Consider the following 112,812-nt stretch of genomic DNA (forward strand, 5'->3'; position numbering starts at 1 on the left):
TATTATCCTGATAAGGTGCTCTGTGTGTAGTGAACTCTTACTTGTTTGTGTGGAAAGGATCAAGTGCTCAGGAAGGGCACATTAACAAATCAGTTAAATCCTCGTCATTGGTTGTACCTGCCACTGATTACATTCCTGATGTGTTTTCCACAGTTGAATCAAGCACTCGTACCCTTACCCCAGGGTGGGCAGCAATGTTACCCTCAGCTGTACCATCTCCAAACTCTTGGATACAGTCTGTCTCCAATGGAAACGGAGAGATTTGTCTCAGTAGAGAGACGGGAAAACCGGTCAGATACGAGTCAATAACATAGTCTATCTGATGGTCAAACACCTTACTGTGGAGGATAAGAAGCTGTATGTGTGTGAAGTACAGGAAAATGGTTGCATGGTTCTCAAAGTGAATCAAGACGTTTATGTTTCCGAAGGTAGGTGCTGTTTCCCCATTATGAATATTAAAGGATTACTGTTATAAAACCGTTACATGTAATGTGAACACATGAAGCTGTACCTTCAACTGAGAACTCCAAGAACCCAAACTTGCAGCAAACACCTAACTACATGTCTCACTGATTCATCATATTGTATTTCTGTCTTTCTTCAAAACACAATTGCTGTTTATAATTTAAATTATAGACTAAATTGGTGAAAATCAGATGTTTTGGTTTCTGATCTATCTCACTATTTTTCACAATTTCAGTGTGTATAAGGTAATAGGGAATAGGAAACATAAACATGTCCCTTGCTCCCGTCACTATCTGCGTAAAGCTGGTCAAATGCTGGCATATTCAGTCATCTCTATTTATTCTACATTTCACAAAAATTTAGATCAAGGTGAAGTTGCCATAATCCTACTCACTCATGAGAAAGAGATGGCTGGCAACTGTTTAACCTGAGGGTCACTATACTTTAAATATAGGGTTGAGTTGAGAAGATGGAGACTTTGTGGTAACTTCAGCCAATGCAGGAACTGTACCTGTTCTGTTTGCATCCTTGTGCAAGGTATATCAACTGGTCAGCCAGTGAGCCCCACACCAGGTCCTAGCTCCCAGCCCTGCCGTGTTTTCACCATCCCTCCAGACCTACCCCTCTCTGAGGATGAAAGATCAGTCCTCAGCAGAGGCCTCACCTTCATTCCCCTACGTTCCCGGATTAATGAGTTCAACACACGGCGTGACATCGAACAATTCTTCCGCCGCCTTCGCCTCCGCGCCTACTTCTTCAACCAAGACTCTTGCCCACCCTCTGACGACCCCTTCTCATGCCTCCAACACACCCCATCTACCTGGACACCCCATGCTGGCCTCCTACCTGCCCTCGACCTCTTCATAGCCAACCGCCGCCGTGATATTAACCGCCACCTGAACTCCCCCACCCCTCTCACCCACTCCAACCTCTCACCCTCGGAACGCGCAGCCCTCCACTCCCTCTGTTGCAACCCCAACCTCACTATCAAACCAGCAGACAAAGGAGGCGCGGTAGTAGTTTGGCGCACCGACCTTTACACCGCTGAGGCCAAACGCCAGCTCGCAGATACCTCCTCCTACTGCCCCCTTGACCATGACCCCACCCCCCACCACCAAACCATCATCTCCCAGACCATCCATAACCTCATCACCTCGGGGGATCTCCCATTCACCGCCTCCAACCTCATAGTCCCACAACCCCGCACCGCCCACTTCTACCTCCTGCCCAAAATCCATAAACCTGACTGCCCCGGCCGACCCATTGTCTCCGCCTGCTCCTGCCCCACCAAACTCATCTCCGCATATCTTGACACGGTCCTGTCCCCCTTAGTCCAAGAACTCCCCACCGACGTTCGGGATACCACCCATGCCCTCCACCTCCTCCATGATTTTCGCTTCCCCGGCCCCCAACGCCTTATCTTCACCATGGACATCCAGTCCCTGCACACCTCCATCCCCCATCACGAAGGACTCAAAGCCCTCCGCTTCTTCCTTTCCCGCCGTACCGACCAGTACCCTTCCACTGACACCCTCCTTCAACTGACTGAACTGGTCCTCACCCTGAACAACTTCTCTTTCCAATCCTCCCATTTCCTCCAAATGAAAGGAGTAGCCATGGGCACCCGCATGGGCCCCAGCTATGCCTGACTCTTCGTAGGATATGTGGAACAGTCCATCTTCCGCAACTACACTGGCCCCACCCCCCACCTTTTCTCCGCTACATCGATGACTGTATCGGCGCTGCCTCATGCTCCCATGAGGAGGTTGAACAGTTCATCCACTTCACCAACACCTTCCACCCCGACCTCAAATTCACCTGGACAGTCTCAGATTCGTCCCTCCCCTTCCTCGACCTTTCTCTTTCTATCTCAGGCGAACGAATCAACACGGACATCTACCGACCGACTCCCACAGCTACCTGGACTACACCTCCTCCCATCCTGCCCCCTGTAAAAACGCCATCCCATTCTCCCAATTCCTTCGTCTCCGCCGCATCTGCTCCCAGGAGGACCAGTTCCAAAAACGTACAACCCAGATGGCCTCTTTCTTCAAGGACAGCAATTCCCCCCCCCGACGTGGTCGACGATACCCTCCACCGCATCTCTTCCACTTCCCGCTCCTCCGCCCTTGAGCCCCGCCCCTCCAACCGCCACCAGGACAGAACCCCACTGGTCCTCACCTACCACCCCACCAATCTCCATGTACAGCGCATCATCCGCCGTCATTTCCGCCACCTCCAAACAGACCCCACCACCAAGGATATATTTCCCTCCCCTCCCCTCCCCTATCAGCATTCCATAAAGACCACTCCCTCTGTGACTCCCTCGTCAGATCCACACCCCCCACCAACCCAACCTCCACTCTCGGCACCTTCCCCTGCAACCGCAGGAGGTGCAAGACTTGCGCCCACACCTCCCCCCTCACCTCCCTCCAAGGCCCCAAAGGAAACTTCCATATCCGCCACAGATTCACCTGCACCTCCACACACATCATCTATTGCATCTTCTGTTCCCAATGTGGCCTCCTCTATATTGGGGAGACAGACCGCCTACTTGCGGAGCGTTTCAGAGAACACCTCTGGGACACCCGGACCAAACAACCCAACCACCCTGTGGCTCAACACTTTAACTCCCCCTCCCACTCCACCAAGGATATGCAGGTCTTTGGACTCCTCCATCGCCAGACCACAACAACACGACGGTTGGAGGAAGAGCGCCTCATCTTCCGCCTAGGAACCCTCCAACCACAAGGGATGAACTCGGATTTCACCAGTTTCCTCATTTCCCCTCCCCCCACCTTGTCTCAGTCAAATCCATCGAATTCAGCACCGCCTTCCTAACCTGCAATCTTCTTCCTGACCTCTCCGCCCCCACCCCAGTCTGACCTATCACCCTCACCTTGACCTCTTTCCACCTATCACATTTCCGACGCCCCTCCCCCAAGTCCCTCCTCCCTACCTTTTATCTTAGCCTGCTGGACAAACTTTCCTCATTCCTGAAGAAGGGCTTATGCCTGAAACATCGATTCTCCTGTTCCCTGGATGCTGCCTGACCTGCTGTGCTTTTCCAGCAACACATTTTCAGCTGAGCTAACCAGCCTCCATTATAAATGTTTACTGTCTACTCCAAATTACTACATTGAGCATTTATCCTCTTCTTCACCCAAACCCCACCCTCAGCTTCTGCCACATCCCTCTGTCCACCTTCCCTACTCTATATACACATCATTGGTCTCACGGTCATTATTGCACTTGTAATTCCTGATTTTATTTGAATTCAAATTTCACCATTTGCCATGGTGGGAATTGAATCCGGTTCATTATTTAAGTGTCAGGACTGATAGTCTAGTGATATTACCACTCAGTCATCATCTGCCCACATTTACCCTCTTAACCCTCGTCTCTTGTCACTCCTTCTCCTTCAGTTATCCAGCCAGAATGCCAAAACGTGCACTCGTTGTGATAATTGTCTTACAAGAATGGAGTAATTAATTGATATATTTGCCTCCATTACTGCATTGAGTCCTCTTTATCTGTGACAGCATGAGCTTGCAATCAGGACACGCTGTGAAGGCATGAGTCCATACGATCTTGTTGGAATATGATGGATTGAATCCTGTTGTTGAGCTGGCAATGTAACAACTGAGGATAGATTAACATGGTTGTACATGCACTGGGCTCCTGACTGATCGCGTCCCATTCCATGGCAGAAAAATGCGCACTGTAATTCTGTCCCTCCAAAACAAAATGTCCTCCTATTTTGGATGTAGCTCTTTTGAACTTGATAGAGAATTGAGAAGTTCATTTGAAGAACACATGGGGAGACTGAGATAGTTCTTTAGGTTAATTGAGTACCTCTTGTTTCCACCCACCCGATTTCCTCAATTCGCTTCCCTCCTCACTAGGTGTCCCTGTAATCCTTCATTCCTCTCCCGTTTATTGTGGAACCCATCATTGTCACAGCTGATAGCCACAAACTGGCTAGTACCCATCTCTGTCAATGTGTTACAATCCCCCTGCTGAGACTTAACCTTCCCCTGATCAAGGCAAACTGCTCCCTGATCTCAAAAGCCCACATGGTTTCAAATTACAACTTGCAAATCCCAGCCTATAGCACTCTCCCAGTGACCATTTCCTCCATGTCATCCTACACCCCCAGACATGAGCTGGTTTCAGTCTAGACAACGCTCTGGACATAACCTTCCCAAACCTAGACTGACTGCAAACCATGAAACTATGGACGGGCTGGTTGACAGCCCCTTGTCAAAGTCAAAATACACAGGGGCCTCAAATTGTCCAAGAGGGAATACCTTAAGGGATTTTTCACCAATCGGAGGAATGGAGGGAAATGGTAAAGTGCTGTTTCTCCAATCACACATGCGTTTTCTCCCTTCTTTAGTGAGGAAGATGCCAACGGAGCCTTTTCTGCTGGGCCAAGAGCTGACAGCTGAGAACCTGGGGTTGCAGGTTGAGGGGGTGAGAGATGGAATGTGTGGACAGTGGGGGTTTCCGTGATATGACTTGAGGCAGAATAGGGGTTGAGCCTTTCACTGAGGCTGGAAGGGGCTTTTTCCAGATCCTGGAATTCTATCTGCTCGATCTAGGATGAGGGAAACTGTCAGAGGATGACAAAAGTCGAGCAAATCAATCAGATGACAGGATTGGTTGTGTAGGCTGAGGAGAGCAGGTTTGTGGTAATAGGCAGAGGTGAGTAGGGTTGTGAGAGTCCGGCAGTGAGAGGGCATGGTTAGGAGCATCAAGCAGTTGAGGGGAGGAGTGGAGTGTAGCCAAAGGAGGGTAAGTGTGTAGGAGGGGCTTGGGGCTGCAACGTGCGGTTGTGCTTTGGACGAAATGCCAGTAAACACCTTGATATCCGCAGGTGAGATGGTCAACCATCACCCGTGGAGCGAGAACTTCATCACTGAAGTTTAACTCAATGGCGAGAATATGGTCATTTTACCTGCTGCTCAATTAATTCCACCCTGTCTGATATTCCTCTCACCATTTCTGAGACTAGAATATCCCATTGCAATCTCAACCTGCAGTTAAATTGCAGCGATCACTCGCAGCAGGATTACATGTTGTTGCTCAGTGTCAGGATATTGGGAATTAGATGTCTCAGAACAAAGAACAAAGAACTATACAGCACAGGGACAGGCCCTTTAATGTACCAAGGCTGCACTTAAAACTGTCTTTTTAAGTTAAAAGCCTTTTGTCTCCACTGACTCCAAATAATTCTGTTCTTTTCCTGTTAATTTATCCATCAGGATGCCTTTATGTCATCAAAAAGAATCATATTAAAATGAATAAAAGAGTTCATAATTTTCAACAAGTCTATCTTTTCTACATATTGATCTCAACTAAATGTTTAAATAGTTCATTGTTTTGAAAAACAGTGATGACACAATGTTTTGATGATCAACATGCAAATAATTTAATGCAACAATAATCTATTGCTATTTTGCCTTTTCCCTTTCCTTGTTCAAGCATAAAGTTCTAGCATGTGATTCTCTGTCTCTCTGATAGATTTATTACAACAGAGATACACTCTTTATCGCTCAGGCACAGATCATGGTGAACTCAACCTGATTTGTTATTCTGATTATTATTATTATGATACTGCTGTTTGGAGCTGGAGGTCAGATGCTCAACATGAGGAGAAAATCATAACATTTGCTTCAAGATCTCAATCCCTCAATATAAACAGAATTCACTTTGGGAATCGACTAGTCCCCACAACAGCAAGGATTGATGGCATGAATTTCAATGTGAGGATTGTCCCTGTCCTATTTGAAGATGCAGGAGTTTACACATGTTCAATGCAATCAAATACAATAGCAACCATTACATTAATCACAGTTAAAGGTAGGGAACAGAATGTCGATATTTTCAATGATCAAGTAATTGTTTAAACGCTAAACTATTTTCTTGTTTACCCAGTCACAGTGGAACTTTCTGATGTAGAGACTGTGGGAAGACTCCGTTACCCTGATCTGCTCTGTCTCTGATGTCACTGAATCAATGAGACTTGTTTGGGTCAATAGCAATGGTAAAATTGCTGAAGAAAAGACGTTTACTGAGAGGAATAAAGAAGATAAATCATTGAGACTGATTGTTTGGAAAGGTGACAGAGGCAGAGGAAGTGGACATGTGTTTTGTTTCATCAAAACATGCCTCAGGTTTCAGTCCCGTACTATATGGAACTCCGTGGTAAGTGATTCAGGGCTTGTTCTTAATAATTAGAATCCAAAGGAAATATTGTTTCCATTTATTGCTCTTAACGGCAATAGTAACCCATCCTTTATATCTTGTGTATGAGCCTCTACAATGGTGCAGTTTGTCAGAAACATTTCCTGCGATAACACCTCACTGTCTGAAAGACAAATTGTTTAATTAGTCATTTATTACATCAATGTGCATTTGGAAAGTGAATGAATATTTGTTGGAGAGTGTTAAATGTTTGCACCTTATGTTCCATCAAGTTTGGAGTGAAAGCTGATAATCTATATGAGATGGTAAATTTGTTAATGAAGATAACATTGAGCCAACTTACCTTTGTAAACCTTGAGAGCTTAACCTTCTCTTCAATTCACCGTGTCACAAAACCATGTGTAACAAAGCAGAGAAGATGTTGTAAAATAGACAGCGATGGCTCTGATTTTGGACAAAATTATCCAGGAATATTTTTAGTAGTTATTAAGCATCATAACAAAGTCTGTAGAAAGGATATGTGAAGACTAAGCCAATGTTTGAGCAGGAGAAGTTGCTGTGACTCAGCCTGACCTTAGAGTGGTCAGGATTGTTTGTTCTTTGGCAATGTGATGACATTTTCTTAAATATTTCCCTAACCATATGGAGTGCGAGAAAGACCAATTTGACCTTTTCTCTATCATAGAACATAGAACATAGAACAATACAGCACAGAACAGGCCCTTCGGCCCACGATGTTGTGCCGAACTTCTAACCTAGATTAAGTACCCATCCATGTACCTATCCAAATGCCGCTTAAAGGTCGCCAATGATTCCGATTCCACCACTCCCACGGGCAGCGCATTCCATGCCCCCACCACTCTCTGGGTAAAGAACCCACCCCTGACATCTCCCCTATACCTTCCACCCTTCACCTTAAATTTATGTCCCCTTGTAACACTCTGTTGTACCTGGGGAAAAAGTTTCTGACTGTCTACTCTATCTATTCCTCTGATCATCTTATAAACCTCTATCAAGTCACCCCTCATCCTTCGCCGTTCCAACGAGAAAAGGCCGAGAACTCTCAACCTATCCTCGTACGACTTCCTCTCCATTCCAGGCAACATCCTGGTAAATCTTCTCTGCACCCTCTCCAAAGCTTCCACATCTTTCCTATAGTGAGGCGACCAGAACTGCACACAGTACTCCAACTGTGGCCTAACCAAAGTCCTGTACAGCTGCAACATCACTTCACGACTCTTGAATTCAATCCCTCTGCTAATGAACGATAATACTCCATAGGCCTTCTTACAAACTCTATCCACCTGAGTGGCAACCTTCAAAGATCTATGTACATAGACCCCAAGATCCCTCTGTTCCTCCACCTGACTAAGAACCCTACCATTAACCCTGTATTCCGCATTCTTATTTGTTCTTCCAAAATGGACAACCTCACACTTGGCAGGGTTGAACTCCATCTGCCACTCCTCAGCCCAGCTCTGCATCATATCTAAGTCCCTCTGCAGCCGACAACAGCCCTCCTCACTGTCCACAACTCCACCTATCTTCGTATCATCTGCAAATTTACTGACCCACCCATCGACTCCCTCATCTAAGTCATTAATAAAAATTACAAAAATTACAAAATTACAAAAATTATCCTGCTCACACAAACAGAATGAGACCTCTCAGAATAGATACCAACTTTTCAGTAGAAACCTGTTTAACAGAAGAAGATTAAAAAAAAGCATTGCTTTCAAACATCATGTTTTCTCCTTTTTCCAAAACATTTCAAAATCTTTACCTCTTTTAGATAACTCTCCTATTGCCTTGCCTTATTTCATTTCTCAAATTTTACGTGCTGTATTTTCCCAAATTGCCATCCCAACCCTTCACTACCCTTTGACCCTTCTGCTTTCTACCATTACCCTGACTTTATCATCTGGTAGGGTTAGGGTTAGCGTTCCTTCTGTGTGTCCCTTGGCATTATCTGGCGGTTTCATTGATACATTCACATGACCTCATTATGAAGAAAAACACAAAATGTGCCATTCTGCTCTCCCTTTGAACATCCTGCCTAATACATCACGTGCTCTATATCTCACTAATCTACTTCCTGTTCCGCTCACTGGTTCACTGTTGATCATATATAATCTCCAAGTGTCTCAGCTCCCACCACCATGAAACAGATCTCCCTTAACAGTGTCCATGCACTTGTGGAAATAAGCCTTGTCACCATTGTGGTTATTGCAGATAATTGGATCAACAACATGGCTAAGAGTAGACAATATATTTTATTTCCATTTGGCTACACGGTCCTTTCCAAAACCTTTCTGATTTTTATGTTATGAAGACATTTCAAAAATGTCACAACATTCAAGGCTATGGACCAAGTGTGGACAGTGAAACTAGTGTAGTTTTAGAGTTAGTTTCTGTTGGTGCAGACCCAATGGACCAAAAGTCCTCTTCTGCAGTGTATGATTCCCTGATTCTGAATCCTTTATGGTCCCAAATAAGGCCATTTAGTCCATTGAGTTGCAGATTCTATCACCATATCGTGGCTTGATCTGTCTCCTTTCTCCTCTGGTTGCATATCCCACTTTGTTCCATCCCCTCCCCTCTCCCCGGTCATCCTCATTCTTTGCTGCACACCAATCAAATTGTTCTCACTGCAATGTATTTACTGCTTTCCTCCCTCAACTTTGCAACAAATGATTTCTTATCCTTGGGGGATTTCAACTTCTGTCAGAACTCAGCATGTTCTGGGATCACTTCACCCATTTTTCACATTATCTGCACCCCCCACCCCCCCCCCCCCCCCATTTAAATTCTCCAGTTCATACTTCCCAATTGTCCCTTGATGTCATTTCATAAGACATCACTATTCCCATGAAATCAATCAGGAAAGGCCATCTCTGATCACCTGCCTCTATCAATCTCTAACGACATCACTTTTGTTTTCGATATTAAAAATATATTTGTCTGAGTGCTGCTTGAGTAGGAAAACTATGAGCTGGAAGTTTGATGAGTGCAGCAGTTATGGGAAGGGAGGAACTACAATTTAGTTAAGAAAGATATATTAACTGAGAAAAAAAATACTTCAGGACATGTGTCACAGCTGCAGCATGTGGTAGCTTCAGGATCCCATTCAATTCATTTGAAACCAGAACTATACGGTTTGTAGCTTGTGGAGTGTGGCCTGGTGTCAATGAGCTGGAATGTGCCAGCATTTAATGCCAATCTCTCATTGCCCTTGTCGTGAAATTGGGTGGAGTATTTGTGGATTTGGAGGTAAGAAGTTACAATTTCGTGTTTGTAAAGTACTAGGGGTGAAAGCTTTGCATGCTCCTTTGAAAAGATCATGTGCTTTATCTGTGCTTAGAGACTTAAAATGAACACCTGTGAGCAGCAACTTGAAAGTTTGCAAATCCATAAAGAGCACCTGAATTGAAACATTTGTATCAAAAGGCCATACAGTTAGCAGGCCAAGCAGTAGTTTTTACCAAGCAACAGGCTTTTGAATTTGTCAGTCAGTTTGAACCAGATACTTAGATACCAAAAGCCTGTTAAATTTAAGTCTGATGGTTTTGAGAACATACTGCTTAATTTAAAACAGCAACACGGGAAATATTTATTCCATACAGCGATCTGTGAAAACTCGAGAGTCCACGAACCATTTAAAGTACAAATAAAGAACAACTGTATTTATAGCAGAAAATAATTAACTAACAGGTATTTACAACTCCTTCCTCTATATTTTACCTTCCCCTCCTATAATACTAGTCTGATAAAACTGCCCAATTAAGATTTACCAAACATTCAAGTTTTTAAAAACAGTCAGATATTGAATCTTCTCTTCCTTGGTCTTCTTTTGCTCTTCTTCGGGATTTCTGTTTCACAGGTCACTGATTGATAAAGGTACATTTAAGAGAGCTATTCTCCAGTCAGTCTGCAGATGTTGTTGGCTTGGCAGTTCTCCTCTGAACTATTTAATTTTCCCCGGTCTTATACCCCCTAATCATTGTATTGTGTCATTGTCATTTACGATAGTTAATATACATAATGCAAACTTAATTGGAGTTTGATATTTTTGGGGGTATAATTTAAACTGATTTGAATCTGTTTTGTCATTTCCAGGCAACCAGCTACCCTAGCTTTCAACCAAGTGTTACATTTTTACCTTATTCAGAACACTTGGTGCTGTTAGCTTTTAACTCTCTTAAAGGTACAGTACACCCACACTTTCACAACAATATTAGCAATCCTATTGCAAGGAATACTGATATGTCATCAAGGAATAAAAAGCAGAGGGCAGGGGCAAAGACTCCCACTCCCCCCCCCCCCCACCCGCCCCAAACTCCCAGAGCTAGCTGCCATTCACCAAAGCTAATGGCCCTCAGCTCTCTCTCTCTCGAGAGAGAGAGAGAGAGAGAACCGTCGGCTCTCAAAAGTTCCTCTGTGACTTAGCCAAATAACAACGGTATCAAGCACACAACTGGTTAATATTCCTGACAGAAGAATCAACAGAGAAGGCACTGAACATCTTGGAAGATTTATAACCTGGCTGTAATTTTGAGAGACTACATTTCGTTTTTTTCTATATATAGGTGGGAGTTTTATTTATTGGAACAGCATACCATTAGAATCTTGCTTTGTTCAGGAATAGTTGTTCGTTAGAAGGGATTTATTTGATTTGTTCATAGTTTAGTTAATCTGTTCACTGTTGGAGTTGGATAAATAAAGTGTTACTTGTTTATTTTAAAGTGAGTGTCAGCACTTTATTTTATTTAATCACTAGAAGTTACTGTAGAGCAAGTTACATAATTTTTCACACACCTTTTACAGATTATAGAGCAAAGGTGCTCCTCTTTGGGTGTTTCAGTCTCAGTTCTACCTCTGCTTTATAACACCCTTGAGAAGGTGGTGGGGAACTGCCTCATGACCCTCTGTGTTCATTTGGTGTAGGAAATCCAAGTAATTACCTGCTCGTAGTTGCTCCTAGTAAATGTCACCAAATACTGTCTAATGATGTTGAAATTGGCCTTCCCCCAATTTAGATGCTTAACTTCTGCATGATCCTTCTCCTTTTCCCTCATAAAATAACTGCACAGAGGCTGGTATCCTGTCATCAAGTCACCCTTTAGTTAGTACAGCATAGTACGTTGGCCGTGGGCAGCCAGCTCGGAGTCAGTCCTCAACTGAAGAGATTCTAATCTCCTGGTTATATTGGTCAGCCAAGGCTTTCCTGATTAGGGTTGGGCCAGTCAAGAACCTTATAGTGAATGAGGTTCCGATTCTCCCCCCACCCCAAGTCCAGGGATGTCGGCCTGGTCTTTGACTTGTAGCTTGTCTTGCAATGCTTTCACCCCAGGTCCCTCTGCCTCAAACCCAGACACAGGTAGCGTGTATCAGACCATAGCCCATCTTTTGCATCCAGAACTTCTTGGGAGTGTCTCTTCCTCTAGTTCCAACTGAAATGGTATTGAGGCTGCATCCATTTCAGACTCTGAAGTTTCCTCAGTACTAGACAGAGGGGGATAACCTGCTGATTCTCACAGGCCTTCGGGCTGGTCTGAGGGGCCAGGTATGTTTTGCTCCTGCTCTGTTTGTGAGGTAACAGCTTTGAGGTGATCCACGTTTTTGTTGAGGTCTGTATCAACTTACCCAAACTTTGTAAGGCATGGGAACTGAGCTTGTGTTAACCTCATCTCATGCCCATACAGGGCCATTTCCATCATTCCAGCACCGGAATTAAATTGTCTCTCTTGGGTGGAGAAGGCATTTGGCTGGAATTGGCATTCCTATTGCTGTTTCATCCTCCTGTTGCCACCCAGGTCTGGAAATATCACACTTAACCTGTTGCATAATCTCCTCCCCATCAGCAACTCTGCTGGAGCCCTCCTTGTTGTTGCATGAGGGTAGTCCTATAATTGAACAGAAACCGGGACGGTTTGGTACCAATTGATGCTGTAGGCTGCTTCTTTAATACTGCCTTCAATATTTGAACTGCTGTTTCTGCTTGACCATTGAACGATGGATAGTGTGGAGCTCTCCTTAGACTATAGGAAATATTGGAACTACCCGTTGCTGAATGATGTCTCCTTGTTCTTGAAGTCCGCGTATCATGAAAAATGCCAAAGCTCCTCAGTCATCCCTGAGTTTGTTGAACAAACATTCTGCACATCCAACTGCTTTGAAGGATATCCACAATGACAAGGAACATTGAGCCCATGAAAGGACCATCTTCATCAACATGAAACTGAGTCCAGGGTTTAGCTGGCCATTCTCACGATTGTGAAGGTGCTGCTACTTGCAATTTTTGATCTTGTTTGCATTTTGGCACTGCCCCACCACAGCAGCTAAGTCAGCATCCAAACCTGGCCACCAAACATAGTTTCTTGCTAGCAACGTCATCTTGGAAATCCGTGGATCACCCTAGTGGAGTTTGGACAGTATGTGGCAGCGAACTTTATTTAGGACAATCACTCTTGCTCCCCACAGCAACATGCCATCCTCTACCGGGTCCAGAAACATTTCAAACCTGGTTACGATGGTATTTCTCTTCCCCCATACCACCAGCTGTTTCAGTTTTGCTAAGACAGGGTCTTTTTATGTCCTCAGTCAGATAGTGTCCGCAGTGACTGGAAGGATGTCCAGAAAGTTTAAAACCAAAATGGACTCTTTCAGAGGAGGCACAACAGATGGAGTATCTGTCAGTGTGAGGCAGCCTGAAGCCATCCGCAGTAGCTAATTGGCTTCCTGGACAATGTTCTAACGTGAATTTATACATGCTGAGAATAAAGGCCCAATGCTGAACTCTACCGGAAGCTATTGGCAGCACCTCCTTCAGTAGCTCTAGCACAAGTTTGTGATCTCTTACTATGACAATTTCCTGTCCATACAGGTACTAGTGAACCTTCCTCACAGCAAAGGCATTAGCAAAAGCATCCTCCTCTCTCTGGGCATACTTGCATTCAGCATGAGCCAAACTCCAGGAAGCACATGCTATTGGGCATTCCTCTCTGTTTGGCCACTGGTGAGCCAACGCTATCCTGATATCCCTCAGGAAGGCATCGCATGTCAGCACCACCAGTCGCTTCAGTTCATGGTTTGCCAACACCTGAGGTGATGATAGCTGCTTTTTCACTTCCCTAAAGGCTGCTTCTTGGCCTCATGACCATTTCCAAGGCTGACCCTTTTTCAATAGTAGGCTTAAAGGTGCCAAGATGGAGGCCAGGTTTTGTATGAATTTTCCATAATAATTCACTAACCCAAGGAAAGATCTAAGCTCCAGTACAGACAAGGGAGCCAGGCCTCCTTTGATCATCCTCACTTTCTCTTCCAATGGGTATAACTGGCTTTTATCGACTCTGTATATCAGGTAGGATATTTGGGGTGCCTGGAACATACACTTTTTCCCATCCAAGGTATACGCCACCTGGGAGAAATGTTTAACGAATTTGTCCAAGTTCTCCAAGTGCTCTTTGTTGGTTCTTCCCTCTTATTAATACATCATTCAGATAAATAGCAACCTGGGGCAACCCTTGCAAAATGTTCTCCATGGTGCATTGGAAAAGGGCATAGGCTGATGACACCTCAAATGGCAGGTTTGCATATTGATATAAACCCTTGTGGGTATTAATTTTAGTATACCTCTCTCCTGGGACTTCTCATCCAGTGGCAATTTCAATTGGTGTGGCTCAAGTCTAGCTTCATAAACAATAGACCCCATCCCCACCAAATTTGCATGCAAATCCTCTATGTGAGGGACCACGTATTTACCTAGCTGCAAAAAAGTTGTTTACTATTTGCATAAAATCCCCCACAACAGAAAACCGAGTGATTAGGCTTCACAATCAGTGTGACTGGCACTGCCTATTCTGCAAACTGCACTGGTTTGGTGATTCTTTCACTCTCCAACTTTCTGATTTCTACCTCTACTTTTGCCCGCAAGGCACAAGGCACTGGACAGGCCTTGCATAATCTTGGAATTGCATCCTGGTCAACAGGTAAAGTAGCTTGGCCTCTGATAATTCTAATCACTTCTTGAAAAATTCCTGGGCATTTTACTAGGACTTCGCTTGAGGTCGCCATTTTCCGATTGAAAAGTATTGAGCCAATCAAAGTGAATCTTTCTTAACCAATTCCACCCCAATAAGCTCAGCCCCAACCCTTTTACTACCATCAGGGGTAACTGCACCACTTGCTTCTCACAGGAGACTGGAACTGACATCATACCCTGAATATGCAACAGTTTGCCAGTGTATGTTCGCAGTCTGGGTGAGGTCTCCCGCAAGCTTAAAAGTTGGAGTCCCGAACGAATATTATTAAATACAGATTCTGCAACCACAGATACAGCTGCACCAGAATCAACCTCTATGTGATATGGGTGACCATTTAACAAAACATTAATTTTAATTGCAAAATTAAAAAAAGTGCAGATGCACTGAAGAGATTCTAATCTCCATTTTTTTCTTTTTTCTTAATACACAGACATTTCTGCCATACAGCGGTAGTGCTTATTTCCCCAGCATCCATCTTTGTGTGTAGTTGCAAGACACAGTGAAAATCTCCTGGTTATTTTTTCCCCCTGAACTGAGGAGATTCTAATCTCCTGGCTTTTTTTTGTACATTGACTATGGCCAACCACCTCCTCATTACATATATTTTTAAAACCCCTGCACAACTCTTGGGAAATAGGGCAGGACAGATGACAGAGGTGACAGTGGGAAGTGCACTTTGAGACCAGTGCCCATAGTTTGCACCTTTCGGCCACCTCCAGGACAGCCGGCCCCGGTACCTGCCTGGGTTTCCCCTGTTTCTATTTTAAAAAAATATTTTATTAAATAGTTGCAAAACAGTTTAGAAAAAAAACTGTTTACATTTACAGCTGTATACAACAGCAATTTTACAAGGGAGAGGAGCAGCAAAGCCAGGTCCCAAACCCGACCGTTCAACCAGTTTACAGGGAAATGAGGACAAGCCCCATATCCCAGTTTCAAACATGACAAGACAGCAACAACGACATTTGTATGTAAAAAGACAATCGAATTGCATAAAAAAAAACAGTGCATACAAAACAGACCCAGCTAGCTCCCGCCCCTCCCTCCTTCCGGCCACTTGAAGGCAGCCTGCCCCTACGCACCTTCCGGCTCTCGGTCCACATAATGCCCCTTCCAGTTCTCGGTCCGCCCTGACACAGCTTTCAACCACCTCCAGGACAGCCAGCCTAGAGGTACCTGCCCAGGGTTACAGCGGTCAGGACGGCCTACCCACCTTCCGGCTTCACTAACCGCCCTCAGCACCTTTCGGCCACCTCTAGGACAGCCCGCCCCGGTACCTTCCTGGGGTTCCCCTGCTTCTTTTTAAAAAAATTTTATTAAACAATTATAAAAGTGTTTACAGAAAAACAGTTAACATTTACAGCTGTATACAACAGCAATTTTACAAGGGAGAGGAACAGCAAAGCTAGGCCTCAAACCATACCGTTCAACCAGTTTACAGGGAGATGATGACAAACATCAAATCCCAGTTTCAAATATGAAAAGACAGCAACAATGACATTTATACATAAGACAATCCTGTTACATAAAAAAGTGCAGACAATACAGACCCAGCTAGCCCCTTCACCTCCCACCTTCCGACCATTCTAAGGCAGCCCGCCCCTACGCACCGTCCGGCTCTCGGTCCATCCCATGCCCTTCCAGTTCTCAGTCCACCCTGACACACCTTTCGACCACCTCTCGGACAGCCAGTCCCAGTACCTGCCGGGGTGACAGCGGTCAGGGCGGCCTACCCACCTTCCGGCTTCACTAACCGCACACAGCACCCTTCGGCCACCTCGAGGACAGCCTGCCCTGGTACCTGCCTGGGGTTCCCCTGGTTCTATTTTTTTTTCTTTTTTTTTATATAGAGTTAATCTCCTGTTTATTTTTTTTTTCAAACCTATTTATTTATTTATTTATTTATTTATTTTTAATTTAACCCCCACACTACCACCTAAGTGCGGTATCCCCTGGTTCTATTTTTTCTTTTTTTTCTCTTTTTTTGTGCAGGTGTGAGACACAGTGAGAGAATCTCCTGTTTATTTTTTTTTTAACTCCTGTTTCTTATTATTATTTTTTTTTCTTTTAACACCCACACTACCACCTAAGTGCGGTATCCCCTGGTTCTATTGGTCAGCCAAACCTTTCCTGATTGGCCCAGTTTAACAACCCCAATCAAGCACCTCGTAGTCAAAGAAGTCCACTTGGTTCCAATTGCTACACAACATGACCTTAAAACTTACAGAGTTACCGTCACCATCCACAAAACGCTTGCTCACTGATGCTTCAATCACTTGACCGTCTTTATTCTCCAAGATTAGATCTCCAACCATTCCATCTCTCATGGGATATCTATGAGATGACAAAAAACCCTGATTGGCTCAAGGGCAATTCGAGATAAACAACAAGTGCTGTCCTTTCCAGTGACATCCCTATCACACAAAACAAAATTAAATACAGCTTGAACACAAAGACCTTTGCTCTGTGAGCTACAAAGTCTCTTACTCTGGTGTGTTAGTGCTGTGTCATATCTGAATCATAGATAAGAACTTACTGAAAAGACATTTTCTGCAGGCTTCATAATTACGCAAGTAGACATTGAAATGTATTAGCTCATTTTATCAATTTTAATCTTTCCTTACAGGAAACCTCAATGAAGCGTTTTTTCTCCAATCAGGAAGGGTAATTTTTATTGAAAGGACCAGACAATCCTGGAAATAGCTCCATTATCTGGGAATGATGGGCACATTCAGGACATAAACTATAAAACAATTGGGAACTTTTCACAGAGAAGGTCAACACTGGGCTGTAAAATGGAGTGATGATTACAATGATACAGCAGACATTTCTCGAAGAATGTATGAGCACTACGGTACCCTCAATCTGTTAATCAGAAATCCTAGCTTTGAACTTGGTGGATTGTTTACCTGGACTCAAACAGAGCCCATTAAGAAGATCCTGAAACAGATTGAGCTATTTGTGATCAAAGGTAAGTAAGAAGGAGTGGAAAGGGTGGAATAAAATGATTTTCTGTCTATCCATGGAAATTCATAGATTGTTGGAATCCATTCCTATTGAGTCATAGTACAAATAGGAATTGGAAACTCAATCTCCTTATTGTAGTGGTGGGAATCTTAGATGAGACTGGGTCAATTATCTTATTAAAGTGAGGCTGCTGGAGTTTAAGATCTTTGAATGGGAAGAATGTATTCATGTGCCATATAGGAGATAGACTTAGACTTAGCACTCTTGCATCTCTTTTTGTGATCTTTACTCCACAGTCTTAAATGATCTCTTAAACTAATATTGCTCAACTGTATAGACTTTACATCCACTGTTATAAAAGAAGAGTTTTTTGGGATCCAAACCCATTTAAGATAACAGGTTATTTACATTCTCTCAGCTGCATAGAGTTGGGGTAAGATCTAAATTGTTGCATCTCTCTCCAGAGTCTGCTCATCAACATGTGATTTTTTAAATCACTCATGATGTAGTTTATTGTTCCCATATTCAATCTTAGCCTTTTCCTCTATAATCACAGGACAAATACACTCTAATTTGCAAACTGTCCAAATTAATCTCAAAGATTCCAAGGAGAGCGAGATGGTGTCAGCAGTTAGGGAATGGAGTTTGGTACAGCGATCAAAAATGAAACGGTTTCATAGCGGGTGGCACAGTGGCTCTGTGTTTAGCACTGCTGCCTCACAGTGCCATGGACCTGAGTTTGATTCCCGCCTCAGATAACTGTCTATATGGAGTTTGTACATTTTTCCCAGGTCTGCCTGGGTTTCCTTCCACAATGCAAAGATGTGGTGGTCAAGAGAATTGGCCGTGCTAAATTGCCCATAATGTTAGGTGCCTTAGTCAGGGGGCAATATAGGGTAGGGGAATGGGTCTGGGTGGGTTACTGTTCAGAGGGTTGGTGTGGATCTGTTGGGAGAAATGGCTTATTTCCATACATTAGGGAATCTAATCTATACTTCTCAATATTTAACCACCTAAACTAGAATAACTAACTCAATTTAAAAAAAAAGATAGTAAACACGGTCTGGTCATTAAATTAAGTGGATGGATTGAGGATAATTAATTCTGATTCTTATCATTAGCTTTTGTTCTCAATCTTTTCTCCGTTTTCATATAATTGATGAGAAAGTTGCCACGGAGAGAGATAGAGCTGCAGGTATCAGTACGGTGTTCAATGTGAACGCCGATGATGATGATGACTTTGGCCTTTTGATTATGTAACTGAAACAAATTGCATCTTATCGAAGAGTAGAGGTAATGTCAACATTGTGACAACACAGAAGCAAATGTGAGTGAAGGTGGACATACTGATCAGAGTGTCATGAATAGACATATGGAAGCTGACCCAATGGATAGAATCTTCCACACTTGGAGGGACTGAGCGTTGGGACAGAAAGGCACTGAATGGGGTGCAATGTGACTCACTCAAACATTGCTGCATTCACACATTCACCATAATCACATTCTGGCCAGGTAGACCCATGGTTGGTCTTTTTGTCAAGCTGCCTCAAAATACTCCCCAGGGGCTGGTATCCTATCAGCATGTCACCTTTTATTTCCATGTGAAGAGTCCTTGACACTGATCCATCTCCCCTAGAGCCAGGTGTCAAAGGTGAAGAAATTGCCCGTCGTGTTCAGGGATGTATAGGTTAGGTGCATTAGTAAGGGGAAATGTAGTGTAACAGGTTAGGGGAAGGGGTCTGGGTGAGTTACTCTTCGGAGGGTCAGTGTGGACTTGTTGGGCCAAATGGCCTATTTCCACACTGTAGGGATTCTATGATTCAATGATGTCTGACACTCCTGTTGTCATCTATTAGTGAGGGCTCCCTGATTGGATCAGATTAATGGTGACAATTAGCAATCTCATATTCTTGACATACACCAAGCTGACCTCATTACAACCGACACAGCCTTTAAGTGAATACTTCAAGATAATTCAAAAGTCTCATTCCACACTGCTGGGTTTAACTCAGAAGCAGAAGGGCCTGTTACGAAGCAGTGTTCATGAAGGTTGTCAATCATTGGGCATGAAGTCACTTTGGGGCTGGGTTTCACTCCATTGATCAATGGCAGCCAGTACCAATGACAAGGGAATGGATATCAGACAAGAGGGTTCTTGCTGGAAGAAATCCCTTACACCCTTGCCTCTGACCACTCTGAACCATTAGCACTGCTACCCCAATCCGAGAAAAGCACACACTCTTGCTGGGCAGGACTTCCATCTCCAATGTCTTGATTTCAGGTGAAGACAGGACAATGGCCTCACTAATGCTTGGTTGGCAAGTGGTTCAATAACCTTCCCCAGAAAAGCCATCTTGAGTTTCCAACAAACACCATAGAGAACATGCAAAACTTTCAGAATCTCCACTAATTTCAAGCCATGTCTTTGGGTAATATTGCCAAGAAACTGCAGGTAGAAAAGGAATAGGGGGATGCCAAGGGAAATCATCTGTGAACAACAACTGGGAAATGTGAATGATCAGCATGAAACATGACTAGTCAGCATCTGACTCTATGTGGAGACAAATACAAATTTGAATAGAGCTTTCTGAGATGATAAAGCTTCATGTCTCTGTTTTACAGTTGAGATTGATTCACAGTGGCCTGTAATGGGCAGTGACATCACCCTCAGCTGCACCATCTCCAGACTCTCAGACACCATCAACCTTCAGTGGAAACAGAGAAACTCTTCTCAGGAAAACAGGAGGATCAACACTGACGATATCCAACTAAATAACACAGTCTATCTCATCATTAGACATGCTGGAGCCAAAAATCAGAATTTATATGCATGGGAAGTACAGGAAAATAACTCCATTATTCTCACTGGAAAAACAAACATTGATGTGAATCAGAGTAAGTCCAGAACTACCATAAGTAGATGGTCAACAGTCACTGATATAAAACCATTCCCCACAAAATAGAGTGAGCACTTTAACACTGTCAGATACTCATGCAGAATATGATCTTTGTCTCTGTTCTGATTATTGATATCATAAAATGGTGAATTTATGAACTCATGCCACCTATCAGGAGAATTTGCTAGAATCATTTCAATTTATATCGGTTCATAAAACAAAAATAAAAACCATCAATCAAATAAAATTCAGGCCAATGCAATTGAAAGTACAAGCTGATTGAAGGCGCTGACACTGAACAAGATTTGGGTCTTTTCTGGGATATTCTTTCAATGGAACCAGTGACTTTGAAAAGTTCTCAATGTGTCTTACACTCAGAGACATTCATTTACTGTAGCTGAGTGAAGGAAGGCATAGCCAAGGGATGTGAGGAGAAGACCCCTTGTGATTTAAATTGATTATTTGTGACCCTTGTCTCTTATTCCCCTGTCACCTTGCTGCTAATGCTGATCATTAATGGTAAAAGTGAGGGAGTGTATTTCTGGCAGTCACTGAGCATCCTGCTGCACTTGACTCTCCTGAAGATCCAATGATGCCCCATCAGAAGACCTGACCAACAGTTGGCCCACACTCCCAACTCAATCCGACAGGCATCTCCCAGATCCACATGAACACCTCTCTGATTTATCCTGCTTCTCCATAGCACCCACAACTGTCCATGGAGACAGCCAGACACATGTATTTTGGAGCCAGTGTAGTACTGGTTAAAGTGAAGGATTCCATCTGCTCTGATAGGCCCCTCCAGATTTAACCAAGCATTCAAAACTGAGAAGACCAATTGTCTGCGGTGCAATGACTCTGGTGGAAGGGTGTGTTACCTTGTATGTGCACTTGGCCTCAGGAATATGTCATCATTATCTCCGAGCAGCCATCCTTGAAAAGCATTTATCCCTGACAGTGAGGCAGGAATGTGAGAGTTATAAAGACTGTAGACATAATGGATATAGGTTTTCAGGACGCCTCTGCAGGTTTGTTAGTAGTTGTAACAATGATCCCAGATGAATTGGACCCTGACCAAGTGTAAAGCTTTCCTGAGAATGAATTCAGCTGCATTATGAAATGGTGCTCTTAGTGTGGCATGTGGCATAATATATACTACTGCTACGGAGTGTTGGCAGTTGAATGAATGAATAGATAGTCCATGTGGTGCTAATCAGCGGGCTACTTTGACCTGGGTGGTGTCAAGATTCTTGAGTGCTGATGGAGCCCTACCCATCCACACAAGTGAGGAGTGTTCCATCATACTCTTAACTTGTGCCTGATAGATGGTGGACAGGCTTTGGGGAATCAGATGTTGATTAAGCCGCTGCAGCATTCCTCACCAGACAGTCAGTATGTCAGTATACCTTCAAGAAACACAAAATGTCACCATAATTTTCAGGGATATGTCTTCATGACATACTTCTAACCTTCCTTATCCCTTCATGATATCATCACAGTAGTACAGCATGTAATCTGATCAAGGGCTAGTAGGATGTGGATAAGGATGTAGCCAGGTTAGGTTAAGGAAGTAGTTTAGTGTTCGTGGTTTGGGTACTGTGGTGTTGGTGGTTGCAGGGAGTGATTTGAGTTTCCCAGCCTCAAACCAAATGTTAAACTGTCTAATATTTCCTGCATCAGTATCAATGCCTATCATTTGGTATCTATGTGTGATTAGGACCAGCTGATCAACTACTTGTCTTAAACAAATTAACTCCTCTTTGCTCTTCTACTGGCCAAAGGTCTGAGGCTAATCCAAGCTTGACCTCACTCTTTGGTGTAGCAAACTTTGATGGACCTATCTATGTTTCTATTTCCATTGGACCATGAAATAACATCCCATTGAGATAATAAGCATCCAAGAGAATGATTATGAGACATTTCTTGACGTTTCATTGCTGAAGCAGTTCAACTAATTCAGATCCAAAGAAAAGACACATTGGACTTGGGTTTGTTCATGCCATTTTTCTCTTCAAAGATGTTGCCAGAGTTACTCCAGCACTTTCTATTTTTATTTCAAATCTCCAGCATCTGCAACATTTTGCTTTTATTTAACCAATTAAATATTGCCTCCAGGCCTTGTGGAAATGATATCACTTGGGCAGGGAGATTATGTTGAGGGAAGATAGACCTTGTACCACAACCCATTACTTAATTCAAAAATAGCCTAGGTGAATAGCCAGTGTACTCAGATCCTAATCAATCTCACTAGCCCAGTAATGTTCTCCCAGATGACACAAGGAAACAGTATGGTAATCGACCTCATTGAATTTCCGCCCCGTGTTTCTCAGTGACTGTAACAGTCGAACACGTTGTTTTCTGTTTCTCTCTGTTGCAGATTTACATGATAAAAAATACACACTTTATCGGTCAGTCACAGATCAAAGTGAACTCGAGCTGATTTGTGAAGTCGATTCTACGATAATAAAAACTAAATGGACCTGGTCTTCACATTTAAAGAATGAAGATCAAGAAATAGCTTCCACTTACAAATCAAAGCCTGTCAACATAAACAGGGCCTACATTGGGAGTCGATTGGTCCCTCCAGTGAGCAGTTTCACTGACAGGTTTTTCAGTGTGCGGATTGTGCCTGTCCTGTTTGAAGATGCAGGAGATTACAGATGTTTTCAGGGATCAAATAATCATTTGACCATTAACTTGATCACAGTTAAAGGTAGGGGATAAAATGTTGATGATGTTTTCATTGATCAAGTCATTGTTTAAAATCTAAGCGATTTTCTTGCTTACACAGTCACAGCGGAACTCTCTGATGCAGAGACTGAGGGAGGCTCTGTTACCCTGACCTGCTCTGTCTCTGATGTCACTAAATCCATGAGACTTGCTTGGGTTGATCGCGGTGGTAAAATTATTGCAGCAAAAACATTCAAGGAACAGAAGCAGGAAGAGGATAATTTACAGCTGATTACTCAGGAATTTGATAGAGACAGCAGCTACTGGGCATGTATTTTGTTTCATGAAAACATACCCAAGGTTTTAATTCCTTATGATCTGAAGCTTTACAGTAAGTGTCTCAGATTTTATTTGAAATACATTTTTAGTTACTTCTTTTAAAATGAAATGACTTGCTTTTCATCCTCTTTTACGTTTCACATTACTGAGGGTACACAATTTAGCTCTGCAAGCAGAAGTAATAGAGTGAAACTGAAAATGTGTATTTGTGCCCATTACATTTATATAAGGTAACTGCTAAATGTTGAATCCCCACTATCAACTTTAATGCACCTTGCTTGTAGTGGACTGGAACTCTGCAGACTTCATTGCATTCCATTAGGTTCTATGTATAATGATTGAAAAATATGACATTATTCTGTCTCTACCCTCAATCATATCAATTCCATAACTCTCCAACACTTCTGACATTGTTTACCTGCAGCAGAGTGATATGCAGCAGTGTTCTCAAACTGTGAGATTGACAGCACATAATTCCACACGAGCACACCAGCCCACTAATACACACAGACCAGGGGTTGCACTTGGTTTCTCGATGTGGCTTTCTGTACATTCCTGGAAGGGTGAAGCATAGACCTGTCTACAGTGTGGTATGCCATCCACAAGGGATAACATTCTTCTGTGAGTGGTAATCAGCCACTTCTTATCTCTGGAGCAGAACGGGTCACAGAGCAGTTTTTGAACAGCTTCTCATCTTTGGAAGGGAAAAAAAATTCACGCTAACTTTTGAATTGATCAGTGATGTAAATTTGACATTACCAGACTGATGATGTTGGGGACGGTTCAGAGTCAACCACTCACTTTCCGAACAGCAGGATTACAGATTATTATAAACAATGACCAAAAAGAAATTGTAAACTCGGTATCAGAGAAGAAATCTACTTTGACATGGACAGTAATATGATGGTGATTGATCTCCAGATTTCATGACAAATCATATTGAACGTTTTATTTCAGCGATTAAAATCTTGACCATGTCCAGGTGATGGGACCTGACTCAATTGAGCAGAAGTGTATCAGGACTCTGTCTGTCTGAGTAAATTGTGCAATTACTTTATTTATTACCTGATCGCGTGTTACAATAGTGGATTGAGATATTACACTGCAATTTTAAATGTAACATGCCTGAGAAAAATGTTATTCTTGTCATGAAACATTCTGAACCATCCATTGTTGCAAGGCTGGATATGAATAATATCAACAACATTGCATTTCTCAGAATACTTCTGGTTTGAAAATAGTTTCCAATTTCAGAGCTGTGGTTGTTTCACGCCTTGATGGCACAGTACAGCGGAGATTGAGAGCTCACCACCTGGGAAATCTCAGGGGTGAGTTTGGTTTCATCCACTGTAGCAAACATAACACTTTTACATCGAATCAGTATAAGGAAACAAGTGATTCAATTACTTTCCACATTCCTTTTTCCATTCACACAAAGCTGATTAATCTAATTGAATTAATTTAATTTAATTTTCAACTTTGAATTAGATGGAGACTTTAACTGTTATCAACCTCTTTCTTGTTCACAGCGAGCATGAGGCCAGTTCCAGTCTTTTGGATCATCGCAGTTTCTGTTTACTTGGTTACTAAACTGGTCTTTGTTGTTGGCCTTATCTTCCACATGAAGAAGATAAACAGAGTAAGAATTTTTTTATAAAATCCTGATTTAACTGTCAACTGTCCCTGAGGAAACTGGTGCCTTTGGACAGATATTAGTGATCCAAACTGATTAATAAATTGTTCATTAAACCCATTTAAAAGAATCATAATGAGTAGAGTGCAATAGAGTAATTTATCAAAATTGGATGAAATTGTAAACCTTGATTTTTTTTCCTGACTTTCTTGTCAGAAACCCTCTTTATTCCCATTATCCCCAAGGAAGAAATCAGGAAAAGCAAATAGCTCCTTCCTTGTTAATCAATGAGTGGACATGCTCAAACAAGGATGCTGTTCTTTGAACAGTTTTCATTGATTCTCACAAATACTCCTCTTGGAAATTATGATGTTGAAAAATGTCAAAAAACAATATTTGAATAATTAAACCAAGAGCTGTAAAATTATAATGAACTGAAGATACCTTCTGAATATTTACTGTTTGCTCTGATTCTTGTTGCTGTAATTCTTGATGTTAGCGATCTGATGTCTCGAGAAGGCTTCAGTAGAGTTGGGATTCGGAAATCCACTTGTCGCGAAGTAAACCACAACCTCTGTGGCAGGTTTGGTTTTGCTGCTTCACTGATGTTCAAATCTCAGTCAGCTCCAAGAAAAAGACTGTTTGAGAGAAACCTATTTGATTTGTGTTTGAGGAAGGGGTTTTTCAAGGCCGTGAACACTTGGGTGAAATTAAAATTGTGCAAGTATCTTCCAATAATGCCAAGAACTGCAGTTTATAATTTCTCCCAGGTTAGTTTCTTCTATTTGCTGAAGCCTGTCAGCTGGGTTTCACTGCTACCTGGCCGATCCTGTTCTGACAAGACCCAACCAAGGTTCACCAAGTTAGTACATTGCGAGATGGGATAGCCCAAATTGATAAGCTCCTGAGTGAACAGGAAGAACTGGCTCCACTTCGTTATTCACCCACTTCCTCAATTAATCACCACAAGCTAATCTTACAAAGAATTCCTTCCCACGTGGAAACTTCGCTCCTTGATTGGATGAATTTATATTTTGACAATGAACAGTTGATTTTGAGATTCTTGGCTTTGAAGGTTGATTGAAAGTCCTTTGTCCTGGTTCTTTTTGGCAGTGGCTACCTGTCAGAACTCAGAATGAGAGAGATCCTTTTCACTGTCTTTCTCCTGTAGAGTGTAGGGGCTCGGGCTTAATAGCCTGTCTCAGAATTGTGAGGAGAAAGTGAGGTCTGCAGATGCTGGAGATCAGAGCTGAAAATGCCTTGCTGGAAAAGCGCAGCAGGTCAGGCAGCATCCAGGGAACAGGAGAATCGACATTCCCGAAACGTCGATTCTCCTGTTCCCTGGATGCTGCCTGACCTGCTGCGCTTTTCCAGCAACACACTGTCTCAGAATTGTCACCTTCAAAGCACATTGGTGCACACATGAGGATGTCAGGTCACTAACACAAACAGAGTCGAGTTGAATCTCACTTCTAAACCCGGTTCCTGTGTATTAGTGAAATGGGGAAAATATGTTTCTCCTAGACTGCTGTCATTTTGTTTTACCATCTCGCTTTCAGACTGAGATACTCTCAGGGAATTATGGTTTGGTTTGTAAATCTTTTCTCGGAAACCAAAGTTGCTGGGGTTTTGGAGAATTAGTCTCTTTCGGTTAGAACTAGGAGCTGGGGTTTCTCTCTGCTGTGAGACAAATCAAATTTTCTGAATTAGATGTTTTGCCAAGGGGTGGGTTTGTTGGATATTACTATATTGGAAGCATTAATTACTAACGTTTACAGTATCTATTATTCTGTTAAGTTTTCCAGTATAGTTAAGTTATTCCAAGTTCTTCTTTCATCTGTGTATTTTAATAATAGTGTTTCGATAAATTCTGTTTTGCGTAACATCGAGTAGTTTGGCCAATCAAATTGCATCTGGAACACAGCAAGTTACATTGGTTGTTAAAATTAGACAAAGTCAGGGTCCAGGTTACCTTCCAAATATTTTGAGGGGGTGGGGTCTGATTTGATCCGTAACAACAGTCACGGAGTTTACATTTACAGTCATTTTGTTGGCTCTATATCCTTGCTTTTGATTTTAGAAAAGGCACGTCTTGTAACTTAAAATTTTTATTTGTGAGTCAACCCAATGAGAAGTTTCAAAGTTTTCTCTCTACTCCTTACAAAGTTAACTCCCCAGAAATAGGAAAAAAAGTCAGTTTCAACTGTTGAAATGATCTTATTCAACATGAGCCAAACTCTGTTTCCTTGTACATTCGTAAAATTTCCTTTGTCCATCACTTCCTTATTAATGTTTACCCTTGAAGGACTAAATTTGAAGTAATTCTTTGCCTCTTGTTAGAAATCAAGCAGCAGGATTCTGGAGCAGCCAACAAGAAATAAAGAAGCTGTTGGATTACAGATCCTGAACTCTAGCCCTGATTTGTGACCTCAGAATGAATGATGCGGCACAGACATGCCTGTGCTCAATGAGATCTTCACTCCTATAAAACAAAATTAATCGAACCTTGAAATCTTTCATGTTAGTTTTATTCGGATTATATCTTTGATGCTATTCTCATGTCGCTGGATTTATTTATGTTGTGACTTGTGCACATCTATTGTTCCAATCTCCGTATAATTTTACTTTCCAAGTGCTAACTTTCAAGGTGGCTGTGTCATATTGCATTGAATGGCAATTGTTGTGGATGTTGACCTGACTTCCTGATCTCTGCTCTTGACTAGTTGAGTCACATCCTGCAGTGACCATTTTATACCTCGAGGAATGGATGGGTGTGATGTAGGATTTGTGATTTATATCTGTTTCAATATCATTGATTGCTGTGTGTCGATTGGTTCATTCTGTTCCATCTTCATTTCTTTTGTTCATTAACTTGTTTCCTGGTTAACCAGAAATCTGCCTGATTCTGTACTTATGTTTCAACCTTGTTAAAACAAATAAGATTCCAGGCAGGGAACTGACTTCTCCAGTAATAACATCAGGTGGGATCATAACACGGTGATCTAGCACTACTGCCATGTGTAAAGTTAAAAAGCTCGCAGTATGGATTTGTAACTGAGAGGGATGTCAGCCGGATTCTCTCCGCAGCTGAGTTGAATAGAGTTGATCTGTTTTAACATCCACTTTGAGAATTTACAACAGAATTTTAATGCCCAATGATCAACTCAAATGAAGACACCATGTCTCCTGTGCATCTCCTGGAAACAATGGTATAAAGCAACGGTGGAATCACAAGGGAACATTGTCTCCATGCTCCTCTGGGAGGAACTGTTTGGGATATGACCAATTGTGACTAAAAAAACAATAAAATAATCATTTAAAAATCACCATGATGAAAAGATGGAAAATAATTTTGCAAATTAAAGTTATAATGACAACAGTTTTGGGGCTGATTTACTGAGATATCCTTCACAATCATTGACACTCTCAGAATGGATTGTTTGCTGATTTTACTGCGTGATGGTGATGAGAAGGTGAGGACAATCCCGTTCGGGGAATACCAGATCAGTGCTGGACCCTCGGAAGCACCAAGGATGGGACAGAACTTCGGTGTGCCTGTAAAACAGATCCTTAAGTTATGAGGACAGATAGATAAACTTATGAGGAAGTCTCATGGCATTTTTTGTTTTATTTGCTGAGTTTAAGGGCGGGGAACTCTGTTAGAAGTGTATAAATGATTGGTTATGCTGCAGCTAGAGTATTGTGTATGGTTCTGGAAACCACATTGTCAAAGGTATGTGAGGGCACAAAGAAAATTTCCCAGGATGCTACCTAGGCTGGAAAGAGAGATTAGACAGAATTGGAACGAAAAGAGCTGCAGATGCTGTAAATCTGAAAGAAAAACAGAGATTGCTGGAAAATCTCAGCAGGTCTGGCAACATCTGTAGAGACAAATCAAAGTTAATGCTTTGGGTTGAGTGATCCTTCCTCAGAACAGAATGGTGTTGTTTTCCTGAGAGCAGAGGAGACTGAGAGGGGACATGATAGAGATGTTTAAAATTATGAGAGGCATAGACAGTAAGAAATGTTTCCTCTTGATGGAAGGGCCAATACCCAGGGTGCATAGATTGTAAGCAAGGGGCTGGAGGTTTAGAGGAGATGTGAGGAAAAATGTTTTCATCTAGAGGAAGGTGGGGATCTGGAACTGCCTGTAAGGCTGGTAGAGGCAAAGAATCCTCAGTACATTTAAGAAGCATTTATATGTGCACCTGCAATGCCAAGACATACAAGGCTATGGGCCAAGTGCTGGAAAATGGGATTAGAGTAGTCAGGTGGTTGTTTTTAATTGGTGCAGACTCGAAGGACTGAAGGGCCTTTTTCTGTGCCGTTGATCTCTCTGACTCCATTGTTTCAGAATGGAAAGCGTGAGTATTTCCTGTTGTCATTGGATCACAGAGCCCTCTGTCCTTGACCTTCCTCTTTGTTCCCACGCTGCTAGTACATGTCTAACCTGCTTGTAAGGAGCATTCTCAACAAGGGGCAATAAGTAAATTACTTTAATCCAGTTTATAATTTTTAATAGAGAATACTTTTTAAAACTTTGATACTTAAATTTCATGCTTATTTGTTTGGTCTGTGTACAGATATGTATGCAATTATCACTGGTGTGCTATATCGTGTGACGAGTCTTTAAATCCCCCATCCTCGGGAAAGGCAGGTACCATTAATGATATCCATACCCCTCATGATTTTATAAACTGCTATAAGGTCCTCTCTCAACCTCTACGCTTCAATCATGTCTGTGCTGATACATTGTGTATGTGTGTATGTATTTATCATATGTGTTTATATTCTGTTCTTATGTACATATTGCATGTGTTTGTGCATTTATCTGCAGTCTAGCTATATTGTATCAGTGACTGATTCCTATTCTGAGATGGAGACTGTAATGCAGTCCGATGGAACAACCATTAGCATAATGCATGATCTGATTTGTGATTGTTCACCAATACAGTGTCTTATTTTATAAGAGCAAAGATTTAATCATGAATGAGAATTCCAAAGTCGATACAAAAAGAGTTAACAGATGTACATTTATTGTTTGAAATTTAACATTTATGGACTGGGGTGTACAAAGTTAAAAATCACAATACACCAGGTGTACTTGGAAGCACTAGCTTTCGGAGCACTGCTCCTTCATCACTCAATGAAGGAGCAGCGCTCCAAAAGCTAGTGTTTCCAAATAAACCTGTTGGACTATAACCTAAGGCTATATGTTGACAGTTTGAAATTGAATTTTTGAATTCAATGTTGAAGGAAAGCCTGAAGAATATAACAAACTTGTTAACACAGGAACGTAGGAACAGGAGTAGGCCATTCATCCCCTCGAGCCTGTGCTACCTTACAATGAGATCATGGTAAATCTGTGGCCTAACTCCATCTACTACCTCTGGCCCAGATTCCAACGTACCTTTTTGCATAATAAAAATTTAACTATCTCAAATTTGAAATTAACAATTGATCCTCAGTTGCCATTTATCAAGAGAATTAGAAGCATCTCCACTTTTTGCACACAGAAGAACTTCCTAAAATTTTTCTGAAACATTCTGGCCCTAATTTTCAGACAATGCCTGTTATTTCTCATATCCCCAACAAATTGAAATAGTTTATATTTATCCACCCTGTCTTTTCCTGATAATATCAGTGAAGATTTTGATGAGATCACACAGTAAACTCCTAAATTCCAGAGATTACAGGCCTAATTTATATAATCCTACTCAGAATAACACCCCTGAAGTCCAGGTAGCATTCTTGTGAACAAATACTGTGTACCTTCCAACATCAATGAACACTTCCTAATATCCGAAATATATTAACTTCTAGAGCATTAACCTTCATATCTAATAACCAGCGATGGAATGATTCAATAGAACAAAGGAATTATTCCAACATTGTGAGTGTGTTTAATCTTGAATAAATACAACATAAAATAAGAGCACTCCTATCTATGAGTCGTCATTTGTGGGGTTACGTCATGGTTCAGAGGCTTGATCACAACATCATCGGTTGACAGTAGTTCTGAAGAAGAGTCACAATGGATATGAAACATAGATTGCTTCTCTCTCCACAGATGCCACCAGACCAACTGAGGTTCTCCAGCATTTTCTTTGTGTCGGAACTTCACCTTTCACAGTATTTTGCTTTTAAGTGACAGTTGATAGTTCTGTGCAATACTGGAGGAGTACTGCACAGGCAATGATATTGTCTTTCGTTTACAAATTAAAACATGGCCCGCTACATCTAACCTCTCAGCTTTCTACTTTTGCTATTTCAAAGAGGATTGTGGGGGCTCTTTCAATGTGCTGATGAGAATTCCTCCTTCAACCAATTTTAATAAAAATTATTGGACTAATTTTTTAGACATTGTTATTGATGGGGCACTGCTTGATGTGAATAGCCTGGTTTGTGTTCCATATTCCAACAGTGACAACTCTCAAAAGAAAAACAATGTTGCTCCAATCATTTTGGTGCATTTGGATATCATGAATCATGCAAGTGCAAGTCTCTAAATGTGGTCACTAATTTGAGATGGATTTGAGGTGCTCTGTTTTCCACATGTGCTGTCATTCTTGATGCTGCAGACTGGTGGCAGTGGGCAGCTGCAGTGGTGATGGTACTAATAAATGAATTGGTTGGACGTTGTGGTTGGTGGGAAAACAATGATGCTCGCTGTTTCCTTTGAAGAAAGACAATTCGAGATCTTTAAAAGGTTTTTGTATAGATTTGTTGCTTGGGTTGTGGATGAAGTCGGCGACTCGTTCGCCAAGCTGATGTGGTTTTCTGCAGACGATTTGTTGCCTTGCTAGGTGACAATATCCGTGCACCTTCGATACGGTGTTGCTGGCCTGTCACATCTTGCATTTTTATGTCCCTGGTTTTTGGTACTTGCAATTCTGTATTTGAGTGGTTTGTATATGGGGTCCAGTTCAATACATTAATTGGTTGAGCGCTGGATAGAGTGCCAAGAATTCTCTCACGTGTCCCTGCTGAGCTTGTACTGGGATGGTTACATTGTCCCAGTTGAAATTGTGTCCATAGATGTCTGTATGGTTGGAAATGAGAGAGTGCAGGTCATGTCTGACAATGGTGAGCGGATGTTCATGTGATCATACGGTCAGTTTGCTTCCTGTTTTCCGATGTTGTGTTTCTCACAGTCCTTGCAAGGTATCTTAGAGTCATAGAGATGTACAGCATGGAAACAGACCCTTCAGTCTAACGTGTCCACGCCAACCAGATATCCCAACCCAATCTAGTCCCACCTGCCAGCACTCGGCCCGTATCCCTCCATATCCTTTTTATTCATATACCCATCCAAATGCCTCTTAAATGTTGCAATTGTACCAGCCTCCACCACATCCTCTGGCAGCTCATTCCATACACGTACCACCTTCTGTGTGAAAAAGTTGCCCCTTTGGTCTCTTTTATATCTTTCTCCTCTCACCCTAAACCTATGCCCTCTAGTTCTGGGCTCCCCGATCCCAGGGAAAAGACTTTGTCTATTTATCCTATCCATGCCTCTCATAATCTTTTAAACCTCTATAAGGTCACCCCTCAGCTTCCAACACTCCAGGGAAAACAGTCCCAGCCGGTTCAGCCTCTCCCTATCGCTCAAATCCTCCAACCGTGGCAACATCCTTGTAAATCTTTTCTGAACCCTTTCAAGTTTCACAACATCTTTCCCATAAGAAGGAGATCAGAATTGCACACAATATTCCAACAGTGGCCTAACCGATGTCATGTACAGCCGCAACATGACCTCCCAACTCCTGCACTCAATACTCTGACCAATAAAGGAAAGCATACCAAATGCCTTCCTCACTATCCTGTTTACCTGTGACTCCACTTTCAAGGAGCTATGAACCTGCACTCCAAGGTCTCTTTGTTCAGCAACACTCCCTAGGACCTTACCATTAAGTGTATAAGTCCTGCTAAGATTTGCTTTCCCAAAATGGAGCACCTCACATTTATCTGAATTAAACTCCATCTGCCACTTCTCAGCCCATTGGCCCATCTGGTCCAGATCCTGTTGTAATCTGAGGTAACCTTCTTTGCTGTCCACTACACCTCCAATTTTGGTGTCATCTGCAAACTTACTAACTCTACCTCTTATACTCGCATCCAAATCATTTATGTAAGTGACAAATAGTAGAGGACCCAGCACCGATCCTTGTGGCACTCCACTGATCACAGGCCTCCAGTCTGAAAAACAACCCACCACCACCACCCTCTGTCATCTACCTTTTATAGATAAAGATCATCCCGTTGGATATGGGTGTTGAGTCTTTATGAGGGGCTGGTGGATGGTGATTACTGTTTGAAGGCCACCAAGATTCCTAGGGATGTATGGCCAGTATCGTGCCTGGTCATTTTCTTCTTTAGGTTTGTTGCATTAGTATTGCGGAATAGTGCGCTTGGGCTAACCATTTCATTTAAATCCATTGAATAAGTTTCCTGTTGTTCCTTCTGGAGTTCTGTGTTTGCTGCAGTGTGTCCTTACTTGTTTACATAGTATTCTTATGCAGCGGTTGAATATCCACATGCATTTATGTCTCAGATGATGCTGCTCCTTTAACAAGGTTATGTTGTCCTTGGGGTTTTTTTCAGAGTGGTTGTAAAGACACAGGCTCTGGGGTGTCTAGTTGGGGTGGGTTTGAGGGCCAATTTGATTATAGCTAACAGATACTGCCTCAGGCAAAAGGCTTTTCAGGTTTTTAATAAATATTTTTATTGACAAACATTTTAAAATATTTTACAAAACATTTATATATAAAGAAAAAAACCCATCAATACAGAAAAAAACAATATAAAGAACAATGCCATAACACAGTACCATTGTTATTAAATAACCCACTATTCTACTGAAACAAACTGATCTGCTTAACTAAAACCAAACTTCAAATATACTGAATGAATACTAGCTTAAACTACATTCAAGTTACTTAAATTAAATAATGTCTTACTACTTTATTCTATCTTACTCATCATACATCCACTGATATTCCCTTCCCATTGAGTACCCCCTACTGTACCTGTATTCTTTTCCTTCCAGTCTCCTCCTCCCAAGGCCACACAAGTGCCCATAAAGATTCCCATGGCTCTACCACGGCCCTGACCAATATTGCTGACAAATCAGTTTCAATATAATATATAAAGGACCGCCACGTCCTATAAAACTGTTCCGTTTTGTGGTGCACCATATTTGGGAGGTAATCTTGGGGGAAATGCTTCATCACCAGCTCATGCCACTCCAGAAGACCTGGTGAGTTTTCTGACATCCTATTTAGTAGAATGTTCTTCCTTGTGCAATGGGCAAGGATATTACACAGTCTCTTCCAATGTTCCTCCATGGAGGGTAAATTTGGTAGCCCCTAAAGAAGAATTACTGAATCCATGTTAATTTCAATCCCCAGAATGCCCTTTAACTCCCTTAATATAGCACTCCAATATCTTTCAATCTTGCAATATGATCAAAAACAATGTAATTTTACACTTGGGACATTCTGGTGACGCTCTACTCTAAAACTTAGTTAGCCTCTGTGGTGCCATATGAGCCCTGAGTAAGATCTTCAATTGCATAGCCTGTGCTCTGTTACATGCAGAAATTTTCTTGATATTTCCCCAGATACCTTCCCATGTCTCTGGTGAAATATCCTCTCCTAACTCTCAATTCCACATCTCACAGAGTTCTTCCATATCCCCCAGAGCACGCCCTTTCTGGAAATGATAGAATGTACTGAGTGAAAGAGTACCCATACATCGGAGTACTCTTTTCTTCACATCTGATTTATAACATTGGGTCAGGAGTGTGGTCTTCCTCTGTATGTAGTCCCTCACGTGGAAGTATCAGAAAAGGTCCTTATTGGATAATCGATATTTCTGACTTAACTGACTAAATGATATCAGGACCTCTACCTCAAATAAATCTCCCAAACATTGAATTCCTTTGTTCTCCCATGTCTTAAAGCTGGAGTCCATTGCCCCAAGTTTAAATCCTTGGGCACCTACCAACGGGGTAAATGGCGAAGTCTTAACCCATTTGCCCTCGTCTTGCGTCATTATCCTTTCACTGTATTCTAGATAATTGGACTATTGAATTGCTTGGTCACGGATTTCATATTATCCATAAATAATAAATTAATTAGAGGACATTTTGACTGTGAGGCTTCAATATCAAGCCATATCGATTCTGAATTCCCCCGTACCAAATCACCAACATATCTTAACAGAGCACTTATTTAGTATTTCTTCATGTCCGGAAGATCAACCCCTCCCTCAGCCTGTGAGAACTGTAATCTGGTGAATTTAATTAGAGCTCGCCTATGGCACCAAATAAAGGACTCTAGCCAACCATTAATCCTCCGTAATACTTGTCTCGATAACAGTAATGGGAGCATTCTCATGGGACATAGCAGTTGGGGAAGGACATTCAACTTAATCAGGGCTATTTGGCCCAGCCATAAAAGTGGTAATCCCTCCCACCACTGCCAATCTTGTTTTATCCTCTTTAATAATTGTACAAAGTTAGCCTTATACAGCGGTGGAAGGAAGGGGTAATAAAATTTCCCAAATACAGGAAAACCTTTGGTGACCATCTAATGGGAATTGCTTTTTATCCTTCAAGTTAGGTATCTCCACTAAGCCCCCCACCAGCATAGCTTCCAATTTTGTGAAATTGATCCTATAACCTGAGAAACTACCATATGAATTAATTGTTTGGATCATTCGGGGAACAGACTTCTCCAGATCGGCCAACAATAAAACGACTTCGTCAGCATAGAGGGTAATCTTATGTTCCCCACATTCCCACCTATCACGCTATTATTTCAGAGTTCCTTCTGAAAGTTTTGGCTAACGGTTCAATCGCCAAGATAAACAGCAGCAGTGATAAAGGACACCCCTGTCGACTATCTCTTCGAATATTAAAATTATTTGACTTAACACCATTTGTAATAACTGCCACCTTAGTTTCCTTATACAGTACTGCTACCCATCTGGCAAAGGGTCCCCCAAAACTAATGCGCATGAGAACCTCATCTAGATAGGTCATTCTATCCAATCAAAGGCTTTTTCTGCATCTGAGGATACCATCAACCCTGGAATCAAACTTTACTGACATACCTGTACTGTATTAAGTACTCTCCTAATATTGTTAGAGAAACTGCAGCCTTTAACAAACCTGCCTGGCCTTTTTTTATAATATGGGGCAAAACCTTCTCCAACCTCACAGCCAAAATCTTCGATAAAATTTTGAAATCTACATTCAGTAGCGAGATTGGTCTATATGAAGTATATCCTTCAGGGTCCTTCCCTTTCTTTAAAATAAGGGCGATATTAGCTTCCCTCAGAGTAGACGGCAGGCAACCCTGTGTATAAGAATATTTGTACATCCCCAGAAGTGGTTCCACTAATATGTTTATGAATTCCTTCTAAAATTCAATTGGGAATCCATCTGGCCCTGGTGCCTTGCCATCTTGGAGATGTCTTATCGCTTTTTGCACTTCCTGAACTGTTAGAGCCACATTCAAAAGGGAAGCCTGCTTCTTACTCACATGGGGATGGTCCAGATTTTCAAAGGACTACATTCCCATTGTACAATGTTCGCTCCCCTCCAACCGATATAGCTCTTCTTAATATTCCCTAAACCTAGCATTGATCTTTTTTGATTCATGGGCAGTATTACCAGCCTTTTCCCTCACAGATAATAGATTGGGAGGCTTTTTTCCATCTAGTTTAATAAGCCAGATACTTACCAGGCTTATCCATGAATCCGAACAGTTTTTATTTGGCAAAGGAGACCTCTTTTTTAGCCACTTGTGTGTGTATTGAGTCGAGGGCAGCCCGGAGATCTATGACCTGCTGAATTTTAACCAATGATGGCTGATTATAATATGTTTTCTCAGCTACCTTCAGCCGGGCCTCCAGCATCTCCTGCTGCTCCTTCCTCTGCCTTTTTTTAGTCGCCGATAATAAAATAATCAGACCTCGTAAATATGCCTTAGTGGTCTCCCAAAGTATTGCTGGATTACTAGCCGTACCTGAATCAATATCCCAAAAGGTTCGAAATTCTCTTGTAATATATTCAATAGATTTACTATCCGCTAACAAAAATGAATCCATGCACCAGTGATGTGCATTTGCTCCAGTACCCTTAGCCTCAATATCTAAATATACTGTTGCATGATGCAAAACAGCTATATTTCCTATTTTACATGCAAGTATTCTGTCCAGACCATCAGCTGGATAAAAACTATATCAATTCGCCCATGACATTTGTGTGGGTTGGAATAGAACATGAGGGTGGAGGTATCCCCACACATCCACTCATCCCAACTCATCACATATGTCCACCAACTGTTTAGACTGTGTGGGCGTACCTGCCAGGCCCTTTGGCACCCTGTCAATCTCTGGATCTATAAGGCGATTAAAATCGTCTCCAATAATCATACAGCGAACCCCCAGGTTCATTAAATTAGCCATTGCATCAATTAGAAATTTAAGAGGGTATGCCGGGGGACAATATGCATTCAAAATACCATATTCTTCTCCATATATTAGGGCTTTCAAAATAATAAACCTTCCCTGAAGACCCTTAATCTGCTCCGTTTCCTGGAAGGGGAGGTTCCTTTTTATCAGTACAGCTACCCCTCTACTCTTAGGACTGAAGAATGAAAACAACACCCTGTCATAAATCCCCTGCTGCAGTTTCAGATGTTCCTTGTCAGTTAGGTGCGTCTCTTGCAGCCGGGCAAAATCCACCCATTCCTTCCTGAGGCTCGACAAGGCCTTCTTTCTTTTAAGAGGAGAATGACCATGTCCACCAACAATGACTCCCTTTTATATTCCAGGTGCGCCACCTGAACAAATCACTAGCCATGGTCATCCAGGACAGCCTGTGATTTCCCAGGAGGAAGGAACTTATCTGAGGCATGACTAGTTACAAAGATACTAACTCTATGAAATCTAGAATCCTCTGAAAGCAACTACAGCTAAAAAAAAAATCAACTAGATTTAACTGAAACAGATACCTAAATAATCCCCCATTTGCTTGAGATCTTCCCCCTCTGCCCATAGGGGGCACCCTTCCCAATCCTTATTACCATCATAACTCCCTCTAGCTGAGGCTGTGCCTCAGCCCCAGGCAATTCACAAATCAAAAAAAAATGTTACTTAAATCCTGAAAAAGTGGATACCAACTCTCCCCCACCATGTGTCTTAGTTACAAATGTAGTCACCCCAAATGCGGAATGAAAGAGACAGCATTAAAAATCCTGGCTGACCGATATACAAAACAGTTCCAATTTTACAAATTTACAACAAAACTATGCATGTACAACCAATAATCACAACAAAAGGGGAAGAGGGGAAGAGGAATGTAAAGGGGGTAATTAAAAAAAAACACCCAAACCAATGTTCGCAATAATGCCCCCTCCCCTGCAATCCCAACTCAGGTCTTTCATTTCAGATACTTCACAAAGTCCTGTGCGTTGTCAGCGGAGTCAAAATTACGTGGCTCTGTAGGTGAGACATGGTCGGGTACCTCATGGAGTTTTGGATGTTTTGGTTCCTTAATTCTTTTTAACATCATCGAATGTCCTTCTGCTCTTGACCAGGGCTCCTGGAAAATCTTGAAAAACATTATCTTTGAACCTTTATACATTAAGGCTTGTGAGTTCCTTCCCCATTCTCTTGTTGCTTCCAGTATTAACTGTTTTTCTTTATAATACAAGAGCTGAACTAGGACACACAGGGGCGCTGGTCCAGCCCAGACCTGCGCGTTGCGACTCGGTGGGCCTGCTCCACGCTTACCAGGCCTGACTCCAAGTCTAACTGCAGGAACTTCGGGAGCCATCACTGCAGGGAGCAAGTGAGGCCTTCACCTTCTTCGCATTCTGGGAGGCCCACAATTCGTAAGTTTTTCCTTCTATTTTATATTTTCTAGATCATCAACTTGATTCTGAAGGACCCTAACCTGGTCTTCTAGCATTCAGGTCCTTTCTCGCTAGACCTCTGCCAGGGTCTCTGATGCCACGGTCCTTTCCTCCACTGTCTCCAGTCTTCGTTCCAGGAGCTGGATTTCTTGCTCATTCTTTTATAGCATGGCAGACAGTGGCTCCACTGCTGCTTGAATCCACTCTCGGAGTAAAGCAACCTCCGAGAGTAAGTATTGCAGTCCTGCTGGATCTGGAGAGATCAGCCCGGGAAGCTGAGTACTGGTTGCTGGCACCCCCTGATGCAGCAGGCGAGTTCCCTGTCTGCTGTCCTCCTTTAGGCCCCTTTCCTTCACTGGTCTTCATCCTGGCCTGAAGGTGTCTCTGGTGATTTCAACAGCTCAAAATAATCAGTCAGTTCAAATTAGTATATTTTTCTCCTTGGTGTGGTTGAAAAGGTGGGATGGTTGTGGGGGGGGGGGGGTAAAGTCCATCCTGTCCAGGGGGATGGCAGCGAGCCCAGCCCAGCAAACCACTCAGACTGCCACCATCTTGGATCTCCAGCTTTTAAGTTTTTTAAAAAAAATTTCCAATGAAAGGGGAGTGGCCCGTTCTCCCAGTTCCGCTTTCCTCTGGGTTGGTTTGTTTTGGTTTTAGCAGTCTGCCTGTTCAGAACAAGCAGTCAGTTTTTGAGGCTGCTGGTCAAAGAAACAGCTCCATGGAAGAAGATGTTCCCTGCTGAATCTCTCTGCCATCTCTCCTGTAAGACCCTGAGTTTGATTCTATCCTTTTTATGAAGCAGGTGTTTATTGGGTTGTTGCAAGTATTTGGAACAACATTATTAAATTGCGATAATCTGTTGGGTTTTTGGATAGGCTAAGTCATTCTGTATTCTGATGTTTTGTGTTTCATTTGGAATATCCACTCTACACCTGCTCAAAACAACTAGGAAAGTTAGGCTACCTTCTTGAAATGTTTTGAGGGGGTCTGACCTGGACCATAACATCGGATCAACAGCTTTACTCTCCATTACTGCTCATGGAATGAGAGCTGGTGGACAGTAACTGTTCCCTCAGCATGTGATCAGCAGGTTTAGTTGTACCATGATGGATGGCATGTTCAAGATCTATGCACTGATTACATTCAGTTTGTGTATCACCTATCTGGGTAATTGGTCAATATTGTGATTGTATCCAGCATTTGTTCAAGATGACTTTCTGAGACTCTTCTCCATGCTGATACTTCCCATAGGATCAAAGCTTTGTGGCTGAACACCTGAATAAGGATATAGTCTCGACAGGTCTCCAGGGATCATGTGGTTGGCAGCGAGTGTGGCCTCTGCCACAACCTCTATGTACGTTACCCTCGGCTATCCCCACACCGGATGTATCGTCTGTTTCATGACACATGGTCACTTCAGAATTCCTCATGGCTCCCTGACACCAGTTCACTGTGAGCCACTGTCCAAACACACTTCAGGATCTGCAGTACTACCAAGTGAGCTGTCTGTCCAACATTAGTCAACAGACTTTTGGCCTTAAGTAACTCCTGTCTATGAACTGTTTTCCATGGTTGTCATCCAGCCATTGGCAGAACATCATAGGCTTGACCACATGAGCTGAGCTGCATGATGGATCCATAAGCTTCAGGATCCCAACAAAGTAGTGTTGAAAAACATGATTGAATGGCAGAGCAGTCTTGATGAGCTAAGTGACCTAATTCTGCTCCTACATCTTATGGTCTTATGGTCTGTCTTCCACTGAAGAGACTGTGAACAATTAAAGTAAACACTCTTGGGATTCAAGAAAAACTTTTGCTGAGGAGATTATTTTCTCAAATCGTGCCTTTGAAGAGTAAGTTCTTCAGAATCTGGCTACACTGTTCTTGATTTGTTCTCTCTCAAACTTCCTTATCTGGACCAATTATCTCCTGAGCCTTGTTCCTGCAGTGGATCAGGAGCAAAGGAGTTGAACATTACAGTGGGTGATTCAAATATCCAAATCTTCCAAAGATCTAGTCCTTGAGATTTGGGATTACGTCAGCACTAGTGGGACAGGGACCAGGAAAAATGCCTTTTCTCTTAAGGTGCAGAGGATCTGGAATTCCCAAATGTCAACCCAGGCAATTCATAGGTTAACATGCTTTTCATTGTAAAAACCTGCATTTTCTCTGATCAACTGTGAACTCTGCTATCGGTCACTTTCCAGTTGATGTATAATATTGCAACCCATCAAGTGAGCACTATGCTCCCCATCACAAAATATGAAATCCCAGGAGCAGGAAAATTGACATTTCGGGCAATAGAGTCAGGATGCCTGCTGAGTGGAGAGATAAATCAGAGGGGGGTGGGGATGGGGAGAAAGTAGCATAGAGTACAGTAGGTGAAGGGGGTGGGGATAAAGGTGATAGGTCAGAGAGAAGGGTGGAGAGGATAGATGGAAGGAAGATAAGCTGGTAGAACAGGTCAGGTAAAAACAATGACTGCAGATGCTGGAAACCAGATTCTGGATTAGTGGTGCTGGAAAAGTGCAGCGGTTCAGGCAGGGCGACAGGGCGGTGTGGTTGATTGGTGCGGGTGTCCTGGAGATGTTCCCTAAAGCGCTCTGCTAGGAGGAGTCCAGTCTCCCAAATGTATAGGAGACTGCATCGGGAGCAACTGATACAATAAATGATATTGGTGGATGTGCAGGTAAATCTTTGATGGATGTGGAAGGTTACTTTGGGGCCTTGGATTGAAGTGAGTGAGAAGGTGTGGGCTCAGCTTTTGCAATTACTGCGGTGGCAGGGAAGGGTGCCAGGATGGGACGGTGGGTTGTTGGGGGAGTGTGCGCTTTAGGGAACATCTCCAGGACACCCGCTCCAATCAACCCCACTGCACTGTGGCCCAACATTTCAACTCCTCCCACTCTGCCGAGGACATGCAGGTACTGGGCCTCCTCCACTGCCGCTCCCTCACCACCCAACGCCTGGAGGAAGAACGTCTCATCTTCCGACTCGGAACACTTCAACCCCGTGGCATCAATGTGGATTTCACCAGTTTCCTCATTTCCCCTTTCCCCACCTCACGCAGCTCCAGCCTTCCAGCTCAGCACTGACCTCATGACCTGTCATACCTGCCTATCATCTTTGCGCAAAATAAAATCAAATTCTCTAAATACAAATTCAACCGATAAACACATAGGTGTGCGCACGCAGGAGAGACAGAGCGAGTGTATGCATGTGAGTGTGCATGTGTGTGGGTGTGAAAGAGTGTGTATATGCATGTATGTAATCTTGGTCAAGAATGTGTGTGAGTGTGATGCGATATAAGCTGGTGAGAGGGTGAGTCCATGAGTGCTGCGGATGAATATATGTACGTATGGTAGAGAACTTGTGTATGACAGTGAGTCTATGTGAGTGTGTGAGGAAGTAGGTGTGTGTGAGTGTGTGAGTATCTGTGTGTGTGTGTGTGTGTGTGTGTGTGAGTGTGTGAGAGGGTGTGTGTGTGTATCGTGCAGTGGGGGTCACCTGTAGTGTTGAAAAATGTGTTGCTGGAAAAGCAAAATGGTGGGGGGGGAGGGGAAATAAGGAAGCTGGAGAAATCTGCATTCATGTTCCTCTGGGACATCCGCACCAACCAACCAACCCAACCGCCCTGTGGCGGAACACTTTAACTCCTCCTCCCACTCCGCCAAGGACATGCAGATCCTTGTCCTCCTCTATCGCCAGACCATGGCAACACAACGCCTGGAGGAAGAGTGCCTCATCTTCCGCCTAGGAACCCTCCAACCACAAGGGATGAATGCAGATTTCTCCAGCTTCCTCATATCCCCTCCCCCCACCTTATCTCGGACTCAGCACTGCCTTCTTGACCTGAAATCTTCTTCCCAACCTCTCCGCCCCCACCCACTTTCTGGCCTATCACCCTCACTTTAACCTCCTTCCACTGCCCTGGCATTCCCAACGCCCCTCCCCCAAGTCCCTCCTCCCTACCTTTTATCTTAGCCTGTTTGGCACACCTTCCTCATTCCTGAAGAAGGGCTTATGCCCGAAACATCGATTCTCCTGCTCCTTGGATACTGCCTGACCTGCAACACATTTTTCAACTCTGATCTCCAGCAACTGCAGTCCTCACTTTCTCCTAGTCACCTGTAGTGTGACATGAACCCTGGTTGAGGTCATCCCCATGGATAACTAACTTGGCTATCAGCCTCCACTCAGGCACTTTGTGTTATTGTTTGTCCCAAAGTCCTCCTTAGAGGGTGGTCACACAAAGGCCATCATTAGATACTGACTGAACTCCATCGAGGTCATCCAGGGGTTTTCAAAATGAAGAGGTTGGTGAGAAGTTATGTCTGGGGCCAGGATTGGATGCTCACATAGAGTGTTGGTGGGACAACGCCTGGAGTGCTGAAAAGGACAAACATTACTACCAGAAGCTCCCCTATTGGTGGGAATGGCTGGGAAAACCCTGGATTCATGTCAACTTTGCCAGTACTTTCACGGCCTCAATGTCCTTAGTCATTGTGGACCGTAATTAAAAGTGGTTGGATATGCATGGAGTTAATTTGTTAAACATGGGGATGATGATCGAAAAGCTGCAAGCACCTTTTGCAATACGCAGACTCTGGGAGATGTTGGTCACAGACAATGGGCCATCATTTACCAGCAGGGAATTTGAGTATTTCCTAATGTCAATTGGCATTTGGCATGTAAGAACAGCTCTGTATCATCCACAATCCAACGGTCAGATAGAAAGTGGAGCCCAAACTTTGAAGACGGGATTAAAGAATCATTCTACAACTTCACTCAAGATCAAACTATCCTGGCTCCTGTTTGATATTGGACCACTCCTCATGCAACAAGAAGGGTTGCCAAAATTTTGTGTCGAAACCACGGGAAAGGACCTGCATGTGTAAGAGGCGTAGCTGACACAAGGTCAGTCCTTTGACGCACAAAGTCCTTGCAGAAAAGGTGATCCTGAACAAGTACTTGGACCACATAAAAACTACAATGTCACAACAGCGAAGAAGAAAAACATCCCTCAAATTATCCAGCAAGGCTGCCAGAACACCTGGGTACATCTTGCTAACCTGGACCCAATTCTAGAGATGATGTTGGGGAAGGGGAGCAGGGAGGATGGGCATATAGACAAAGAGTAATGAACATTGTGGAATTTGGAAAAGTATTGTAAAGCTAATATTGCCATAATCCCAGAGGACTGCTCTCTTATAAGAGGGACACATCTGGTGGTAAGTTTGACCTGAGGTCACCATACCATTAGGCAAGGGGTGAGCTTGAGAAGGCAGGACCTTCATGGTAACCTTGGCTGGTACCTCAATTGAACCCATGCTATTGGCTTCTCTCTGCATAGTAAACCAGCTGTCCAGCCAACTGAGCTAACTAAGTGTTGCAACAGCTTGATGGATTGTGGTCTCACACCTGTGGGAATTGTAGACTGTGGTCACGGAAAGACTTGAATATTTCCTCATCTGAGTCAGAAGTGGCTTGCCCAGGATTTTGAGCCTATGATTCCTCATTCTAAACTCTTGTTAACAGGGAAAACATTATCCCTGCGCCCAAGCTGCTCAGCTTTTTCAGAGGTTAATACGTTTCAATGGGATCCTTTCTTATTCCCCTCCAGTAAATACAAGCTCAGTTGTAACAATCTCTCTTCAAATGACAAACTTGCTGTCCTAGAAAACGCCTGGTGAACCTTTCCTGCAATCCTCTTTGGCAGTATATCCATTATTAGATAAGAAGATCCAACGTGCACTTAAAGAGGTGGGAACAGCTGCAATTAGACATCCCTGCTCCTGTACTCAAATCCTCTTGCACCAAAGGCCAACATAACATCTGTCTTCCCAAAAGCTTGCTGCAAGATTTTAAGGAGCCATGTAATGGATCAATGCTTTACTCAAGGCAGCTGGAATGAAGCAGTGTACCCTGCCAGGTGGAGCCCTTGCTTATTTGTGAGCACATTTTTGACAATTTTAAGGGAACAAAATGACACTCACAAATATAATTCCAATGGCCTGAGGAGTTAATGAATATTCATAACATATTAATGAATGAGAATTTGGTTCCTGCTGATTATTGATGGGAAACCTGACCTCCTTGAAAAATTCTAAGCACTTAGATTGTCAAAACATTTTTGTAACCTGAAATGTTGCATTCCATCCAATTCGGTTCCCCCACCCTGGTCTTCTTAAAGCTCCAGGCAGGCCTGGAAAACTCCACCCATAGTCATCATTATTGAGGCTTGATTTAGTTTCACCACTTCATTATCTGAATGGAAATTCCATGAACTACTGGTGTGGGATTTGAACTCACGTGAACACAAACCATTAGCCTGCATGTCAGGAATACTAACTCAGTGACACCAGCATAATGTCACCATTGAGTCTCAACTCTAAGATGTCAATGGCAACATCCAAAAGGCTGGATTCATTGTGAACATTACTTCACATTGTATATCAAATTGAATTGGTCAGTTGTTACATTGGTTCCAATTACTGGAAATTGCTCAGAAAAATCGATATTCTTTTGAATATCTCTTATGAAGACTCCTGGAAACCAATCAATCAGTTTCTCCAGAAGTACTTGTGAGGAATAATACATTCTCATGGAATTCAAGCCAATGTAAGTGGGTAAGGGACACAGTTTAACATTAAAACCAAACTAATGCTCAGAGGATTGTTTTATAAATGTGTGCCTTTCAGATTTATGTACTTCAAAATCTGGTTATATTATCCCTGATTTCCTCTCTCCCACCTTCTGTTCTCGGGATCTATCAGCTCCTCAGCCTTGCTCCTGAAGTGGATCAGGGACATCACAGTTTAACATTGCAGCTGTGGTTGAAGCATCCAAACTTGCTAATGATGCTATCCCTGGGATTTGGGATAATGCCAACATTAGTGGGACCGAGGCGAACAGGAGTCCAACTGTTTCCTTATTTTACAGAGAAGCTGGAATGTCCAAATATTCATTTTGTGCTTTATCAATCATTCTGTCAAAAAACTGAAGTTTCTGTGTATTGTGCCTTAGAAATGTTCCACTTTATAGAAAATAACAGATCTCAAAAGTAAATCCTGCTTTATTCTATATGAAATGCTTTGGACTTTGTTAACTTCCCATTTTGAACTACCACATGTTCTCTATTTTGAGCCTTTTTTTTCTATTTCAGCCAGAATTAGCCCAGCTCAGTAATGACAGAACACTGAGCTGCAAAGGAAGAGGAAACTAGCCTTTGCTGTGGTTTCACAAGAGAAACGTCAACAATTGCATCAGTACGGAGAGACTCTGTTCGTTGGTGTTTCTGCGATGGGAGCTTCACTGCTTGGTCTTCAGATGTTTTTCAATAGAATTGTTGACCCCATCAGGTAAGGAAATCTGACTGAAATCATAATTCTTTATAAAGAAATAACTTAAATGTGGTTTGAGTAACTGATTAAATTGGTCAAAGATCTTGTGCTTTCTGAACATTTACTCTTCCAAGTCAATTTTTACAATACAGTTTCTGGTTAGACTGAACAAGGGCATCTCGTGCTTATCATTCCACCATCTTCAAATGACCACAAGGTAGGACATCTCTGACAAACAAATGTTTGCCTTCTGCAGTTTTACAGACTTCACTCATTTCTGCTTATTGCTGGGTTGATGTAATTTTATTTTGGTTTTTAATTGGTTTTGGCATCTTTGTGTTGCCAAGTAGCATTCTGGCTCTATAGCAGACTTTAGTTCACCTTCAAACATCTACCTCTTGTCCAGTCAGCTGTGTGGCTAACCTATGACGTCTGTTTTTTTTTTCCATGAGCATCTTGGAATGAATTAAGAGATAAAAATCACAAAATACTATGTATGAGAAGACGGAATTAAAATGGACAACAGATAATCTTTTCTGTGAGCTTGGCAAACTTTCCTTATTTTCCTCAACTCCTCCAACGTACATGAAACAGTGAAAAGTTAAGATTGTAGTTGTCTTAAGTATTTGTGTGAAGTTTGTTTCTTCTCTGTTGGCTTGGAAATAATAGCAATGGCATTTAGCAGCTTGTTGTTGTCACATTGAGTTATCAAAGGTCCTTGATTCCAGCACAGTGTGTGAGATAGTCTGGTATTTCTACACTTTCAAAATCTCTTCTGAGCTGGAGCAACATATCAGAACCATCACTGTTCAAGTTTTATTTTTGAACACATATAATCAGAAGGACTGTATAGTCATTTGGATCCTTAGAAGTTTGGGAAACAATAAATTGATCTGCATGTCGAACTGCTGCTCGGTTTGGTCACCCAATTAACATGGAGCAATAGATGAATATTTCCTGTTGCAGTTTTAGATGAAACACTATTTTTGGTGTGTGAAGACTACTAAAGGATGTAACTGCTTTTAACCAAAACTGTGATATTGTGATAACCATCTCCTGCATCATGTTAATACCATAATTGAAGCCATGGATCATAGAGAAACCGATGGTGATTTTGGGCAATGTTAAAAAGATGTCTAAAATTAAATAGTTTAGCCTGTGCACCATATTTTGTGTGATGTGTAATATGTGTAATTTCATGACAAAAGTCAATAGTTACACATAACATTCAGACAAGATGTTCAAAATAGAAGCTTCCCCCCGAAGCATTAATCTGGGTCTTTTGTTTATGAGCCCAGCAATATTACCACAACACCCTGTCTTCCACTTGGATGAGAGAGACTGTTTGATCATGGGGAAACCGCCGTCATGCAATAACAAAGCCAGTGGGAAGACTGTCACTTTATCAGATGAGGCTCTGGATACAGGAGTTGTAAAGGCAGTGAGGAATCATCTTGCCAGGAAGTTTCAGAAAGCTCATCCAAAAGTACAGTGAGAGCTGCCAGCAAGCTGTCAGGTGCAGGGAGTCTGGGTAGAATGAGGAAAAAGTTCAATGACCCTACACAAGTGCTTCTCATGCTGAATGTCTGCCCCACATGAGCTTCACCCAAGTCACACATCAATCCCATAGTGGCAGCTGTTCACCTCTGACAGGTAGACGGGTCAATGGGTGGATAAAATATTTTGTGGAGTGATCTTTTCCAACGTCACTTTTTGGTGATTCTTATCATGGTCAGTTATGATACTTCTCTATTCTTGCCAATTCAATTTGTTTACTTTCAGTTGGAAAGTTTGTGAGGCTGGTGATAAGAGACAGATTACACACATTCCTTCACAGACTAGGATGAACAAAGTTTTAACTTTTGAGGAAAAGGCAGAGTCCATTGGTAATGAAGTTGATTGCACAATTTATATTTCTAAATTAAAACGATGAGCTGAGAAAAGGATGCTTGTTTGAAGAGCCAGTGCAGACATGAGGGACCGAAAGGCCTGCATCTGCACTCTGATAATTCTGTGATCATTCAGCAAGCTGTTTCTCCACAGTTTGGTGCCCTTCACTCTCTGAAGGATTAAACAAGTTGAAGAAATATATGTCAGTTTCATATCAGAGGTGTTCTGATCTGTGTTGAACTCAGTACCTACATGTGTATTTCTTACAGGGGAAGGAAATGGTTCTGAAGTAAGTCAAAATTTCTTCCACAGCACGATGCTGACTGGTTTGCGACTCAATGTCTTTGTTCTTCTACTTTCACCTGTTTTCACAGAAAGTAAGTGGCATGTTTTCATTAATTTACATGTTTACCGATCTGTAGGAAAGTAAAAACCCAATCTTTCAATTGTGACAGACAAGAAAGAGAGCTAGATTAAATGATTATTTCTGTCCCCTTTCCTGTCCATAACAGGATTGCTTTTTACGTTGACTTTCCTTATTTCCTTTCCATTTTGCAAGAAGGAAACAGGTGTCTCTCAAAACCTAATTTTGGAAACTTAATTAAAATAGCTTTCAGCAGATTGTTGAGTGTTTAAACAAAGTGTGGTTTTTTAGTGTATCCAAAATCCAGGGGAATGTTTTGTGACACACACAACACACACCCTTTATCCAAGCAAGGTTGGAATGTGGAAGAAATTAAGTTACCGATTATAAAATACTGAAAATAAAATCCAATATAGCAAAACTGTTTTGTAAATGTTAGCATCCAGCAAGTCAATGTCCTATTGTGGGTCCTTCAGTAGGCTTTGCCTAGTTTAGAACTCAGAGACAACCAAATTGCTGATGATGTTGTGGTAAGCTGGGAATTGATTCACTTCACAGGGGAACTCAGGCTTGTTTTCTGACATCGGACTGCTGTGTGATATTGAGATCAGGAGCAGGCAGCTATCAGAGCCTAGAGCTACTCATGCTGAAGAACAGGTGTTGAATCTGTTTGGCTCAAGTTGGTTTGAACAAGCCAGTAGCTCCAGTTTCAAAATTCTTGGTTTTATCCATTCAGCTGACAAGCTGTTCTGTATCCTGGTCAAAACCTGTAATGTTTAGGGATGGATAAATATCGAGTCATTTGGAACAATTCAGTCAAGAATGATTGATGTTGTGTCCCGCTCTGTGTGGTCAATCTGCAGACCTTAGATACAAACTGATGTTTGTGATTCACCTTAGCTCTGTCTGTCACGTGCTAATTTTATTATTTGACATTGAAGGCAATCTGTGCTGTATCTGTAACAAATTAGTGCCTCACTTTTCAATATTTACATTGCTGCTCATGAGCCAGGACATTTAGAGATTCTGACTGAATATAACTCTATTTCATTTCTGCAAAATCCTAAAAGACTTCATGCATGTGCAGACTTGAGTTTCTCAATGTGTTCAAGTCAATCCCACCCAGCAGCGTAGTCATGCATAAACGCAATGATAAATATCCTTTTGTGGGGCTCCTTCCAGTCTACCTGTATCTGGACCAAAAGATCCAGATATGAGTCGTAAAATGTCCAAACAGTTTGATTGATGGTGGGCTGGGGGGTTAGCTGGGAATATGATAGGTTGATGAAGGTGGAGGGTAATGGTGATAGGTCGAAGCAGAGGCTGGAGCAGATAGGTTGAAAAGAAGATGGACAAGTAGGACAGTTCAAGATTTGAAGGGTTTGATCTGGAATAAGATGGGAGTAGGGGAAATGAGGCAACTGGTAAAATCGACGGTGATGCCATGTGGTTGGAGGGTCCCAATATGGAAGATGGAGTGCTCTTCCTCCAGACATCGGGTGGCTAGAATTTGCCAGTGGAGGAGGCCCAGTACTTGCATGTTCTTTGCGGAGTTGGAGGGACAGTTGAAGTGGTTGGCCACAGAGCCATGGGGTTGTTTGGTGCATGTGTCCCAGAGATGTTCTCTGAAACATTCCGTGAGTTGGCACCCTGTCTCCCCAGTGTAGAGGTAACCACATCAAGATCAATGGACATAGTAGATGATGTGTGTGGAAGTACAGATAAATCTCTGTCAGATATGGAGGATCCTTTGGGACCTTGGATGGAAGTGAGGAGGGAGGTGTGGGTACAGGGTTTGCACCTCTTACGGTGGCAAGGGAAGGTGCTGGGAGTGGAGGGTGGGTTGGTGGGGGGGGCGTGGACCTGAAAAGGGAGTCATGGAGGGAATGGTCTCTGCGGAATGCTGATAGGGGAAGGAAATATATCTCTAGTGATGGGATCTGTGGTGGTGGAAATGGCAGAGGATGATGAACTGTATCTGGAGGTTGGTGGAGTGGACGGTGAAAACCAGCTGGGTTCTGTCCTGTTATGATTGGAGGGATGGGATTCAAGGATGGAGGTGTGGGACATGGAGAAAATGTGCTGGAGGGCATTGTGATCTTGAAGTGGGTTGCCATCTGGGGGATGTTTTGGAGTTGATTTGCTCCTCCTGGGAGCAGATACGCCAGTGGCAGATGAATTGGGAATAAGGGAGAGTGTTTTTACAGGACTGGGGGTGGGAGGAGGTGTAGTCTGAGTAGCTGTTGGAGTTGGTAGATGTCCGTGTTGAGTCAATCGCCAGATATGGAAACGGAGAGATCCAAGAAAGGTAGGGAAGTGTCCAATATGGTCCAGGTGAAGTTGACGTCAAGGTAAAAATTATTAGTGAAGTTGATGAAATGTTCGACCTCCTCGTGGGAGCCTGAGGTGGCAACGTTACAGTAATCAATGTACCAGAGGACAAGGTGGAGAATACTGCCTGTGTAACTGTGGGAGATGTACTGTTCAACGTACCTGATGAAGAAGCACCATAGCTGGTGCCCTTGCAGGTTCCATGGCTATCCCTTTGGTCTGAAGGAAGTGGGAGGATTTGAAGGAGAAGTTGTTGACCAGTTCAGCCAATCAAATGAGTATGTTGTTGGAGGGGTACAAGTTGGGTCAGCGGGAGAAGAAGAAACGGAGTACTTGGAGGCCTTTGCGACAACAACTGGATGTGTACAGAAACTGGATGTCCATGGTGAAGATGGGGCATTGTCGGCAGGGGAAGAAAAGTCATGGAGGAGATGGAGGGTGTGGGTGGTATCCCGAATATATGTGGCAAGTTCCTGGACCAAAGGGCAAGATATGAGAAAGTAAATTCAGTGAAACAGGAGCAGGAGGACACAATGTGTTGACCGGGTTTGTGTCAGGTTTGTGAATTTTGGGTAAAAGGTAGGAATGGGGCAGTCAGGTTTGGCTGATGTCTTGTCATCATGATTGAGTCCTGTCCCAACTGAGCACAGTTGTGAGGTGAGAGGTGATAGTCAGTCGGAGTTTCATTACCCATGCTGACCTAATGCCATATGAGTTCATGGGATCAAGAGTCACTGTTCTGGACTTCAGAACAACTCCCTCTTGATACTGTATTACTGCCGCTCCATCTCTCATGAGACTGTCAAAATGGCCGGATGGTGGTGGTATCTGGAATATTGTCTGTAATGTAAGCTTCAGTGAGAATGACTATGTCAGACCCAACACATTGCAACTGAAATGGGAGCAGTGCACAGTCTTTCTCTCATCTCACTCTCTACAGGTCACTACGTAAGTGTAAAAATATTTTATCCAAGTCTTGATACGTGACACTTTTGCCATAACAGATGTCACGCTACGTAGTCTTGGGTTTCCTGCTTTCTGTCTCCATTGCTTCTTGAGAGGTGAGGACATGTTTGTTTCATTCCAGTCTCATCTAAACTTTCCTGCATTGAGGGAACTTTGGGAAATTAACACCAATGCACTGATGACCTCATTAGCAACCTCTTTTAAAAGCTGAGGATGAAGTCCAGCTCGATCCAAAACCTGTCAACCTACACCTCCACCAGTTTGTTCAATACCTCTTCAGTTGTCATTGTAATAGTTCACAGCTCCTCTTTCCTTTCCACTGTCTAAGTGACAGCTATTATTAGAGTGTTTTTTTGCATCCTCTAAGTTGACAAAAGTCGATCATTTAACCTGCCATTTCCTTATTATCAGCTATTAACTCTCCATTCTGACTCTATAAAGAACCAACAGTCATTTTACTTAAACTTTCCTGTAAATGCTTCAAGAATCCCTTGATACCCATTGTTCAATACCGAGCTAGCTTCCTCTTGTACTCTCATGTTTTCCTCCTCGTTAACCTTTTTGTCACTTTCTGCTGTTGTTCATTTTCTAACCTGCCACTCATCTTTGTACAATCTCGTGTTTTTTTTCCAAAAGTTAAATATTTTCCCTTACAGGTTTAATGAAGCACAAATGATTGGTCCTCCACTTATAATTTTTCTTTATCATAACATTATCATTATTCTGAATTTTCTGAACCATTCTGAACTGATCAAAAATTTAAAATTCTAAATTGGAGCAAAGCCAATTTTGATGTTACTAGACAGGAACTTTCAAATATTGATCGGGTTGGGCTATTTGCAGGTAAAGGGACGGTTGGGAAGTGGGAGGATATAACAAGAGTTCACTGATGTTCCTGTTAGTATGAAGGGCAAGGCTGTTCAGTATAGGGAATGTTGGATGACTAGAGAAATTGAGGCTTTGGTCAAGAGAAAGGAGGGAAATATCAAGTATAGACAACTTGGATTGAGTGAGTGCACAGAGGAGTATAAACAGAGCAGGAATATACTTAAGAGGGAAATCAGGAGGGCAAAAAAAGACATGAGATTACTTTGACAAATAGAGTTAAAGAGAAATCAAAGAGATTCTATCACTACATTAAGGGCAAAAGAGAAATGGGGGGAGATCAGGGTCCCATAAAGATCAACATTGCCGTTTACATGTGGAATCACAGGAGACCAGGAAGGTACTAAATAAATTCATTGCATCAGTATTTACTGTAGAGAAAGACATGGAAGCCAGGGAACTTGCAGAAATAAATTGTGATTTCTTGAAAGAGTTCATATTACAGAAGAGGAGGTGCTGGAGGTTTTAATATGCATAAAGATAAGTACATCCCCAGGATTTGATCAGGTATTTCCTCGAACTTTGTGGGAAGTGAAGAAGGAGATTGCTGGGCCACTTGCTGAGTTATATGTATTATCGACAGCCATGGGTGAGGTGCCAGAAGACTGGAGGTTGGCTAACGTGGTGCCATTATTTTAAAAATGTGATAATGGAAAGCCAAGGAACTACAGAACGGTAAGCCTTATGTCATGGTGCATATGTTGTTGGAGGGAATTCTGAGGGACTGGATTTACATATAGTCGGAATGTCTGGACTGATTAGGAATAGTCATCGTGGCTTTGTGCATGTGAAAACGTGTCTGACTAACATGACTGAGGTTTTTGAAGAGCTGACAAAGAAGATTGATGAAGACAAAGCGGGAGATATTGTCCATCTGGACTTCAGACATATGCTTTCATCACATCCTGAGATCCACACTCAGTGCCAAGTGCTGCGATATCAAACTCCTGAACTCTCTCTCCAACAGTACTGCCTCATGCTGCTTCAGAGCTGCCCTGCCTCCTAGTTCCACATTATTCTCCAGTTCACACAGTGTTCTATCAAGAAATATTTCCTGTTCTTTTCAGGATTTGGGAATGTAAACTGGAACAACTCAGAGATACTCACACCCCTCAAGAAGCTTCCTCTCCTCCCCTTCTCTTTATTTTAACCCTACCTCTTGTTTCTGGTGAGTCATCAGATTCAAAACATGAACCCTACTTTCTCCTCACTTACTTTCCCAGATCTGTTATTTTTTTCCCAGTTATTTCTCATTTTTGAATCAAATATCACTGTGTGCTACTTTTTCCACCAATGTTGGTCTTTGTTTAGCCATTGCTCATGTCTTTACATGTAAAGTAAGCATTCCTGGGACCTTCCCGTGTAACTGCTATTTCCTTGTCTCACTTGACCTTTCTGTGACTATTTGGAGAAGCTACAATTTACTCCTGCCAAATCATTCCCTCGGAGTTAATCAACTTTGTCCATGGATAAACACTGGTCAACCCTACCAGTTACTATTCTAGACATTAGGTCATACTCAGGCTGCTCTCTGTACAAAGGAGTACATATGTACTCCCTGCCGATACGATTCATTAAAACTTTGGCACATTTTATTGACCTTCTGAAAATACAATCGAGAACACATCATAATCCTTCAAAGTCAAGTCCACAAAGAAATTAAATGTAAAGTGCCCTAATACCACATGATATTTGTTATTTAACCATTGCACATAAAGGTTTGCAAGTTCAGATATAAAAATGTACAACATGTCAATGTTAATAAGTTGAAGAAAATTACAAGGAATGGGGAATAATTTACGTTGTTACAATCCAAGCAAATGGTTTCTTTGGACAAATCAAATTCCTGAATGAATCCTGGTTTGATAGATCGTGCATTTGTTTAGTTAATATGATGCTTCATCATTCACATGGGTCTGCAAATTTTCATTAGCGACAGAACAGAATTACAAATAAATTAAAATGTGAGATATTGAATTGTGAAGGGCATTTAAATAGATTCTCAAACACAAAGCAAAAATAGTTTCACTCTGTTTTCCAAGACAATTTGTTGGAGACTCAAGTTCATCAGATTAACTCTTTCAATTTTGACTTGTCTGTAGTCTCTTTGCTGTAGACTGTGGAGACAGTTTATTGAGCTAGTTACAAGTCTGCTGACATGAACTTACCACAAATCTGAAAGCCTAATATTTTTCAACTTGGCTACCTTGCAGGACCAGATCTCTCGGTTTGGAAACTACATAATTGAAAAGATGTGGACGAGCAGATGTTGGACTAGGGTGGACAGAGTTAAAAATCACACAACACCAGATTATAGTCCAACAGGTTTACCTGCATTTGGAAGCACGAACCTTTGGAACGTTGCCCCTTCATAACATCGCTTTGGTGAAAAATCCTAAGACACAGAATTTATAGCAAAATATTACAGTGTCATGCAACTCAAATGATATACTGAACAAACCTAGATTGCTGTTAAGTCTTTCATCTTTTAGAATGGGTTACAGGTTTTGATTCATTAATGTGCAAATCCCAGAAGATGTTTTAAGTCACATTCTTGAGATAACTTAAGTTTTATAAAAAACAGTGACAGCTCAGCTCAGACAATGAAATAAAGGTGTCAGGTTAGTGTCTGCCTGTATCCCAATCTTGAATCAGATTGGTTTTATTTCCAAAGGCAATCAATCCATTTCTACTTGGAAATAGAACCAATCTGATTCAAGATTGGGATATAGACAGACTCGAACCTCAGCCTTTAATGCATTGTCTGAGTTTAGATGTGACTTTTTTTTTATAAAACCTTCAGTTGTCTCGAAAATGTGACTTAAAAGAGATTCTGGGATTTACATATTAATGAACTGAAACCTGCATCCCATTCCAAAAGATGAAAGACTTAACAGCCATTTAGGTTTGTTCACTATATCATTTCAGTTGCATGACACTGAAATCTTTTGCTATAAATTCTGTGTCTTAAGGTCTTGCTCCACAGCTACATGATGAAGGAGCAGCGCTCCAAAAGCTAGTGCTTCCGAATAAACCTGTTGGACTACCATCTAGTGTGTAATTGTTTTAACTAAATAATTGAAGTGAATGGTTTCCTAAATTCGTTTGATATCCTTCTGAGTTGTTTCTCAACTCAATCCTGTTCTTTCCTGAACTTAATTTTTGTCAGATAAGTCTTGTTCAAACTAAATTGTTCTCCCCTCTTGTCGAAGGCCACACTGGATCTGGTGCTTAGTAATGAACCAGGCCAGGTGTTTGATTTAGTTGTAAGTGAGCACTTTGGAGAGAATGACAATAATTCAATTACATTCAGTTTAGTGATGGAAAGGGATATGTACATGCCACAGGTCAAGAGTTATCGATGGGGCAAGGGCAATTGTAATGCAATTAGGCGAGAATTAGGAAGCATAGAATGTGGTAGCAAAATGCAGGGATGCAGTCAATCGAAATGTGGAGCTGGTTTAAGGAACAGATATTGCGTGTCCTTGATAGTTATGTCCCTGTCAGGCAGGGAGGAAGTGTTAAGGTAAGGGAACCGTGGTTTACTACAGAAATTGCATCTCTTGTTCAGAAGAAGAAAGAGGCTTATGTGTTGATGAGGCAAGATGTTCAGATGAGGTGATGGAGAGTTACAGATCAGCTAGGAAAGATTTTAAGAGAGAGTTAAGAAGAGCAAAGAGAGGACACGAGCAGTCTTTAGTAAATAGAATAAAGGAGAACCCTAAAGCTTTATATAGATATTTTCCTAGGAGGATGACGTCAGCTTGTACGAGAGGTCATAACTACAAATTGTGGGGTGATAGATTTAAGGCAGATGTCAGAGGCAAGTTCTTTACGCAGAGAGTGGTAAGAGTTTGGAATGCCCTACCTGCTAAGGTCGTCATCTCAGCCACATTAGGGAGATTTAAACAATCCTTAGATAAACATATGAATGATTTTGGGATAGTGTAGGGGGACGATCTGAGAACAGTTCATAGGTCAGCGCAACATCGAGGGCCGAAGGGCCTGTTCTGCATTGTATTGTTCTATGAACAGAAAACAAAGCTAATGGCCTTTAGTGTCCGATACTATCTGCCATAAACCCAACAGTATTATCCCTTTACTCTGAAGAAAAATGGATTTAGGTCATTGATCCTTAAGGATTCTGTGACCTTGGTTATTATTTTAGAAAAAAATAAATCACCTGACTGCTTCAGAAAACATTGTGAGTGTGGAGGGAACTAAATAGTAAAGAATATCTGAGAGCATTATCATCCACTTGTTCAGACATGTTGTAACACACCTCTGAGCAGGTGGGACTTGAACCCAGACCTTGCCCCATGCCTCAACATCTCATCATCAGAGCCTTTGGTCCCAGGTTCCCATTCTTGATGAGCTTGAGGTAGAGGAGGCCATTTTTTTTCCTGTGTTTATCAAAGTCCCAGCTCCAATGCAATCATTCTTCCCATGACAGTACCTCCCCATTCCATCCAGACCTTTCTTTTGCAGTTCTCCTTCAAATATTTGAAGACGGTGATTTGAATGTGTCCGGTAAATGATCATAGTGAACTTCAGACTTAAGGTGTGCCTGGGGTCACCAATGGCAAACAGGAAGCTTCTGAATGCAATGAAATGGATTGTCAACTTTCATAAAAAAGGACTTGCTTCTGAAGATGATTCACTGGGAGTGAGTTTTCAAAGTGGATTTGTCTCTGTTGCATTCTAGACTGGGGGAGAGTGCACCCAGGAAATGCCTATTCTCCTCCCGACTCAAAAACACTATTACAGGGAAAACAGATTGGAAACCTGTTGTAGATGCATCTGGTCCAAATTTATCTCCAGTCAACTAAATTAATGATATTAATAGTGACATAAATTAGATGAAAGCATTATGATTTGATATTACAATACTACCATGGTTTAAAAAGCTACCATGGTTCCTCTTTCTAACAGGAAATTCGATTTATAAGTATTTTGAGGATGGACATGGTGATATTTCATTAAAAGGACCAGACAATCCTGGAGAGGGTACTTTTGTCTGGGAATGGGAACCACACTCAAGGCAAGAGAAACAGCAGCTGGTTACTTTTAAGAAAACAAGGATGGGGAGTTGGAATGCAGAATGGAGTGAATACTATAGAAACAATAACTGGCACGGGTCGCTGTCCCGTGATCATCGTTCCCCTGATCTGAGACTTAGAAAGCCCAAATTCGACATTGCGGGAATGTACACCCTGTTTCAGACACGGCCGAATGAAGTCATCCTGAAAAGTTACAACATTTTTGGGATCAAAGGTGAGTGAAATATCATTTGGAAAGATTCAATAAACTGACTGTCTGTAAACATTCGGACATGTGATGATGTGATTTCATCAGCTTTAGTCATGCAGTGCACAAAGTGCATTTCTCACTGAAACACAAGGGGATACATTCTGTTCATTATTCCTTTTCAAATTGTCAAAATGAGCAAAACTATCTTGACAATTTCAACATTAGCAACAACTGGATCAATCGATATAACAGTGAGTTTGTACACGGGTCACAGTCTCTGTAGCATGTATTGATTTTTTTTTAAAAAACTAACCAATTACTTCTGGTAATTTCCACTGTGGCACTGTTGTATAGGTTTCTGTTCTGTGATCTGCACATCCACAAGATGATGTGGCATTCCTTTATTGCCATTTCCCCTGACAGGGTTGAAATCATTGAAAAATGGGGATCTCTTTCATTGCTCCCATTCCACCCTATTCCCTGTTGTGCTCCAGCTGTCATATTTGCTTTCAGTCCTGCCGTAATCCTGAAATCTATTTTGTCCTACTCCTGTTCCCATCAACGACTAAATGTTTAATTAGTGTAGGAGATGGGTTAATATTTCTTGCCCAATCCTAGTTGCTCTTGGGAAGGTGGTGGTGAACTGCCTTCTTAAACAATTGCAGTCAATGTGATCTAGGTGATATGGCTCAGCACTGATAGATCTTAAGCTTGGCTGGTGGGTCATCTTACTGGCCACCTTCCATTTCAGGATGTGATTGACCTAAGTCTTTTCGTTTAAAGATTCAATTTTAAAGAAGGCAGCTACAATTACAGTGCCACAAGTTGATGGGAAGAGTGCCCTGGAAGTCAAGTTGGAAGTCAATATTATGATCATCACAATTGTGAAAGATGACCAAGTTAATCAGAAAGATGTTTCCCATTGGTCTGTGACCATTTCCCTACTTTTGTTCATTCATGGAATGTGTGTCACTGGCATTTATTGTTCAACCCTAATTACCTAGAGGGCTGTTAGAAGTCAACCATATTGCTTTGGGTCTGGAATCACACGTAGGTCAGACTGAAGATATGGACCCCTTGAAGGGGCCTCTTGGTTCAAGACCGGTCAAAGGAATCAACTGAATGCGGTCTGAATGAAGCAAGGTCATTAGTTTAATAAAGTAAGGCAGCCTGACGCAATTCTGTTCAGCACACGAAGGTTAAAGCTTCTGTGTTCAGTGGCAAAATTGCACAATTACAATTGAACAATAACATTTTTTTTGAGAGAGACAATACAGCCTTAATTACAAGAAAAGACCAATCAAGTATAATAAGGTGACATGATTGAGAGCAGGATAATCTAATGATATTCCCTGGGAAAGGGGTCTTAATTACAAGAAATGTCCAATCAACTGTAATATGGTGACATGATTGATTAGATTAGATTACTTACAGTGTGGAAACAGGCCCTTCGGCCCAACAAGTCCACACCGACCCGCCGAAGCGCAACTCACCCAGACCCATTCCCCTACATTTACCCCTTCACCTAACACTACGGGCAATTTAGCATGGCCAATTCATCTAACCTGCACATTTTTGGACTGTGGGAGGAAACCGGAGCACCCGGGCGAAACCCACGGAGACACGGGGAGAATGTGCAAACTCCACAAAGACAGTCACCTGAGGCGGGAAATGAACCCAGGTCTCTGGTGCTGTGAGGCAGCAGTGCTAACCAGTGTGCCACTGTGCCACCCACTTTTTTTTTAAATCTACAGATCATACAGGCAACAGACTAATGATATTTCCTGGAAAAAGATTCTTGTTTTCTTGCTTCACATAAATCATCATGTCATGGTAGCAGTTTAAGGTTAGTTCAAATGGTCAATTAATGTGTCAGTATTCATTTTATGAAAACTCCATTGTTTGCCTTATCTTCTATTTCAGCTAATTCAACAAAGCAGCAGTACAGGTTCACACTGTCAAATTATAACTTTAAGTCATATTGTTGTGTTATTTTAAATTGAAAAAAACATTTTGTGGTTAATTAAAGCCTACATATATTTGTTGCTTCTGACAACAGCCTAAGTTCAAATTTTAAATACTCAAGACCAGATAAGAATGTCAGGATTGCTTCCATAAAGGGCATGAGTGAACAAGATGGGTTTCCCTGTAATCAATAACACTTGCACAATCATCATGAGAGCCTTAATTCCAGATGTTTTTGGATTCAAATTTCACTATCTGCCATGGTAGGATTCAAACCTGGATCCCCACAACATTACCTGGGTCACTGGATTAATAGTCTAGCAATAATGCCACAAGGCCATCTCCTTTAGTCTTATCTAAAATGAGAGAAATTCACACCAGGTTTCCTGATTGAACAAGGAAGCAACATCTGATTTACTTTAACAAACTTACAATGGCAAGAAGAGATTGATAATTACAAAGATGCAAATGAAAAATCTGCCCAATTTAAATCCAGACAAATTAGGTTCACAGAATAGACAAGAGAAAGATTGTAAAAGAATATCATGGGTGATATTCATCAGTAAAAAGACACAAACTTTGTGGATCAATGCTAAAACCACAGAGCGAATACGAGATGATCTACTCACATTCTAGTTTGGTTTTTTGGGATGGTATCCTGCTGTTGTGAACCTTGGTGATGTTTAACTCAGCAGCCATTCAGTTGGAATCAAGTCTTGGCTTGCATTCCCAGCTCTTTCTTGGAGATAGTGAGGACTACAGATGCTGGATAGTCACAGTCGATAAAGTGTGGAGCTGGAAAAAACACAGCAAGTCAAGCAGCATTGGAGAGCAGGACAGACAACGTTTCAGGTCCTGATGAAGGGTCCTGAACTGAATCATTGACTCTCCTGCTCCTCAGATGCTGCTTTACCTGCTGTGCCTTATCCAGCTTCACAGTTTAACAAGTCTTTCTGCCTCTCTGAGTACTTGAATGATGTTTGTTTTCACTCTCAGAGGGAGAGGAAAAGAATGGACTCGCTCACTTACAGGTTTTTGGAAGGTCTGAAAATCAACAAATGTCTATTCTGACAGTTCAGTGAGAAACTGTCACATGAAACTAATCCAAAAGATGTCACTGTGCAGGTTCCTTTAAGTACCCAAAAGGGCCTGGTGCTGAATCTTATTTTTGTTTGGCTCAGTGGCAGTTTTATCGATTTGTGTGGAGGTTTTTTCACTTTCAGGTTGAGTGTGATTTTTTGCTGTATCTTATTCAACTCATCAAAGTAAGTACCTCACCCACACCACAAGGCACCTGATACACACCTATCACCTGCCCTTACTGAAAAATATCGCCACTCACCAGATATCTGCCAAATGCCTGCATACATCGCCACTATGCTACATTTGAAATGCCACTGTGCACCCAGACGGGTTTTGGTATTCCAAATCTATCCTGCCCATTGATGGAAAGTCATTCCAAAGCTGCTAGTGAAGGGGGAAATGGTGCCACGGTTCTCTGATGGGAATGTGGAGTTCCAGGAGATGGGGATGTCCGGAGGAGACACGTCCTTTTCCTGGGGAACCTACTGAGGAGGTCATGGTATCAGAGCCTGGCAGCATGGTTGATGTTGCTACCCAGAACTGTGCTGTATCCACAGTCAAGAATGGTCAGCAGTGCCACAAGAAGGTCAATGACCCTCTCTGCTCAGCCAAGGTAAGTGCCACCATCTTCTCTCTGCTCCTCACCCTTAAACTCTGCTCCTGCCCCCACCTCCAACCACGGCCCTTACTCTGTCACTCTCACTATTGCATACAACCTCCTCCACCCCATTACACATTCAGTGGCATCCCCTTCACAAGTGTCATTCACTCCCTCTTACCCTTACACCTTTGCACTCACTGGTCAAGGGTGGATGTCTGACTGTCCCAGGGGAGGCAGGCTGATTGGGTCAGTACTTTATTAGCATGATCGACTCTGAGATACTCCGTGATCCCTGGCTTTTCAGGAAATGAGAGACTCTCCAATCCCAGTTTAACAGTAATGCACTGATCGTGCAGTGGGAGGGACATCAAGTGTGCAACCACCCTCTCACACGATTTGCAAACTCCTCACATATGTAATGAGCTGACATCTACATAACTGTGTGAGAAAACCAAATCTTCCCCAAGCTGAAATAATATTCACTTCTGTGCATGGCTCCATACTTGTTCTCCAGATGAGAATATTACATTCAGTATGTCCTTACTTTAATTGTTGTTACATTGAAGTGAATTGGACCTTCTCTCCCAGATCAATGATTTAACACTGCCTCATCCAGGTCAGATTTCACACACCAGGGCCAGTGATCAGAGCCCTGTCCCAGAGTTTCACATGGCTCACAGGGTTGAGGCAGAGAGTGTTTGGAAGTTGGGAGCTAATGGATGCTACTGTTGACAAATTACATTTTGAAGATCTGATCGTTACTGGCCATTTGTCAAGTGGAACTGCATGTGAGAGAGAGCAGTATTAGAACAAGCATTTCCTGAAGGGCCATTCGTCATGGAGGCAAATACTTGGAACCAAACTCAGGAACATCTTGGGAGGCTACTGATTGAAGTTGCCACTGGGGCTGTGATGACCATGATGTGGATCATTGTGCAGGTACCCAGCACCTGTGTATAGTTGTGTGTTTAGCACAGAATAGAATGGGAACCTTCTCAATATTGGATGAGGTGGTGCTACCTTTCAATCACAACCTCATCCTTCACTGTCAATGATGGTCTCGATATCCCCAACTGCCATCCAAAGGAAACATACCCTGACCCGATATCCTCCAACAAGTTCATGGCTAAAGTTTTTTACCTCTGCTTTTTGTCTCACTGTTGGAGCAGGACTCAGGTTGTTTATCTTATTACCCTGACAAGATGGTCTGTGTGTAATTTGTTTTTACTTGTTTGCGCGAAAATGATCAAGTGCTCAGGAAGGGCACATTAACAAGTCAGTTAGATCCCCGTCATTGGATTGTATCGGGCACTGATTACACAAATCATTCCTGATGTGTTTTCCACAGTTGAATCAAATGCTCAGTACCCTTACCCCAGGGTGGGCAGCGATGTTACCCTCAGCTGTACCATCTCCAAACTCTCGGATACAGTCTGTCTCCAATGGAAACGGAGAGATTTATCTCAGCAGAGAGATGGGAAAACCGATCAGATCCGAGTGAATAACACAGTCTATCTGATGGTCAAACATGTTACTGTGGAGGATGAGAAGCTGTATGTGTGTGAAGTACAGGAAAATGGATTCATGGTTCTCAAAGTGAATCAAGACTTTTTTGTTTCCGAAGGTAAGTGCTGTTTCCCCATTGTGAATATTAAAGGATTACTGTTATAAAACCGTTACATGTAATGTGAATACATGAAGCTGTACCTTCAACTGAGAACTCCAAGAACCCAAACTTGCAGCAAACACCTAACTACATGTCTCACTGATTCATCATATTGTATTTCTGTCTTTCTTCGAAACACATTTGCTGTTTATACTTTATATTATAGACTTAATTGGTGAAAATCAGATGTTTGGTTTCTGAACTATCTCACTTTTTTCACAATTTCACTGTATATAAGGTGATAGGGAATAGGAAACATCAACAAGTCCCTTGTTCCCATCACTATTTGTCTGCAGCTGGTCAAATGCTGGCATATTCAATCATCTCTATTTCTTCTCCATTTCACACAAATACAGGTCAAGGTGAAGTTGCATAATCCTATTCACTCATTAGAAAGGGACGACTGGCAACTGTTTAACCTGAGGGTCACTATACTTTAAATATAAGGTTGAGTTGAGAAGATGGAGACTTTGTGGTAACCTCAGCCAATGCAGAAACTGCACCTGCTCTGTTTGCATCCCTGAGCTAACCAACATTATAAATGCTTCCTGTCTACTCCAAAATACTACATTGAGCATTTATCCTCTTTTTCACCCAAAACCCCACCCTCGGCTTCTGCCACATCCCTCTGTCCACCTTTCCTACTCTATATACATATCATTGGTCTCATGGTCATCATTGCACTTGTAATTCTTGATTTTATTTTAATTCAAATTTCACCATTTGCCATGATGGGAATTGAATCTGGTTCATTATTTAAGTGTCAGGACTGATAGTCTAGTGATAATATCACTCGGCTATCATCTGCTCACATCTTTCCCTCTTAACACTCGTCTCTTATCACTCCTTCTCCTTCAGCTATCCAGCCAGAATGTCAAAATGTGCACTCATTGTAATAATTGTTTTACAAGCAGGGAGCAGTTACTTGATATATTTGCCTCCAATACTGCATTGAGTCCTCTGTATCTGTGACAGCATGAGGTTGCAATCAGGACACACTGTATTTTGAAGGCATGAGTCCATATGATCTTGTTGGAGTATGATGGATTAAACCTCTATGGATTTTACCTCTATGATGGATTAAATCCTGTTGTTGCACTGGCAATGTAACAACTGAGGATAGCTGCACATGGCTGTACAGGCATTGGGCTCCTGACTGTTGGGGACCCGTTCCATTGGCAGAAAAATGCACATTGTAATTCTGTCCCTCCAAAACAAAATACCCTCCTACTTTGGATGTAGCTCTTTTGAACTTGATAGAGAATTGTGAAGTTCATTAGAAGAACACATGGAGAGATTGAGATAGTTCTTTGGGCTAATTGAGTACCTCCTGTTTCCACCCGCCCGATTACCTCAATTCGCTTCCTTCCTCACTATGTTGCTGTAATCCTTCATTCTTCTCCCCTTTATTCTGGAACCCATCTTTGTCACAGCTGATGTCCACAAACTGGCCAGATCCCCTCTCTGTCAATGTGTCACAAACCCCAAGCTGAGCCTTAACCTTCCCCTGATCAAGGCAAACTGCTCCATGATCTCAAAAGCCCACATTGTTCCAAACTACAACTTGCAAATCCCAGCCTATAACACTCTCCCAGTAACTATTTCCTCCATGTTATCTTACACCACCTGACATGAGTTGGTTTCAGACTAGACATTGCCCTGGACATAACCTTCCCAAACCTAGACTGTCTGCAAACCATAAACCAATGGACGGGCTGGAGGACAGTCCCTTGTCAAAGTCAAAATACACAGAGGCTTCAAATTGCCCAAGAGGGAGTACCTTAAAGGATTTTTCAACAATCAGAGAAAGGTTCCCCACCGCCACCCCCACCCCTTGTAAATGGAATGGAGGGAAATCGTAAAGTGCTGCTTCTACAATCACACATGAGTTTTGTTTTCCCTTCTTTACTGATCAGTTCAGTAGTGAGGCTATCAGCAGCCAATGTGAGTGAGAAACAGCCTGTGATTTGAGGCATGGTGAGCAGTGAGGACATTCAGTACAGACAGTGAGGAAAATGCCAAAGGAGCGTTTTCTGTGAGGACAAGAGCTGACAACTGAGATCCTGGGGTTGCAGGCTGAGGGGGTGAGAGATGGAATGTGGGGAGGGTCGGGTTTTCTAAGATCTGACTTGAGGCAGAATAGGAGTTTGGCCTTTCATTGAGGCTGGAAGGGGATTTTTCCAGATCCTGGAATTCTGTCTGCTGATCTAGGATGAGGGAAACTGTCAGAGGATGGGAAAAGTTGAACACAACAATCAGAAGAGAGGATTGGGTGTGTAGGCTGAGGAGAGCAGGTTTGTGGTAACAGGCAGAGGAGAGTAGGGTTTTGAGAGTCCGGCAGCGGGAGGGCATGGTTAGGAGCATCAAGCAGTTGAGGGGAAGGTTGGTGTGTATCCAATGGAGGGTCAGGTTGTAGGACGGGCTCCAGGCTGCAATGTGTGGTTGTGCTTTGAATCAAATTCCAATAAACACCTCGATACCTACAGATGAGATGGTCAACCCTCCACCCGTGGATCGAGAACTTCATCACTGAAGTTTATCTCAATGCCGAGAATCTGGTCATTTTACCTACTGCACAATTAATTCCACCCTGTCTCATATTCCTCTCACCATTTCTGAGACTAGAATATCCCATTGCCCTTTTCAATAATCTCAAATTGCAGTTAAATTGCAGCGATCACTAGCAGCAGGATTATATGTTGTTGCTCAGTGTCAGGACATTGGGAATTGGATGTCTCAGAACAAAGAACAAAGAACTATACAGCACAGGGACAGGCCCTTTAATGTACCAAGACGACACTGACAACTATCTTTTTAAGTTAAAAACCTTTTGCCTCCACTCAGTCTGAATCCTTCTGTTCTTTTCCTGTTAATTTATCCATCAGAATGCCTCTTAAATCTTTATATCATCAAAAGAAACATATTAAAATGAAAAAAAAGTTCATGATTTTCGACAAAGTCTACCTTTTCTACATATTGATCTCAACTAAAGTTTAAATAGTTCATTGTTTTGAAAAACTGATGACACAATGTTTTAATGATCAACATGCAAATAATTTCACACAACAATAATCTATTGCTTTTTTGCCTTTTCCCTGTCCTTGTTCAAGCATAAAGTTTTCGCACGTGATTCTCTGTCTCTCTCATAGATTTACATCAACAGAGATACACTCTTTATCGCTCAGGCACAGATCGCAGTGAACTCAACCTGACTTGTTGTTATTATTATTATCGTGGCACTGCTGCATGGAGTTGGAGGTCAGATGCTCAACATGAGGAGAAAATCATAACATTTGCTTCAAGATCTCAATCCCTCAATATAACCAGAATTCACTTTGGGAATCGACTAGTCCCCACAACAGCAAGGTTTGATGGCAAGAATTTCAATGTGAGAATTGTCCCTGTCCTATTTGAAGATGCAGGAGTTTACACATGTTCAATGCAATCAAATACAATACTGACCATTACATTAATCACAGTTAAAGGTAGGGAACAGGATGTTGATGATGTTTTCAGTGATCAAGCAATTGTTTAAACGCTAAACTATTTTCTTGTTTACACAGTCACAGTAGAACCTTCTGATGTAGAAACTGTGGAAGACTCCGTTACCCTGATCTGCTCTGTCTCTGATGTCACTGAATCAATGAGACTTGTTTGGGTCAATAGCAATGGTAATATTGTTAAAGAAAAGGCATTTACTGTGAGGAATAAAGAAGATAAATCATTGAGACTGATTGTTTGGAAAGGAGACAGAGGCAGAAGGAAGTGGACATGTGTTTTGTTTCATCAAAACATGCCTCAGGTTTCAGTCCCGTACTATATGGAACTCCGTGGTAAGTGACTCAGGGCTTGTTCTTAACAAATAGAATCCAAAGGAAATATTGTTCCCATTTATTGCTCTTAACGGCAATAGTAACCCATCCTTTATATCTTGTGTATGAGCCTCTACAATGGTGCAGTTTGTCAGAAACTTTCCCTGAGATAACATCTCACTGTCTGGAAGACAAATTGTTCAATTAGTCATTTATTACATCAATGTGCATTTGGAAAGTGGATGAACATTTGCCGGAGAGTGTTAAATGTTTGTACTTTTGTTCCATCAAGTTTGGAGTGAAAGCTGATAATCTACATGAGATGGTAAATTTGTTCATGAAGATAACGTTTGAAACAGCTTACCTTTGTAAACCTTGAGAGCTTAACCTTCTCTCCAATTCACTGTGTCACAAAACCATGTGTAACAAAGCGGAGATGTTGTAAAATAGACAGAGATGGCTCTGATTTTGGACAAAATAATCCAGGAATATTTTAAATAGTTATTAAGCATCATAACAAAGGCTGTGGAAAGGATATGTGAAGATTTGAGCAGAAGTTGCAGTGACTCAGCCTGACCTTAGAGTGGTCAGGATTGTTTGTTCTTTGTCAATGTGTTGAAATTTTCTTAAATATTTCGTTAACCATATGGAGTATGAGAAAGACCAATTTGACCTTTTCTCTGTCCTGCTCACACAAACAGAATGAGACCTCTCAGAATAGATACCAATTTTTCTGTAGAAAACTGTTTAACAGATGAAGATAAAAAAAATGCATTGTTTTCAAGCATCATGTTTTCTCTTTTTCAAAAATATTTCAAAATCTTTACCTCTTTTAGACAACTCTCTCCCATTGCCTTGCCTTATTTCATTTCTCAAACTTTATCTGCTGTATTTTCCCAATTCACCACTCCAACCCTTCACTGCCCTTTGACCCTTCTGCTTTCCGACCCTTACCCTGACTTTATGATCTGGTAGGTTAGGGTTAGGGTTAGAGTTCCTTCTCTGCATCCCTTGGCATTATCTGGTGGTTTCATTGATACATTCGTATTGCCTCATTATGAAGAAAAACACAAAAAGTCCCATCCTGCTCTCCCTTTGAACATCCTGCCTTATACATCTCGTGCTCTATATGTTCCGCTCATTGGTCCACTGTTGATCATATATAATCTCCAAGTGTCTCAGCTCCCACCACCATGAAACAGATCTCCCTCAACAGTGACCATGCTCTTGTGGAAATAAGCCTTGTCATCACTATGCTTATTTCCATTTGGTACAGGGTCCTTTCCAAAACCTTTCTGATTTTTATGTTATGGAGACATTTCAAAAATGTCACAACATTCAAGGCTATGGACCAAGTGTGGACAGTGGAACTAGTGTAGTTTTAGAGTTAGTTTCTGTTGGTGCAGACCCAATAGACCAAAGGTCCTCTTCTACACTCTATGATTCCCTGATTCTGAATCCTTTATGGCCCCAAATAAGGCCATTTAGGCCATTGAGTTGCAGATTCTATCACGATATTGTGACTTGATCTGTCTCCTTTCTCCTCAGATACATTTTCTCAGTTGCATATCCCACTTTGTTCCATCCCCCTCCCCTCTCCCCGGTCATCCTCATTCTCTACTGCACACCAATCAAATTTTTCTCACTGCAATGTATTTATTGCTTTCCTCCCTCAACTTTGCACCAAATGATTTCTTATCCTTGGGGAATTTCAACTTCTGTCAGAACTCAGCATGTTCTGGGATCACTTCATCCATTTTGCACTTTATCTGCACCCCTCCCATTTAAATTCTCCAGTTCATACTTCCCAATTGTCTCTTGATGTCATTTCATAAGACATCACTATTCCCATGAAATCAATCAGGAAAGGCCATCTCTGATCACCTGCCTCTATCAATCTCTAACGACATCACTTTTGTTTTTGATATTAAAAATACATTTGTCTGAGTGCTGCTTGAGTAGGAAAACCATGAGCTGGAAGGTTGATGAGTGCAGCAGTTATGGGAAGGGAGGAACTACAATTTAGTTCAGAAAGATATATTAACTGAGAAAAGAAATACTTCAGGACATGTGTCACAGCTGCAGCATGTGGTAGCTTCAGGATCCCATTCAATCCATTTGAAGCCAGAACTATACAGTTTGTAGCTTGTGGAGTGGGGCTTGGTGTCAATGAGCTGGAATGTGCCAGCATTTAATGCCAATCTCTCATTGCCCTTGTCGTGAAATTGGGTGGAGTATTTGTGGATTAGGAGGTAAGAAGTTAGGATTTTGTGTTTGTAAAGCACTAGGGGTAAAAGCTTTGCGTGCTCCTTTGAAAAGATCATGTGCTTTTTCTGTGCTCAGAGATTTAAAATGGACACCTGTGAGCAGCAACTTGAAAGTTTGCAAGTACATAAAGAGCACCTGAATTGAAACATTTGTATCAAAAGGCCATACAGTTAGCAGGCCAAGCAGCAGTTTTTACCAAGCATCAGGATTTTGAATTTGTCAGTCAGTTTGAACCAGATACTTAGATACTAAAAGCCTGTTAAATTTAAGTCTGATGGTTTTGAGAACATACTGCTTAATTTAAAACAGGAACACAGGAAATATTTATCCCACACAGCAATCTGTGAAAATTTGAGAGTCCATGAACCATTTAAAGCACAAATAGCAGAAAATAATTATCTAACAGGTATTTACAACTCCTTCCTCTAACCTATATTTTACCTTCCCCTTCTACAATATTAGTCCGATAAAACCACCCAATTAAGATTTACCAAATATTCAAGTTTTTAAAAACAGTCAGATATTGAATCTTCTCTTCCTTGGTCTTCTTTTGCTCTTCTTCGGGATTTCTGTTTCACAGGTCACTGATTGATAAAGGTACCTTTAAGAGAGCTATTCTCCAGGCAGTCTGCAGATGTCGTTGGCTTGGCAGTTCTCCTCCCAACTATTTAATTTTCCCCGGTCTTATATTCCCAAAGCATTGTATTGTGTCATTGTCATTTACGATAGTCAATATTCATAATTCAAACTTAATTGTAATTTGGTATTTTGGGGGGCATAATGTAAACTGATTGGCCTAATTTGAATCTGTTTTGTCGTTTTCAGGCAACCAGCTACCCTAGCTTTCAACCAGGTGTTACATTTTTACCTTTTTCAGAACACTTGGTGCTGTTAGCTTTTAACTCTCTTAAAGGTACAGTACACCCACATTTTCACAACAATATTAGCAATCCTATTGCAAGGAATATTGATATGTCATCAAGGAATAAAAAGCAGAGGGCAGGGACAAAGACCCCCACTCTCCCCCTCCGCCCCCCACCCCGCCCAACCCCCAGAGCTAGTTGCCATTCACCAAAGCTAATGGCCCTCAGCTCTCGAGAGAGAGAACCGTCGGCTCTCAAAGGTTCCTCTGTGACTTAGCCAAATAACAACGGTATCAAACATACAACTGGTTAATATTCCTGACAGAAGAATCAACAGAGAAGGCACTGAACATCTTGGAAAATTTATAACCTGGCTGTAATTTTGAAAGACTAAGTCTTGTGTTTTCTTGTGAAGTCCGCGAATCACAAAAAATGCCACAGCTCCTCAGTCATCCCTGAGTTTGTTGAGTGAACAGTATGCACATCCAACTGCTTTGAAGGGTTTCCACAATGACAAGGAACATTGAGCCCATGAAAGGACCATCTTCGTCAACATGAAACTGAATCCAGGGTTTAGCTGGCCATTCTCACAATTGTGAAGGTGCTGCTACTTGCAATTTTTGATCTTGTTTGCATTTTGGCACTGCCCCACCACAGCAGCTAAGTCAGCATCCAAACCTGGCCACCAAATATAGTTTCTTGCCAGCAACTTCATCTTGGAAATCCATGGATCACCCTAGTGGAGTTTGGAAACTATGTGACAGTGAACTTTATTTAGGACAATTACTCTTGCTCCCCACAGTAATATGCCATCCTCTCCAGTGGTCTGGTCTCACAAGGTCCAGAAACGTTTCAAACCTGGTTGAGATGGCATTTCTCTTCCCCCATTACCACCAGCTGTTTCAGTTTTGCTAAGACAGGGTCTTTTTATGTCCTCAGTCAGATAGTGTCCGCAGTGACTGGAAGGATGTCCAGAAAGTTTAAAACCAAAATGGACTCTTTCAGAGGAGGCACAACAGGTGGAGTAGCTGTCAGTGAGAGGCAGCTTCAAGCTATCCGCAGTAGCTAACTGGCTTCCTGGACAGTGTTCTAACGTGTATTTATACATGCTGAGAATAAAGTCGGAAGTGAAGTCGGAGCGCAAAGCCGGTCGGGAAGGTAAGTGATTGTTATTTGAGTGGGTGTGTTCTAGATCCCAAGTCCTACAAAGTAGGGCCTCCTCTAACCTAAATTAAAAGTCCACAGACTTGCCCAAAAAGAGGGTCCAAGGAAGTTCCTGTGGATTGAAGAGTGAGGCTTTAGCTCAGGAGTGTTTGACAAGGAGGTTGAGTGAAGTGATTACGCCACAGTTGAAAAGGGTGAAAACATGACTGCCATGCTGGTTCAGTGCGCTACGTGCTTGATGTGAGAGGTCAACGACTGGTGTGTCTGGCTCGTATAAGTGTGGAAAGTGTGTGCACGTTCAGCTACTGACAGAGCATATTGCAGCACTGATGAAAGAACTCGAGGACTTTAGGCTCATCTGAGAGAACGAGATCTTTCTGGACAAGACCTTCAGCGAGGTTATTACACCAATCGTACCAGAAGAGAGCAGAAGAGAGTAGATGATGAGGAAGGCAGAGAGGAGACAGGTGCAAGAGACCCCAGGGGAAGTACCTATCAGGAACAAGTTGAATCTTTTGGAAACAGTAGAGACAGATGACACTGCCAGTTCGCAAGGCGGCCAGGTCTGTCAATCAAAAGTTGGCGCAGAGGCAGAGCGGAAGAGTCGGACATCGTACGGAGCCGTGGTAATAGGGGACTCCATAGTGAGAGGAACTGACTGGGGTTTTTGTGGCAGCAGATGGGACTTAAGGATGCTGTGATGCCTTCCTGGTGCCAGGGTTAAAGACATCACAGACAGAGTGCAGGAAATCCTCAAGGACGAAGGCGAAGAGCCAGAGGTGGTGGTACATGTAGGCACAAATGATGTCGGGAAGAAGAGGAGGAACATACTACAGCGGGACTTCGGAGAACTAGGAAGAAGGCTGAAAAGCAGGAGGTCCAGGGTGGTTATCTCCAGTTCCTCGGGCTGGTGAAGCCAGAAACAGGGAGATATTGGACTTGAACGTGTGGCTGGGGAACTGGTGCAGGAAGCAAGGATTTAAATTCTTGGATCACTGGGATATGTTTTGTGGTAAGCATAAATTCTACAAGAGAGATGGTTTGCACCTTAATAGGTTAGGGACCAGCATTCTGGCAGGCAGGTTTGCTACAGCTACGTTTAAACTAAGTAGCGGGGGGAGGGGACAAACTGGATGTTTAAGAAGGAAATTCAAGGGAAAGTTAGAACAAGGGAAGTCAAGAAAGACAACAGTATCAATGAGGCAGAAAACTCAGAAAGGAATCATGCTGTAAGGTTGAGTGAAATAGGAGTTGATGGGAAGGGTGAGGGCAGTAACAAATTAAAAATACTATACATGACTGCACGAAGCATTAGAAATAAGATGGATGAGCTTGAGGCTCTTTTGGAAATTGGCAGATACGATATTGTGGGGATAACTGAGACGTGGCTTCAAGTGGACAGGGCCTGGGAAATGAATATTCAAGGCTACACGTGCTATCGTAAGGATAGACTGACGGGCAGAGGAGGTGGGGTGGCCATGTTGGTAAGTGATGATATTCAGTCCCTTGCGTGGGGGGACCTAGAATCAGGGGATGTAGAGTCAGTGTGGATAGAGCTGAAAAATACTAAGGGTAAAAAGACCCTCTTGGGAGTTATCTACAGGTCCCCAAACAGTAGTCTAGATGTCGGATGTAAGTTGAATCAGGAGCTGAAATTGGCCTATTGCAAAGATGTTACTACAGTTGTTATGGGGGATTTCAACATGCAGGTAGACTGGGAGAATCAGGATAGTATTGGACCTCAAGAAAGAGCCTATTTGGAGTGCCTCAGAGATGGATTCTTAGAACAGCTGCTGCTGGAGCCGACCAGGGAGAAGGTAATTCTGGATCTGGTATTGTGCAACGAACCAGAATTGGTCAGGGACCTCAAAGTGAAGGAGCCATTGGGAAGTAGTGACCATAAAACAATAAGCTTCAATCTGCAAGTTGAGAGGAAGAGGGTACAATCGGAAGTGACAATATTTCTGTTGAATAAAGGGAAGTATGGAGCTATGAGGGAGGAGCTGGCCAAAGTTCAATGGTGCAATACCTTAGCAGGAATGACAATGGAGGAAGTTGAAACTTTATTGCTGGAACAGCGCAGCAGGTCAGGCAGCATCCAGGGAACAGGAGATTCGACGTTTCGGGCACAGGCCCTTCTTTCCTGAAGAAGGGCCTGTGCCCGAAACGTCGAATCTCCTGTTCCCTGGATGCTGCCTGACCTGCTGCGCTGTTCCAGTAATAAAGTTTCAACTTTGATCTCCAGCATCTGCAGACCTCACTTTCTCCTTGACAATGGAGGAACAATGGCAGATATTTCTGTGTATAATGCAGAAGTTGCAGGATCAGTTCATTCCCAAAAGGAAGAAAGATCCTAGGAGGAGGTATGGGTGGCCGTGGCTGACGAGGGAAGTTAAGAAACATATAAAGTTAAAAGAGAAAAAGTATAACATAGCAAAGATAAGTGGGAAAACGGAGGTTTTGGGAAGCTTTTAAAGAACAACAGAGGATTACTAAGAAGGAAATACGTGGAGAAAAAATGAGGTACGAAGGTAAACTGGCCAATAAAATAATGGAGGATAGTAAAAGCTTTTTTAGGTACGTGAAAGGCAAAAAAATGGTTAAGACTAAAATTGGGCCCTTGAAGACAGAAACAGGGGAATATATTACGGGGAACAAAGAAATGGCAGAAGAATTGAATTGGTATTTCAGATCTGTGTTCACTGGGGAAGATACAAGCAATCTCCCTGAGGTAACAGTGGCTGAAGGACCTGAACTTAAGGGAATTTATATTTGCCAGGAATTGGTATTGGAGAGACTGTTAGGTCTGAAGGTTGATAAGCCCCAAGGCCTGATGGTCTACTTCCCAGGGTACTGAAGGAGGTGGCTCGAGAAATTTTGGATGCGTTGGTGATTATTTTCCAGAGTTCGATAGATTCGGGATCAGTTCCTGCAGATTGGAGGGTGGCTAATGTTGTACCACTTTTTAAGAAAGGTGGGAGAGAGAAAATAAGAAATTATAGACCTGTTAGTCTGACCTCAGTGGTGGGAAAGATGCTGCAGTCTATTAAAAAGGATGAAATTACGACACATCTGAGTAGTAGTAATAGGATAGATCAGAGTCAGCATGGATTTATGAAGGGGAAATCATGCTTGACTAATCTTCTGGAATTTTTTGAGGATGTAACTTTGAAGATGGACGAGGGAGATCCAGTAGATGTAATGTACTTGGACTTTCAGAAAGCTTTTGATAAAGTCCCACATAGGAGGTTAGGGAGCAAAATTAGGGTGCATGGTATTGGGGGCAAAGTACTAACTTTGATTGAAAGTTGGTTGGCTGATAGGAAACAAAGAGCAGTGATAAATGGCTCCATTTCAGAATGGCAGGCAGTGACCAGTGGGGTACCGCAGGGATCAGTACTGGGACCGCAGCTTTTTACAATATATGTTAATGATATAGAAGATGGTATTAGCAATAACATGAGCAAATTTGCTGATGATACTAAGCTGGGTGGCAGGGTGAAATGTGATGAGGATGTTAGGAGATTACAGGGTGACCTGGACAAGTTAGGTGAGTGGTCAGATGCATGGCAGATGCAGTTTAATGTGGATAAATGTATGGTTATCCACTTTGGTGGCAAGAACAGGAAGGCATATTACTACCTAAATGGAATCAATTTAGATAAAGGGGCAGTACAGAGAGATCTGGGTGTTCTTGTACACCAGTCAATGAAGGTAAGCATGCAGGTAGAGCAGGTAGTGAAGAAGGCTAATAGCATGCTGGCTTTCATAACAAGAGGGATTGAGTATAGAAGCAAAGAGGTTCTTCTACAGCTGTACAGGGCCCTGGTGAGACCACACCTGGAGTACTGTGTGCAGTTTTGGTCTCCAAATTTGAGGAAAGACATTCTGGCTATTGAGGGAGTGCAGCGTAGGTTCACGAGGTCAATTCCTGGAATGGTGGGATTACCTTACACTGAAAGACTGGAGCGACTGGGCTTGTATACCCTTGAGTTTAGAAGACTGAAAGGGGATCTGATTGAGACATATAAGATTATTAAAGGATTGGACACTCTGGAGGCAGGAAACATGTTTCCGCTGATGGGTGAGTGCCGAACCAGAGGACACAGCTTAAAAATACAAGGTAGTATTTAGGACAGAGATGAGGAGAAACCTCTTCACCCAGAGAGTGGTGGCTGTGTGGAATACTCTGCCCCAGAGGGCAGTGGAGGCCCAGTCTCTGGATTCGTTAAAGAAAGAGTTGGATAAAGCTCTCAAGGATAGTGGAATCAAGGGTTATGGAGATAAGGCAGGAACAGGAAACTGATTGAGGATGATCAGCCATGATCATAATGAATGGCGGTGCAGACTCGAAGGGCAGAATGGCCTACTCCTGCACCTATTGTCTATTGTCTATAAAGGCCCAATGCTGAACTCTACCGGAAGCGATTGGCAGCACCTAGCACAAGTTTGTGATCTCTTACTATGACAATTTCCTATCCATAAAGGTACTGGTGAGCCCTCCTCACAGCAAAAGCTTCCTCCTCTCTCTGGGCATACTTGCATTCAGCATGAGCCAAACTCCAGGAAGCACATGCTATTGGACATTCCTCTCTGTTTGGCCACTGGTGAGCCAACGCTATCCTCATATCCCTCAGGAAGGCATCACATGTCAGCACCACCAGTCACTTCAGTTCATGGTTTGCCAACACCTGAGATGATGATAGCTGCTTTTTCACTTCCCTAAAGGCTGCTTCTTGGCCTCATGACCATTTCCAAGGCTGACCCTTTTTCAATAGTAGGCGTAAAGGTGCCAAGATGGAGGCCAGGTTTTGTATGAATTTTCCATAATAATTCACTAATCCAAGGAAAGATCTAAGCTCCAGCACAGACAAGGGAGCCAGGCCTCCTTTGATCATCCTCACTTTCTCTTCCAATGGGTATAACTGGCTTTTATCGACTCTGTATATCAGGTAGGATATTTGGGGTGCCTGGAACATACATTTTTTCCCATCCAAGGTATACGCCACCTGGGAGAAATGTTTAACGAATATGTCCAAGTTCTCCAAGTGCTCTTTGTTGGTTCTTCCCTGTTATTAATACATTATTCAGATAAATAGCAACCTGGGGCAACCCTTGTAAAATGTTCTCCATGGTGCATTGGAAAAGGGCATAGGTTGATGACACCTCAAATGGCAGGCTTGCCTATTGATATAAACCCTTGTGGGTATTAATTTTAGCATACCTCTCTCCTGGGACTTCTCATCCAGTGGCAATTTCAGATTGGTGTGGCTCAAGTCCAGCTTCATAAACGATAGCCCCCATCCCCACCAAATTTGCATGCAAGTCCTCTATGTGAGGGACCACATTTTAACCCAGCTGCAAAAAGCTGTTTACTATTTGCATAAAATCCCCCACAACAGAAAACCAAGTCATCAGGCTTCACAATCAGTGTGACTGGCACTGCCTATTCTGCAAACTGGTTTGATGATTCTTTCACTCTCCAGCTTCCTGATTTCTACCTCTACTTTTGCCCACAAGGCACAAGACACTGGGCAGGCCTTGCAAAATCTTGGAATTGCATCCTGGTCAACAGGTAAAGTAGCTTGGCCTCTGATAATTCTAATCACTTCTTGAAAAATTCCTGGGCATTTTACTAGGACTTCGCTTGAGGTCGCCATTTTCCGATTGAAAAGTATTGAGCCAATCAAAGTGAATCTTTCTCAACCAATTCCACCCCAATAAGCTCAGCCGCAACCCTTTTACTACCATCAGGGGTAACTGCACCACTTGCTTCTCACAGGAGACTGGAACTGACATCATACACTGGGAAACTGTTGCATATTCAGAGTATGTTCGCAGTCTGGGTGAGGTCTCCCGCAAGCTTAAAAGTTGGAGTCCCGAACGAATATTATTAAATACAGATTCTGCAACCACAGATACAGCTGCACCAGAATCAACCTCTATGGGATATGGGTAACCATTTAGCAAAACATTAATTTTAATTGCAAAATAAAAAAAACCAAAAGAAGTGCAGATGCACTGAAGAGATGCTAATCTCCATTTCTTTTCTTTTTTCTTAATACACATACATTTCTGCCATACATTGGTAGTGCTTATTTCCCCAGCATCCATCTTGTTTGTGTGTCGTTGCAAGACACAGTGGAAATCTCCAGGTTATTTTTTCCCCTGAACTGAGGAGATTCTAATCTCCTGGCTTTTTTTTGTACATTGACTATGGCCAACCAACTCCTCATTACATATATTTTTAAAGCCCCTACACAACTCTTGGGAAATAGGGCAGGACAGGTGACAGAGGTGACAGTGGGGAGTGCACTTTGGGACCAGTGCCCATAGTTTGCACCTTTCAGCCACGTCCAGGACAACCGCCCCGGTACCTGCCTGGGGTCCCCCCGGGTTCTATTTTTTTTAATTAATTTATTAAACGTTGCAAAACAGTTAGAAAAAACTGTTAACATTTACAGCTGTATACAACAGCAATTTTACAAGGGAGAGGAGCAGCAAAGCTAGGCCTCAAACCCGACCGTTCAACCAGTTTACAGGGAGATGAGGACAAGCCCCATATCCCAGTTTCAAGCATGACAAGACAGCAACGATGACATTTGTACATAAAAAGACAATCGAATTACACAAAACAGACCCAGCTTGCCCCCGTCCCTCCCACCTTCCGGCAACTCGAAGGCAGCCTGCCCCTACGCATCTTCCGGCTCTCGGTCTACCTAATGGACCTTCCAGTTCTTGGTCCGCCCTGACACAGCTTTTGACCACCTCTAGGACAGCCAGCCCCGGTACCCGCCCAGGGTGACAGTGGTCAGGACGGCCTACCCACCTTCCGGCTTCACTAACCGCACACAGCACCCTTCGGCCACCTCGAGGACAGCCTGCCCCGGTTCCTGCCTGGGGTTCCCCTGGTTCTATTTTATTTTATTAAACAAATTACAAAAACAGTTTACAACAAACAGTTACATTTACAGCTGCATACAAGAGACAGCAATTTTACAAGGGAGAGGAGCAGCAAAGCTAGGCCCCAAACCCGACCGTTCAACCAGTTTACAGGGAGATGAGGACAACTTTAAATCCCAGTTTCACATATGAAAAGACAGCAACAATGACATTTATACATAAGACAATCCTGTTACATAAAAAAGTGCAGACAATACAGACCCAGCAAGCCCCCACCCCTCCCACCTTCCGGCCACTCTAAGGCAGCCTGCCCCTACGCACCTTCCGGCTCTCGGTCCACCCCATGCCCCTTCCAGTTCTTGGTCCGCCCTGACACAGCTATCAAACACCTCTAGGACAGCCAGCCCCAGTACCTGCCCGGGGTGACAGCGGTCAGGACGGCCTACCCACCTTCCGGCTTCACTAACCGCACACAGCACCCTTCGGCCACCTCGAGGACAGCCTGCCCCGGTTCCTGCCTGGGGTTCCCCTGGTTCTATTTTTTTTTTGCACGAGTCTTTATTCAATTTCCACCACCAGGAAGATAGGAAAACACCCGGGTGGCCAGTGACAAACACTGCCCTTCACATCAAAGGGCAGTGCTGTGTGATCAAAACAGTGAAGGGGAGGGTAGGGACTAAATCAAAATAGAATTGGAGGGTGAAATGATGCACTCCACTCCCTGCGGCGCCCACCTCTCCCTGAACAACTCCAGGGTGTTGGTCGACACCGCGTGCTCCTTCTCCAAGGACACCCGGGCTCTAACGTATCCCCTGGTTCTTTTTTTTTCCTATTTTTTATTTTTATTTTAACCCCCACACTACCACCGAAGTGCGGTAGTGCTTATTTTTTCCCCCAGCATCCCCTGGTTCTATTTTTTTTTCTTTTTTTCTTTTTTTTCTCTAAAATTTAACCCCCACACTACCACCTAAGTACGGTAGTGCTTATTTTATCCCCAGCACCCATGGTGTGTGTGTGTGCAGGTGTGAGACACAGTGAAAGACACAAAGTGCACCAATCTTTATTCAAATTCCACCACCAGGAAGATAGGAAAACACCCGGGTGGCCAGTGAGAAACACTGCCCTTCACATCAAGGGACAGTGCTGTGTGATCAAAACAGTGAAGGGGAGGGTAGGGACTAAATCAAAATAGAATTGGAGGGTGAAATGATGCACTCCACTCCCTGCGGCGCCCACCTCTCCCTGAACAACTCCAGAGTGTTGGTCGACACCGCGTGCTCCTTCTCCAAGGACACATGGGCTCTAACGTATCCCCTGGTTCTAATTTTTTTTTCCTATTTTTTATTTTTATTTTAACCCCCACACTACCACCGAAGTGCGGTAGTGCTTATTTTTTCCCCCAGCATCCCCTGGTTCTATTTTTTTTTTTCTTCTTCTTCTTTGTTTTTTTTTTAAAAACACCCGGGTGGCCAGTGACAAGCACTGCCCTTCACATCAAAAGGCAGTGCTGTGTGATCAAAACAGTGAAGCGGAGGGTAGGGACTAAATCAAAATAGAATTGGAGGGTGAAATGATGCACTCCACTCCCTGCGGCGCCCACCTCTCCCTGAACAACTCCAGGGTGTTGGTCAACACCGCGTGCTCCTTCTCCAAGGACACCCGGGCTCTAACGTATCCCCTGGTTCTATTTTTTTTCCTATTTTTTATTTTTATTTTAACCCCCACACTACCACCTAAGTGCGGTAGTGCTTATTGTTTTCCCCCAGCATCCCCTGGTTCTATTGGTCAGCCAAACCTTTCCTGATTGGCCCAGTTTAACAACCCCAATCAAGTACATCGTAGTCAAAGAAGTCCACTTGGTTCCAATTGCTACACAACATGACCTTAAAACTTACAGAGTTACCGTCATCATCCACAAAACGCTTGCTCACTGATGCTTCAATCACTTGACCGTCTTTATTCCTCAAGATTAGATCTCCAACCATTCCATCTCTCATGGGATATCTATGAGATGACAGAAAAAACCTGTTTGGCTCAAGGGCAATTAGAGATAAACAACAAGTGCTGTCCTTTCCAGTGACATCCCTATCGCACAAAACAAAATTAAATATAGCTTGAACACGAAGACCTTTGCTCTGTGAGCTACAAAGTCTCTTACTCTGGTGTGTTAGTGCTGTGTCATATCTGAATCATAAATAAGAACTTACTGAAAAGAAATTTTCTGCAGGCTTCATAATTACACATGTAGACATTGAAATGTATTAGCTCATTTTATCAATTTTAATCTTTCCTTACAGGAAACCTCAATGAAGCATTTTTTCTCCATCAGGAAGGGTACTTTTTATTGAAAGGACCAGACAATCCTGGAAATAGCTCCATTATTTGGGAGTGGAAGCCACATTCAGGACAACAAGCTACAAAACAATTGGGAACTTTTCACAGAGAAGGTCAACACTGGGCTGTAAAATGGAGTGATGATTACAATGATACACCAGACATTTCTCGAAGAATGTATGAGCACTACGGTACCCTCAATCTGTTAATCAGAAATCCTAGCTTTGAACTTGGTGGATTGTTTACCTGGACTCAAACAGAGCCCATTAAGAAGATCCTGAAACAGATTGAGCTATTTGTGATCAAAGGTAAGTAAGAAGGAGTGGAAAGGGTTGAATAAAATGATTTTCTGTCAATCCATGGAAATTCATAGATTGTTGGAATCCATTCCTATTGAGTCATAGTGCAAATAGGAATTGGGAACTCAATCTCTCAATTGTAGTGGTGGGAATCTTAGATGAGATTGGGTCAATTATCTTATTAAAGTGAGGCTGCTGGAGTTTAAGGTCTTTGAATGGGAAGAATGTATTTATGTGCTATATAGTATATAGATTTAGACTCAGCACTCTTGCATCTCTTTTTGTGATCTTTACTCCACAGTCATAAAATGATCTCTTAAACTAATATTGCTCCTATGATGTAGTTTACTGTTCCCATATTCAATCTTAGCCTTTTCCTCTGTAATCACAGGGCAAACACACTCTAAATTTGCAAACTCTCCAAGTTAATCTCAAAGATTCCAAGGAGAGCGAGATGGTGTCAGCAGTTAGGGAATGGAGTTTGGTACAGCGATCAAAAATGAAACAATTTCATAGCGGGTGGCACAGCGGCTCGGTGTTTAGCACCGCTGCCTCACAGTGCCAGGGACCTGAGTTTGATTCCCGCCTCAGGTAACTGTCTATATGGAGTTTGTACATTTTTCCCAGGTCTGCCTGGGTTTCCTTCCACAATCCAAAAATGTGGTGATCATGCTAAATTGCCCATAATGTTAGATGCCTTAGTCAGGGGTCAATATAGGGTAGGGGAATGGGTCTGGGTGGGTTACTGTTCAGAGGGTTGGTGTGAACCTGTTGGGAGAAATGGCCTATTTCCATACATTAGGGAATCTAATCTATACTTCTCAATATTTAACCACCTAAGCTAAAAAAACTAACTCAATAAAAAAAAGAAGACAGAAAACACGGTCTGGTCATTAAATTAAGTGGATGGATTGAGGATAATTAATTCTGATTCTTATGATTAGCTTTTGTTCTCAATCTTTTCTCCGTTTTCATATAATTGATGAGAAAGTTGCCACGGAGAGAGATAGAGCTGCAGGTATCAGTACGGTGTTCAATGTGAACGCCGATGATGATGATGACTTTGGCCTTTTGATTATGTAACTGGAACAAATTGCATCTTATCGAAGAGTAGAGGTAATATCAACATTGTGACAACACAGAAGCAAATGTGAGTGAAGGTGGACATACTGATCAGAGTGTCATGAGTAGACATATGGAAGCTGACCCAATGGATAGAATCTTCCACACTTGGAGGGACTGAGCGTTGGGACAGAAAGGCACTGAATGGGGTGCAATGTGACTCACTCAAACATTGCTGCATTCACACATTCACCATAATCACATTCTGGCCAGGTAGACCCATGGTTGATCTTTTTGTCAAGCTGCCTCAAAATACTCCACAGAGGCTGGTATCCTATCAGCATTTCACCTTTTATTTCCATGTGAAGAGTCCTTGACTCTGATCCATCTCCCCTAGAGCCAGGTGTCAAAGTGAAGAAATTGCCCGTAGTGTTCAGGGATGTATAGGTTAGGTACATTAGTAAGGGGAAATGTAGTGTAATAGGTTAGGGGAAGGGTCTGGGTGAGTTACTCTTCGGAGGGTCAGTGTGGACTTGTTGGGCTAAATGTCCCGTTTCCACACTGTAGGGATTCTATGGTTCAATGATGTCTGACACTCCTGTTGTCATCTATTAGTGAGGGCTCCCTGATTGGACCAGATTAATGGTGACAATTAGCAATCTCATATTCTTGACATACACCAAGCTGACCTCATTACAACCGACACAGCCTTTAAGTGAATACTTCAAGATAATTCAAAAGTCTCATTCCACACTGCTGGGTTTAACTCAGAAGCAGAAGGGCCTGTCACCAAGCAGTGTTCATGAAGGTTGTCAATCATTGGGCAGGAAGTCACGTTGGGGCTGGGTTTCACTCCATTGATCAATGGCAGCCAGTACCAATGACAAGGGAATGGATATCAGACAAGAGGGTGCTTGCTGGAAGAAATCCCTTACACCCTTGCCTCTGACCACTCTGAACCATTAGCACTGCTACCCCACTCCGAGAAAAGCACACACTCTTGCTGGGCAGGACTTCCAGCTCCAATGTCTTGATTTCAGGTGAAGACAGGACAATGGCCTCACTAATGTTTGGTTGGCAAGTGGTTCAATAACCTTCCCCAGAAAAGCCATCTTGAGTTTCCAACAAGCAGCATAGAGAATATGCAAAACTTTCAGAATCTCCACTAATTTCAAGCCATGTCTTTGGGTAATATTGCCAAGAAACTGCAGGTAGAAAAGGAATAGGGGGATGCCAAGGGAAATCATCTGTGAACAACAACTGAGAAATGTGAATGATCAGCACGAAACATGATTAGTCAGCATCTGACTCTATGTGGAGACAAATACAAATTTGAATAGAGCTTTATGAGATGTATACGCTTCATGTCTCTGTTTTACAGTTGAGATGGATTCACCGTGGCCTGTAATGGGCAGTGACATCACCCTCAGCTGCACCATCTCCAGACTCTCAGACACCATCAACCTTCAGTGGAAACAGAGAAACTCTTCTCAGGAAAACAGGAGGATCAACACTAATGAGATCCAACTGAATAACACAGTCTATCTCATCATTAGACATGCTGGAGCTGAAAATCAGAATTTATATACATGGGAAGTACAGGAAAAGAACTCCATTATTCTCACTGGAAAAACAAACATTGGTGTGAATCAGAGTAAGTCCAAAACTACCATAAGTAGATGGTCAACAGTCACTGATATAAAACCATTCCCCACAAAATAGAGTGAGCACTTTAACACTGTCAGATTCTCATGCAGAATATGATCTTTGTCTCTGTTCTGATTATTGATATCATAAAATGGAGAATTAATGAACTCATGCCACCTATCAGGAGAATTTGCTAGAATCATTTCAATTTATATCAGTTCATAAAACAAAAATAAAAACCATCAATCAAATAAAATTAAGGCCAATGCAATTGAAAGTACAAGCTGATTGAAGGCGCTGACACTGATCAAGATTTGGGTCTTTTCTGGGACATTATTTCAATGGAACCAGTGACTTTGAAATGTTCTCAGTGTGTCTTATACTCAGAGACATTCATTTACTGTACCTGAGTGAAGGTAGGCATTGCCAGGGGTTGTGAGGAGAAGACCCCTTGTGATTTAAATTGGTTATTTGTTTCTCTTGTCTCTTATTCTCCTATCATCTTGCTGCTAATGCTGAGCGTCAATGGTAAATGTAAGGGAGTACAGGTCTTTGTGTATTTCTGGCAGTCACTGAGAATCCTGCTGCACTTGACTCTCCTGAAGATCCAATGATGCCCCATCAGAAGACCTGACTATCAGTTGGTCCACACTCCCAGTTCAATCCGACAGGCATCACCCTGATCCACATGAACACCTCTCTGATTTATCCTGTTTCGCCATAGCACCCACAACTGTCCATGGAGACAGCCAGACACATGTATGTTGGAGCCAGTGCCATACTAGTTATATTGAAGGACTCCACCTGCTCTGAAAGACCCCTCCAGATTTATCCAAGTATTCAAAACTGAGAAGGCCTATTGTCTGTGGCGCAATGACTCTGGTGGAAGGGTGTGTTACCTTATATGTACACTTGGTCCCAGGAATGTGTCAACATTATCTCTGAGCAGCCATCCTTGAAAAGCATTTATCCCTAACAGTGAGGCAGGAATGTGAGAGTTATAAAGACTGTAGACATAATGGATATAGGTTTTCAGGACGCCTCTGCAGGTTTGTTAGTAGTCGTAACAATGATCCCAGATGAATTGGACCCTGACCAAGTGTAAAACTTTCCTGAGAATGAATTCAGCTGCATTATGAAATGGTGCTCTTAGTGTGGCATGTGGAATACCAAGCAACTTGCCACATTGATCATTGTTTAACTGTGCATTTCTTCATGTGACATTGCAGCCGGTGGTGTTCCCACATATCTGCTATCCTTGTCCTTCTAGAAGGAAGTCTTCAAAGGTTTGGAAGGTGCTCTATAAGGTCTTTGGTGAATTTCTGCAATGCATCTTGTAGATAATATATACTGCTGCTACGGAGTGTTGGCAGTTGAAGGAATGGATATAGAAGTACATAGAACATTACAGCACAGTACAGGTCCTTCGGCCTTTGATGTTGCGCTGCCCTGTCATACTAATCTGAAGCCCATCCCACCTACACTATTCCATGAGCGTCCATTTGCCTGTCCAATGACGACTTAAATGCACTTAAACTTGGCAAATCTACTACCGATGCAGGCAAAGCATTCCATACCCTTATTGCTCTCTGACATCTGTCTTATACCTATCTCCCCTCACTTTAAAGTTGTGTCACCTCGTATTTGCCATCCCCATACTTGGAAAAAGGCTCTCCCTGTCCACCCTATCTAACCCTCTGATTATCTTGTATGTCTCTATTAAGTCACCTCTCAACCTTCTTCTCTCTAACGAAAACAGCCTCAAGGCCCTCAGCCTTTCCTCGTAAGACATTCCTTCCATGCCTGGCAACATCCTAGTAAATCTCCTCTGCACCCTTTCCAAAACTTCCACATCCTTCTTATAATGCAGTGACCAGAACGGTACACAATACTCCAAGTGTGGCTGTACCAGAGCTTTGTACAGCTGCAGCATAACCACCTTGTTCCGAAACTCAATCCCTCTATTAATAAAGGCCAAACCACTGTATGCCTTCTTAACAACCCTGTCAATCTGAGTGGCAACTTTCAGGAATCTGTGTACATGGACACCGCGATCTCTCTGCTCATCTGCACTCCCAAGAATCCTACCATTAGCCCAGTACTTTGCATTCCGATTACTCTGGCCAAAGTGTATCACCTCACACTTGTCCACATTAAACTCCATTTGCCACCTCTCAGCCCAGCTCTGCATCCTGTCTATGTCTCTCTGCAACCTACTACATCCTTCATCACTATCCACAACTCCACCGACCTTAGTGTCATCCACAAATTTACTAACCCACCCTTCTAAGCCATCATCCAGGTCATTTATAAAAATGACGAACAACAGTGGACCCAACACTGACCCTTGCGGTACACCGCTAGTAACTGGACACCAAGATGAACATGTTCCACCAACTATAACCCTCTGTTTTTTTCTTTCAGCAAGCCAATTACTGATCCAAACTGCTATATCTCCCACAATCCCATTCCTCCGCATTTTGTACAATAGCCTGTGTAGCCTGTGGGGAACCTTCTCGAAAGCCTTGCTGAAATCCATATACACCACATCAACCGGTTTACTCTTAACTACCTGTTTGGTCACTTTGTCAAAAAACTCAATAAGATTCATTAAGCATGACCTACCCTTCACAAAACCGTGCTGACTGGCCCTGATCAGATTATTCTTTCCTAGATGGTTATAAATCCTATCTCTCTCATAACCTTTTCCAACACTTAACCAACAACTGAAGTGAGACTCACTGGTCTGCAATTACCAGGGTTGTCTCTACTACTCTTTTTGAACAAGGAAACCACATTTGCTATCCTCCAGTCCTCAGGCACTATTCCTGTAGACAATGATGATTTGAAGATCAATGCCAAAGGCTTGGCAATCTCTTTCCTTGCTTTCCCTAGGATTGATCTCATCCAGCCCAGGGGACTTGTCTATTTTCACACTCTGCAGTATTTCCAATACCTCTTCCTTGTGAACCTCAATCCCTTCTAGTCTAGATGCAAGTATCTCTGTATCTTCCTTGCCAACATTTTCATTTTCTATAGTGAACGCTGTCGAAAAATATTTATTTAGTGCTTCCCCTATCTCCTCTGACTCCACACACAACTTCCCACTATTATCCTTGATCGGCCCGAATTTAACTCTCGTCATTGTTTTATTCCTGACATTCCTATGGAAAGCTTTAGGGTTAACCCTGATCCTATCCGCCTACAACTTCTCATGTCCCCTCCTAGCTCTTCTGAGCTCTCTTTTTAGGTCTTTCCTGACTTCCTTGTAACCCTCAAGCACCCTAACTGAGTTTTCACATTTTGTCCTAACATAAGCCTTCTTGACCAGGGATTCCACTTCCTTAGTAAACCACGGCTTACGTGTTCTATATCTTCCTCCCTGCCTGACAGGTACATACTTATCTAGAACACACAGGAGCTTTTTCTTGAATAAGCTCCACAATTTTAATGTGCTCATCCCCTGCAGTTTCCATCCCCGTTCTACGCTTCCTAAATCTTTCCTAATTGCATCGTAATTTCCCATCCCCCAGCTGTAACTCTTGCTCAGTGGAGTACACCTATCCCTTTCCATCACTAAAGTAAACCTGACAGAATTGTGATCGCTGTCTCCAAAGTGCTCACCTACTTCCAAATCTAACACCTGGCCAGGCTCGTTACCCAGTACTAAATCTAATGTGGCTTCGCCCCTTGTTGGCCTGTCTACATACTGTGTCAGGAAGCCCTCCTGCACACACTGGGCAAAAACTGACCCATCTATAGTACATTCCACCCGACCTTAAATTTACCTTGACCATCTCTGACACCTCCTTCCCCTTCATGGACCTCTCCGTCTCCATTAATGGCGACCGACTTGACACTGACATTTTTTACAAACCCACCGACTCCCACAGATACATGGATTACACCTCTTCCCACCCTACCTCCCGCAAAAATGCCATCCCGTATTCCCAAATCCTCCGCCTCTGCCGTTTCTGCTGCCAGGAGGACCAGTTCCACCACAGAACACACCAGATGGCCTCCTTCTTTAGAGACCGCAATTTCCCTTCCCATGTGGTTAAAGATGCCCTTCAACGCATCTCGTCCACATCCCGCACATCTTCCCTCAGACCCCATCCCTCCAACCGTAACAAGGACAGAACGCCCCTGGTGCTCACCTTCCACCCTACCAACCTTCGCCGACATTTCCGCCACCTCCAAACAGACCCCACCACCAGGGATATATTTCCCTCCCCACCCCTTTCCGCCTTCCACAAAGACCGTTCCCTCCGTGACTACCTGGTCAGATCCACGTCTCCCCTACAACCCACACTCCCTTCCTGGCACCTTCCCCTGCCACCGCAGGTATTGCAAAACCTGCGCCCATACCTCCTCCCTCACCTCCATCCAAGGCCCTAAAGGAGCCTTTCACATTCATCAAAGTTTTACCTGCACATCCACCAATATCATTTATTGTATCCGTTGCTCCCGATGCGGTCTCCTCTACACTGGGGAGACTGGACGCCTCCTAGCAGAGCGCTTCAGGGAACATCGCCGGGACACCCGCACCAATCAACCACACTGCCCTGTGGCCCAACATTTCAACTCCCCCTCCCACTCTGCCGAGGACATGGAGGTCCTGGGCCCCCTCCACCGCCGCTCCCTCACCACCAGACGCCTGGAGGAAGAATGCCTCATCTTCCGCCTTGGAACACTTCAACCCCAGGGCATCAATATGGACTTCAAACAGTTTCCTCATTTCCCTTTCCCCCACCACACCCCAGTTCGAAACCCCCAGCTCCGCACTGTCCCCATGACTTGTCCTACCTGCCTATCTTCTTTTCCACCTATCCACTCCAACCTCCCCCCACCGACCTATCACCTTCATTCCCCTCCCCCACTCACCTATTTTACTCTATGCTACTTTCTCCCCACCCCCACCCTCCTCTCACTTATCTCTCCACCCTTCAGGCTCTCTGCCTATATTCCTGATGAAGGGCTTTTGCCCGAAACGTCGATTTTACTGCTCCTCAGATACTGCCTGAATTGCTGTGCTTTTCCAACCCCACTAATCCAGAATCTGGTTTCCAGCATCTGCAGTCATTGCTTTTACCTCGTATTGTAGTGATTCCAGTCAATATTTGGATAGTTGAAGTCCCCCATGACAACTACCCTGCCTCTCTCACTCCTATCCAGTAATTCTTGGTGTTGATAGAGCCCTACCCATCCACATTCGTGGGAAGTGTTCCATCATACTCCTAACTTGTGCCTGGTAGATGGTGGACAGGCTTTGGGGAATCAGGTGTTGAGTAAGTCACTGCAGCATTCCTCGCCTGACAGTCAGTATGTCAGTATACCTTCAAGAAACACAAAATGTCAATATAATTTTCAGGGATATGCCTTCATGACATACTTTAATCTTCCTTATCCCTTCATGATATCATCACAGTATTAGAGCATGTAATCTGATCAAGGGCTAGTAGGATGTGGGTAAGGATGTAGCCAGGTTACGTTAAGTAAGTAGTTTAGTGTTCGTGGTTTGGAGACTGTGGTGTTGGTGGTTGCAGGGGGTGATTTGAGTTTCCCAGCCCCAAACCAAATGTTAAACTGTCTAATATTTCCTGCATCAGTGTCAATGCCTATCATTTGGTATCTATGTGTGATTAGGACCAGCTGATCAACTACTTGTCTTAAACAAATTAACTCCTCTTTGCTCTTCCACTGGCTTAAGGTCTGAGGCTAATTCAAACTTGACCTCACTCTTTGATGTAGCAAACTTTGCTGGACCTATCTATGTTTCTATTTCCATTGGACCATGAAATAACATCCCATTGAGATAATAAGCATCCAAGAGAATGATTATGAGACATTTCTTGACGTTTCATTGCTGAAGCAGTTCAACTAATTCAGATCCAAAGACAAGACACATTGGACTTGGGTTTGTTCATGCCATTTTTCTCTTCAAAGATGTTGCCAGAGTTACTCCAGCACTTTCTATTTTTATTTCAGATCTCCAGCATTTGCAACATTTTGCTTTTATTTAACCAATTAAATATTGCCTCTAGGCCTTGTGGAAATAATATCACTTGGACAGGGAGATTATGTTGAGGGAAGATAGACCTTATACCACAACCCATTACTTAATTCAAAAATAGCCTAGGTGATTAGCCAGTGTATTCAGATCCTAATCAATCTCACTAGCCCTGTAATGTGCTCCCAGATGACATAAGGCAAGAGGATGGTACTCGACCTCATTGAATTTCCGCCCCGTGTTTCTCAGTGACTGTAACAGTCTAACACATTGTCTTCTGTTTCTCTCTGTTGCAGATTTACATGATAAAAAATACACACTTTATCGGTCAGTCACAGATCAAAGTGAACTCGAGCTGATTTGTGAAGTCGATTCTACGATAATAAAAACTAAATGGACCTGGTCTTCACATTTAAAGAATGAAGATCAAGAAATAGCTTCCACTTACAAATCAAAGCCTGTCAACATAAACAGGGTCTACTTTGGGAGTCGATTGGTCCCTCCAGTGAGCAATTTCACTGACAGGTTTTTCAGTGTGCGGATTGTGCCTGTCCTGTTTGAAGATGCAGGAGTTTACATATGTTTTCAGGGATCAAATAATCATTTGACCATTAACCTGATCACAATTAAAGGTAGGGGATAAAATGTTGATGATGTTTTCATTGATCAAGTCATTTTTTAAAATCTAAATGATTTTCTTGTTTACACAGTCACAGCGGAACCCTCTGATGCAGTGACTGAGGGAGGCTCTGTTACCCTGACCTGCTCTGTCTCTGATGTCACTAAATCCATGAGACTTGCTTGGATCGATCGCAATGGTAAAATTGTTGCGGCAAAAACATTCAAGGAACAGAAGCAGGAAGGGGATAATTTACAGCTGATTATTCAGAAATTTGACAGAGACAGAAGGAATTGGACATGTACTTTGTTTCATCAAAGCATACCCAAGGTTTTAATTCCTTATTATCTGGAGTTTAACAGTAAGTGTCTCAGATTTTATTTTTAAGATTAGATTTCCTACAGTATGGAAACAGGCCCTTCAGCCCAAGAAGTCCACACTGACGCTCTGAAGAGTAACCTACACAGACCGATTCCCCTACCCTATGTTTACCCCTGACTAATGCACCTAACACTATCGGCAACTTAGTATGGTCAATTCACCTGGCCAGCACAACTTTGGATTGTGAGAGGAAACCAGAGTACCCAGAAGAAACCCGTGCAGACATGGAGAAAATGTGCAAACTCCACATAGACAGTCGCCCAAGGCAGGTCCCTGGTGCTATGAGGCAGCAGTGCTAACCACTGAGCCACCATGCCGCCCCAATGATAATACCTTACTTCACATGTTCTTTTGCATTTCTCATGACTGAGATAAATTGCTTAGCTCTGCAAAGGAATATCATGTTAAGTTATAGAGCAAAGCTGAAGATGAATATTTGGAGCCCATTACACTTCTGTACGGTGACTACTAAATGTTAAGTTGCCACTGTCCATTTTAATACATATTTCTTGCAATAGTTTGGAACTCAGTCGACTTCCTTGCATCCATTATGTTCTGTTGGATAGTGATAAAAACAACAACGTTATTCTATCTCTACCGCTCATTTATACCTTATTCATAACTCTCCAATATCACTTCCAGAACTGGAGGCAGTTAGCAGAGATTGATTGATTGGTAAGTGTTTGGTATATAATGGTTGCTTGAGAAACAATTCACTGTTGGTAGCAATTAAATGGTTGAAAAATATTTGAAAATAGTTGAAATTGAATGATTAGATAATTGACAGGCGAATAATTGGTGGAGGAATGACGGCATGAGGAATAATTGGATAAGTAAGGATATATGTTAGCTGTCCATCCTACTTGAAGAAAAGCAAAATATTATGAAAGCTAGACATCTGGAGAAGAGTGATACTGGACTGGAAATGTTTACCCTGCTTCTTTCTCTCTAGATGCTGCCAAACCCGCTGAGTTTCACCAGTATTCTCTGTGCTGATCCATCCTATTTTATGGGCTGAATATTAGCAGGAAGGCAGGACTTCAGATAAAGTGGTCATGAAATTCCACAGTTGCCTTTTCCACTGACCAAAACTCCTGACCACATACCCTACCAACTTACTCATCTCCTGGTCTCATCACTTCTTCTTCTTTGGATAAGAATTCTGTCCCAACACTGGCCAGCACTCCAAAAGATACTGTTGGAATCATCGAGCTGCCAGACAATCATAACACTGGATGTTGGGATACCAACCCCACACTGGTACTGACAGCCAATTGATAACTTAAAACACATCCAATAGCTATGGGGCAACTGGCTGAGTGGGGGCAATTTTTCAATAAACTTTTCAATGTCAGAATGAGAAAGACCAAAAACATTTGCCCCACATTTCAGGATCTATGCAATCTCAGACTGCAGAGAAAGGAAGTGAGCAAAAATAATTTGCCTTCTGTTTGATTTACAAATATAACTTTTTTCTTATCCCTGCAAGCTGTACTTTGAAGTTCCCTATTCTGAAGTAGGTTTGCCTTCGAATTGCAGCCGGCAGTGGAGGTTGGAGTCTGACTGCACAGGATTCCCAACTCTCTGACATATTCTTTTCACTGTGTAGTGTATAGTATAGCAGTTATGTCAGTGGACTGCGAACTTAAAGGCCCAGTCTATTGCTCTGTGTTTTTATTTCAAAACCCACTGGAGAAATTGCAAAAAATTAATTTTAGTCAAAAAGTCTGGAATGTAAAACTCATTTCCATAATGATGACCATGAAACTATCATTGATTGTATAAAATTCCTATCTGCTTCATTAATGTCCTTTATGAAACTCCAAACACTCATTAACCTTTAGCTGCCCTCCGATATGGCCAAGAACAAAACTCTCATTTCAAGTGAAAAAGCAACAAGTGCTGACATTGATAGTGATGCCCACATCCCACAAATGGATAAAATATTTGTGCTAAAGCAAAGAGTGCTGGAAAAATTCAGCAGGTCGAGCAGCATGTGTGGAGAGAAAGCCGAGTTAAAGGTCCAGTGACCCATCTCAGAACAGAAATATTTATACCATTTTCTGCTGACCTGAATAGTAATGAGCATAGGAGGCCAGTCTCTGTTTAAACGTAGTCATCTGTGATTTCTGTGAGCTCTTGATTTCTGATCAACATCATATATGTCTTTAGTCACAAAATCCTTTAGCAGAATATTCCTCATAGGTTGAGCACAGATTTATTTTTAACAAGTAATCTTGAACAAGAGGGTTACTTTTTGTACCTTTTAAATGCCTAAATCTATCCCTTTCTCTTTTGCTGACCTACCTTTTGCGTATTACGACAGTTGGGTATATCCCTGTAGGTATCAACTGAAAGTCCCCTTCAACTTGTTACAATGTGGTGATAGTGCATGGATTGAATTATTCTTGCTGTATCCCTTCACCTTCCCAGGGTAATGTTTATCTGCCCTTGTGCCATTCCTTTCTGAAAGATGAACCAATATAGTTATGCCTGGATCCTGTGAAGTCCATGATGTGTTAAGATTTCAGATGGGATACTCCACAAATAGTTGTGCTCCAAGGTGAGGAAGAGGACCCTGGCTCCCCTTTGTATTCAGCCTCTTTCTCAGTTAATCAGAATAATCTTCATGTAAAAATCAACCTGTCCCTTTTACATACCTTTTTCCAAATGTATTTCAGTTTTAAAAAGAGCCAAATTAATAATTCTTTCTTGAGTTGAATAAACAGTGAGTTTATTTGCCATCAAATATGAGAAAAACATAAAGTATCATGCACACACACAGATTAAAAATGTGAATGAAAGGGTAACAGTTTAATGGATATATGAATTGGTGTCTTGGTTCCATGAACAGTAGATGGTGAAACATTGCAGCCCTTGGATTCTGTTAGTAAGAGTAATGTTGTGCTAAAGCAGTTGATTTCGTGTTTCTTGAATGTGCAGTTAACTGACAGGATTTTGTCCAAATTACTTTTTGATGATTTGGAGATGCCGGTGTTGGACTGGGGTGTACAAAGTTAAAAATCACACAACACCAATTTATAGCCCAACAGGTTTAATTGGAACCACCTGATGAAGGAGCAGCGCTCCAAAAGCTAGTACTTCCAATTAAACTTGTTGGACTATAACCTGGTGTTGTGTGATTTTTACTTTTTGATGATAACATCATTAGCTTGTCTGACTTCCGCCATTCACACGTGTGTCTAATGGTTGTCCTTAAGTGGTGAGCTTCTAGCACATAATTCCACACGAGCACATCAGCTCACTAACACACACAGACCAGTTTGTTTCAATCACTTTCTTTTGTGTATTTCTGGAAGAGTATATAATTATCAGCGGATAGTTTTCTTCTGTGAAAGGTTTATTAAAAGCTGTCTGGTTCACACATATCCTGTAAGGAAGGAAATTAGTCGTCCTTACCGGGTTTGGTCCACATGTGACTCCAGACCCACGTGATGTTGTTAACTCTTAACTGCTCTTTGAATATTTAGGGATGAGCAATGAATGCTGGCCAAGCCAGCTATGTCCACATTCCATGAAGGAGCAAAGTCCTGATGGCACCTTCAGGTATGACATTCCATGCCTCCCATTCGGGCATTCCATATAATCACCGAAATTAAATCAATAGTCACTGTTGACTGTAAAGTCACTGATAATCCAGACTGCAAGCATCTGGAATTCCCTACATCTGGCAACTGATTCAAAAAGAGGAATTCTGAATCCTTGGGATCTGGATAACATGGATTTTACTGGTATCAGCTATTAAAAGGGAATAATGCTTCAGATGCTTTAATAAAACTGTATTAGGACTTGTCCAATTGATAAAAACAGAATCGCTTGTCACAGTCAGAATATTGGTATTTATGAGAGTGCTGGCCTTTTGTTTTTAAGACACACATTCATCTTGTGGCAGCAATGATTTGAGCTTGCCCAGCTGGTTTCTCATGTAACCAGCAGATGCATAGTACTGGTGCATGGGGAGATTACAAAGGTATCCTCCTTTAAAAAAACATTTGAAATTAAATTTTCATATGTCCATTGGTAACCTGGGGTTATGAACCATTTTTCTGACAATATTTGTTGTGAGGTATATATAGTCATAAACGCAAACAATGTCTTTCTACTCGAATAGCATCATGGAGCTAATATTGAGGCAATATTATCAGGGATTATTGGTTCCAGTCAGTGTTATGGTCAGGTACAATTTTTTGACTTGTCCAATTTCATGTTTGTTCTTTCTCTTTTGTTTTCTCTCATGTCAGGCTTGTGATGGTGTAACTGAGTGATAGTGAACTTTTACATCTTTATCTATTTTTATTTCAATTTATTTTCCACTATTAACTAGTCAAGATGTATTCTATTGAGTTCGGTTCTCATTCAAATTGTCATAATTCAAAAATAAGACCAGACAATGAGAGTTATTCACTTACAGCTATAGTGCTTCCCCTAGATTATAACAGATCCTTTGTTTATTGGTCATCTGCCTACATCTCCTTTGAAGAAGGAATCATCAGATTTCAATGATTTCATTCTTTTCCTGTCCCTAACTGAAGGGGTTGTAGACAGTTGAGCTGCAATATTCCAACCTCGCTATGTGAAATCAGTCGACCTCTTGTCTGTATGGCTGAATGATTATATCAGGCAGAATGTTCATCTACTTTGTCATTCGGGGAGTTTATTTTGGTTTCTTCTTATTTAAACATTAACCTGTGAAGTCTGTTCTTCTCCTTCTGACAGAACCTTCTGCTTTTCGCCACACCAATGTCATTATATATGGGAGTCTGGCTCTTCTTCTCATCATTCTCCTGATAGTGGTGCTGAGCCTGAGAAAGTGCATGGGAACACGTAAGCAAGGTAAATTCCTGCAATTTCTGGTCTTGTACTCTGACAGGAATATTAGACATATTTACAAACCTCAAGATTGACCATTACATCTTGTTTCTAAGATTTAATCATTTGGGTTTATTTGTAGCATTCCACAGTCAACCCTGACTCAGTGTTATCTCCAAGTCAACTAACACTTTGATTTTAAGATCCTATTTGTATTGTTAAATCATATTGTGGTCCTGCCCTCCTTGTCTCCTTAATCTCCTCAAATTGCACATTCCTTCAAGATATCTGTGTCACTCTAATTCAGGCCTCTGTACATTCCCAATTATGGGATGACTCACAATGAGGGAATTCCAGGATTTTTACAAAGCAACATTGGAAGAGCAGTGATATGTTTTCAAGACAGGATAGAGAGTAGTTTGGAGAGAAACTTCTGGCTGGTGGTGTTCTCACGTATGTGCTATCTTGTCCTTCTAGACAGAATTGGTCTTGGGTTTGGAAGGTACTGTCTGAGGTCCTTAGGTAAATTTCTGCAGTGCATCTTGTACATGGTACACACTGCTGCTTTTGAGCTTCAGTGCTGGAAGGAGTGAATGTTTGTGGATGTGGTGCAAATTAAACAGACTGCTTTGTACTGGATGGTGTCAATCTTCTTGAATGTTGTCAGAGGTGCACCTATCCAGGCAATTGGTGAGTATTCTATCACACTCCTAATTTGTGCCTTGTAGATGATGGGCAGGCTTTGGGGAGTCAGGACGTGTGTCATCATCATATTCCTAGCCTTGAGCATATGCTTGCAGCCACTGTCTTTATGTAACCAACCAGTTGTTGTTCTGATCAAGGCTGTTGATAGTTGGAAATTCAGTGATGGGTAGCACCATTGAATGTCAAGAGGTGATGGTTAGATTGTGATGGGTCCTTGGTGATGGTCATTGCCTTGCCTTTGTGTGGTACAAACATTACTTGCCACTTGTCAACCCAATGGATATTGTCCAGATTGTTGCATTTGAACACGGATTGCTTCAGTGTATGAGGAGTCATGAATGGTGCCGAACATTGTGTACTCAGTGAATATCCCCATTTTTGACCTTTTGATGGAGGAAATGTCATTGATGAAGCAGTTGAAAATGGATGAGTTCAGGACAGTACTCTTGAGGAACTCCAGAAGAGATGTCCCAGAACTGAGAATGACTGACCTTCAACAACCACCATCATCTTCCTGTGTGTCAGGTATGATACCAACCAGTGAAGAGTTTGCATCCAACATGCACTGGTTCCAGTTTTGCTCAGGGTCCTTGAGCTCATACTCTGTCCAATGCAGCCTTGATGTCAAGGGCTATCACTCACCCCTGGAATTCAGCTCATCTGTCCATGTTTAAACCAACATTGTAATGAGGTCAGGAGCTGAATGTACCTGGCAGAACCCAAACTGAACGTCACTGAACAGGTGCTGCTTGATAGCACTGTTGATGACACTTTCCACCACTTTACTGATGATTGAGAGTAGAAGGGTAGTCATTAATTGAGTTGGATTTGTTCTGCATTTTGTGTAGGGAATACCTGGGCAATTTATCCTCATTATTGGGTAGACACCAGTGTTGTAACAGTATTGGAAATGCTTGGCAAGAGGAGCAGTAAGTTCTGGAGCATAAGTCTTGAGTCTGAGATTAGATTATCTACAGTGTGGAAACAGGCCATTTGGCCCAATAAGTCCACACCAACCCTCTAAAGATTAACCCACCCAGCACCATTCTCCTACATTTACCCTACTAATGTACCTAACACTATGGGCAATTTAGTATGGTCAATTCACCTAACCTGCACATCTTTGGACTGTGGGAGGAAACCCGGAGTACCCAGAGGAAACCCGGAGTAGACACGGGGAGAATGAGCAAGCTCCACACAGACAGTCGCCCAGGTAGGAATCAAACCTGGGTCCCTGGTGTTGTAAGGCAACAGTGCTAACCACTGAACCACTGTGCTGCCCCCATTATTGCTGGACTGTTGTCATGTCCAATTGCCTCTGTGGTATCCCGTGCCTCCAACTGTTTCTTGATGTTCCATGAAGTTTCTACTCTGGTTACATCTGGCCTTCACTCCACTGCCTACTGAAGCCTTTTAATGGGCCTCACCTTACCAGTAATGGCTTTCCAATGAAAGACTGACCATAGAGGAAAGCCAAAAAAATCCCTTCAGAGAGTGCAAGATCCTTTGTTGTAAATGTATTAAATATTTGATCATAAAACCCAGTGTTCATTCATCTGCAGGCCCTACTGACAAACCACCTCCCCTCTTAAGCCCAACTTGTGGTAAGTCATCCCTCTGTACCTCATCTATCATCCCTCTCCCTCAGGCGGTTGGCAGTTTGGTGCATTAGTGACCCTATCTAGGTAGCATTGTCAAGCTATCCATGGCTGCTAACAACTGATTGCCTGGCAGCATTCATTCAGAAATGGGATTTCTGTCCCTGAGCTCCTTGATTCCATGGAGAGTGAGCAGCTCCCCAGTTATATAGTTAACAGGCCCAATTGGGCTCACCTCAACTATCCAATTAATGGATGAGACCCTTATTGCCTACATTACAGCTGGTCAATACCTCCCACTGTGGCGCAAGAGTCACACTTTGATTTATAATATTCCTTTAAAGTATCAATATTGATACACATTATTATGTTTTCTGTTGTAGGGTTATATAAGCAGACTTGTTTTTAATTCTTGGGACAAGGACATCTCTGACATTCTAGTGCGATTGAAGTGATGGTGGTGAGCTGTCATTGTCAACCATTTCAGTCCATGTGGTTTTGTTACCATGTGGCTTAGATTCGCGAACTGACAGCTAGATTCGGGGATAGAAAATATTCCCTGTCTTCTCACGAAAAGACGAAGTGAGAATCAGTGAACTACAAGGCACGAGCCTAACATCAGTCATTGGGAAAATGCTGGAATCTGATTTGTACGCAGTCTTATTAACACACTTTGTAAAGCATTGCAAATCCAGCAAGCAATGAGAAAGATGAGAACCTGTTGGTCTTTATTCCAAGGGCATTGGAGGGAAGAAATAAAGAAGACTAGCTAAAACTTTATAGGTTTTTGTGAGAACCTGGAAAACTGTGTGCAGTTTTCAATCCCCACATTTAAGAAAGGACACTCTAATGGAGAGTTAAATGTGTCTGCAGCTCTTGTTTATCAAAGTGGTAGAGATTCCATGTTTGATAAGTTGCTGTCAATGGAATCTTTGCAATTTGCTATAATGTGTCTTGCAGACAGTACAATTGTTAGCACTATGCTGACATTAACTCATTTCTTTATATATTACAATGAACATTCAGGAAGAAACCTAAATGTATTTTAAGACATGAACTCTTTTTATGAACAGGGTCAGAAAGTCAAAGATCGAAACCCTTGCAACAAGAGGAAAATGTAGAAGATTCATCTCAAATTTATTCAAATATTAATGATGTTCAGCAAATGCAAGGTAACATTTAAACAATAGGAATTCTAGTACTGTGATGAATCATCACAGCGATGCTTCTTCTGTACTGTAGGTTTTAGTTGGAATTAAAAATAAATTCAAGCACAGAAATGTTCTCCATTCATTGGGTCACATCCAAAAATCCTCTGGAACACAGTTTTTTTAAAAATTAACTGTCCAAATAACTTCTCATATTTGTTGTTGTGTCTTTATAATCTTCATAATTGGGTACTCTCTAAAGCCTGGATTGTAGGCTCCTATGGAATTTAACCCACTCCAGGATTCTAATTAACAGCTCACCTCAACAAGATCTAGGAATAAGATAACTGCTGGTGGGAACCTTTAGGAGTAATTTGTTTATTTTTGAGATTGTGTTTTGGGGGAGGTTTTTTGTCAACCTAATTTAAACTTTCTCCAACAGCGTTAGCAAATCTCCCCCATGAGGATGTTAGTCCTTGTCAAGCTAAGATGCAGACTGAAGTAAAAACAGAAAGTGTTGGAGACACTCAGTAGATCTGACAGTATCTATGGAGAGAGAAACAGAGTTAATGTTTCAAGTCCAATGATACTTCAAACTGTCTACTGAATTGCCTAATCAGCTACTTTTAGTATTACCCAGATTCTACAATGAAGTTCAAACTATAAACATTGCCCAATGATAGTCTACCCTCGGTTAAATCCCATTCATATTTGGCTGCAGATCCTAAGTAATGGCCTGTTGATTACACAAAATACATGGATGCCAGAAATCTTCAATAAAAAAGTGAAAATGTTTGAGAAGCTCAAAAGGTTTGGCAGTATCTGTTAAGAGAGAAACAGTTTCAAGTTCACTGACCCTCTTTTGGAACTTTTTTGGTTTGGTTAATAGCTGTTTTTTGTTGCCCTGACACTGCCTTGTCGCTATGTGTTTTTTCACTTCCGGAGGCATAAGCTATCAACCATTAAAGGCTCACACAACATTTATCACATTCTCAAAACCACTCAAGACAAGTGAGTGTGAATGATTCAGAACAACATAAGGGTATTGTTTAGACTTTTTTTTCCTGACACTCTGATTCCATATGCTGGATGATTCAAATATATCTCAATAGTATAGAAGTACCTGAATACAACCACTTTAAAAAATTAAGTCAAACTGAAGATGTTTTTTTTTCAGCTTATTTTTAAGCTTTTTTTTTTCAGCTTATTTTTAAGCTTATTTTTCAGCAGGTACCAAGTTACCAGGACTTGGAACAAGTAACTTTTCTGACTATGCAACTGATGGTAAAATGGCAAAAATAGACAGTAAGTAATTGAATCATAATATGTGGCTCTATTTGTTTCAGCATTATTAAAAAGAAAACATCAGATTTTTTGTATTAAGTTTGTTTCTGGTTAGTACTTTGGGCAGGACGTGTTCAGACTTGCAATGATAAAGACCGAGATATTTTCACACTATTTAGCAATATATGACCTGGTAAAGCTGTTGCAATGTAAGCATCTTCAAACCCATCACACAAACTTAGATTCACTAATATTGATCATTATGTGTATCATTTGTTTGCCATAGAAGGTCTGTTAAAGATTATGTAGAATAATAGTCCAATGAAGATACCTTTTGGACCAACCAGTATATTGATATATGGTTGATTAAAGAAGCAGTTAATGAGTGCTTTGGGACAAAGTGGTGTCATGGTACTGTCACAGTGCCACTGAATCCTGTAACTCCAGGTTAATGTTCTGAGGGCATGAGTTCAATTCCCACCATAGTAAATGGTAATGCTTGAATTTATTTTAAAAAGTGAGTCTAACAGAGACAATGGCACCACTGGGTCACTGAATCACTAATGACCTTCAGGATTCCCAGTAATGTGATTGACTCTAAACTTCCCTCTGGGCAATTAAGAAATGCTGGTCTAGTCAGTAATGCCTACATCCTCTGGATGATTTTTTTAAAAATTACCTATAGATTTTAATGACTTGCTCAACATTTCCAAAGAAGGGTGAGAGTCTCATTACACTTTCCTCTTCATCTCTCTCAAAACCCTCCAGGGATGAAAAGTTTCCCTGAAGAAAGGACAAATAATTTGCAAATGAATTTCAGTGTCAATTATGTGCAGTGTTATATTTCTAAAAGATTACATATTATTTGGGATAGGGTTAAGGTAAGTGAGTTAATCCACCTGGGTGAAGCCCAGAAATTCAACTGGATGATGTTATGAACCCAATGACACTTGCCAGCGACCTAACAAACATACACCCAAATTCATATCCTCTTGACTTTTAAAACTGTACTAGCACCCTTCATATGTCTAACCTTTCAAAACCTTTCATAATTTTAAAAACATCCCTTATGTACCTCCACTTGGCATAGTGGCACAGTGGTTAGCACTGCTGCCTTACAGTGCCATGAGACCCAGGTTCAATTCCCACCTCAGGCAACTGTCTCTGTGGAGTTTGCATGTTCTCCCCGTGTCTGCATGGGTTTCCTCCGGGTGCTCCAGTTTCCTCTCACAGTCCAAAAATGTGCAGGTTAGGTGAATTGGCCATGCTAAATTGCCTGTAGTGTTAGGTGAAGGGGTAAATGTAGTGGAATGGGTCTGGGTGGGTTGCTCTTCGGAGGGGCGGTGTGGACTTGTTGGGCCGAAGGCCTGTTTCCACACTGTAAGTAATCTAATTACTCCAACCAACATTCCTGTTTTAGGGGGAAAGCGATGACCTCTTACTTCTAATGTCATCCTTGTAAATCTCATTTAACTCTCCTCAGTGCTTTTATATACAGACAGAATTATGCAAAGTTCCTCAAGTATGGAGTTCAGTGTAACCTTGTATGATTAGGCTGCAAGTGCCTAATAGTTCTTTAGGGTCTGATCAAAGTGAATATAAGAAGACATGTGCACTTTCATACAAAGCAACTTAACTAAATTTAGATAAATGCAAACTAATGAGTCAGTCTATTAGCTTGAACTACTTCAGACATAATCAAAACATGAGCCTCACTGCCCACTGCCATTGGGGACTCCTCAGTGACAGCTGGCATTTAAAGATCTACCTCAGTTTCTATACCACCAAATCTTGAACCCCAGTCCAACAAGAAAACTCACGCTCACATAAACCAGCAGTCTGATGGTGAGAGACCCCTCCCCGAGAGGGACAAGATCCCTGATATTAATGATATTCTGCTATGGAGTCTATCACTGTTTTGAAGTACTTTCAGCATTTCTACAGACATTCCATTGTGCATAAAATGAGTTGAATACATCTCCAGGTGGCTTCATGTGGTATGCACAAGTGGATGATTCCCACCGACGCTCAAGGCCAGGTATTTGCCTGAAATCAAAACAGGATATTTTTTGCATGAGGCCTGATTTTCACATATGCTTCCACTTTACTTCAATTGTTCATTGTTATATTCAATTGATACTTCATAATTAATCCTTAATGGTCTGGTTTGGCAATATCATTTTTTAGCTCAGCATGGCACACCACTATACATTTCAATTCTCCCCATTTAGAAAAGGATGATACTTCCTTTCTGTAAGACCTCATAAACTATGTTAGCATTGCATTGAGCTTCACTGAGCTGAATTTTACTCTCCTGGACCAGCGTATTTGGCAGGTATGGCTCATAAAATAACACAGTGGGAGTGGGTAGTGCTTTGGTGTCCATCTTTGATTTTGACAAAATCATAAGTCTTTCATTTACTGCCATCTTCAATTCTTTTTATTGTACATGGGTATCTATGGTGAGTTTGAGTCAAAAATTAATGTATATTTGAAAATTACAAATTAGTTCCCTAAACTGCTTCTCTCCCATCCCCCAATTACAATTTCTTAACCTACCTTCACCATCTCACTTCTCTTACTATGTAGATTGTTTGGATTTTAGATCTCCAATTGTAAATGAAATGAATTCATTCGCACATTCAATATAAAATTTTACAATATTGTGGTGACTTTAAACTAAATCTCTAGCATGTTCAGATTCAGCAAATAGAGATGAAAATTCTTAATTTCTTTCTTATACTGTGCAGGCATAGAAAAAGAAGACATTCATTATGGTTCGATCAATTTTCAAAAAACTGCACCAGGTAGTAAAACTTTTTTTTTGTTTTCATTTTTACCTTCTTTAAGGTGAGGAACATTGACATTGGAGAGTAAACCATATTAAACAATATCAACCTATCATCACCTGCTGTTTGCATCAAGCAATCCCAGAGTAAATCTGGTCATGTTCTCACACTTCAGGATACTGGATGTGTGTCAGAGTGAGACTTACTGGGGAACTTCTTCTCTCTGGGGCTGAAATATCACACTAGAAGTGCGAGTGCAGCAATTCAGTATTGAGACATGTTGCTGTCTTTCAGTGGAGACACTATCCCAAGGTGCTGTAGCTCTTGAGTGTACATGCCTAGCCCTCATTTGGTGAATACAGAGGGTTCTCGCTACAGTCTTAGGTAATGCATATCCTTCCAGCAATACTAGAAGTAGATAACAATTATCATTATCACATTGAAATGTTCTAGGGTTGTAAAATGCACAATATAAATGTGATTTCTTCCTTTTGGACATCAGCCTTTGGCCCATTTGAGCAGGCATCAAGTGGCCTCTGAGCACAGTCCCCTGTTAATATTGAACTGTATAAAGAATTGCAGTGTAGGTCTGATCATAACAGGAATTACATGAAGACTGCAGAACTGGAAACAACACATAACAAAGCACCTCAACAACCAGACACAGATGACAATGGTACTGAGCTGTCAACCTGAAGGTTATGAGTTCCAGTTTTATCATGTCAGATGTTTTCTTATCAATCTGTTCAGTGATGTGATTACACAGCCTGGAACTTGAACCTGGGTCTATCAGCTCAGAGGTAGCCACTTTTCCATATAGCCTTTAATCCAATTGTGCTATAGAGGGAAGTTGAACTGCACAATGTCTACATGAGTGCCAGAGAACCTGCGGCTAATAGTATATTTTTAATTAACCGTTAGAGGATGATGTGTGCAGATCTGGCCTCCAAATTTGAGGAAAGATATTCTGGCTATTGAGGGAGTGCAGCGTAGGTTCACAAGGTCAATTCCTGGAATGGTGGGACTACCTTATGCTGAAAGATTGGAGCGACTGGGCTTGTATATCCTTGAGTTTAGAAGACTGAGAGGGGATCTGATTGAGACGTATAAGATTATTAAAGGATTGGACACTCTGGAGGCAGGAAACATGTTTCCGCTGATGGATGAGTCCCGAACCAGAGGACACAGCTTAAAAATAAGGGGTAGGCCATTTAGGACAGAAATGAGGAGAAACTCCTTCACCCAGAGAGTGGTGGGAGTGTGGAATGCTCTGCCCCAGAAGGCAGTGGAGGCCCAGTCTCTGGATTCATTTAAGAAAGAGTTGGATAGAGCTCTCAAAGATAGTGGAATCAAGGGTTATGGAGATAAGGCAGGAACAGGATACTGATTGAGGATGATCAGCCATGATCATATTGAATGGTGGTGCAGGTTCGAAGGGCAGAATGGCCTACTCCTGCACCTATTGTCTATTGTCTATTGATGTTACTTTGTGGCTTCAATCATGTGTTAACAAACCATGTGGTTACCTTTTGATACTCTCTGAAGCATATTATTGCTCCAGTATATAGTGATCTTCTCAGTGCCCATGGAGATGACCACTAAATGTGAGACCAATGAAAGTCAGTCATTTCCTGAGAATAACCACATAAAATATCCTAGGTTTGTGTTTGGTCATTATGGCATCCTTCCATAAATGATGGTAAATCATGGTAAATCATTGTACATTTAATTAATAGTATTGGTTATACCTTTTCAACTGGAAAAAAATTCGACCAAGAAATTTCTGTAATTTAAGGAGCAAATACTTAGAGATATCTCAGATACATCTAAGAATAATATGGGATTTTAGCTTTCCAAATATATACTGGGACTGCCATTGTGCAAAGAGTTTGGATGGTGAGGAATTTGTTAAGTGTTTTTGAGAAAATTTTCTTTATCAATATGTAGATGCAGTTTCTAGACAAGTAGTAAAAGTTGATCTTCTCTTGGGAAATAAGGCAGGACAAATGACTGAAGCATTTGTGAGGGAATACTTTAGTACGAGTGATCATAATTCTGTAAGTTTTAAAATAGTATTAAAGAGGTTAGGCCTTGTATAAAAGTTAAAGTTCTTAATTAGAGTAAGGCAAATTTTGACGGTATGAGACAGAAACTTTCAAACGTTGATTGGGGTAGTTGGTTTGCAGATAAAGGGATGACTGGCAAGTGGAAAGCCTTCAAAAGTGAGATAACAAGAGTTCAGAGACATTATGTTCTTGTTACAATGAAGAGTAAAGTGGGTAAGAGTAGGGAACAATGGATAAAGGCTCTGGTTGGAACCTTATTATCCCTAATCAGTTTTTGCTTCTCCAGAGACATGTAAATCCTATCTCTCAGAATCCCCTCCAACAACTTACTCACCACTGATGTGCTTCTGAGCTTCTATAAAGCACTGGTCAGACCACTTTTGGAGTAGTGTGTGCAGTTTTGGGTCTCATATCACAGAAAGGATGTACTGCCCTGGAGAATGTTCAGAGGAGGTTCACAAGAATGGTCCCAGGAATGAACAGTTTAACATATGAAGAACGTTTGAGGACTTTTTGGGTTTATACTCGATGGAGTTTAGAAGGATGAGGAGGGATCTAAGTGAAACATATAGAGTACTGAATGGCCTGGACAGAGTAGATGTTGGGAAGATATTTCCATTTGTAGGAGAGACTAGGATTCAAGCCTTGGAGTAAACGGAAGTCATTTTAGAATGGAGATAAGGGAAAACTTCTTCAGCCAGAAAGTGGTGAATCTATGGAATTCATTGCCACTGAAGGCTGTGGAGGCTAGGTCATTGCATATATTTAAGACTAAAATAGATAAGTTCTTGAGTATCAAGGGGATCAAGGGTTATGGAGAGAAAAATGGGAGAATGGGGTTGAGAAATTTATCAGTCTTGAAGGAATGGCAGAGCAGACTCAATGGGCTGAATGGCCTAATTTTGGCTCCTATGTCTTATGGTCTTATTGGCTTGTTCATAAGTCAATAGTTCCCATGCTTCTCTTAGCATTAGCCATCCTCCGTGGCTGTAGATGACACAAATATCTCTGGGTAATGGTAAAGAACAATAGATGAATAAAGATATTGAGGCTCTGCTTGAAGGAGAATAAGAAGGAAGCATGTGTTAGATATAAACAACAGAGATCAAGGGAATATCTTCAAGAGTAAAGGTGATGTCGGGGCATTTTTAGATAGAAATCAAGAGGGCAAAAACGGGACCTGATTTGGTCTTGGCAGATCAGGTTAAGGATAATCCAAAGAGACTTTGCAAGTTGGAAAAGAGCAAAAGGGAAACTAGGAAGAGAATAGGGCTCCTTAAAGATCAACAAGGCTGTCTATGTGTGGAACCACAAGATATGGGAAATCTACTAAGTAAATACTTTGCCTCAATTTTAACTGAGGAGAAAGAAATGGAGGCTAGGGAACTTGGGGAAATAAGTATTGAAGTCACATCAGTCCACATTACAGAGCGAGGTGCTGGAGTTCGTAAATATTGTAAAGATGGATATATCTCTAGGACCTGATCTAATGTACCCTGGGACATTTTCAGAAGTTAGGAGAGGAACTGTGGGGCCCCACCAGAGATATTTGTGTCATCTACAGCCATGGGTGAGGTGCAAGAGGACTGGAGGAAGGCTAATGCTGTGTTTTCATTTAAGAAAGGCTTTAAGGAGAAACCTGGGAACTATAGACCTATGAATCTGATACCAGTAGTGGGTAAGTTATTGGAGGGGATTCTGAAACATAGAATTCACATGCTTTTGGAGAGACGAGGACTGATTAGGGATAGTGAGCATGTTTTTTGAAGACATAATCAAAAAAAATGAGGGCATTGCAACAGATATTTTCTACATGGACTGTAGTAAAGCCTTTAATAAGGTTCCACATGGCAAACTGATAAGTAAAGTTAGATTACATAGTGTTCAGAGAGAGCTTGTCAATTAGATACGCAATTGACGTGATGGTGAGAAACAGAGGGTGATAGTGGAGGACTGTTTTTCAGACTGGAAGCCTGTGACCAGCAGTGTTCTGCTATTAGAGATCAGTGTTGTTTCTACTGTTGTTTATCATTTATATAAACAATTTGCATGAGAACTTAGGAGTCACGTTCAGTAGGTTTGTGAATGAAAACAAAATTAGTGGTTTGGTCGACCGTGAGAAAGGTTATCTCAGATTACAAAGGGATCTTGATCAACTGGACCAATGGGCTCCAGTGTGGCAGATGGAGCTTAATTTGGATAAATGTGAGATATTGCATTTTGCTAAAGTGACCAAGGGCAGGACTTACACAGATAATGGTAGAGCCCTGGGTAATGTTGTCAAACAGAGACCTAGAGGTTTAGATACATAGTATTTGCAAGTTTTTACATGGTGAAGAAAAAAACATGCTTGCTTTCATTGAGTATAGGAATTGGGATGTCCATGTCATTCTTTTGAAGCGCTGTATATATACTGTAGTTCTGGTTATAGGAAGGATATTATTAAATTGGAGAGGGTTCAGAAAAGATTTACCAGGATGTTGCTGGGATTGGATGGTTTGAGTTACAGAGAGAGAGTAGATCGGCTGGGACTCTTTTCACTGGGGTGTAGGAGGTTGAGAGGTGAGCATATCGAGGTTTATAAAATACTGAAAGATCGAAATAAGATCAATAGCAAAGATTTTCTCCCTTGGGTCAGAACTAAGAGGTATATCTTTAAGGTGAGAGAGGAAAGATGTAAAAGGGACCTGAGGCCCAACATTTTCACACACAGAGAGTGGTTTGTGTGTCGAATTAACTATCAGAGGAAGTGATAGATGCAAGTACAGTTACAACATTTAAAAGACGTTTGAACACGTACATGATTAGGAAAGGTTTAGAGGGACTTGGGCCAAATAGAGGCAAAAGGGACTAGTTTGAGGAAGGGTCATTTGACCCAAATATTGACTCTGATTTCTGTCCACAGACACAGCCAGGCCCGCTGAGCTTTTCCAGGAATTTCTGTTTTTGTTTGGAACTAGTTTAGTTTGGCAAATCTGGTCTGCATGGACAAGTTGAACCTAGGACCTGTTTCCGTGCTTTATGACTCTATAACTCATTAACATGCATCCTTGTATATTGGCCTTATGTTTCAATAGAAATATGACTTCTTCACTTTCTCTAACGATTCATTAAAAAAACATGCAGTTCCGTCAGTAGCTGAGTGAACCAGCAAAGATTCAATGCAATCTTCTACAATGATGGAAGGAACAATTTTGTTTTATATCCCTTGGTGCATTTTCCAAATGTCATTCTTAGTATGGATGTGGGTTATACAGATCAAACCCCTGAGGTCACTGTTGATTAATGGCATTTTAATCTATTGGCAACTTGAGTAAAAAGCAATAAGTTAAAGAGGTTTAGATTTCATGTTGTCACTTTTTTTCATCCCAATCTGTCGATACTATTCTTGTAATGTTTTAATTATTCCAGGGAGCAAACAGGGAACAGAGAGAATATGGAGCAGCAAACAATCTTCAGAAGTTGTAAGTACAAAGATTCCTGGGTGTCAAAATATATTCCAAAATCTTAGCATCTATTGTTTGTAAAATTCCTGTCTGATGTAAAGAGATTCAATGAATAATCCATTATAATAAACAGCCAATTTCTCTTTCTTTCAGGAATTGGGTGCTTCAAATGAAGGTGATTCCATTATTATCTATGCACAAATAGCAAAAGTGCAAGATCAATAAACTTTAGAAGTCACAGGAGATGCATGGACTTAGATATGGAAAATGGAACATTTCTTTTCAGGAACTGATTTTCTTCCTTCTCAGTGATTGAAGTTTTCTTTTTGTGTATACACTCTGACTTTACACAATCATCACATCACAGATTTTAAACAGTAAAATTGCTTGCAATAGAAATCATTTACGATTATATAATTTCACTTTGATTTCAACAACTCAAGCAAATGCCAGGCAGGAAAAAGCTTTGTTACAAAAATAAATAAAAATATATTTAAAAAATACATGGTTTTTCTGTGAACTCAAGTAATGCTTCAGAATTATAGAAACAAACAGTGGTGACTCAATGATGCAATATAACAATTAATCTTTATCTAGTTGGGTTACTATTGACTATTCATCCTTTAATAGCTACCAACACTTAAACAGATTATTCACCTGTTGTAGGCTATGAAAGTTTCACAAATCAAAATTCTTGAACGTGTTTGTCAAGTTTTGAGAAGATTTGTAGCTTAGGTTGAGGTTCTGGATGTAGGTTTGCTCGGTGAGTTAGCAGGTTCATTTTCAGAAGTTTTGTCACTATACTCGGTAACATCTTCAGTGAGCCTCCAGATGAAGCCATTCTTTGTCTGGAGGGTCACTGAAGATGTTGCCTAGTATGGTGGTGAAATGTCTGAAAACGAACCTTCCAGATCAGCAAGCAAACCTACATCCAGTTTGTCATGTATGTATTTTTACACACGGCAAGCTTTTCTCAGGTATTCTGACAAATTTGTCATCAATTAAATGTCTTCCAAAGGATTCATCCCCATGTTGTTGTTTGAAGGATCATTGAAGCTTTCAACCACAAGTAATGGTTCTGAGACATTGTGCTGTTGCCTCCTGCCACACTGGAGTTAACATAACTCTACCATTAGACAATTCTCTAGGTCCATATGAGTCAATTGTAGATTATCAAACTCCAACATAACATTAAGAAGTAGCACAGATTTATCCATCCCCTACTATTCCATTTCCCATAGAAATATCTCAGGTGGGAATGGAAGAATTAGGGGATGTTTTTATGATCTCTGTTAATATCATGAAAGGCATTTGAATTTCCAGTTAATAGTTGAAGAAAGATATAACGGAATATCACATTTTGATATATTTACTGTGACAGCTCCATAAAATGTGAGATCTTTATTTATTGTAAGAAAAATAATCCTTTATTTTTTTCTTTAAATTGAACTAAAATAGCTATTATGAACCATGTGATTTTCAAGTTTTAAAAACTTCCAACAGTTTTAGAAACTTCCAACAGTATTATTGCAAAACTTAAATATAAAGCTAAAGAAGTATCCTTACAGAATTTCACACCTTTCACTGTATGGACATTACAGTCAACAAACATAAAATAATAGTAAAGGATATGCCTCCCAGCAAGAACTGATAACACAGGAAGATATCAAAGATGCTAATGTCTGCAAAGGTATGTTATTTGCCCTTCTTTATTATACTCTTCATCAGGAAGAGCTTATGCTCGAAATGTTGATTCTCCTGCTCCTCGAATGCTGCCTGACTGGCTGTGCTTTTCCAGCACTGCACTCTTCAACTTCATTTTTTATGTCCTAACATCACTGATGCCTAATTCATGAGCTATGAAGAAAGAGGAAACTTGCTTTTAATGTAATTTCACAACAGATCATGTAATTTCCTTTATACGTTACAGCTAAGAATTTCAGTTAGTTGCATTTGTATCTGTTGCCAGGATTCACTCTCAGAAGTTTGGCTTTTCGTACAAAATAGGACATCTTACTGTAAATATGATTTGTAAAGGATTGACATTAGTGCTTTTGAACAGCACAATGTGATTTATTCTCTATTTTGGATATTTCACTCTTTAAACTGAATGGGACATCAGTTAATCATTTCCATGTTCTGTCTCATATTGCATGAAACTCCGAACAGGGGATTTCCTGTAGCACAACAGTTGCCTTTTTTGCTTGTTATTAGCTGAGCTGGTGGTGGCTTTGTCAATGTAACAGTTTCCTTTTGGGACTTCTGTCATCTCCAGCTCTTTCCTGGGTTAATCTAAAACACTCCTGGCTAGCTCCCCTCAAGCTCTTCTCTCTGTAAATTTGAGGACATTGAAATCTCTGCGGCTTATGAAACAGCGTGCAGTAAATTCTGTTCACCTATATTCACTGACCTCCATCAGCTCCCAGTTATGAAACACTTTTGTTTTAAAATTCTTGTTGAGCCTTTGAAATATAAACTTTGTAAATGTTTCATGGAGTGATATAAAGGAAAGACAAAGAAGCAAAACTTTTTACCAAAATAAAAAGATATCTTGTTACAAAATAAGATATTAGAGCAGTGAACGAAAAGTTGATGAAAGAAATGGGCATACAGGAATGTTTTAAATTGAGAAACAGAAATAGAAACAGAAAGATGGAAAAATTTAAGGAGGGAATTCCAGAGTCTAGGATATTGGCAACTGTAGACCAAAGATCAGCTGGCTACTGAATTCCATGACAAAGTAATGAACCTTAATTGCGCAAAATATCTCTCAAACTATTAGGAACTGGAAGAGTCACAAAATAAAATGTATGAGGAGAAAATGAACCATAATGCATGAACTTGATTGGCAATCCTTAGTCAATTACTGTTCCTACATTTGAATCAGCTTCTCAATGAATAATTGCAAGATAAAGAACCCCAACATTACTTCAAGGATTTGTTAATTTCAAATTGAGTTTTTTAAAGCACAGCGGTTACACTTTACATTTTTATATCGTCACTCTTAGTATGACAGATTTCCCATTCTTAGCCCAAAGTGTATGAGGTGGTACGATATCTGTCTTTAGAAGCCAGTCTCTGACCTATTGATATCAGCACAATACCTCGAGAAAATCGAGGTTTGTAGCATTCATTTTTCTTTGGACAGCACGACGCTTCTTAAACTATGAAAATGAAATTCACAGCACACTTCTGGCACAAGGTTTACCAAATGCCATTTTGCTAAAAGTATTAGTGCACTGACACCTCATATCTGCGGGCAGCAAATATGAAATATGTTAATCATGGTGCCAATCAACAGATGAAATTAACTTGAAACTAGCACTGTCATGGTCTCTTACACCCCCCCCCCTCCCCCACCAAACCTGAACATGCATTCTATAATAGGAATGATCAATTTATTCCCAGCAGATCTGCTTCTCAAAGACAGTCTGTGGGTACGGTCTACTGGTAAGAACGCCAGACAGTCAGCGACACCCACATCCCACAAATGAATAAATAAAAACAACCTGTTCTCCCCCTCCTCCCTCTTCTAACACTTTGTCCTACTCAGTGTGACCTCCCACTCCTCACACCTTACTGACACCACAACGGTCACCACTCATATCCCTATTGTGCTGTAAGCGGAGATCAACTAATTATATCTACGTGTTGCATTATTTATTTTCCTGTTGCTGCAATTCTATGTCCATTGTGTGTTTTTCTATACATGTTGTGGGGTAGGTTAGCTCAGTCAATTAGGTGGGCACAATGTTGTGTAGAATAGCACCAAGAGCATGGATTAAATTGCTATACCAGCTGTATTAGTTCATGGAACACTGTCTCCTTATCTCGCTCCATCCTTGAAATAGAATGGTACCCTTCAAGCTAAATAATCACTTGTCTCACTTTGTAAGATGGAGAGATGCCTGGGGTACCTCTGTACTAATTACTTGATTAATTACCTGCATGTATGTTAATTGTATCCACAATCTATAAGGTCTAGACATGTCTGGTGTTTAAACATTTTGATAATTTAATGCCACTTTAGACAAACCAATTGTTTCTAAATATGAATGGTCTTGTATAGCTTTGTCTTGGAATTGTCTA

The 112,812-nt window shown here is 41.9% G+C and overlaps 2 protein-coding genes across 13 annotated transcripts; both read left to right on the forward strand.

Moving 5' to 3' along the window:
* The first annotated feature begins 295 nt into the window (after positions 1-295).
* On the forward strand, positions 296-109,241 carry LOC122547072 (uncharacterized). 10 transcript variants are annotated; one of them, XM_087995158.1, is made up of 18 exons: positions 46,432-46,512; positions 46,647-46,711; positions 46,947-47,032; positions 48,654-48,761; positions 57,863-58,204; positions 63,178-63,453; positions 66,645-66,980; positions 67,059-67,328; positions 80,803-81,147; positions 83,582-83,854; positions 90,154-90,489; positions 90,568-90,837; positions 95,595-95,711; positions 99,064-99,162; positions 100,366-100,443; positions 103,173-103,229; positions 108,689-108,741; positions 108,877-109,241. In XM_087995158.1, exons 3-18 carry the CDS (start codon positions 46,987-46,989, stop codon positions 108,946-108,948), a joined length of 3,078 nt encoding a protein of 1,025 aa, XP_087851284.1. In that variant the 5' UTR covers positions 46,432-46,512; positions 46,647-46,711; positions 46,947-46,986; the 3' UTR covers positions 108,949-109,241. The 10 variants fall into 10 exon arrangements, with proteins under 10 accessions (XP_087851292.1, XP_087851289.1, XP_087851286.1 ...); XM_087995165.1 differs by having other exon boundaries at positions 90,568-90,675; XM_087995159.1 differs by having other exon boundaries at positions 46,437-46,512; positions 100,369-100,443.
* Positions 6,238-28,550, forward strand: LOC122544829 (uncharacterized). 3 transcript variants are annotated; one of them, XM_087995170.1, is made up of 8 exons: positions 6,238-6,330; positions 6,406-6,675; positions 17,344-17,688; positions 20,307-20,579; positions 22,959-23,294; positions 23,373-23,642; positions 25,120-25,229; positions 27,564-28,550. In XM_087995170.1, the coding sequence occupies exons 3-8, from the start codon at positions 17,556-17,558 to the stop codon at positions 27,648-27,650; spliced, it is 1,209 nt and encodes a 402-aa protein (XP_087851296.1). In that variant the 5' UTR covers positions 6,238-6,330; positions 6,406-6,675; positions 17,344-17,555; the 3' UTR covers positions 27,651-28,550. The 3 variants fall into 3 exon arrangements, 2 of the variants coding, with proteins under 2 accessions (XP_087851296.1, XP_087851295.1); XR_015759705.1 differs by lacking the exons at positions 6,238-6,330; positions 6,406-6,675; positions 27,564-28,550 and adding an exon at positions 24,810-24,918 and having other exon boundaries at positions 17,466-17,688; XM_087995169.1 differs by lacking the exons at positions 6,238-6,330; positions 6,406-6,675; positions 27,564-28,550 and adding an exon at positions 24,845-24,918 and having other exon boundaries at positions 17,466-17,688.
* Positions 109,242-112,812: the final 3,571 nt, after the last annotated feature.

The sequence above is a fragment of the Chiloscyllium plagiosum genome, unplaced genomic scaffold (genome assembly GCF_037043375.1).
Source record: "Chiloscyllium plagiosum isolate Xiang-an unplaced genomic scaffold, Cpla_swu_hap1 HiC_scaffold_16, whole genome shotgun sequence".
NCBI classification, from domain to species: domain Eukaryota; kingdom Metazoa; phylum Chordata; class Chondrichthyes; order Orectolobiformes; family Hemiscylliidae; genus Chiloscyllium; species Chiloscyllium plagiosum.

Excerpts from the sequence above, each read along its gene's own strand:
- LOC122544829 (XM_087995170.1), top strand. The coding sequence starts at position 17,556 with ATGTATGAGCACTACGGTACCCTCAATCTGTTAATCAGAAATCCTAGC. Across the intron at positions 20,580-22,958 it reads AAACATTGATGTGAATCAGA|ATTTACATGATAAAAAATAC; the intron begins GTAAGTCCAGAA and ends TCTCTGTTGCAG. Across the intron at positions 23,643-25,119 it reads TTATGATCTGAAGCTTTACA|CGAGCATGAGGCCAGTTCCA; the intron begins GTAAGTGTCTCA and ends TCTTGTTCACAG.
- LOC122547072 (XM_087995158.1), top strand. The coding sequence starts at position 46,987 with ATGTATGAGAAGACGGAATTAAAATGGACAACAGATAATCTTTTCT. Across the intron at positions 95,712-99,063 it reads CATGGGAACACGTAAGCAAG|GGTCAGAAAGTCAAAGATCG; the intron begins GTAAATTCCTGC and ends TTTTATGAACAG. Across the intron at positions 103,230-108,688 it reads TTTTCAAAAAACTGCACCAG|GGAGCAAACAGGGAACAGAG; the intron begins GTAGTAAAACTT and ends TAATTATTCCAG.